Source organism: Pleurodeles waltl, chromosome 1_1, assembly GCF_031143425.1.
Source record: "Pleurodeles waltl isolate 20211129_DDA chromosome 1_1, aPleWal1.hap1.20221129, whole genome shotgun sequence".
Classification (NCBI taxonomy): Eukaryota; Metazoa; Chordata; class Amphibia; order Caudata; family Salamandridae; genus Pleurodeles; species Pleurodeles waltl.
This window is the reverse complement of record NC_090436.1, coordinates 994,810,643-994,954,821: the sequence shown is the minus strand read 5'-3', so window position 1 is coordinate 994,954,821 and position 144,179 is coordinate 994,810,643. Positions and strand designations below refer to the sequence as shown.

The 144,179-nt window shown below is 43.5% G+C and overlaps 1 protein-coding gene across 1 annotated transcript; it reads right to left on the bottom strand.

The window, feature by feature from the left end:
* Positions 1 to 74,690: 74,690 nt before the first annotated feature.
* Positions 74,691 to 131,879, bottom strand: AMBN (ameloblastin). Its single transcript, XM_069227413.1, has 11 exons — positions 131,793 to 131,879; positions 122,477 to 122,545; positions 119,009 to 119,059; positions 112,529 to 112,591; positions 108,150 to 108,248; positions 101,162 to 101,407; positions 96,070 to 96,108; positions 87,307 to 87,750; positions 87,172 to 87,216; positions 87,023 to 87,067; positions 74,691 to 75,740 (listed from the first exon to the last, which is right to left on the bottom strand). The coding sequence occupies exons 2-11, from the start codon at positions 122,528 to 122,530 to the stop codon at positions 75,135 to 75,137; spliced, it is 1,692 nt and encodes a 563-aa protein (XP_069083514.1). The 5' UTR covers positions 122,531 to 122,545; positions 131,793 to 131,879; the 3' UTR covers positions 74,691 to 75,134.
* Positions 131,880 to 144,179: the final 12,300 nt, after the last annotated feature.

The window sequence follows — 144,179 nt, the reverse complement described above, 5'->3', positions numbered from 1 at the left end:
TCCTTACAATGACTAAGCCTCAAAAGCTATTTTCACTATACCAGGGATATCTGTTCCATTGGAAAGCATTGTAATACAATATTAAACTCAATAATGTTATCTCTGTTTAGGAAACAATTATAACGTTTGGAAATGTGCAACTGTCCTCTCATTGCTGAAGAAAACTTCTGCGAACCCTTTATCACTCGCCAACTACAGACAAATCTCCAGGCGACAATTCCTGGACAAGATCTTTGAGAAAATCATCAACAGACACCTCACTGAATACCTCAACGACCACCAACTCTTCGACACACGTCAGTCTAGTTTCAAATCCAACCATAGCAAATAAACTGTCCTCATTGGCATCATGGATAACATCCACATGACTCTGGATGGAGAAGACACAGCAGCCCTCATCCTCCTGACCATCTCCGCCAGTTAGCGTGCCACCATACACCTTGGAGGCCTGGGCCCCCATCTCTGGAGGTCCTAAAGGATTCTCCCGGAGCCTGGCACTCTTCAGGGCATACATGATCCTGCTAGCCAGCATTATCTGCTCTCATAATATCAACGTCCTCTCCTACGGCGATGACACACAGCTCATGCTCTCTGTCATGGAAAATACAACCAGTATCCAGATCAAGTTCAATGCCTACATGGCTGAACTTGCCCACTGGATGAAGACCAAGGGACATATATAAGGTCCCCTAGCGCCATTCCAATGCCACATTAGTGTCATTTTTTTACACTAATTTGGCGTTAGAAAGCCAAAAACGCTGCAACATATTTACAAAGTGGCACAATGCATGCACCAGGCATAATGTATGCAAAGGGGACGTTTCCCCGTTAGGAAGGCAAAAACAATGAAGCAAGGAAATTTAGTTAGATGACCACAGTTGGTGCTTACTATTTTTTTATGCTATTTTGAGTTACAACTGTAAAAAATCATATCTCCAGTTTCTTTTATTGTTTTTGTTATTTTAGCATCATTCTGTTCATTACATTATTCTCTGTTTTAACAGATTGGAGTGGAATCTTTTTTGAGTGATATTTTTGCCCTTTTCACTGTTTTGGTACTTCTAAATCTTTTACACATTTCCTCAAGTTAAGCCGCTCTACTTTATGACATACCTAGCAGGAGTTGAGCTCAAGATGAAATTACTGCCATTTTTACTGGACCTACCAAGAATAGTGACACTGCCACTTGTGATGGACTACTATCCACCCCAACTAATAATCCACTTTCTCACATTGGTGTTCTGAAGTGGGAACCAAAATTTGTGTTTAGCAGTACCACTCAGCTATCAAGTTAGCAGTTAAAAATCCCTAAATGTAATGGATCTGGCTACCCTGACAACTCTTACAGTGGTGCAGATGAAGGACCTATGCAAAGAAAGGTTATTGAGGTTTTACCAGAATGGCAAGAAAGCGGATAATGAAAGGGTTGTCAAGGTCGAGAAAGACACCCCCAATCACAGCTACCCTCTGAGAATGAAGCAATGGATGAAGGGACAGGGGACCACTTTCTCAAAATGGATGTTCTGATTACCATCCATTGCTGGGAACAAAGCATGCTCTGCCAGCATAGGTACTTCTGAATTTGTCCTCCCCATTTGAAGCTCAGTGACAAGCAATCAGCAAGAAAACTGCAGGTCAAACTTGCAAGCCATCACAATTGAGGAGAAGAAATTGGCACTGAAAGAAAAGAGGCTGGCCTTGGAAGAATAGAAGGCAAGCTTAGGACTGCTGAGGTTCGAAGAAGATGGTGGCTGCAAAGCAAAATGTCTACAAGTGGGCTACACACCCCTAGTTTGCCTAAGGATATTATACCTAGCTTTGTGTTTTAGGTAACATTGACAAATGGTTTGCCTCCTATAAAGTGTATTGAAAATGTGCAGGATGGGTCAACAGCACTGAGGAGGCTTACTGTTGCGATTACTAGCAACATTGGAGAGGTATACACTCCTAACTATAGAAGAGGGGGTAGCTGAATCCTGCACTCTCAAGGATGCTCTTATGAAGTTTTGTCTAACACCTGAAGAGTACATGAAGAGGTTCCAGGACACATACTTTGTCTCAATACAACCACTGAAGGGCACGGTGGGAGTCACTACTTATGATGTACTATGTGATCTGATCATGATGGAGCAATCGTGAGTAATTGTCATTCAGAGTTACATCAGCATCCAGTAAAGTTCTAGTTATCTGACCCCAGGCAATTTGGCAAGGCAGCTGTTGTGTGGGTGTGTACTATGGTGTCTCAAAAGTACCAAGGGTGATTCCAAAAACTGGGGTTCAGTCCCCTTCAAGGAAAAAAGGGGGGCAACAAGGATAAGAAGAAGGACTTCTCACAAGAGCCCCCAAAACCTGCACTGGAAAAGGAGCCTTACACAGTTTCCAAACCCATGTGGGAAGGGTGCAAGGGGAAGAAACCTGTTGATCCGCCAAGACTATTTTGTTCCTGAACTGTTACAAGACAGGACATAAAAAAGGAGACTCAGTCTCTTCTAAGAGGACCCCCAGAGGTGGGCATTCCCATGGGACTGCAGTTGGATAAATTGGGGTGGAAGTTTGCCCATGGAAAATTAGGGGTCGGACTAAAGCCTCCTTAGTCTCCGTGGATGGGGTAGATGTTGAAGCCCTGGTGGCCTTACCTCCAGCATGTTGAAGTACAGGCAATGGCCAATCATCAACAGGGCCAAGATAGAGACTCTGAGGGATACAAAGGGCAGCAAGACTAGAGTCGTGGACCTGCTGTTTTCTCCAGAGAAGATTATCTCAGATGTCCTCCATGGGATAGTAAATGCTGACAATTAGGTAAATTTTCATCCCATTGCAATTGTCAACTCCAGTCAATCAATCAATCAATCAATCACTGCATTTGTAAAGCGCGATACATACCCGCGAGGGTCTCAAGGCGCTGGGGAGAGGGGGGGGGGGTTACTGGTCGAAGAGCCAGGTCTTGAGAAGTCTTCTGAAGGCCTGCAGGTCCTGGGTCTGTCGTAGGATGGTGGGGAGAGTGTTCCAGGTCTTGGCGGCGAGGTAGGCGAAGGATCTGCCGCCGGCGGTGGTTTTTCCGATGCGGGGGACTGTGGCGAGGGCGAGGTTGGCTGAGCGGAGGCTTCGGGTGGGGGTGTGGAAGCTGAATCGGTTGTTGAGGTAGGTGAGTCCGGTGTTGTGCAGTGCTTTGTGTGCGTGGATCAGGAGCTTGAAGGTGATTCTTTTGTTGATGGAGAGCCAGTGCAGGCCTCTCAGGTGGAGTGTGATGTGGCTGCGGCGGGGGACATCGAGGATGAGTTGGGCCGAGGCATTCTGGATGCATTGGAGTCGTCTCAGGAGCTTGTTTGTAGTTCCTGAGTAGAGGGTGTTCCCGTAGTCGAGTCTGTTGGTGATGAGGGCCTGGGTAACGGTTTTTCTCGTGTCGAGGGGGATCCATTTGAAGATCCTGCGGAGCATACGGAGGGTGTTGAAGCCGGACGCGGAGACGGCGTTGACTTGCCTGGTCATGGAGAGAGTGGAGTCGAGGATGACCCCCAGGTTGCGTGTGTGGTCCGTGGGTTCCGGGGCTGTTCCTAGTGACATGGGCCACCACGAGTCATCCCAGGCTGATGGGGTGGGTCCGAGAATGAGGACCTCCGTCTTATCTGAGTTCAGCTTCAGTCTGCTGTCCTTCATCCAGTCGGCTACGGCCTTCATTCCTTGGTGGAGGTTAGCTTTGGCGGTGTGGGGATCTTCGGTAAGGGATATGATCAGCTGATCGCGTTGTCGGCGTAGGAGATGATGTTGAGGTTGTGTTGTCGTGCGACGTGGGCGAGGGGGGCCATGTAGATATTGAACAGTGTCAGGCTGAGGGAGGATCCCTGTGGGATGCCGCAGATGATCTCGGTGGTTTTGGAGCTGAAGGTTGGGAGGCGGATGCTTTGGGTTCTGCCGGAGAGGAAGGATGTGGTCCAGGCCAGGGCCTTCTCTTAGATACCGGCGTCATGGAGGTGTGCAGATAGGGTGCAGTGGCAGACCGTGTCAAAGGCTGCTGATAGTTCCAGGAGGATGAGGGCGGCTGTTTCTCCTTTGTCCATCAGGGTCCGGATGTCGTCAGTGGCGGCGATGAGGGCGGTCTCGGTGGTGTGGTTACTGCGAAAACCGGATTGGGAAGGGTCCAGGATGTTGTTAACTTCGAGGTAGCGGGTCAGCTGTTTGTTGACAATCTTCTCGGTCACTTTTGCCGGGAAAGGGAGCAGGGAGATGGGCCGGAAGTTCTTGGGGTCGCCTTGGGCTTCTTCAGAAGGGTGTTGATCTCTGCGTGCTTCCAGCTTTCTGGAAGGTTGCTGTCTCGAAGGAACAGTTGATTGTTTTCCGGAGGTGGGGTGCGATGGTTGCGCTGGCTTTGTTGAAGACGTGGTGAGGGCAGGGGTCCGATGGGGATCCGGAGTGGATGGAGTTCATGGTTTTGATGGTGTCTTCGTCGCTGACGCTGGACCAGACGGTCATGCGACTGGTGCGAGTGGTAGTCGCAGGGGTGGTGGACTCGGTGGTGGGTGCGGGGGGGTCGGGTTGAAGCTGTTGTGTATGTCGGTGATCTTGCGGTGGAAGAAGGTGGCCAGGGAGTCGCACATGTCTTGAGATGGCGGGATGTCGTTGGTGTTGGAGCTGGGGTTGGAGAGTTCTTTCATGATGCTGAAGAGCTCTTTGGTGTTGTGTGCGTTGTTGTCTAGGCGGTCCTTGAAGGTGGTCTTCTTGGCGGCCCTGATGAGTTAGTGGTGTCTGTGGGTGGCGCTCTTGAGGGCTGTGTGGTTGTCTGGTGTTCTGTCATGGAGCCATTTCTTCTCCAGCTTCCGACAGGTGTGCTTGGAGATCCGGAGGTCCTCGGTGAACCAGGCGGCTTTCTTGTTGGTGTGGTTGGTTGTAGAGGTCTTGAGAGGGGCGAGGGTGTTGGCGCAGTCGTTGATCCACTGTGTGAGGTTGGTCGCGGCGGTGTCTGGGTCGGTGGGGTCGTGGGTGGTCTCAGGGCGAGGGCGGTAGTCAGTTGGTCCTCGGTGACCTTGCCCCAGCAGCGGCGTGGTAGCTGGTGGGTGCAGTGGTGTGTGGTGGGTTTTCTGAAGGTGAAGTGGATGCATCTGTGGTCGGTCCAGTGTGCTTCGGTGGTGTGGTTGAAGGAGACGTGGGGGCTTGCGGAGAAGATGGGGTTGAGCGTGTGTCCAGCGGTGTGAGTAGGTGTTGTTACGAGCTGTTTGAGTCCGAGGTTGGCGAGGTTGTCAATCAGGGCGGTGGAGTTGGCGTCGTTGTTGTTCTCGAGGTGGAAGTTCAGGTCCCCGAGGAGGATGTAGTCCGTGGAAGCGAGGGCGTGGGTGCTGATGAGGTCGGCGATGGTGTCACTGAACTATGGGTGGGGTCCGGGAGGTCTGTAGATGAGAGTTCCTCTGAGGGTGGTGTTGGGGTCGGTGTGGATCTGGAAGTGCATGTGCTTGGTGGTGGTGAGGGTGTCATCGGTGTTTGTTGAGATTTTGATGGAGTCTTTGTGGATGATGGCGATTCCTCCTCCCACTCAGTTGGTGCGGTCTCTGCGGGAGATCTTGTAGCCCTGTGGGATGGCTATGGTGATGTCCGGTGCTGAGGTGGCGTTCAGCTAGGTCTCCGTCAGGAAGGCGACGTCGGGGGCGGTGGAGTCTAGGAGGTCCCAGAGTTCGATGGCGTGCTTGTGAGCGGAGCAGGTGTTGAGGAGGATGCAGCAGAGGTGGTTGTGTTCTCTGGCTGGTGGTGTGGAGGGTTGGATGCTGGTGAATCTGCAGTTCCGGCAGGTGAAAGGCCCCTGGGTGCGTTTCGGGGTGGCCCGGAAGCAGGGGTGGTCTCATCTGGTGTTGAGTGCGTGGAGGGTGCTTGCGTCGTAGTGCAGTCTGGCGTTGCGGGGGTGCGGGTTCCAGGGGTTCTGGTGCTGGGTGCGGTCCAGACACGGACGGGCGCAGACAGGCTTGCTTTCGGCGCGCCAGCGACACGCCCGCTTCGCGGCCTCCATATGAGGGCAGAGGGAGGGAGGAGCAGCTGGGAGGTGGGAGCGGGGCGGCCAATGGGAGTGAAGGGGGTGGGGCAGCAGGGGCTCAGCGGCGAGGGAAAAACCCGGGGAAAACCCGGGGAAAAAACAGCGGGAAAAGACGGCGGGAGAGGGACAACAGAGCACAGGGGTACAGAAAGCAAAACACAGGGGCACAGAATGAAAAAACAAAGTGGCACAGAAGCCAAGCGCAGGGGTACAGAATAAAAAAGGGAGCGAGTAGTCAGGCGGCAAAAGCGGCAACGGAGATTCAACCCACAGGGGGCTGCGCGGCAGATGGGGGGAGCGACCTGCCTGGTGAGTGAGAAGTAGTTACTGGCTCTAAGAAGGTAGTTGTGAGCCCTGGCAGTCAAGTGTAGTTCCTGTTCGGAAATGATCTAGAAATCTATTTTTGGGCAGAAGTAGAAAGAAGTATGTAAGCAATTATCTAATTAGTTGAGAGGGTTGGATGCCCCATTCGAATAATAAACACAATCCTTGTCAGGGTGAACCACCAGAGTCACTAAATGTGCGTAACCCTTTGGTAGCCTGGCACGAAAGGAGTCAGGTTTAACTTAGAGACAAGTTGTAAAGTATTTATGCAGCACTCAAACAATAATAAAAAGAAAAAACAACACAAGAAAAATGTCAATAAATAAAATGACACAAAAAATGATCCAAGCCCAAATAAGTTTAGCAAGAGATATTATTTTTAAAGTTTTTGGTGAAAATATCCCCAAGAAGCAAAAAGTGCCACTTGTGGTCATGTGGTCGTACTACACTGGTGAGAAAGCCACAAGTTCAGGTTGAATGCAATTGACCCTGGATCAGATACAGGGACCAGGTTAATCCTGTTGAATAGTTACCTTCTCAAGTCCAGCGAGGAGAGTTTCATTCACTTTCGAGGGGGCCAAAAGGAGGAGGTTTTAGGCACAAGATGGTTGTTGCTGTAGCGCAAAGAGCTGGTCGTTATTGGAGCTTTGCACTGATTGATTGATGCAGACAGTTGCTGTTGTGTTGAAGCGCAGGTCATGCATTGCCTGTTGTCGTGGACAGTTGCTGCTGGTGTGAATATCAGGGCATGCTGGAGTTTGACGTTGGTGGTTGCCATGGACGGTTGATTCTCAGCATGAAGATGTCACTGTATGGTCACGAGGAGCACAAAACTTCAGGACTTTCACCTTTTCTTAAGGAGGAGTCCACACTTATACCATTCAAGGGTCCAGGACCTGGGGTCACCTTTTGAGGATCTGTACTCATTCCAATGGAGGCCAGCAGCAGGGCTCTGGCAAGACCAGCCAGGTCCAGACAGGTTTAATTGGTGCTAGTCAGCTGGGCAGTTGCAGTTTGGTGTTAGGCCTGCCAGCCCTAGGGTGTATGTCCCCCCAAACTTTACCCCTCCTATTTTTACTGATTTCGTTTTTGCTACATATAGTACCCTGCATACTTTACCACTGCTAATCACTGCTAAAATGATTGTGCTTTCTCCCTAAAAAGTGGTGGGATCGGCTTATAACCAATTGGCGCATTTAATTTACTTGCAAGTCCCTAGTAAAGTTGTACTACATAAAACCAGGGCCTGTAAATTAAATGCTCCTGGTGGGCCTGCAGCAGTTATTGTGCCACTCAGTTAAGTAGCCCTTTAAACATGGCTCAGGCCTGCCACTGCACCTGTGTGTGGGCATGTGAAACTGCCATATCCACCTGGCAAAAAACTTTACATGCCCTGTTCGTGAAAAATGTGTACATTGTTTTTTTTTCTACTGCAAGGCCTACCTCTCCCATCAGATAATATTGGAGCTACCTTAGTGCATTTAATAAGATGGAACCTCCAAATGGAAACAGGTAAACAGTTCATGTTTGGTGTCTTTGGATTTGTAATGAAAATCCTCTCTTATGACACCGTGTCACATGACACCCTGTAGTTAGTCTGGAGCTTGGGGGGGAGAGGCAGCAAATCTATGCACTTCAAAGGGAAACTTATAGAAGCTTCTTACACTTCAAAGTCTGCACTTGGTGTAAAAGGACCTCAGACACCACCTCTTCAGTATGCGTCTGGAACTGTGGAAACCCTGCCAGGAATAAGGACTGCTGTGCTGGTGAAAGAACTGCCAGTCTGCTGGTCTATTGCTTTGCTGGGCTGCTGCCTTGCTGGATCGCTGCCCTGCTGTGCTCCTACCTGAATCAGAGGGATTGTACCTATACCTGTACACAGAACTTTCAGAGTGACTCCAAGGTCTAATCTGCTCACCTCCTGAACCAGCACCTAGATCCAGCAGGAGCCAGCCGCTGATCATCAAGTGGTGCCACTCAGGTCCTGGACCTTTAGACTGGCCTCAGTGGTGCTGCATTGAAGCATTTGGACTCATTGTGACCACGAGCTGGCCAGTTGCATTAAAAACTTGACAGTGCCACTGCCCACCAACACAAAGTTCCACTAACCGACTCCTCGTGCTACAGCATCAACCGCTCACAGGGAACACTACAGTGAAGTTCCAGCCTATTGTTTTTGACAACAAAGGGATCTTTGTGCTACAGTGACAACCATCCATGACATTAAACCTCCTCTCCTCTCTGCATTGTGACCATCCACGATGCTTCCCTGCTCCTCATGACCCCTCCATGGTGAAAGGACTCTTTGCCCTGGACTGAGAAAGTAATTTTTCAGCTGGACTAATCTGGGCCCTGTGACTGACCCGACAGACAGGCCTGCAAATGTTATTCCATTTTTTTTTGTGCTTTTATGAGCTCTGTCTCCTCCCACATGCCCTCAGTGCTTGGACTTGCTCTCTGAACACGCACATCTCTTGGGAGGACTCTGCTTACCATCGGCTGCCTTACCGTTTGTAGGTCGAGCGTAGGTGTTCTATGTGTTGTATACTTTAAAGTATACATATACTGTGAGTCCAAGCCATTTAATTTGTTGGTTGCAGTGTCCCTTTGTGTGTGCTACAGAGAGAGCCCTTTGAAGTGTAACTAGAGCAAGAGACAGCTTCTCCCCTATTCTTCCTTCCAGCAGCAGGGCTGCTCCTCCCCAGCCATCCTGTAAAAAAAAAAAACACTCCCCTCACGCCAAGGTCTTTTTTGTTCCCATGTCTGAATGCAATATACAACCCCCCACAGCAGAGCCATTCACAGTCATGGAACCCAGGACACTGACAGAAAGGCACAGTTGGTTTGGGAAATAATATCTTTCTAAAAGTGACATTTTCAAAATTGTTATTGACTTTGCCATTAAAGAGGATTTTAAATAATAATTCATTTGAGTGTAAATAGCATATCTCGATCTGCTCTAAATCTGAAGTTAGCATTTATGAAATGTAATAAAGTAACCCAGTGTTAGTCTATGCGGGAAATAGGCCTTATAACAGTGAAAAATGAATTTAGGAACTTTTCACTGTCAAGACATGTGAAACTGAAACATGCATGCACTACTGTTTAAATACCATACACGCTACCGTATAAACCTTTAGGATCTACATTTAGGGTGTTTATAAGTATCAACAAAAAGGAAGGTTTTGGCCTGGCAATATCAATATTTTGCCATGTCGAACTGACAGTTTTGAATCTGCATAATAGGCTGTAGTGGCAGGCCCAAGGCATGTTTTACAGTGCTACTTTAAAGGGTGACAGAATAAGGGCTGTAGGCCCACTAGTAGCATTTAATTTATAAGCCCAAGGAACATGTGGAACCACTTACTAGGGGCTTACAAGTAAATTAAATGTGCCAATTAGATGTAAGCCAATTTTACCATGTTTTAAGGGGAGAGCCCAAGCACATTAGTCCTGGTTAGCAGGGGTAAATTGCACAGAGTCATAATGCCAACAAAAGCAAGATCAGCAAAGTAGGGAGGTGAAGGCAAACATTTTGGGGGAATACCACACCAAGAATATCAAGCTTATCAGAGAACCCATGTGGAACTTTCCTGTCTATCTCAGTGTGCTTGTGGCTACTATGGCTCAGACAGCCTGTCAGGGAAGTGATTCTGGAACAATGACTCATGTTTCCACAATAAAGAGGAAAGGTAAGAGATATGAGAATTCAGCCTGAAAACACAAAACTCTGAGTTGCATGGGACATGACGATCCACCAGGGAAGAATTCAACCAAGTGCAGATAAACTAACCAACCTTTGAAGGCCTTTTGCAGCAGGATAGCAGCATGGGGTTACCAGTGGAAACATGGCATCTACTGAGGAGAGGGTGTCTTTTACAGCATGGCTAGGGACCCAAAACCTGGAGCAACCAGGAGATTGGTGGTCTCCTAGCAGTACAGGGCATTCCTCTTAAAGGCAGCCCATGATATCCCCTTGGCTGGGCATTTGGGGCAGACCAAAACCTTGGACATGTCTGTCAACCACTCTTCCTGATCTCAGATGTCTGAGAAGGTGAATTAGTTTTGTAGTTCCTGCACCACCTGCCCAGCCATTGAAAAACATGAAGGTTACACCAACTTGTACATATCAAAATGAATAAGGCTATAAAGGTTCTCTTGCTACAAACTGTAGGTCAGGCCATGAAATATTATGTGGTGTGGGCTACACAAAGAGTCAGTGGCTGTATCAGTCTATGTTGAAATCATAGCACAGTAGTGTACTTGACATGCAAGTATGTGCCCTAAGTCCCATGGTATCACTCTGTACAACAGATACCTGAGAATATCGCCTAAGGGTTTCAGTTGAACGCTGAAGCAGTTGAAATTTTGATTGAATGTTGGGTCACAATCATGGGGCAAACCAAGAAAATTTGTACACTTTTCAGAAGAGGGAGCAAGCCAAGGAAGCTATATAATTCTCTGTAGGTGCTCTCTCAAGTTCAACCCCGAAGCAACAATGAGTTAGCCAAGATGTTTCTGACAACTTAGAAGAGGTCCTTTGGAGCTAACCCATAGGCGGTGTAGTTGGGACCTGGGAGTTTTCAGGCCCATCAGAGAGTATCCTGACCTCTGTAGAGGATCTGTTTGGTTCACTAAGAAGTGGTTATGGTAAAACAAGGATCTTTTACAGATGTCTCCGAAGAAGGTGTGTGGGATCCGCCCAAGCAAGGTAAAATTGTAATTCCCTCTGTAGTTGCTCTATGGGGTCAACCAAGAGGGATAAGGCATAAATCAATTTACGGATCTCAGTCGACGGTCTATGGTGTCCAAGAAGTGGTGTGCTTATGACCTGACAGTTGGCACTCCCATCAGTGGTTTTTCAGAAATTTCAGCAGAGGTCCTGTGGGGTCCACCCAGAGGTGGTGTGGTTATGACCTGGGAATTTTCAGGTATCTCAGTGAGTGGCTCGACACTTCTGGAATGTGTCTAGTGGTGAGGTGTACACCCAGAAATTTCACAGGCAACTTAGTAGTGGGTCTATAGGGTCAATCAAGAATAAGTGAGGGGTAAACCCAGAAACTTCTTAGGAGCCTCTGGAGAGGTCTGTTAGGTATACCCAGAAACAGTATGGGTGAAAATGCTGGATCTGCAAACTGTTTCTGGAGCTGCAAAATTGAATAAACTATGGGCTTAGTTTACGGAAGGAGTTAGGAGGGAGAGATACAATAACGTAAAGGAATTCAAGCTGCAACATTGGACATTGGTCCTTTCCAAACACTAACAGACCCAAACAGAGAAGATATGCTATAGCTCTTGACATTCTGCCATCTAACTGGGCACTCAAGCCGGACTCTCTGGCTGAAGTGGTAAAGTACTCTTTACAGTGGTGAGATGACCACAATAGTGTAATCACATGCACTTTGGATATCTATTCCCAGGCCCGTTCAAGTGTGCATCCATAAAGCGGGGAACTCTGTCTTGGTGCTGCTGTTCTACCTGTGTGTCCTCCTGACTAGCCGTTGGTATTTGTTAAAGATGATTGATTTACACAATTTGAAATTAAGGGCATCATAATGATCTCTGCAGTAAAAACCACAGAGATCCGCGCTGGCGGTCAATAGAAGACCACCAGTGCAACTACCCCCTGCCGGACGTATACTGGCCCAGCGGGGAAAAGGGCCGTAACATTGACAGCGGCTCCAAATGGACCCGCCACCAACGTTGGTGTGTGGTGGGTGCAGCTGCACCCGTCGCGCAGATCTCTGCCCGTAAACCTGCGCGATGGGGCACTGCACGGGCTCCCTGGAGCACCCCTTCCACCAACCTTTAGGGATCATTATCCGAGGGGCAGCACTGCTTGCAGCGCTGCCCTGTCGGAAAATGATTTCCTCCACCATCAGGCTGCCTGTCGCGGCAGCCTGGCGATGGAGGAGGGCCCTCACTGTCTCCATAATATGGTGGTTCAGACCGCTGTGCCGGCCAGTTGCATCAAAAACTTGACAGTGCCACTGCCCACCAAAACAAAGTTCCACCAACTGACTCTTCGTGCTACAGCATCAACCGCTCACAGGGAACACTACAGTGAAGTTCCAGCCTATATTTTATGACAACAAAGGGATTTTTGTGCTACAGTGACAACCATCCATGACATTAGGCCTCCTCTCCTCTCTGCATTGTGACCATCCACGATGCTTCCCTGCTCCTCATGACCCCTCCATGGTGAAAGGACTCTTTACCCTGGACTGAGAAAGTAACTTTTCAGCTGGACTAATCTGGTCCCTGTGACTGACCCGACAGACAGGCCTGCAAATGTTATTCCATGTTTTTCTTGTGCTTTTATGAGCTCTGTCTCCTCCCACATGCCCTCAGTGCTTGGACTTGTCTCTGAACACGCACATCTCTTGGGAAGACTCTGCTTACCATCGGCTGCCTTACCGTTTGTAGGTCGAGCGTAGGTGTTCTATGTGTTGTATACTTTAAGGTATACATATACTGTGAGTCCAAGCTATTTAATTTGTTGGTTGCAGTGTCCTTTAAAAATCCTTGCTTGGTAGTGGTCGGTTCTGCCTCTTTGTCCTGCCTTTTTCTCTTTGGGAGCAGGACCAACTACTGTATAATTATGGTATGTCCTGTTTATCTCTTCTGTGGGGGAATTTTTTTGCAGTATTTGCCTGTTCTTCTTACACTGTGGGTGGATGTACAGTCCCTTCTTCCCACCAGCTCCCTCTGCAAACATAGAACCAACAGCAGAGGGGGGCTTTTCCAGGGCCAGCTTGCCCTCGCTCTCTTTCTCTTGTTTTAGTGGCTTCTACAGGCAATGGCCCTGCCCCAGGAGTGCGTGGGAGGTAAGGATTGTGTTGCAGTTTGTTTATTTAAAATGGTTATTCTCTATTGCTGTATCTTTACAAAAACACAATTTAGTTGTGCTTTATTTTTTACAGTGTCTGGGGTCTCCACCCCTGCTTTCTATGGCTCCTCTGGTAGTTCCACTCATCCCTCTCCTCTGGCTGGGGGGCCTTCTCCTCCCCCCTGTAACTCCGGCTGATTAAATGAAACTATAGGCTTCTTTTAACCAAGGCCCTGGCTGAGGCCAGACATGCTGGCTGCTCTGGGTTGTTTTCCTCAGCTCCCTCCTCTCCCCTCCCCTCTGGTGCCTCCTATTGTGGGAGCCCTCCCCCCTCGCACCTCCACCAGGCAAGACTTGTGCTCAGCAGCAGAGTAGGGCTCTAGACAGTGCTGCCAAGCCTCCCTCCTTGTGCAATTAACGCTATGCAGCCGGGCTCTGCTCCGGACTGCTGCTTCTGCAGTGTGCCCTAGGCTGTGGAAAACAGCCTAGGGCACTTCACTCGGATTGGCAGCAAGAGAAGGACAAAAGCGCATGTCTTTTTTACTGACCCTGTGGAACTCAAAGCTACTTATAGCACAGTATGCTGTCAGGTTGAGAGAGCATAGCTTACATAACCTATATTAAAATTAAATGCTTATATCAATGTGTGATGATGCTGCATAGAAAACTATAATAATAGTGAATTGCTTAAACGTGCACCTGAATTATGACCACGAAGTGTGGCCACCAATGTATACGCAAACTAATAATGATGAATAATATGTTTATGTTATGTTTAAATAAGCTTATATTGACATTCATATTACTGCATTTGTATTGAAAGCCCTTTTAAGCCTTAAATTAGCGTGAGCTGCGGGATTTAGCTGCCCAGCTCTCATATTAAATGCAGTTCTCTGTTTTTCCAGTGTGCTGACTCGCAAAGGGCCATGACCCTGCAATGTTCTTTTTCTTCAACTTGGAAGACGAATGTAACTATATTAATTCCGTTCCCAAGCGCATATTCGGTGCCTTGGATTAAAAGTTATGAGCAAATTGAAACAAATGTAGATTAATGAAACGTACAAGGTCACTTAGACCGATGGACCATGAATCTGCTGACCCAAAACACGTGCCAAATAGTGAAGTAACACCGGATGTGCCACCTCCGAAGACGTCAATTATGAAGACCAATCAAAGAACCGTGAATGAATTTGGGGTGACAATTGGGATTACCAAATGCTAAATTTGATAGGTTAAAGATATTGGGGTATAGTAAGTGTCCAATAGAATTTTGTGGGAATGTACTACGAAAAAGGGATAAAAACCATGTCACAGAAGGGTCATTAGAATTAGGTAGGGAATGCTATTGATTTTATCCAGAAACTCTGTCACTCTGTTTGGTGACTTTGAGACTTATAAAACTATCCATAAAAAATAGACTGCCCATTTTACATTTTCCTCCTTAGGAGGGAAATGTCCCTTTGCCTTTTTAGTTAAGCCTTGACTGATGGCGTTCGACTGATGTCCTGAAGACGAAGACTGAATCTGTGTGCTGACCTAATCTTTGGAGGGTAATTATGACAATGCAATTTGTAATTTGCTTGTTTGCTTTTCCTTTCTAGGTACCAACTGCTTGCTTTTGACAGAGACCATAGCTAGATGTTTTCCAAATTGATGTTCTAAATTGTTTTGCATAAATCCCAACATGCCAATGCTAATTAGTGGTTAGGATAGGTGATCATTAAATTGACGCAAATGGACAAACGACTGACAATGCTTTGTTGAGCTGACGTGATATCAATACTATGCTATATTCTGATCTATGTTTACGTCATGTTATATTCTAATGTTTATGATTTTTGCCTTATTGAAATCTTACCAAAGTTGCCATATCGTAACTATGCTGATGTGTTTCTTGGTTTTAAGATTGACGCATTTAATCTTAGATTGTAACTAATAGGGAATAAAATTCATAAAATTCATAAAATTCTATTAACTGGTGTGGTTATTCATGGCTGAAAGGTCATGGTTACGTCGTCAATTTGATTAATGACTTTGACCAAAGTGAAATGTATTGTTGTGATAAATGTTGACGTATATTCGTTGATATATTGATCAGCTATCTCGTCCTACGGTGACTCTCAACTGGGTCAAAAGATTCATTGGCCTAAAACAAGGCCTAATGTGTAATAAATTAACATAAAAGGACTCGTTACCAAGGTTAATGCAGTTTACTTTAAAGGGAGCATTTTATAACGCTCCCAGTCATGACGATTCTGCTGCTGTTACTAATTGTTACTATATCGCTCACAATGTGGGACGTGAGGGGTGAAGTCCATCTCCAGATGGGGATCTAGCCTAGGTTTTACATTTCTCCTAGCCGGATGTGCTTTCTCAGCCCTGCTCTCCTCCCCCTCCTTGTTTCTTTACTGTCAGCTGCAGAAAACATGCATCTCTGATGCCTACGTCTCGGATAGGGCAGGAGAAATGCAATTTTGGAAGGAACGTAGACCGGGCTTGTGAGTCGCTGTCACCAGATGTTTGAAAAAAGTACACAAAATGCAATGCAATATTATGAAGGACATTAAAAAAGAAAACGTAAACCTTAATTTCTCGTCTCCTACTGAAGTATACTGTAGGTGTTGTAAAAATGATCCCCTTGTACTGCATCTATGAAACTGACTACCTGTTGAAAAACCGGGTCTCATCTGTGCGCCTTTTTTTGTAAACGCGTGATGCCCGGTGTGGTTATTGCAGCTCTGATTGTCAGCTTGTTATTTATAGTTATGTCCCATTGTATAAGCTGTTTCTAGGAGTGCAGTCTTTTAGAAAGTGAGCACATATTTATCTTGCCAGTAGTACTAAAAATAGGCAAATATGAGAGACTTATTTAAAAAGTACAGCAGTTATAAATAGTTAATTTTGCTACTGAGAAAAAGGCTAAGTATTAGTTCATCAAATAACCAGTCTTTTGTTTAGTGGTAGTGAAAGAAGCACTAAAAAAATGACGTACGGCCGCTTTTGCGACGTTTTTTAGCGCCTGCAAAAGGCAGGTGTTACGGGACCTGTGGGCTCTGAAGGAGCCCAGAGGTGCCCTCCCATGCCCCCAGGGACACCCCCTGTCACCCGTGACCACCCCAGGAGGACACCCTAGGCTGGAGGGACCCATCCCAGGGACATTTAGGTAAGTTCAGGTAAGTGTTTTTATTTTAATTTTTTTGTGGCATAGGGGGGCCTGATTTGTGCCCCCCTACATGCCACTATGCCCAATGACCATGCCCAGGGGACAGAAGTCCCCTGGGCATGGCCATTGGGCAAGGGGGCATGACTCCTGTCTTTGCTAAGACAGGAGTAATTTCTATGGGGGTTGGGAGTGAAAAAAAATGGCGCAAATCGGGTTGAGGCGAAAAAATTGCCTCAACCTGACTTGCCCCATTTCTTGACGCCCAAGCCCCATATCCCCCTACGCCGGCGATGCCTGGTGTACGTCGTTTTTTTTAACGCACACCAGACGGCGCCGGCGGCTAACGCCGGCTAACGCCATTCAATAAATACGGCGCCCGCATGGCGCTTCAGAATGGTGTTAGCCGGCGCTAATTTTTTTTACGCAAAACTGCGTTGCCGCAGTTTTGCGTCAAAAAGTATAAATATGGGCATTAATGTCTGCATGTAAATCACATACACATCTGGTCACAATATACATAACTATCTTTATTGTTCCTTTCGCCTGTTCCCTTCACTTTACATTCTTTTGTTGTGCAGCCATCTCGGTTCCATTGAGAGGAGGGTTTGAGTGCATTTCAATTATTTGTCTGCCCAAGGGAGGCTTTTACGATATTGGTCATGCATTGTGGCAAAAGCAGCCTAAGGCTAATTGTAGGATCACAGCGCTACCGTAAACTCTGTGCGCTACCTTAGATAAGTCTGAAAATGTGATGTATGTTAGACACTTTTGTGGTAGATGGTCTGTTAGTGTTACTTGGAATAACCAGTGCATCATTTCTATGTATTGAGCTTCTGTTGGCTAAAATGAGTGGATTAAAAAAAAAAAGGAAAAGGAAGAGTTGCGATGTGATGTTATTAGAGTTATACTATTAGGCGACCAGAAGTTGTAATGTTTGATAAATGTGGTAGCTCACAGTGACTATTGGTTTTATCAGACGGCTTTCTTCAACCAGCTGTGTCTCACTCTCAAAACTGGGCGATTTGTGCTTTAATTTACCCCTTCCAATTTTCAGTAGGTGATGTTTAATTCATACCGGAAGGGGCGGACGGTGCAAAATTTACACATAGAATGGAGGCCAGGAGGGAAGATTCTGCAGAATATTTTGTGGTCCTGCGGATTATTACATAGTCTTCAAGGCTATGCCAGTGTTCACTTTTTTTTCACTGTGCGTGATGTTGCCTAAAAATGGCCTCCACACTTCCAGCTTCTCAGGGATTTGTGTAAAAGCAGATACAGCTAGTGTGACTCAGATTAAATATGTATTCTTGAGACTGGGACCTAATCTTAAATGCTTGATACAGTAGTGCAGTTACAACAAGCCATGAATATATAAAAATCACTGCTGGTAAAGAAGGTCATTTCATTTATTTCGTTAGTTTCATTTGTTTTGCACGTTCTTTTATGTTTTGGCATTATTTCTGATTTCTGAAGTACATGTTATTTGCAGCAGATATTGTAACACTGTGCATGTCTTTTAATAAGCTATAATTGGTAAAATAGCAACATTCTGTCCGGTAAGTTTGTTTGCTTAATATTTAAAGTGCTATTTATTTTTAGAAGCTGCTATTAGGAGTGCAGCACTATAACACATTGCTTGTATCTTCATCTTGCCAACGCAGTGGCTATAAAAAATTAAACATATTGTCATGTTGCTGTCGGTAAAACCGATCACCTGTTGCAAAACCGGCCCCCACTCGTGCTACGTTTCCAGTTAACGTGCGATGCCCGGTGTGGCTTTGATTTTCAGCGTGTTATTTAAAACGATGTCCCACTTTATAGGTTGTTTCTACGAGTGCAGCTGTTTTAGAAGTGAGCACATATTCATCTCGCGGCTAGCAGTAAAAATATGCAAATATGAAAGACTTGATTCAAAAGTACAGCACTTACAAACTAACATTAGTTTTACATATTTACTGATGAAAGGCACTTCAGGCTGAGGTGTAGCCCTGACAGTGGTAATGAAGAGAAAAGCCGCGGCCTGGATGGTATCCTCTATTTATAAATAAATATAATGTTGAAAACTCTTTCCAATATCAATTTCACATATTTGCATTGGTCCCTTCTCAGGGTGCACAGAACATTAGTGTTTGCCCCATGGATGTGCAGAGGAAAAAACGCTACAAACTGCTAATGCTATGCCGGGGAGTGCACAGGTCATTACTAGCATTAGAAGTCCTTAGTGATTAGTTCAGTGACCAAGGCATAAGGGTAAATGCAACAACTCCCGATGTTGATATTAAAAACATAGCGCTCAGGAAAGAACTCCTTAGAGGGAGGAACTCCTTAGAACCATTACAACATAACATGGAACTGAATGCATGGATGGTCAATGCATATTAACTGAGTGGAGCCATGTATGTTGAGTCTTTTAGTTCACATGCAATGCTCACTGAAGGCTTCAGTTCCAGGGGTAACAGTGCCCTTTGATTACTCGGTCTCTGAAAGCTGTGACTCTATAATATGTCAAGTCTGTCACTTCTCGAGCTCTGTGATTCCATTTGATCACTGTGTACCACATTGCTATGAGGCTTTAAGTTAGTGTTTTTTTTGCACGTTTATTGGTTTGTGGGCATTGGAATGCTTTATATGAGCACCAGTTACATTGCACAAGTTTACATTTTTGTTTTTACAAGAGTAAGTGATTTGCCCAAAATTACCGGATGTTGAGCTAATGTCTGTAATCAAACCTGATTCTTCAGTTCCAAAATTTGCCACTTCATTCTCTAAGTTGACAAAAGTTGTAAGTCTCACTCTAACTTTTGTTTGGAATTGGCACAATGCTCTTTATTTTCTAAACTGTTCTGTGTTGCTCAGGGCAGTAAAGCTTGTCAGAACGTATGAATGACAATGTGCTATAAAACTAAATTAATTATCTTTGAACCATTTATTTGACCAATGTAAGTGGTATGCAGAGATGCATTACTTTAACAAAAGAGTTTTTTTTGTTTTTGTCCTCGTTTATAACAAAAGACAGGAGAAGCCATACTGTGTTCTGGCTCTGGTCAGGACCCAGACCCAGGAGTGGGCACCAGAGGCATGGCCTCCAACCAACATGGGTAGGAGGTACAGGGGGGGGCAGAAAGTAGTGACCGATCCACCTCCCCTCCTTCTCTGTGTTGCGCCTAAGATAATTAATCAGTGGACTCTTACCGTAGTCAAATGCAAAAAAAAAAAAAAAAATGCAAGAATTTTTTTTCTCAGATATATCTTCCCGGCCTACAAACAAGAGGAAGTAATTCTATAGAAAGTCAAAAAAAGGTTCCCACATTCTCAGGCGTTTGACCTGGCCATTACTACAGTCAAGGTCAGAAATTCTCTTCACCAACAACAGCCAATCAGTATGCGTAGGAGGGAAACTCGATATCCACTTAGTACATATTTCCCAACGTGCTATCAGTATTAAATAAAAGAAAAGATGTGCCAAGGGTTTTCCCAATTTATCATGTATGTTTCCCTCGGGATCCTCGTATAGCCTAAATACAGTCATTGGTATTCTAATTTCTACTTACCTATTTATAATGGATAAAATCATCTTACCCACTTTTTCCCAAACATTTTTGATTCCCGGACATCCTAACCAAAAATGTATATCATCTACACCTTCTAGGCCGCACTTTGGGCAGTTGCTCTTCTTTTGAAGGCCTATTTTAACGAACCGTCTGGGAGTCCAGTAAACCCTGTATAGAGTGAACAAGTGATTCCTCTTCAGGGAAGCAGGTTTCGCCACAGACCAAAGCGTCTTCATAGATGACTGCCAAAAATGAAGAAGGTCAAGTGCTGGAAAATCAGGCTTCCACCCTTGTACGGGTGATGGGAGAGAGGCATCCTCGGCCTGTATTAGTACCCAATACCACCTTGAAACTTCCTTCTTTAACCACTGAGCACCTATAATTTCACTTTCCCAGTCTGTAACAAGCCCTGCCTCGGGCTCTCCTTGTACCCAGGATTTAATTTGTATATATTTAAATCTAGATAACTTAGCATTTGTCACATCAGATAGGGACTTCCATAAGATCACAGAACTTCTGGTAGCTATTTATCCCCATCATACAATTCCTCCCTCTATCAGTGGGGTAGCTAGGGCATCTTGTAAACATATCGGTGTACTGTGGGAATCCCAAATTTGGGTCATCTCATTATAATATGGAATTCCCAACCTCGTTCTCAATGCAAACCATATCCTGCAAGCGGTATTAAGAACTTTTATCTTACTTTTTTGTAGTATCTGGGATGGCCAAATTTAGAACGAAAATGCATACCTTGCTCCCGAAATCTGCCTGTTAGTGCCCGTAACCTTGAGGGACCGTATTCTTTGGGAAATAGTGGCCTAATGGTTTTCAATTGGAATACCCAGTAATAAAGCTGAAAGTCTGGAAGTGCGATTCCTCCATCTAGCTTCTTTTTCCTCAATTTGTTCCAGGCTATTCTGGGATTTTTGTATGACCATATGAACCTGAGTACTTCCCCCTGCAATTTCCGTAACCAGTCAGCTTGAAAAAATGAGGGGAGAGTCTTAAAGATAAAAGTGAATTTTGGGAGTATCACCATTTTTATTAAATTAGTTCTACCTAAAATAGATAGTTGGAGGTGCGACCATCGACTGAGGAGCCTTTTTGTTCTCCTAAAAAGATTTAAAAAAATCACATGGGCTGTCTCTGCCAGGTTTTCGACCACTTTTACCCCAAGGTACCGAATTTCATCTTTCTGTAGCCTACTGTCTTGTGGGCCATTCCAAGTCATTACCTCAGATTTATCGGTATTATCTGAATAGCCAGAGATTTCCCCGAACCCTGCTATGATTTCAAACAGTGCCGGAGAAGAACTCTGAGGATCTTGCGTATAGACCAGGAGGTCATCTGTATATAAGGCTTCCTTCAGGACCCATCCTTGGTATTGAAAGGGTGTCATCCTCAGATCTAATCTGATTCTCCTAGCCAAAGGTTAAATATATAAATTAAAGAGAAGGGGGGAGAGGGGACATCCCTGTTGTGTTCCTCGTTTAATTTTAAGATGTGGGGATAAGGAGCCTTTAACCAGAACCCTGGCTGTGGGTGCTTTATAAATAGCTTTGATTGCCTTAACAAAATTGTCTCCTAAATTATTCTGCAAGCCAGTTCACCCTGTCAAATGCTTTTGCCGCATCAATTGTTAAAATGGTGTGAGGACTATTAGTAACAGTAGCAATATCAATTGCGGAAACTAAATCATGGACCAGATCTCCTAAGTGCCCATTTTTCATAAAGCCTTTGTGGTTGTAATGTATCAGATCACCAATCACATTTTCTAGTCTCCTAGCAAGTACTTGTGTATACATGTTATATCATTATTAAGCAATGAGATGGGCCTATACGACTCTCCTGGCATCTTTCTTTGGCTTTAATAGCAAAGTTATAATGGCTTCATTCCATGAAAGTGGAACCGAGGTAGACTCTATGAATACCGAGTTCATCAACTGAGTTAAAACTGTCATGAGCTCTTTTTTTAGAATTTTTATAATTCGTCCGGGATCCCACCTGGGCCCGGGGCCATCCTGTTTTTCAAACTAGAAATAACATTTTCTACCTCACCACATTGGAAGCGTTGTTTAAGGGTCTGATTCTTATTTGGTTCTAGCCTAGGTAGGGTATCTCCCCTCAACCAGTTCTCAATCACCCCCGTCGAAGCCACAGTGTCTTCCTTATATAATTCTGAGAAAAATTTAACAAATGCTCCTTCAATATCATGATCTTCTGAAGATACCCTACTGATATTTCTAGTATTGTCAGACCTGGTTTTCCAAGCTAGTGGCCTCCCACATCCTTCACCATACTTAAAATGCCCAAGTTTACTAGCTTCACATTTGCTTCTCACATTTGATTCCAAGAAAGTCTCAAGTGAGTTTCTAGCTTCGTGAATTCGATTCTGTAAGTCAGCCTGCATTGTTGCATCCTTAGAGGTGTCCATCAGAGCTTGAAGTTTGAGGAGGTTACCCTCCCAGGTCTCTATTATGGCTTTGGTTCTCTTAGACCTGTAAGCTGCGTAGCTAATCAAATTCCCACAAATAAAAGCCTTAAACACTTTCCAAACTATAGTTATCGATGCTAAACCCAGATTGATCTAAAAAAAGTCCCTTGAGTCTCTTCTCAGCATTTGTATAATCTTTTCCTCCCCCAGAAGTGATCTATTGAGTGTCCATCTGGAATATGCAGGTGGCCCAGTGAGACCTATGTCTAGCTGTACAGCCGAATGATCTGAAAGATGACATGGCTGGTGAGAAACTCCCGCTAGTTTGTGTCGGAGTATTGGCCGATCAGAAAAAAATCAATTCTAGAGGCATGACCATATTTTTTGTTCCAGAAGGTAAACTCCTTAGTCTGCCCCATTCTACTTCACCAGGGATCCAACAGGCCAACATTCTTTATTATGTTATAGAGACAGTTCCTCCTTTTAATTGTGCTAACAGTAGGTCTTGGGGTGGATCTATCTATAATGGGATTGAGCAAGACATTGAAATCCCCTCCAACTGTTATCTGGTTCTTAGCTGTGTCTGTTAGTTGCTCATATAGATCCATGAGTGGACCAGGGTCATCCACGTTGGGTCCATCATAAGAGACCAGAGTGTACTCAACCCCATCCAGCTTGATATTTGCCAATACCCATCTCCCCCTAGGGTCAGCGCTTACATCCGTCAAGCAACTTTGAATTCTATTTTTTCACAATAATTGCCACCCCTTTCACAATGCAAGATTGTTTAGTGCAGGCAAACTGAGAGATCCATTTTGTGTCTTAAGAATATTCATCCACTCCTTATATCTTAGATGTGTCTCCTGTAGGAGAAAAATATGGCTGTCAGATAGTCTTAAGAATTCAAGGATTCTTCTTCTCCTGCTGCTTACACTGAGACCATTTACATTCCAGGTAAGAATTTTAAGATTAGAACTAACTTTGGGCCCCATCAACCTTTTCTGATTCTGGTAGCTGTCTCCTGTTCAACCCAAAAATTATATTAAGGTGTGAGGACTCTTTTTTTAACCAAATCATCTCACTGTGTGACACCCCAAAACTACCCACCCCCAGACCTCCCCTGGGGAACCCTCCTAATAACCATAATGAATGGATCATTCTACTTAAGAACCCCACCGTGCCGAAGCCCGCTGACACCCTTTTTTTATCTGTTCAATTAGTTCCATGACTTCTTGGGGATCTCTTATATTGTACATTTTATTCCTCCACATTACCCTCAGGGTAGCCGGAAATCTCAATTGTGGGGTGGCACCTAAGGTTTTAAGCTCCTGCATATACTTCCCCAGCATCCATCATCTATCTTGCGTCACCCTAGAAATGTCGGACCTTACTGAAAAAGACCAACCATCATGCTTAATGCCCTGTACTTTGAGAGCCTCTGTAAGAATCTACTCCTTCACTCAGTTTGAGACAACGTTAACCAAGACCTTCCTAGGTTTATCCCTTTTGGGATTCCTCCTGAAAGGATCTCAATGAACTCTCTGTATTTCCAGGTCCAGGTCAGTGGGGGCAACCGTGGGAATATGTTGTTTAATTAGGGCTATAATAAAGCCTTTAATGTTATCTCCTTCTATTCCCTCCAGAATGTTAAAACATTTAAGGTTATTCAGCCTGCAATGGTTCTCCAATGACCCTTCTTTATCTCTCAGATCTTTCTCATTTTGTTTTAAGGCTTGAAGTTCTTGCCTATTAGCCTCCACCTCAGTCTGCAGCACACCAACAGTAGATTCCATAGCCCTTAATCTCTCTGACAGGTTAATTATTTTTGCATCAAGACTATCGCAGACTCCTTGAATTTTAGCCTGATTGAACTCAGATATAGCCAACCTGTCTCTCATCTCTCGCAATATGGATTGAAGTAAGAAGTTCGTGCAGGTTGTACTACTCCGTGCAACCTTCACCTCCCGTGATACTGTAAAATCTCCCCCTATCATAGTTTGCCCTGTTTCTTGAGTAACTTGACTCTGTGGTAGGTCCAGCGGGGTAGGTGTTTTCTGCTGTGATAGCGTCTGTATTTGCTGGAGGGGTAGACATGCTTTGTTGAGTGGGGGGTCAACCTGCTAATGTACCTTAAAAAAAGACCTAAGCGAGGGAGTGATTTTAATTTTCTTAGAAGTGAGTTTTGCTATATCTCCTATTTCTCTAATATTTTAGTTAGTAGGGCTTTATTATTTTGGGTAGGTGCACCCCCCTCGCAGAGTGCTGCTGATACCGGTAATAAATTGGGGGGCTTACCTTTAATGGTTCGCTGGTTCCTGGTCCCAGTATCTTCCGGTGCGTTAGATGTAACTGGCGCGGGGCCCAAATGTTCCGAACTGGGCCTAGAGGGAAGTAATTTTTGCCCCTGCTACCGTGTCCTGGCCCCAGGCCTCGATGGACGCCTGGGGGTCTTGCAAGATTGTTCCAGCAGGGCTGCCTGGTGAGAGAAAAACAATCCTGGTTGATGCTGGCAAAATCTCCGGTGAAGGAAGGCTCTAAGGGCAGCCTTCCACCAGGCTTCTGTTTCCAGCCGGGAGAATACCAGGAAGATGCCGGAGGAGAGCCTGTGCTGACTCTGCTCCAGTCACCCAGGTAGTACAGCCTGGAGGCCACCCCTCTGTTCGGGCGGATCGACCAGGCTGCCTGAAGCCAACAAGAGGAGAACGAGGAACAGAGGCGTAGCGCTGTCTCAGCGTTCTCAGTGAAATTCCCTTGCCATGGGGCACCCATCCGGCACGGGCACTCCCAAGCGCAGTGTGGATGCGCAGGAGGCTGCTGAAGGTAGGAGAGCGCAGGCTATCGGAGGATGGGGACTCATGGTCAGTGCCACTAGCTGATCGCCATGTTCCCACCTCGACAAAACATTTTTGCCCATAACTCATCCTGCGTTGGTCCTAGGACAATGGGGCCACCTCCAGCGTTCAGCATGGCGTGGTCTTTCTGGGTCCCCGCACTACGTTATTGGGGACCCCAAAATATTAACCCCTCCCACCATTCAGTGTCTTTTTAAGCTTTTGTGGCTGGAACGTTTGTATTACAGCTGAGAGTAGTTTGTGTTTTAAGTCTTGTTTGTAATTTCATTGCCACAGGCTTGCTACTCCTGAAAATGCGTAATGCACTACACCCTATAGGTGCTAAATATATGGTTATACTGCCTTACTTTCACCAGTTTTTTTCATAAGGTAATGCATTTTTAGGGGCTAACAATATGGTCTCATGACCATGTTTCTTACAAATGCTATTTTAGTTATGGTGTTTTGAGCATTACAGTCTGATGCCAAATGTTTATTTCTGATAAAGGTTTATATGATAATTGTATATGTTTTAATAATCTCTACTTATTATATTTATAGCCATGATTCAGGCAACTTAACATCCTTAGTACACTATGACTGTTTGAGCACTCTTGATATGTTTGGTGACCCTCATAGTTTATTTCTCGTCTGTGGCTGTTGTGTCTTTTTTGGGAAATTGTGTTAGCCAGCCAGCAACTCTGATGGTGGAGTGGTGAAAGTGGTATACTATTGGAATTAGCATGGCAGATTGAAATTAGGAGGCTAAATAGAAACATTTTCAGTTTTGGATGCAGATGGAGGAGGAAGGTAAATAGAAGTGCTTAGTTATATGCCAGGCCACTGGAATCATATGGCAGGAAAAGACAAAATTATGAGGCCGTGTTGACCAATTTATGTGTCAAGAAAAGTCCATTTATAAATTTACAATGCCAATAGTTCTAAGTCAAGCAAATGCGAAACCGATTGCATTGCAAATGCTTGTTCTTGTTTTAATTACTATTCTAAAGGTGCAATATCAAGAGTGGGCTATCTCAAAGTACTGCTTCATTTGTTACGCTCGGTTTTCCTGTACTTCCACCGGTGATTGTAGCCTGGACTGCTGCTTAGACTGATCAATGGCACATTGCTCCCTTGAGCCTGTCACTGAGTTTGAAAGCCAAACTGTTGGACTTTTAATTCTCAGATTGATATGGGTGGGAAAGGCACTTTCTGATACAGGAAATTATTTTGATTAAATTGGCTTTACGTTGTTTATAAAATCACTGGCATTTACATGCTCACTCCTCTGTAATTAGCATAATGGACTAGACATTTCCTGAGCCAGTTTCCTCTGACCTTGGGATCATCTCATTGTAATCAACAGAGATCAATCCCTTCTTAGGTTATTCTACTGGAAAAAAAGGACACCACCATGGATGTCATTTAGGGGTCGCCAAGACTCGCAACTGCGACCCCTGGCTTGCCACTTGCGACCTCTGGCACCACCTTTTCAGAGGTGGCAAAATCAGTGCCTGGAACACAGGGGTAGCTCGTCCTAATGCACGTCATTTGAGGTTCGACCTTTCTGTTTTTTTGTCCATTATTTTTATTACACAAATAGTGACTAATTGACTATTGACTATTTGAGTGACAATTTGAGTACAATTCGCTGGAATATTACTCTATCTGGCAGCTAAGGTAAGTAAAAATTCTTTCAAATGTATGTGGTAGGCATGTTGCGGGTGAGAGTGTGGCTATGTGAGCGAGAATGTGTGAATTTGTGTATGTGTAAGCATGTGTGTGTGAGTCACAGTAAAGAGTAAAGATCAAGTGGCATGTGTTGTCACTTCTGCTACCACTGGCATTTGGGTAAATTGGCGCCCATGGACACCACTGTGGGTTTGAAACTCCTTTACAAGCTGTGCGGAATGAAAGATAAACTGATCAGAATGGGGTGAGGGGTTAGGCAGCACAACTTTATTGAAGCAACATGGCTCCATGTGTCTTGGGATCCTATATTTCATTCACAGGCTTTTATTGTACAATCCCTTGTAATCGACACTGCAGTTGAGCTACAGCATCAACTACAAATCCCAGCATGCATAGGTGGTAAATAGAAGCCTTCACCAACTATTATCCTTGATGGTTTCTTTATTGTAGTAAACGTGTAGCACACTGCAACCCCTAAAGAGGCCTCAAAGCACTTTTTGTTTTTGGATAGCCAATTCAGAGTTTCTTAGTTTGTTGTGCTGGGATAGGAGAGTTTACGGTGTAGCGCATGAGTGGTTTGTTTTGCTCGCGTGCATGAGGCTCATAGATTTTGAACGAACAATGTCCTGAAGCTATACAATTGCACTTCATACATGAAGTTAAATGCCAAAAGCTGTTAGTGATAAGATTTCTGTTTCCCGGTACAAAACAGTTTTGTATACTGAAACCAGGAAAATTGTCATTTAGGAAAAAAGAAGATCTTTGTTACTTCTTGTCCTTTAGGTGATTTGCCAATTATCCTAATTCAGTTTTGGAGCATGTGCCAGTGCTTATAAGTCTGTACAGAGAAAGAGCTCCCGATAATACACGGCTTACAAGGTTTAAAAACATGTTTTCCATGTTCTGAAAAAAAATCAGCTACCCAAATGATGTATGTATACTGTAAGGGATTCAATATAAAACGAAGGCTCTCAAAAGTTCCCTGCACTGCGTATATTCTGTCCCTTCAGCTTACCTGCAACTTTCGTGTCTCTGGCATTTCACTTGACATAAACCTATACCTCGCTTGAACAAAATGACCACGGATGCCATCATGGACATGAATTGACTGAAATGCCAGCAATAGGGGAAGTGACATCAGATGCTCTTTGATCTCCACTCTCACTCATACACACATATTTACACATACACACACATTTACACTTACATACATACATTCCCTCTCACATAAACACACTCACCTGCGAGCACACACACAATATACATTTAAAAGTGAGAGAGCGTATTTGATATTACATATTATAGACGTGAAATGCTTATGATTAACAATGCTGCATTAAATAAAATATTCATTGAAACATATACATTAACATAAATGATTTTATGTGTGTAAACTAACGTCAACTATAAGAGATAATCGTTCAAACTGTGCACATTAAAACGTATAAAACTGCATTCATTAGAACTCGTATATCTTAAGTTAGCATGAGCCAAGCAAAGCTGTGTAGCTCTCATATTAAAAGCGTATTTTTCTGTCTCTTCAGTGTGCGGACTTGCAAACGACCATGACCCAGCTATTGTTCTTTCTGTATTTTGTTAGTAACATGAAGGAATTTTCTCATCCGCATGCTAGCATCTTTTAGTATAAAATGATGTGCTTCGAAACATTTATGGACACTTCCAAGGACAATGAGACGAGGGAAAGAGAACTTTTAACCTGAGACGTGTGCCAAGATGGTGAAGTAACCCCGGATATGCCACCTACGAAATGCCGATTATGAAGACCAATCAAAAGACAAGTTAATATCAAGAAATTACAAATGCATTACTTAATGTATAATTTGATAGGTTAACAATGGTGGGGTGTATTGACTGACCAATAGAATTTTGTTGGAACGAATCAAGAGAAAGGGATAAAAACCCATGACACAGGGAACAGATGGCACATTAGGTAGGGAATGATATTGATTGCATCCCGAAACTCTGTCACACTATTTTGTGACTTGAGACATAGACAAACCATCCTTGCCCATAGACTGCCCCTTACACTTTTCTCCTTATGAGGAGAGTGTCTTGCCTTTAACTTAGATAGACTGACGGCGATCTAACTGATGTCCTGAAGACGAAGGCTGATCCTGAATGCTGACTTAATCAGAGGAGGGTAATTATAAAATTGCTAATGAAAATTCATTTATTTGCCTTTTCTTTCTAGGTACCAACTGCTGTATGTTTTTTTATTAGAGACCTTAGTTAGATGTTTTCCAAATTGGTGTTCAAAATTGTTTTGCATGACGCCCAACATGCTAATGCTAATTAGAGGTTAGACGAGGTATTCATTCTGACTGACAAACTGACGTGACTGACGTGGTGCTATGCTGAACTAGTATCTTAGAAAGTTCGATGTGTTACAATCTGCTTATATCTATCTGATTGTCTATGCTACTGATCTTTGCATTATTGAAAGCTTATTATGGTTGTCATCTTGTGACTGTGCTTATATGCTTCCTGGCTTTGAGATTGATGCATTTGCTACTAGATTGTAATCAATAGGGAATAAAACTCATAAAACTTCATTAAGGTGTGGTTATTCGTGACTGAAAGGTCATGATTGCGCCAAAGGTTTATTAATGACTAAAGTAAGATATTTAGTGTTAAATGTTGACAATGTTATTGACATATTGATTGATATTTTGATCAGTTTTCTCGTCCTACGGTGTCTCACCACTGGGCCCAAAGATTCATTGGCCTAAAACGAGTCCTGATGTGTATGAATTAACATAGACGGACGCGCTAACAGTTCTGGTAGCAGAGTACGGTTTGGCCCTTGGGGGCCCTAGGACGGAGTTTTCATTGTTTAATTGTTTTCTTGTGATAATGCAATCTGGAAAGATGATGAGTTGCTAGATTTGCCATGGGCTCTCCCGGGATCTCGGAGCCTGCCTAAATGAGTTGGGAATGTTCTCGCCGCCATAGTATGTGTGGTTAGGGTCTCTTGCGCTTATTAAATCTTATGCACTTTGCAGGCGATTGTGAATATTTGAGTGCGATTAGGCCAAATTAAGTGTTGTTTAGAAGGAGTGGGCGTACTCCACAGCATGAGAGTAGGGAAGTCGGCGTACTTCATGTGAATCCAGCGCTTGTTGCTCCAAAATTATCCACGTGGTTGGTTGTTGTATACGGGCCTATTGAGGTCTAAGACTCCGGAGTATGATGTTAAAATGGTTCATGTTGTAATCTGTGTGGTTTAGTAGGTCAATCGGGCGTGGTTGACAAGTCAAGTTTCGAGTTATGATGCATGTGTGAAAACCTTCGATGGAGATTTGACAAGTTCTAAAGTGCACTAGAAGAAGTCATTGACAAGTCGAGAGTAGAATTTGCAGGTCGAATTCTGCTTGCGTATGAGGGAACTGAGAAGGAGAGAGTAGCGGCCGAGGCTTCAAGTGAAATCTCTGTAAAGTTCTGAAGCGAATGTGTTACCCTTCCTGTAGTAAACCGGCAGATTTGTGTTGTCATTGAAGTGCAAGCAATAATTCGCATTAGTTTGTATGAGTTATGAGGAGTTAGCAAGGTGTGGACAAGCCGCAAGACTTTGTCAGCTGCAGTGTGTGTGAGTGTGACGTCAGTGGTGCCGCGCTGGGATAGGTCAGATGTCGAGAGGGGTCGCGCACGGATTCGTTACTGTCCGTGAGAGACAATAGGTTGAGCAAAGGGTAGGTGAAGAGTGTCCTGGGAACTAAGCCGTTTTCCGAGTAAATATAAAATAAAATGAATTTTGTTAAGGCATTCAAAAGCGCTTTGAAAGGAGATGTGTATATCGTTGTAACTGATGGGGAACCTACACCACCTGAAGGTACACCAGCTTACACGGTTATGGAGGAAAAGGTTGTTGCACCGTGTTTATGGATAAAACAATGGCGCAAACTAACAGAGAAAGAAGGGTGTCTAGCGTTTCCAGAACATGGAACATTTAATCAAAAGGTGTTAGAAAATTTGAGGTGGATGTTAAGTACGCAGAAACCACCTACTCGACCGGCACAATATGAGGCTTTGGCAATTTGGGACCTGATGGCTCTTAAACATAGACAAGAAAGATTTCACAGAAGATTGACAAGGGCAGAAAAATCCTATGCAGAGGCTAGGTGGGATAATGAGAACAAAATGTGGAGACGAGGAATAGTGGATGGGTTAAAGCTGTTTCCGGCAACCCAGGGAGAGGAAACACAGGGAAAGAAAGCTTCTTGCAAAACTGACAAAGAACCAGGCAAACACAAAGAGAATAAAAGATCTTGGGAAGAAGAGGACGATTCAGATGATGAGGCATTTATGGATAGATTGTTACATGATCGTCCGCCACCATATGCGGTGAACAACAGTGCACCAAGTACTAGCTTGGATCCTGGGAACCAGACGAAAGAGAAGGGTGTTACTGATACAGTGCAGACTAGCGATACAGCTTTGATACAGAATGGTGTCAGTGTACCCACTGCACCAGACTCGCCGATACAGTTACAGCCTCCACCACAGATAAAAAGAATTTATCCCGATGTTCCAGTACTCGAGACTACTACGAACTTGGTGGTACAACCAGACCCGATATATACAAAGCCAAGGTTAAGGCAGATTGAGTCAACTCCACAGTTAGTGTCACAACCGCCACAACTGATACCTGGGTATAACCCAGTAGCGGGTCCTTTAAAAGAACCTGCACCAGGATTATTAGAGCAGACTTATGGTGTTGAAGCTCCAAGAAGCTTGGGAGCAGGCCAGACACCTGCCGCTATATCACTACCCATTACGGTTGGTCCCCCGGTGCCGTTATATGCACAGGAGAAAACAAGGACGTGTGAACAGGGAGTCAGAACTCATGAAACGATAAGAGGAGGGCCTATTATAACTCCACAAATAATGGCCCAGAGAGGACAGGTTTGTGAACAATCAAGACCCTTAATGGACCTTAGTCCAATAGGGGCACCTCTTGAGGCAATGCGACAAGCAGGATTGGGAGTCCTGACTCCCCAAACTATGAGTACAAATACCTCATACACTCCAATGATACATGCAGGGAACATTTCACTGCAGGGTTTTACAGTACAACAGTTAAATGAGTGGTTAAAGAAAACTTGCACATCACAAAAGACTACAGCGACTACAATCGAACCTGAGAAAGAAAAACACAATGAATACCTAAATATAGTACGACTAGGAGCAGAAGCTGCTGAATTGGTGGATGGAACAATGGGAGTAAATAGGTTGGAGTCTTACACTGAGGCAGAATTAAGGTACTTATGCCCTAAAATCACCAAAGAGGTAGGCAAAGTACACCAGAAATTAACAAATTTGGCAGACAAATACAATATCGACATTGGAAACACGAAACATTTGAAACGGAGTTACAGATTAGATTTTGACACAAAGGATTTTGAACACATGAGATCTGCAGGCATGAAGACACATTTGAAAGAGTTGCTGCAAAGCGCACAAATTTGGGGTGCACTAGAGAAATGGGAAGGCCGATGGGTAAAGAAGACAGATAAGGGAAAAAGAGATAGTCCAGGATCTAATGAAACAACAGTCACACCAAATTTAGAGACAGTGAAAATCCTACCTATGAGAGAAACAGCTGGTGGTGTTTTGGTGCATGTGCCTTGGTCCAGGGGAGACATTTTGTCCTTTACGAATGATTATCCTAGGTTAAGAGAAAAACCGATTGAGTGGTATCAACAGACAGATAGATTCGTGAAGCTTGCGAAATGTCTCTGGGAAGACTTAAATACCTTGTTTGAGATTAGTGTTCCGCCAGACTTGTGGCTCGAGTGTAAGAGAGTGGTAGATTGGCCGACAAAGGAACCAGCAAGGGATAAAGTGACTGGAGCACCTTCTGAAGAGGTGATGAAATATTATCATAAAGTAATTCAGTTTTTGAAACAAAAGGTGTCGCCGAAGGTGACTGATTGGCAGAAAATCGACCGGACCTCTCAAGAGGTTAAAGAGTCAATACATGCATATTATGAAAGGTTGTTAAAGGCATTCAGACATTACAGTGGTACTGAAACAATTGAGCCGAAGGACATGAATCATCTTGTGTTCAGATTCGTCGAAGGGCTGAGACCGGAGGTCAGCCAAATGATTAAAAATCATTTGATTTGTTGGCAAGCTAAACCGATTGATGAAGTATTACAGTACGCGAAATACTGTAGTGACGAAATTGAGTTAAAGCAGAAAAAGTTGAAGGAGAAGGTGATGGTGATGAAGATAAGGGCTGCACAGGCTGGATTACAGGGAAATGGTGTTCAGCAAATGATACAGCAACAACCGCATTTGAATGGTGTGTTTCAGGCACAGCCAAGAGGTAGAGGTCGAGGGTTTGTGAACCGTGGTTCGGACATGAATAATGTTGTTGTTCAAGGTGATGGTCAAGGAGTGAAAAAGATGTCACCATGCCATGCGTGCGGGGGCGTGGGACATTGGAAACGGAATTGTCCAAATATAATGCAGGATGGTACAGTTCAGCAGAGTATTAATGCCGGTACACTGCAAAATTCACGAGGTCCAAGAATGAGACACCAGAACCAAAACTCTCAAAATAATTTGGTGCAAATGTCAGGGGTGCAACCTATGCAGCAAATGCAAATGCCGCGTTTCCAAACAGTGTCAGTACAACCAATACAACAGCAGATGGTGCCTAGACAGCAAATGCAGTTACCCCTGGTTCCGATGGGACAGCAACAGGTGACGTTTCCTCAACAGGTCACAAGTCAGGTAACAAATCAAAACAACACTGTACAACAATTCCCATTACGAGGTGAAAATGAGATGAATGAGGATTAGTCAGATGATAGCTCAGACAGTGAAGAGTGCAGACTCGCCGCATCCTTAGAGGTAGACCAGAGAGGCCCATATGTGGAGGGAAAAGTAATGGGCTACAAAGTCTCATTTTTAGTCGATACAGGAGCTACACGCTCTACGGTTCGCAGTGCAGAGGTACCAAGATTACCTCTCTCAGGGCGCACCATACGAGTGGTTGGTGTGGCTAATCAGTACCTGACTAATCCAATCACTGACCCAGTGCAGGTTGAAATCGGAAATTTCCAGGGCCTGCATAGATTTGTTGTATGCGACTCAAGCCCAGTATCCTTATAAGGAAGAGACTTATTATGCAAAACCAAATGCTCGATTACCTGTTCCAATGGTGGAATAGAAGTACAGACAAACAGTGATGATGAGGGAGATGAGGGTCAACTCATAGAAGAAGGAGGAGAGATGAATGAAGATTACCCTCTAATTACCCTTTTCCCAGTGTTTACCTTGATCGATCTACCTGCTGATCTGCAAGGATCGGTAACAGAGAAGGTGTGGGATTTGACTGGAAAGGAGGTTGGATTAATAAAGGGAGTAGGTCCAGTCAAGGTGCAGATAAAGCCGAATGCAGTGTTCCCACAAGTGTCACAATATCACATGACTCAGGATGTCCTTATTGAAGTGACACAGATAACTGCAGATTTTCTCAGACAGGGAGTTTTGAAAGAGGTCCTGAGCAGTCCGTGTAACTCTCCAATTATGGGTTTGAGAAAGCCCTGTGGGAAAGTTCGAATTGTGCAGGATTTGAGAAAAATAAACGAAATTGTGGTAAAATGCTGCCCTGTGGTTCCCAACCCAGCGGTAATAATGTACCAGGTTCCTTGTGATGCTGAATGGTTTACCGTAGTAGACCTATCACAAGCGTTTTTCTCGATACCACTTCACAAAGACAGCCAGTTTTTGTTCAGTTTCAAATTCCTAGATAAGGTATACAGTTGGTGCAGAATTCCTCAGGGGTTTTCTGAGTCACCATCCATCTTCAATCAGATATTGAAGAAGGATTTGGAACCTCTTGTGCTGCCTTACAATTCGACTCTTGTGCAGTACATTGATGATTTGTTGATTGCATCCAAAACCAAAGACAGCTGCAAATATGATACCATTGCCTTATTGAATCATTTAGGGAAAAACGGACATAAGGTGTCACCTAAAAAGCTGCAGTACTGTCAAAAAGAAGTGAAGTATTTGGGGCATCTGATTGAAAAAGGGTCCCGAAGAATATCAAAAGAGAGAATAACAGTTGTTTTACAAATTAATCCCCCAACAACAAAGAGAGATGTCAGGATGTTCTTGGGAATGGTGGGCTACTGTCGCCAGTGGATACCCAACTTCTCGATCATTTCAAAACCATTAACAAAACTGACAGGAAAGGAAGTTAAGGATGAACCATACACAATCACATTAACAAAAGAAGAGCTTGAGTCATTTCTAGAGCTGAAAGAATGCATGTGCAGGGCTCCAGCATTAGGAATGCCTGATTATGAGAAACCATTTTTGTTGTTCTGTCATGAACGTGATGCTTGTTTTTTGTCTGTTTTAACACAGGTCCATGGAGATGCAAATCGCCCTGTAGCATATTTTTCAGCTACTTTGGACCCTGTTGCAGCAGCCTTACCGGGTTGTTTGCGAGCAGTCGCAGCAGTTGGTCAAAGCCTTTCACAATGTGAGGGCATAGTCATGGGATACCCTTTGACAGTATTGGTTCCACATTCTGTTGAAATTCTGCTGACACGAACTAAGACACAACACATGACAAATGCACGACTTACCAAATATGACACAATGATTCTGGGGTCACCTAATGTCACATTGAAAAGGTGCACTGTGCTGAACCCGGCAACTCTACTTCCCATTGAGAATACAGAAATAAAGGATGGGGAAGAGTTTGAGCATGATTGTCTGGAGGTGACTGAGCTCAGTACCAAACCTCGCTCAGATATAAAAGATACCCAGTTAGAGGAAAATGATTACATTATGTTCGTTGATGGGTCCTGTCTAAGAGATTCAACAGGAACCTTGAGAGCTGGTTATGCAGTATGTACCATATCTGGTATAGTCGAGGCCTCCTGGCTCGAGAAAGTGTTTTCTGCACAAGTGGCAGAATTGATAGCTCTCACAAAAGCCTGCCATGCTGCTGTAAATCTGAAATCTGAAAGTCACAATCTATACAGACAGCAGATACGGATTTGGAATTGTACATGTTTTTGGTCAACTCTGGTCACAGAGAGGGTTCATGACATCCTCTGGTTCACCAGTGAAAAATGGAGAACAAATAAGAGATTTGTCACATGCGATTCAGTTGCCTCTCGAAATTGCCGTGGTGAAGTGCAGTGCTCACACCAGATCACAAGATTTTGTGTCAATGGGGAATGGTTATGCAGACCAAGTTGCCAGATTTTGTGCATTGAACTGTATATCTTTTAAAGAGCAGTGGGAACCGTTACCACAACCTGAGAATGACACAACCTTAAGTCTAGCATTACGAGTGGTTGATACTTTAGACGAATTAAAGACATTACAAAGCCACGTTGGTAGGGAAGAAAAACGTTCCTGGCAGAAAATGCAGTGTGTACAAAGAGCAGGCGATATTTGGGTATCAGGAGAGGGAAAACTAGTTTTGCCAAACAGTCTTCTGTCACAATTTGCCCGATTGTATCATGGGCAGGCACATTTAGGAAGAGATGCCATGATCAGATCATTTAAGATTGATTGGTTCAATCCAAAATTCAGACATGCCGCAGAAATTACTTGTCACAGGTGCGTCATTTGTCAACAGATGAACGCTGGAAAAGAAACTGTGGTAACTTTGAGCCACATTGGGAGAGCTGGTGGTCCATTTAATAAGATACAAATGGATTTCATTGAAATGCCTGTTTGCGGAGGTTTGAGATACGTGTTGGTGATTGTGTGTGTTTTTAGCCATAGGATTGAGGCATATCCCACACGTAGGAATGACAGTCTTACAGTTGCAAAACTACTACTCAGAGAATTAATACCCAGGTTCGGGTTTCCGGTTTCTATAGAATCAGATAGGGGAAGACACTTCGACAATGAGGTGATTAAACTTCTGTGTGCCGCACTCAACATTGAACAAAAGCTGCATTGTAGCTATCGCCCTGAAGCCTCAGGACTAGTCGAGCAGATGAATGGTACTTTGAAATCAAGAATAGCAAAAATGTGTGCAGCAACAAACATGAAGTGGCCAGATGCATTACCTCTAGTGCTGATGTCTATGAGAAACACGCCAGATAAGAAAACGGGATTGTCCCCACATGAAATCCTCATGGGCAGAGCAATGAGGTTACCGGTGGTACCTGCAAATGCACTAGTGAATATTACAGATGATATGGTGTTGGATTACTGCAAAAGTTTGGCTGACGTGATTCGCTCTTTCTCTCACCAGGTGGAAGCTAACACGTTACCACCAATCGGCGAACCAGGACACTCTCTGCAAGCTGGAGATTGGGTGGTTGTCAAGAATCGTGTCTTGAGCCGCGTTGGAAAGGGCCATATCAAGTGATATTGACGACAACTACTGCTGTGAAGTGTGCCGGGGTTCCCAACTGGATACATGCCAGCCATACAAAAAGGGTAGCGTGTCCTGTTGAAAAGGAACTTGAAAATTCCGGTACAGCAACTTCAAGAGGAGAAGTCTCAGAATCAGAGATCAGTCAAGAAAGATCTGAGACTACAGGAGAGCCCGCTGAGAACAGCCGTGTCCCTCAAACTATCAGTGAGTTCGAGAGAGGTGACGAAGTGCCAATCTCAGTGGAGGCAGCAGGAGAACAAAGGCAAGGAGAGGTTCTCCCAGAAGCAGACGAATACAATTCAGAATCTGAATAGAGTGTCGAACAAGGAGAGAGAGACGAAGAAGTGGCAAATTTAAATCAGAACGAATCAGAATCTCCTGAACTAGTTTCAAGCCTATCAGGAGAAAACACCATATTACAAGAGGAGGGTGCTGTCCAAGGTACTGAAGGGAAACGCCGAAGTAAGACGAACAGAGGTGACCATTGGCCAGACAAATCACACTTTAGAATAAGAGAAATAGCAAACGAAACAATAATAGAGGAAAGCGATACCTCACGAGCAGACGATCTGAGTGAAGGAGAACAGCAAGGAGAACGAAAAATAAAAAGAAAAAGAATAGCAAACAGAAGATATACCGGTCCTGAATGGGCATATGCTACAACCTCTGAATGGCAACAAGAATTCTTAGCATTCTGTTTTGATCGAGAAATACCAGGCCAGTACTACGGTACCTGAAGAATATACAACAAGAAAACTGAAGATAAAAGATCGAAATTGTGAAAGCTGAAAATTAATAATCAAGAATCTTAGAGAAAAAAAAACTACCGGAAAGTGACATTAAACCTGGATTTGACTTATAGAAACCTGATTACGACAAGCTGCAAACCTGAATTGACGAAAAGGGTCCTGGAGTGAGTGAAGACGCTGTAAATTACGCAGAAAGAGTTTGCTGCCCACGGTTGATTGTGGTTCTGCTATTCTGATTCTATACAAACATGGCTTATAGTAACAAAGGAAGTTAAGTGTGTGGCTGGTTAGGACTTATGATAGGTGTTGTATGCGCAATAATGATTGTGGGAGTGATTGTGGGAATGCCATGGAGAGAGAGTGAAACTATTAATGCAACTTCAAAACCTGAGACTACTACTACAACTAATAAACTATCACCATGGGAGAAATTTGAGCAAGACACAAGACATCTGCATGAGGGAACTAATGCAAAAGGAGAGCTTTCTACTAATGTTTTCTATCGCTTACTAAATGAGTATGTGGAAACTATGAATGCGAAAGACTGTTATGTATGCACTAAAATTCCTTCATCTGTGCAGGAGGGAGTTACTTATCATAGCCTCCCTCTTACGTATGGGATCAGCTGTAGCTTGCTACTAACAAGATTTTATGATCAAGAGCATGTGCAATATTTTTATTCAAATTTAGACGTTGTGTTTTCTTTTGTGCCTGTTATTGAATTCTTAAATAAGCTAGCTAAAGAGCATGATATAAAATTAGTTAGAGGATTCTTTGAACCAACACTAACATTTGGAACTGCTTATGCACATCGCAATAACTTAACATGCTTACTGTCTCCTGTGGAGAAAAGCTTTTTAGATCATACAGATGATAGACGCAAAGCATTAAAAGAAAGATTAGAAAAAGGTTTAGAAAAACGCACTTATGCAAATGATTATGCTTATACTGAAATTAAAACACAAGGCAAGTTAGCTATAGATGCATTACACGTAGGTAGACTCTGTATATATAGACCAAAATCTGATCAAGATAATTTGTTTGTGGGAACGAGTGAATGTAGGCATGTGTTTTTGTTTCAGAGCAAATGGACCTTTATGTTAAATGGACAAGACCCAGCGATTCCTGGAATCTATTACATCTGTGGGTTAAATGCATATTACCGTCTCCCTAAGGGGTGGTATGGGACATGTTATTTGGGAATAATATTCCCAAAGATTTACCAGATTGATGACTTAAAACAACTACCTAAAACGTCTGAATTACAACATGCCAGACAAAAACGAGAATCAGTGGCGGCTGTCATAGGTGACATATTTGGAGCTATAATCCCTTCAGTAGGGGTTATCCTAAATTCTATGAAAATTCAAAAGTTGTCTACTATTGTGGATAACATGCTGACAAACTTTACAGGAGCTATACTTCTGATGGATACTGAACTTGCTGCGGAAAGAGCTATGACTCTTCAAAACCGGCTTGCTTTAGACATTCTTTTAGCAAAGAGTGGAGGTGTGTGCAAAATGCTTAATGAACGTCATTGCTGCTCATATATACCTGACAACAGTAAGAAAATTAGAAGCATGCTTACTAACCTGACTAGAGATAGTACAGATTTAAAGGATCTAAAAGAACTTGGTGTTTGGGAGAAATTTGGAAAAGGAATTGCCCGAGTGGGAAGCTGGTTTACCAACATTTGGAATGGGGTACTTGCAAAAATTATGATGGGATTATTAATTGCTCTGATTTGTTTATTGGGATTTTGGGGAATATGCAAAATTAATGATAAAGTGAAAAGAAATTTGGCTAAAAGAACCAAAAGAAACGAAGAAAGTGAAAGAGAGAAAATGTTTAATGAAATATGGGAAAGCTCACATAAAGGGCAAGATGTTGAAATGCGTATTATGCGCAAGGTGAAAAATTAAGACCAAAAGATTTGTGATGACGAGCGTCATCAGAGGAGGGACTGAGAGAGCGTATTTGATATTACATATTATAGACGTGAAATGCTTATGATTAACAATGCTGCATTAAATAAAATATTCATTGAAACATACTGTATACATTAACATAAATGATTTTATGTGTGTAAACTAACGTCAACTATAAGAGATAATCGTTCAAACTGTGCACATTAAAACGTATAAAACTGCATTCATTAGAACTCGTATATCTTAAGTTAGCATGAGCCAAGCAAAGCTGTGTAGCTCTCATATTAAAAGCGTATTTTTCTGTCTCTTCAGTGTGCGGACTTGCAAACGACCATGACCCAGCTATTGTTCTTTCTGTATTTTGTTAGTAACATGAAGGAATTTTCTCATCCGCATGCTAGCATCTTTTAGTATAAAATGATGTGCTTCGAAACATTTATGGACACTTCCAAGGACAATGAGACGAGGGAAAGAGAACTTTTAACCTGAGACGTGTGCCAAGATGGTGAAGTAACCCCGGATATGCCACCTACGAAATGCCGATTATGAAGACCAATCAAAAGACAAATGCATTACTTAATGTATAATTTGATAGGTTAACAATGGGGGGGTGTATTGACTGACCAATAGAATTTTGTTGGAACGAATCAAGAGAAAGGGATAAAAACCCATGACACAGGGAACAGATGGCACATTAGGTAGGGAATGATATTGATTGCATCCCGAAACTCTGTCACACTATTTTGTGACTTGAGACTTAGACAAACCATCCTTGCCCATAGACTGCCCCTTACACTTTTCTCCTTATGAGGAGAGTGTCTTGCCTTTAACTTAGATAGACTGACGGCGATCTAACTGATGTCCTGAAGACGAAGACTGATCCTGAATGCTGACTTAATCAGAGGAGGGTAATTATAAAATTGCTAATGAAAATTCATTTATTTGCCTTTTCTTTCTAGGTACCAACTGCTGTATGTTTTTTTATTAGAGACCTTAGTTAGATGTTTTCCAAATTGGTGTTCAAAATTGTTTTGCATGACGCCCAACATGCTAATGCTAATTAGAGGTTAGACGAGGTATTCATTCTGACTGACAAACTGACGTGACTGACGTGGTGCTATGCTGAACTAGTATCTTAGAAAGTTCGATGTGTTACAATCTGCTTATATCTATCTGATTGTCTATGCTACTGATCTTTGCATTATTGAAAGCTTATTATGGTTGTCATCTTGTGACTGTGCTTAAATGCTTCCTGGCTTTGAGATTGATGCATTTGCTACTAGATTGTAATCAATAGGGAATAAAACTCATAAAACTTCATTAAGGTGTGGTTATTCGTGACTGAAAGGTCATGATTGCGCCGAAGGTTTATTAATGACTAAAGTAAGATATTTAGGCCCGTATTTATACTCCGTTTGCGCCGAATTTGCGTCGTTTTTTTCGACGCAAATTCGACGCTAAACTAACGCCAACTAACGCCATATTTATACTATGGCGTTAGAGGCGTCTAGCGCCAAAGTTCCCGGAATGTGCGTCATTTTTTAGCGTGAACCCCTTCCTTGCGTTAATGATATGCAAGGGAGGCGTTCCCGTCTTAAAAATGACTCCCAGGCCTTTACGTGGTATTTATACTCCCGGGCAAAAGAGACGCCCGGGAGTGGGCGTGGCTAAAAACGGCGCATTTGCGCCGCTTTTTAACGCCTGGGTCAGGCATGGCGTTAAGGGACAAGTGGGCTCAAAATGAGCCCAGAGTGCCCTCCCCTGCCCCCAGGGACCCCCCCTGCCACCCTTGGCCACCCCAGGAGGACACCCAAGGACGGAGGGACCCATCCCATGGACATTAAGGTAAGTTCAGGTAAGTATTTTATTTTTTATTTTTTGTGGCATAGGGGGGCCTGATTTGTGCCCCCCTACATGCCACTATGCCCAATGACCATGCCCAGGGGACAGAAGTCCCCTGGGCATGGCCATTGGGCAAGGGGGCATGACTCCTATCTTTACAATGATAGGAGTCATGTTGATGGGGGATGTGCGTCAAAAAAAAATGGCGCAAGTCGGGTTACGACGATTTTTTCGACGTAACCTGACTTGCCCCATTTTAAGACGCCCATACGCCATTTTCCCCCTACGCCGGCGCTGTCTGGTCTACGTGGTTTTTTCCCACGCAAACCAGGCAGCGCCGGTCTGATTGCGCCGTCTAACGCCATTCCATAAATACGGCGCCCGCATGGCGCTTCAGAATGGCGTTAGACGGCGCAAAAGTTTTTGACGCTAAACTGCGTTAGCGCAGTTTAGCGTCAAAAAGTATAAATATGGGCCTTAGTGTTAAATGTTGACAATGTTATTGACATATTGATTGATATTTTGATCAGTTATCTCGTCCTACGGTGTCTCACCACTGGGCCCAAAGATTCATTGGCCTAAAAACGAGTCCTGATGTGTATGAATTAACATAGACGGACGCGCTAACAAAAGCATTTTTACTTAACTCAGCTGCCAGGGAAAGGGCATATTCTAGCTAATTTTCCTCCAATTTTTTACTCTAATATAGCCTTAAAGCCTGCGGTAGCGTGCTATACTGGCCATTAAAGGACCACTATAGCATTCAGCGAGGACCTTTAACAAGGGAGCGGGACTTTAATATAGCCTTAGAACCCACCGTAGTGGGCTCTACTGGCTATTAAAGGCCCACTCCTGCATTAAAGGCCTGAGCCGAAGGCTGGTGCTTCGCCTGAGAATAGCTTTTGATTTTGCAAAAGCTGTATACTTCCACAGAAGAAGTGCTTATCCTCCAAGCAGGTCTGATCATTTATTTATCAAGCTGAGTAATCCAGCAGCAGTATAGCTAGCTCTTTGCAGACTTTTGTGTTAAGGGATGCAGCTTGCCCTCTAGGTCACACACATGCCACTGTTATTTCTTTAAACGACAACTCCTATATTACCACGGTGATTACTCTTCTTTGGTAGCTGCCCAAATGAGAGCATAAATATAGACAGTTTCAGAATTGAACTAAATACACTTATGTGTGTATTTCAATATAGCTTCACACTTGCACACATATAACTTCCAAAAAGTTAATTTATTTATTGATTTTGAATTATGATATATAATATATATATATTATATAATAACAGTATATTTAACTTACTTTAACTGTAATATTTGTATATGTTAAGATAAATTAAATTAGCAAATTTACGAACTATACTGTCATTTTTAATTAGTCTTCCTTGAACATTAAAACCCCTTTACTACCCCATAACACTACCCATTCTGGAACCCTATAACTGCTCAATGACCCCTAATTCTAGCCTTCTCTGAACCTTGCAAACTCTTGCAACCCCATACTGCTACTCACCCCTGAACACTAAAAACCCTTGCTACCCCTTACAGTATCCTTTCACGCTACTCTCTCCCTGAAATATAAAACCCTTTACTACCCATTAACTCTTACCTTGTCACTGAACCCTACAAACTCCTTACTACCCCTTAACACTACCCCTATTTGAACCCTGAAAACCCTCATTACCCTTTTGTGCCAACCACCCCTGAACCTCCCTTACAACCCTTAATTCTACCCATCTTTGAATCCTACAGACACAGCTACTAGACCTTAATGCTAACTTTAAACTTATTACAAGCACTTGATGCCACCTTTAACTGAACCCTTCAGACCTTTTAATGCACCTTAATGAAACCAGTCCCTGAATCCTAAAAAAATTCGTCTATCCCTGAATGCTGCCATCCCTGAACCCTACAAACTTGTTATTGTCCCTTAACACCACCCTCCCTGAAGTCTAAAAACCTCAGCACCCTAAGTCCCTTATTACGCCTTAGTGTAACCCCTCCCTGCACCCCAAAAACCCCTTGGTACTTCTTAACGCTACCCATCCATGAATCATACCAATCCCTTACTATCCCTTAAAACTCAAAACGAATCCAGAGCAAACTTTCTTTTTCCAATCCAAGGTTCAAAGGTTACCTTGCTCTAACACCAAGTGATGCAGCACCACATTGTTTACTAAAGTCCATGCATTTCAAGTTAAGGAGTCTATTTTGTAATCGTTAACAAATATTTTTACAAATAGAGAAGGTATTTTCAGCAAGCCTGTTTATCGTTTATCCTCTCCGGGATTTCTTTACACTTGATTTTCTATTTATTTAATATATCTCAAGCTTGCCAACGGACATGGTGGTGTTGTATGTCAAACGCACTCTTCAGACAGTAAGCCAGGGAGATACATGGAGCACATGTAGGGGTGCCCAAACTTTATTTAATTTGCTTTCATAACATTTTGACACGTGGAAAATTATGCATAATTACGCAAACTCCAAAGCTGTCATTTTGTGCTATATTTAAGCACGATATACGTCCTTCCATCAACCTTTGGTGCAATGATGAATTTAAACAAAAGCAAAGCAAATAACAGCAGTTCGCCTGCTGTTGTACCTGTGTGTTCGTGGGGTGAGTTCTACCAATGATAAGACCCAGCAGTAATGAAGAAGAGACTTTGAAACAGGTCCCTCTCTGGCCCTTTATTTATGTGCTTATCTTTACAGTCAAGAACACTGATCATTTTTTTACAACTCATCGTATAATCCATGCCAGCTACACAGTCCCTATTTATTTTTCCTGCAATTCTGAAACAAGTTACATAATCACAATTTGGGCTTTGTGCATCACAAATAGCATTTGCCCAGTAGCAAACGGATGATTCTGTAAATCGGCCCGTTACCGACTGGAAACATGCTTTGTGCATGTGGTCCATAATGCATACTTTGAACTGAGTAGCCTCCTGGTGTCTTGGTGAGCTCAGGATGTGAATGGATGTTTATAACAGGGTACGTTTGAAAGCTCTGGAGCTGAGGCTGAATCAGTGTACGTTTCTCACAGTGCCTGTCACTGGGCCATAAAGGTGAGCAGACTACAGGCTCATGCAGTCATTATATGCCTCTATGCAAGGCACACAGAGTAACACAGAGTCAATGTTACATATGTAAAAATTTCACTTGTAGTTATTTGGGAAAGGGTGTGAAAGAGGTACAACGCTGTTGGAATATTGGCAGTACCAACAGAAAAACACATGCAATGCTGACAGTTGAGCGAGTGAGCTCTGTGTGTGGAGGGGATGATGATGTGGAGTAGATGAAAGAAAGGGGCGGATTTATCAACACTTTGCTCCAGTTCAAAATCACAAAAAGTGATGCAAAGTGTTAACAAAGTATTTACGTTCAAGCCCAAAACATTTTTTTGTGGTGCAAAGCAGCCATAAATGTAACAATAATTTTGCACTACTTTATGTTACATTACCTCAAGGGGGCATCCCATGGGTGGTACATTGATGGTCCCAAGCTACCACTCATGGTTCCTGATGTAAAGCCCTATCCATTAACAATGGTAGACTGGACTTTGTGCTAAAAAACCTGAAGCATATGCTGAGAATTATGAATGCTTTGATTTCTCCTAACTTTTCACCAGTTTTTAATATGAGCCAGTGCTTGCCTGTGGGGGTCATCAGCACTCAATTCTGGGGACCGGCACATTTTTTCTGCATTAGATATTTTCTGAGAGCAATGGAGGAATAAATACACAAAACAGAAAGATGGAGGAAGGGAAAGACAGAAAAAACTTCACAAAGGGACTAAGCAGGAGCCTGCAGAAGTGAGATAAAGAGGCACAAAATGTCTGGTAGTCGATTAAAGAGGAATGAGGTGAATTTAATACTATGCAGCCTCTGTATTCAGTGCACAGACATTTAATAGCATTGTTGGTGGCTTTTGAGCAGAGCTTTTGGCACTGCCACTCATTCTGCTACAAATTAAACACTACTTTTCACACATTACAAGTATCCCACATTTTCTGATAATAGTCCATTCCTAGTTGACAAAATAGTTGCAAATGATCCAAGTTGACTGATGGAGATCTTTTCATTTGTAGGATATGTTAGGTGGATTCATTGTTCTCCATTGATCGTTGTAAGTACTGTACACAAATTCGTTTTCTATGATCAATGTGGTTGGGTATTGCTTTCTGCAATGTTTTATTGTGGTGTTTGATTGAATATTGCTGTAAGAGATTGTGTATAATATATGGACATTTGTAGTTATATTCATAATAAAGAAGAAAGCTTTTTCTATAAAAATGTTTGTGGTATGTCTTATTATTAATCTTCTTTTTGTTTCATTCAATATTAGTTTGATTGTTATACCAACTGAATTTTGAGCGCACATTTGTGACTTTTTTTCAGGAGCCTATAACTGAATTTATACCCAGTCTCATGAGGGAACATTGGGTAGTCCTAGCATGTTTGGCATTGTGGAGCAAGCATACAATGTGGGAAAAGTTTTAAAGTGTGACGAACTATACTGTTTGCCCTGGAAGGTACTTTTCCAGTCCAAACCTATGCCAGGCATCAAGCACATGCTTTTGCACTACAGTGCAAAGGTGTGTGCTGGTGCTAGGCAGCATTAAAGAGCCCTAGCTCTGGAGAAGAGAGCAGAAGTGCCATATCATGGTAGATATGGCACTGCCCTGCTCGCTCCTCCTACCACAACGCTACATAGCAACTTTGGTTGTTGCACTGTATTGCACTACTAGTAAATGAGGTTTTCCCTAAAGTGTGTGCAGCAGGAGAATGAAAAGATGGTGCTGAACAAAAAAAAGATGATTTGAGAGATATGCAGATCGAGGAGTTCAGAAGGATGCGGGGGAGTGCTTAGTGTCTAACAGAATGAAAGACTGCAGATGACAGTGGAGAACACGTGATTAAGATACTCTGATGACCACTACCCGTTCCACAGTTCCTAGTAATGTTTATTTCAAGTCACATATTTTCAGAAGTGAAACATTTTAAATTCTACATTTTTGCAATTAAAATCATTGTGGCTACTCATTTACCTAACACTGCTAACAATATTTGGCAAAGCAAATAGGTCAGCTTTGTTTTAGGCTTAGGCCCATTGTTGTGTCATATGCATGGGTACAATAACAGAAGTCCCTAGCCTCCCACCAGCCCATAAAGATCCCAGCATAACTAGGTGCAAACTAACTTCCCATTGTTGTACCAACCTGCTTCTTGGCCACTTGGCCATTACTTAAGATAACTTTTTGAATCAATAGACTCTTTAGAATGAACTGATGATTCTCATTGATTTGCTTTGTTGAACAAATTACTTGATTAATTTAATATGTGTATCTAGAGTATTATGATTATATGTGGTATGATTAATTGGTTGTTAGGCCTGTTTGATTGGGATTTTGATTCATAATTATTTATTATTTATTTTAAAGCTTTTTTTCACTGGAGACAAAAAGTTAGTTTTATGAATATTTATTTGAGAACTATTAATATGTAACAAAAATTGTGGAAAAAATGTAATTTAAAATGTATACATATATTTTTCACACTTTATTGCTGAAAATTAAGTTATTCAAATTTAGTGTCAGAAACAACAAATTTGACAAGATATGGCTCATACTTTTGTGATTAGGTATTGTATTGAATCAATGAACTTGTTTCTGAAAGAAAAATAGAAAGTGTTTCTTCTATGTTTGTTATTTTTGAGTGTATTTTTTATGTGAAAGTTGAGCACAATTTTCAAATGAGTCCATGATGAAGACCACTGGTGGGTTGAAACACATAGCTGAATAAATATTTGTAAAACGCTAATGACATGTTGTGTGCGGTTTCTTCCTTTTGGACTATAATGCTGAAGTAATCTGCTGGGAATTTTATATATATATATATATATATATATATATATATATGTGTATATATATATATATATATATATATATATATATATATATTCACTTAAAAAAACAAAGGTTACAGGGATGTTATAGTTAAGCACACATTTTAAACGTACCAAATCATAGAAATTAATCAGTTATAGTTAAGAGTTATCTAAAGTAACTATAACTCGTGCCCTAAGGTAACTATACCTCGCGCCCCCACCATGCACAGTTTTTTCGTCAAAAAGTTTACTACAAATATTACATTTATACTATCAAGCATAATATCAAGGATGTCATGAGTGCTGTAATTTGTGGGGTAATTAGCAGTGCATGGCGAGGGCACAAGTTATAGTTACCTTAGGGCACGAGTTATAAATGCTTGAGATAACTATAACTATAACTAGTGAATTTGTATGGTTTGGTATGTTTAAAATGTGATCCTAACTATAATGTCCCTGTAACCTTTGTTTTTTTAAGTGAATTTATATGTTTTTTATTGCTATTTCCTACCTATAATGTCCCTGTAACCTTTGGTTATTTCAGTGAATTTCTATGTGTTTTTGAACATATATCCATTTTAATAACTATACACATATCCAAACACCGCCGCACACAGTGCACGGCGGCAGTTGGCCACAGGGCCCCCTATAGGCACCCAACGTTGCGCTGTGCATGTCCTTCACCCGTGCGCAAGAGGTTGCTCGCAAGACCTGGCCTGCATCCAGACCCTACAGCCAACCACCCCATAACCACTCAAACCCACGCTGTGCACAGCCCTTTGGCCATGTGCAGTGGGAGTTGGCTGCAGCTTCTTTGGGTGTGAGAATAGCTGTGAGAGGGGTTTCTTGGGGTGAGAATGGCTATCAGATTGTCTGTATGGATATAAGAGTGAAAACACCAGCGTTTTAGTGGGTGGGTCAGTGTGTGGGTGGGTCTGTGAGTGAGTGCATGATGGTGTCAGTGGGTCTTTGAGTAGGTGAATGAGCGTCTGAGTGGGTGTGTGAGTGGGAGAAATTGATTCAAAGAGAGAAAGAAATAGAGAAACAAATTGAGAGAAAGAGATAGAGTTTTTTTAGGCTTTAATATCTCAAATTCTTAGAATGAGATATTTGTGTTAAATTTAAAATAAAAAAAGTATTTATTATTTTACAAAAAAAACTATAATATATATAAATGTTTTAAAAAAGGAAATGAGTCTAGCTGGACTCTAACCCCCAAAGTTCAGTGTGAAGATCTGCGATCTTCACATTGGGCTATTGGTTATTTTTATTAATTTTTTTGCCCTTTCTGGGCTTTCTGGGACTGCGAGGGAGCCCTCAAGGGCTCCCCGCATCCCCTATTTATTTATAACATTAAAAAATGGTTTTAGACCTTTCAAAACTACTGGACGGAAATACACCTCACATCCAGGTCAGAGATGTGAGTTCCACTACACAGTCCTACTCTCAGTGTCTCCCAGGCCTTCTCTCTAACATCTGAGGTACAAGCCATCCCTGGTGAGGAGCAGGTAGTCCCTAGGCATGAATCTCCTCCTCACAACCTCTCACTTGCCAACCCCTCTCGTTGGTGGACCTGCCGGTCATATCTGAGGTCTGAGACCATCCTATGTGGAGAGAGTTGGCAGATATTCATAGTGGAGAGTGGGAGTAGGATTTCTTCCAACAGCAGTCAGCTGTGAGGCAGGGCATTTGTGACAAAGGGGCTACACCGTCTAGCATGTCTGCCTCACTACAGGACATGCACCATCTCCCACAGTTGGTGCACAGAATGACCCAGGTGTTGGAGAGGATGAATACATCTTGGAAAGACATGGGGAAAAGACTGAATTACATCATTGCCTATGCTGAGAGGTATCCAGTTCATTCCCCCTCCCCTCAGTGTCCACATTGTCCACAGCCTCCACCCGGACTATGACTGAAGTTGTGTCCATCTGGGTGGGTGCACCCCCCCTGCCTGAAAATATTCCATGTGCCTCCTCCTCCTCTTCCTCTTATGTGGAAGACAGAGGGTGTGCCCGCTGATGTCCCAAGAATGCCCTTTGGGTCCACTGAAATAGATGTGAAAACAATATGTAGCTGGTGTATAAATCAGGGCACAGCACATAAGTACAAGAAGCATGTGCTGACTTTGTTCTCCTTTGATCTCACTAACCAATATAGGTGACTTGGATTTCTAATATATGTGTACCATCACTGTAATGTCATGACATTACTCACACATTGACATCTGACACAATTGTGGGGCATATACACTCCTGTAGTGACAAAGCCTCACCTCCAGCATCATTGCAATACTGAGGCCCAATTCACAAAGGTTTACAAAGAGGTTTGTTGTGAACTTAGATCAAGTGTCTGGGTTTACCTTTGTAAATTAGGCCCAGTGTCCCCTTTCCTTGCTATCTAGGCATCTTCTGCAGTCAGTCTACTGGAACACAGTATGGATGGTTCTGTCCACACCTAGACATGTATCTATGATCATCCTGTAATGTGCAGATTGGATAGTCTGACACTGACTATTGAATGTCAACTGATGTGTGGCATGGTCTGGTTCCACAGAAATGTTTGAATGGGTGTACATAGACAAACGTGGCCTTGGTAATGACCTTTGCTAAGCTGTGGCTCCATAAATTGGTGGATCCCTGACAACATCAGCCAATCTACATGGCTGGTGCCACATTTGGCATGCCAATACTGCCTATTGGTGCTCTACACCAGTTGGCATGTGCATAGTTGGTATAGCTAGCTAGACGTTATATGTCACATACATGCCACTGTTGTGGACACATGTGCATTTGGTTTCCCTTGTTGGCACCACTTTGTGAGAGTCAAGTATCCTAAAATCAGCCTTTACTCCAAGATACAGGAAATTATACTTTACATTGACCAAAAACACACAAAAAGCATGCATGATGCAGCATCTGACACCCAAAAACATCCCTTTGCCGTTGCACCCAGCAGTGATAAGGCCCTTGGATCACCAATCATGGTGTTGGCATTGCATTTCTTCTGCCAAATGCACAAGTGAAGCCCATTTCCCCAGTAGTGTTCTGGACCCTACAGGTCCAAGGATGCACCCTGGTTTGTGCATCAAGGGAGCTCCAAGGAGACATTGGCCTTATGACTAATGCAGCAAGTGCTCAGATTGTGTACACGGTGACATGAGACACATAATGGTACCATGCAGACACCACTCACATCATACTGGCAAACACATGATGTAGCTCAGGCACTTACTAGCTCTCTGCTACTCCAACTCCTCCAGCTGGGCATGGAAGGTCGGCCAGTCTGTCCTCCGGACCCTCCTGTACACCGGCATAAGACGGAGCCAGTGCACATGGGGCTGGGAGGACTTGCCCAATAGTTCCTGGGCCCTCAATCGGGCCCAGGGTTTCAGGTCCTCCCAGCAATTGCAGCATGTCCTGGCCCGCTGGTGGTACACGCCCACTACACTATAGCACTGCGTAATTTTGGACCAGAGACGGGTGTGAGCTGCATTACTCAGCTGGTCCTTGGAGCCCCCATAAATCTAAAAGTAATTGTCCAGCACCCCCCAAGCTAAAATGTCTAATTTCCATTCACACAGCACAGTTTGTTCCTTTGCATTATGGCACTTGTGGTCAACATATGGCACTTACATCAGAGTAGATTGTAGTGTATCACCAAAGTAGGTGCAGGTAGTGGTGTTCATCCCTGGACACATAGGGCCAGATTCACACAGGGTCAGAGGGCTGGAGCAGGCCTGGAAACCCTTAGCTGGACAACCACGTATAACAGACCAACAGGCACACAGAGACAGGTAACGCAAGTGTGTGGATCATGCAGGAGTGCTGCTTTGTTCCTTGGAACACATTAAGCGGCACCAGTTCAGACCCAGCACACACTGACAAAACCAGGCCCCACCCCTACAGGCCACCTGGGAAATATCTAAGCCACCTGAGAAATGCTTAATTCCCCATCTGGCCAGCTTGGTCCTGCAAACAGCCTACGCACTAGTGGCAGAGGCCCCTCATTCATTGCACTTGGGGCAACAGGTCCACAATGAGACTTTCTAGTGCGGGGGCCCATTGTGACTCCTGCTCGTATATATGGTCTGGAATTTCGTAGAACAACAGCAGTGAACAGCGCTCCAAAACCCCTTCAAAATCTAGAGGGTCTGACATCTATTTAATGGTAATTCAGAGTCAGCCCCACCTCCAAGCAGGACTGTCTGCCATCCTGCTGTACTGCTGAACCCACCTCATAAAACATGGCTGAATGACCTGTGGATTGGGCACCCACAGAGTCAGTGATACTGATATGGTCATACTCACTAAGGGGGTGATTGATAGGTAGTCCCAGCATTATGTGGGCCCAGAGGAACAGATGCATGCTGCTGTCCACATTGGTAACTGGGGCCTCATTACACATGAGACACACTTTCTCTGTTTTGCACCACAACAGAGCTTTTAAAAGAGTGGGAAAGTGTGCCCCAATAGACTGAATTCAGAGCCCTCAGGGCAAACACATACATGTGCTGCCCAAGGGTTGCACAGTAAAGTAGAAAAGGGACCTGTATTTAAACAGCCGCTCCATGTAGCACAGTGCAGACGTCAACCCGCAAGCACATTTGGGGGGTTAGGAATGCTCTTGCAGGCAAGTGCAGTGAGTGACTGCACCCACCTGCAAAGGTATGTCAGTGGGGTCCATAGGACCACCTGTACACCCCACAGCAGGCTGCCATCAGGGTATGCACTGACAGTGCCCCACCTTCTAAGTGGCAGACTGTAAGTGCACCTCCTGACAACTTCTTTGCTTCTGCACCCACATCTATTCTGTGGGTGGCTGCAGTGGCAAAAGGATTCCATTATTGGCATGGGGCTATACCCCATGCTTATGAGTGGACACCTGCTGGTGCAAGTGCAGGCACTATGGGGCATCTTTACGAGAAAGTGGCACATCGTAGATGATGCGACACTTTTCTTGCAACTCACTAGCGGCACCTAACAACACCATGGTTGTGCCGTATTTACAATACGATGCACCATTGCGGTCATTAGCACAATAGCGTCAACATTTTGACGCTAGTGCAGCAAAGTAGTAGGCATAATGTGGAGCAAGGGTTTACAAAGTGGCAAGCATTCTTTGTAAATATGCTGCATTGGAAATGCCTATCTAATGCCACATTAGCGCCAAAAAAATGACGCTAATGTCGCGGAAGGAGGCACAAGGGGCTTGTATATATGCCCATATAGGTACACCAGGAATATCTGTATTGCAGGAAGAGCAGCACGAGTGTCTGCTGCCCTATCTGTACTACAGAAATGTCTTGGGGGTGCACAGAGCGGGTGTACAATCACAGTGCATACTTGGGGCTCTTTTTAGACTAGGGCCAATGGAGTCAATTCACTTTGTGCTGCAGGTTATTGTGTCTTTTTACCTATGATAGGCCTAGATGTACCTTTGAAGCAGGGAGTGTGTGTTAGGATAACATCACCTGCCCAGATAGTGGCAACCACTTCATGTCATATGTCTCGCATGGTACCTGTAGCGCTGACAAGAGACAGTGACATGTCATCATAGGGGTACATAAGACTTGCATGTGTGATGCACTCTCACTTTCACACAATACTAAGGGCCAGATGTAGCAACATTTAGAATTGCGACCCGCAAAATGCGAGTCAGAGCGACTCGCAATTTGCGAGTCACAATCCTGAATGTTGGATGGTGTCTCTGACGTGCAAACTGCTTGCTACATCTGGCCCTAAATGGCTAAACACAATGACCAGTAGGTGTTAGTCTGATTCATGAGAAAGACCATTTGTGATCATGGAGCCCTTTAGAATTTCTTACGTCCATTCTTGATTTGCTAATCCAGGCCAGATGTATTCTGGGTATTGTAGTCTCTGTAATTCAAAAGTGAAACAGGAACAAAAGTACCAGTCTCCACTATGATTGACCACATGCCTGGAGTGCCACATCCCATGTGCAGCTGCCAAACATGGTGTGAGAATATAGTATCCATGTCTCTACACTGGTCAACTTCTTCCATGGTGTACAAATGTCAGACATATGGCCACGCAGCCACATGATTTGCCACACACACACAAACATACAAGGGTCCTAGGTCTCAAAGCCCTCTGCCCTAATGGCAGAGACCACAGAGGTGTGGGTGAGTCACTGCACTTGGGGCAGGATCAGTACACTGTGCACACTCATAGCAGCAATTTCCCCTTGTGTAGAATGACACACCCTCTAATGTGGCACCTTCACCCTGAGGGGAGAGGCCCGTTGTGAAGCAGACCCCTCTTGTGATATTATCCAGGGAGGTCTGATACATGCAACCATTTGCTCCGCAGAGTCAATTAAGCTCTAAGAGACATTGTCCATGCTAATCCCTGACATTTGTATATGACATATTGCAAAGCAAATCTTTTGACTCTTGTCAACGGCTGTTGTTCACAGACATCATGTATGGCTTACCAAGTAGTCTCAGGATGGAATATATGGACAAAGTGTCAAAAGTCCATCTATCATCATTGACAACAGACTGCAAACCACATGAAGGCCATGACACAACATGTTGCTCCATTGAAGAATGTGTCAACGAGTTGGCCAAGCACCTGCATACACTGCCCTCTGTTTGGTACTAAGGCCCAGTATCCAGATTTGGACTTAGATGAGGGTCCAGAGGTATGTGTAAGCCATGATTTAATGCTATGTTGTGCAAAACACAACAGGCTTCTAGAATCTTGCACACAACGTGAGGTGAGTACAGCAGCAACCTCCTCATATGGTTGAGACATCTGAATCTTGACATCATGAGACCAAAAGTGCGCTCAATCATGCCTTGTGTATGTCTGTGTGCCCTATTGTATCTCTGCTGAGGTATAGCGGTTGCACATCTGTATGATGTGAGGAAATGAGGGGAGAGTGCATATGCAGCATCACCTGAGGAGAGAAATGGAGTGATATTTGTAAATGCCCCTCTTGCATCAGTACAGTGCATGATGTATGAAATGGTGCATACTGTGTCTGTTGGGGACATGTATGCCACATGAGGATTAGTGTTAGCCAATGGTTGTGCTTCTCAGGAAACAATATTAGTTGTCATGCTTATGTGGTGCTTGGTTGTTACCCAGTAGCCACATGTTGCCAAATTCTCCTGCTGCCATCCGCCAGGCAAGAGGTGATCTGCGGAATACATAGCCATCATGGGTACTGCCTGGGATCACTGCATGCACATCAATGAAGCTAACACTGGCATCACATACACCCTACACATTGATGGAGTACTAGTGGTGTCTGTGGCAGAAGATGTATGCATTGAAGCGAGGTGGCTCAAGTGCCACATGAATGCAATCAATTGCACCCAGCACACGTGGGGAGAGGGACATGAGGTAGAAACTCCTAACTACCCTTTGCCTTGTGACCAGTGTATGGAGCATTCGTATGTGGAGATATGCTCTCCAATTGATGCAGCTCAGTACCAGATGCAGGCATCAGGACTGGGTTGACTGGGAGATGCCCACAAGGTCGCCTGACACCCTCTGGAATGACCCTGTAGCTAAAAAATGGAGAGCTGCTAGGATCTTGACATTGGCTGGGATGGCGTGGGAGTGGCAGGTCACAGAGTCAAGGTCCTGTTCCCACTCACTGATCATCTCCAAGATTATATTGGGGGAAATCAATATCTGGCAATGACATCTTGGCTGGACATACCAAAGAGGTTGATCCTTTCTCTGAAGAGCCTCTTTAATCCATCCTCTGCCTTTTCTTCTCAAGTCCTGCTGTCGAATGGCAAGGGCCAACAAATACATTTAGTGACATGTTGAAAGGTCTGAAAAGCTTTGTTTGGTTCAGCTCCGTTTTTGTGTGTGCAGCAAGGCTGGTAATTGCTACTGTCCTAAGGAGTTTCAGCTGGAGCTGGGTAGGAGGGTGGCAGGCATTGACACACTTGCACTATTATGAAGGGTTACCTTCGCTGCCCGAGGGAGGATGCTCTGCCCTGAATGTGGATGATTTGCCCCACATGCCGATGATCCACCCCAAGAGTGGATGATCCACCCAAGTGCAGATGATCTGTCCCGAGTGCGGACGTAAAGATACTACCCTTAATGTCTAAGTTTACCTTTGTGAATTGGGTTCCTTAGTTCCTACATTAAAGATTCAAGACATTCTTAAAGATATTGGCTAACACTAGCTGGAATGAAAAGTTTTTGCTAGTGATGATTGATGTTGAGCCCTTATACACCTCAATAGTGCATGACGTTGTTCTCATGGCATGTGAATATTTTCTGAAACAACGGAACACAGGAGAGCTTTAACACACTAAAATGCTTCTATCTATGACAGAACTTTGTCTAAGGAATAACAGTTTTTTTAAATCATGAAATTCCCCATCAATCACGTGGCACAGCCATGGACATTTCTTTATCCCCCAACTATGTGAACCTGACTATGGGATAGTGGGAAAAAGAAGTGACATCGAGTCAAGAAAATGAAATCTATACGGAAAAAGTAATCCTTTGGGCGCAGTATATAGATGATCTATTCATAATCTAGCATGGCACATCTGAGGATTTCATGAAGTATTTTTTAATTTTTAATTCTAACAATTTGGGGCTCAAATTCACGTGAGTCACAAAGAGTATGTTGCATGCCAAGAGTTTCCATCCTATACCATTACTGAATAGCATACCATATGGCAAGATGATATGCATTCGCAGAAATTGTTCAAATGATGATGATGCACAGTTGAAGTATCAAGAAACCATGCAAAGGTTCAAAGCAAAAGGGTATAAACAAAGTGTCTTGAATAACAGGATGGAAAAGATAAAGTTCAAGAGTCAGAACAGCACCTTGATCACAGGAGTTGAAAGAAAAAAATAAGTGGATGAAGGGTGATCTCTAAGGCTAAGCACTACTTACAGGAAGGAGGATTCTACAGAAACTTTGGGATTTAATAGCAAAGGATCCTGAAATTGGCACAAAAGCTGGAAATAAACCACAATTGAATTTTCGTAAAGCATTATCACTTAAAGACATACTGGTTAGAATTCACTTTTCCCTGACAACTGATGGTAACTGGTTTACCCAAATACAATGTGGTTTCATTAAATGTGGAAGTTGTAAATTGTGCAGCATTGGTCAGGCATTTACTGAAAGAACGGTGAGTTTCTCGGCCAGCTTCTGTTGCAAGGTGGGACGTGACATCTTACCACAGAGATGGCAGCCGCCACTGCCGTCTAATGACAGGTCGAGGACGATCCGGAACTCCGCGCACCCGGCCCGCGCTGCCCTCAGCCTCGGGCTTCTGCTGGCTTTAAAGCTCAGACAGCGAGGGAATCTAGAGCTGCCCCAAAGGCAGTAACTGCAGCTGCAACCCACAGTCCTAGAGCATACCCCAGGAGGCCTGGGCCGCCCGCTCCCTCTCTCGCTGTCTCCCCTCTTCCATCCCTCCTGCGGTGGGTCTCTTCCCTTGGACGGCTTCCTGCTGCCTCCCTTCCACAGCTGCGCTCCCAATCCCAGTGTACTCCTATCCCAGGCAGATGCTGGAGAGTATCGAGCATCACCACAGAAAGAGGACTGGCCGGCAACTACTGTCTCAGGGTAAGGAGAGACTTCTCTTTCAGGCAATGAGACCACTGGTCGGTGGTGGGAAATGAGGCCATTTTATATGAGACTGTATATGAGACTGCTTCCTAAATGAGTGGAGTGATGTCTGCCCCAGAGCACAAGAAGAGTGGTGTCTGAGGCTGTCTCTTCATCAGCCAAAGCAGGGATCTCCCTACTCAGCATCCGAGACACTCTGGAGACTCCTAATGCCGGAAATTCCAAAAGACTTAGGGGGAAAAAAGGCAATTCTTTCAACACACTGGTATCAGTGGAGAGGATGTTTATAGTCTTCAGCAGAGGACCTCTAGGCACATGGTGGATTGCACTTTCGAGAAAAACATTGTAAGCAACAGCTTGGGGCAAGGGCTCAAGCAACGGACCAGTTAGAGACGTCTAGGGTGCAGCGCTCTAGAAAAGACTGCTCCTTGGGTATGAACCATTGCACCACAGACATCTTTTAGTGACTGACACCTGTAGAACCCCCAAGGAGAGAGGCCCTGGAGGTAGAGAGAGCAGTAGAGAGTGGAGCAACTGGAGAGTCCGGCGTTGCCTGGGCCTGCCTCCTTGGCTTCTGGCCACAGACTCCAGGCCCTTATTACTGCTGTGCGAGTATACATCATAGGACGGCGATTAAGAAGAGCAGAATAAGTGATTGTGCCACCAAATTGTGTCACCTCAGTTAACCTACTCCTCCCTGACCTGGGACAGAGGCAACAGAGCCCCCTTGATTGTTCACCATAGAAATTGTTCGTGAACTGTGGAATTTCACCTAGCGTAAAATATGGGCAAGCGTAAAACTGGAAGCCAGAAGCCAGCCCCCAAATCAACTTGCTCTACCATTGACTTCTTAGTAAGGGTTGTGGAGGTTATCACCAAAGAAATAGACCTGTTACGGTTAATGGTCTCTCTTTGCGGCAAGGACAGATTGAACCCCCTGAGACCTTGAAGAATAAAGACATGCACTGGCTGGCCCTAAAGAACCTATTCTTACTCGGCTGTGCTCACCAAATCCTTTTAACTATGAGAGTGGGATGGGTTGGCCCATCAGTGAAAAACTTCAGGGGTGACTGTGTAATTATTGACTTTCGGAACCCTAGAATTGTGAGGAAAATTTTATCTAGGGCAGCTACGTCCACCACATAGTACTTCCCCATTATTGTTCCCTTTGGGTTTCTTCTATTGACACCTGCAACCAGTGCATCACCTGGTTCATTCTCACATCGAGCCACTTAACAATCTACCTGTGTCTTCAAGTAATAGATATCAGGTTCTGGGCTCACTATCAGATAACGATTGACAAATACATAGTGGGCAGGTAGATAAAAGGGGGGCTCACTATGGCGGGGTCTATTAGGAGTATAATGTCTAGCAGTCTAGCTAGTACAACATGTAATAATAGCCTTGAAGGGGAAACACTGGGGGGGGGATTTACATACCACTAGTCCGCCTGAGGTGGCACCTGGGTGCAGTGAGTGTAGTAAGAGCAATGATGAGTGCTATAAATTTGCCACTTGGAACGAGGAAGGTCTACGCAACAAGATAGAGGCAGAGGAGTGGTGTAATATTGTTAATGACCTTGATATCTTCTGTATCCAAGAGATGTGGCGTGTTGCCCCTACTCACCTAGAAGGATTTACCTCATCCCTCTTGTGCACCACCGCTTCCCAATCATGGAGGGCCAAGGGTGGGGTCCAGGTACTTATCTCTAATAAACTCCCTGTAGTAGTAAAAAAAAGCTCTTGGGAGACCCCTAATTGTCAATTGGTGTGGGTAACTTCTAGGAGCATGGTAGATGTAGTGCTAATCAGCTTTTAAAATAATGTCTTTGATTTCACTCATTGCATAGTAGCCCACACTCTGTATCATGGTTTGCATACATTTTTATGCCATATTCATTCAACTTTTATTATACTATGGGCCAGAGACTTTAACATTCAACCCTGTTTTTTGCCAGCATCCCAGGTATGTGGGCTCAATAGTCAGGAGGGGGTAGGCTATGACCATTTTTGCCATAATGACTATGGAGAGGATCTAAATTAAATTCTATCCAAATATGATCAGATGTTACTAAGATGCAAATATGGAGATAATGGGGAAGCGATTCCATCTTTTAGAGGTAACAGCGCCCCATCTGTTTTTGATCACATCTTAGGGCCAGATGTAGGTAGCTAAAAATTTGCGAGTCGGAAATTGCGAGTCGTTGCGACTCGCAATTTGCCGACTCGCAAAATGGGATCCAACAAGAAAAAGCGACTTCATTTTGCGACTCGCAAATGAAGTCGCACCGCAGATTGCGAGTCCGCTGTTTGCGAGGTCGCTTTTTGCGACCTCGCTAAAAACGAACACGCAAATTGCGAGTGGGTGTCGCAAATTGCGACTGTGCCGCAAATTGCATGCAGGTGCAGCAGAACAGTCTGGAAAACACTTCCTGGCTCTTGCTGATGACATCACAGGCAGGAAGTTTACAAATACACCTGGGAGGAGGGAGGACCACACCCATTTCCAACTGCTGAGCAACCACCAGGACGAACAGCAGCAAGAATGGAGGACTCTGGCAGGAAGAAGAAACTTAAGTTTTCAGAGAAGGAACTGGAGGTGCTGACAGATGAATGCTGTCAGCACCATGACCAGAAATTTGGAAGGGCTGCCGTGAGTGTGCCAGAGACTGACAAAAGGAGGATTTGGACTTACATCCAGGAGAAGGTAAACGCAATAGGGGTGAGCCACAGGAGCATTGAAGAGCTCAAAAAGAGATGGTACGACCTGCGCTCCAGGACCAAGGAGAGGGTGGCAGAGCGCCTCCGGGAGATGAGGGGCACAAGAGGAGGCCCATCCACCGTCCCACCACCCACACCCATGGAGGAATGTGTGGAACAGACCCTGGAGCCAGAGGCAGTGGCTGGAATTGGAGAGCTGGACACGTCAGTGCCAGGAACATCAACAAGTGAGTACCATGAAACATGCATGTACACCCATATCTGCCATACCCCCACCCACCCAGTACACAGCAGCATGCACAACCAAGTTAGCTCCATTCCAGACTAGCAACCACTAGAATGGTGCATTATGGGCAATGTAGTCCAGTAGTCAGCTGATAGGCAACAGTTTATTAGGAAGCATACAACAGATGTTAGATACTGACAGTGTGTTCCCTATGTCCCACAGGTCTCCCACAAGACATCCCCACCAGCCAGTCTGTCCAGGGTGCAGAGGGCAGCCAACAGTCAGCACAGGACTCAGGAGCAGCCACCACAGGGCCCAGCACCACCCAACCACAGTCCCCTCCAGCTGCACCATTGGACATTGGGGAGACTGACCCAGCACCCGGTCCCAGCCACAGTGCCATCCAACAGGACCCTGATGCTCCACCGCGTCGCAGACGACGTGTCCATGTCCCTGCAGTGTCCCAGCGAGATGTAGGGGATTCTCTTCCATGTCCGCCGCCAAGGCAGCTCTCATCAGAGGTCAGCGCCTGCGAACAAGGCAGATGAGAGTCATATCAGGGGCCATGAGGCGTATGGAGCGGAATTTCACCACAGGGGTGGCACAGGTGCACACAGACTTCTAAAGCCTGAACAGTCATGTCGGTGACCACCAACTCATACACCGTTTGGACTGCATGGCTGCCTCAATCGTCCGCCTGGCTGTCACGCCGGACAGTCAGTTTTGCAAGTAGACTTGGGCTACTTTGCAGGGGATGTGGCTCGTGGACTGGGACGGATAAGCCACGCTGTGGACATGATGGAGGCAAGACAGGTGGCTAGGGGCACGGCAGACACACCTCAAGATAGTGAGGAGGGCTCCACCGTCAGTAGTGCATCTGCCACGGACACAAGGGTATTGAGGAGTGGCAGTGCACGTCAGGGATCTGCTGACACTCCAGGCGCTAGCCATGCTGGGTGTCCCAGGCGTAGGAGTTGAGCTATGCACTTGCGGACAATTGAGGCACATGAGGTGAATGTGTCCTCATTGCAGGTGGACATTTACAGCCCCTGACCAACAGTTCAGTTCTTTAGTAATTAGGTTCACTTAATAAAAGTTCTTGTTTGTTCCACTTCACACCTGGGCTGTGTGTGACATTCGTGTGTGTGGTGACAGGCAGCACATACCTTCCAAAGTATTGGTTTGCAATGTGGTACCGTCTCTGTCTGCCTTGATTTGCAATGCTTCTATCCCCATGATGGCGATGTGGTAGCTCTTGCTCGTCATCCTCCGAATCTGTGTCTTCTGGGGTGAGATGTAGCCCACGTCTGGTGGCAATGTTGTGCAGTATAGCGCATGCGCCAACTATCTTGAATGCTGTTATTGGGGCATACTGGAGCGCACCTCCACTTCCGTGGAGGCATCGAAATCTTGCCTTCAACAGTCCAAAGGTCCTCTCTATAACATTTTGGGTCCTCCTATGTGCTCTGTTGTATCGCCTCTCAGTCTCATTGCTGGGTGTTAAGTACGGGGTATGGTTGTAGCGCATATGTACTGTCACCTGTGTGGCAAAAATTGACAATGTTAGCAGGGCATGGATGGTTTCCACATTGAGCTGTGTGTATGTCTTCAGGGTGTATTCAGCAATACCTAGGAGATATCCGTCTACAAACTCCCCACGTTCTAGGCATTGGTGTATCCCACTGTGCTTGAAAATGTAAGAGTCATGTGTACTCCCTGGAAATTTGGCTACCATGTCAGTGATAACATAATGGCCATCACATTCCACCTGGATGTTCAGTGAGTGGGTACACTTACGGTTGCGGAACAGATATTCCAGATTTGCAGGAGGGCATATTTGTATATGTGTCCCGTCTACACACCCTATTACATGAGGGAAGTTGGCAATCCTGTAGAATTCCAACTTGGTGCTGTTGATTTCTGCCTCATTCCTGGGTAGGTATATGTATCTGGACATGTGTGTGAGTATGGCATCTAAGAAACATCTGAAAAACCGTGAGAGTGCACTTTGGGATACCCCACCTGCCACATCAATGACCCCCTGATAGCTACCCGAGGCCAGGAGATGCAGTGAGCATAGCACTTGCACATGTGTGGGCATGGGGCTGCCGCGCACAGTCTGGCGTTGAAGCTGCGGATTGAGTAGATCTATTAATTCTAATATTGCTGCACTGCTGAGTCTGTATTTATCATAAATCTCCTCCTCAGTTTGTTGGAAAAGTGTCTGCTTGGTTCTTTATATCCTCTCCTGTCTCTGGCTCCTCCTCCTCCTATGCTGTGTGGCGTGGACTCTCCTCCTCCTTGCTATCACATATATCTCCGCCATGAGTAACTCAGATGCCTTCTGGGTCTCCTTCTATACTTTGGTTCTGGTTACCACCTGCTCTGAGTTAGTGGTAAATTGGGTGTGCAAAATGGGCTTTTTGCGACTAGTCGCAATTTGCGAGTGGCTTTTTCATATGGTTTGCGACTCGCAAATTGCGACTTCCTATATGTGGGTCGCACTATGGGGTCGCAAATTTTGCGAGTCGGTAATGGCTCGCGTCGCTATTTGCGATTCGGAAATGGGGTTTTTGCATCCCATTTCCGATTTTGCAGGGTCGCAAATAGCGATTCGGGCCATTTGCGACTCGCAAACTTTTGCTACATCTGGCCCTTAGTGTTTTCGACTGCTAATAATGTATGTGACACCCCCAATATTGTCCAATCCTCTCTGAGCGACCATGATCCGTTTATCCTCCTGACCCACTTTGTGGCCCTAAGTGTGAGTCTTATACTATTATGAATCAGGTTGATGCATATAGGACTAATGGGGTGAGATTAAAATGGAGAGATATTGACCCAGATGGCTTACTACAGAACATTGTAGAGGGGTGTCTGCACGAGTTTAACTATTGTTTGCAAGATGAAGTTGACCCTTTAAGGTTGCTTTGTTGGTTCAATCATGTTACTTCCTACTTCAACGTGCTTTTGACACGCCAACCAACCTGAGAGAAAAAGAGGATGGTTTGACCCCGCATGTACAAAAGCCAAGGGGGAACTGAAGTCAGCTCTCCACGTTAACCCTAGAGACCCTGTGGCAATCAGGACATTACATGGTGAATATAAGGAAGCCCTAGAGCAAAGAAAAAAGCTGCTGAGAGAAGAGGAATGTTCAAAATTCGTCAATAATAAACTATTCTGGAAAGTAGTAAATGAACCCTTTTTGTTTAACGAGGTCTCTCCTGAAATAGGCTCTAGCGTTCCCTGCTCAGCCTTGGTGGTCCACTTCTCTGAGGATTTTAAACAAAAGAGAGGGGTGGCACACATAGCTGGACAGAAGGAGCCATGGTGTAGGAATCCCACTCATCTAAATATCACCATTTAGGAGCTTCTCCTGGCCATTTCAGCTAGTGCTGGGGGCAGGGCTTCCGGTTCTGATGGGGTTCCGGTGGATGCCTTTAAATCTAATATTAACCTCTGGGGCCCAATCGTCACTAGGGTGTTTAATGTGGTAGCAAATGGTGACATCTTGTTATCCTGGGCTTCTTCCATCATTGTACCCATATACAAAAAAGGAGATAAATCAGACCCTAAATACTACCGGCCAATATCACTGCTGGATTAATCTATGAAAGGCTTAAGTAGGTTCTTATTGGCAAGACTTGACGAGTGAGTATTGGACAATAACATCCTTTCTCCTGTTCAATTTGGTTTTAGAAAAGGATTGGGAACCATTGAGCAATGTGTAAATTTAGATCTGCTGATAGGGAAGTATACAAGGGCAAAACCAGGGGCTTTATACCTCTGTTTTGTGGATCTCAGTAGAACCTTTGATTTAGCAGAGCATGCCCTCTTGTGGCCTACACTACTTGAACTGGGTGCCCTGAGGGAAATCATTGACTTTATGGCCTGTCTATATACAAACTTAACATGTAAAGTCCGCTTTGGTCTAAAGGGAGAATGCACTCCCCCCCCCCCCTTTTAAGGTCAGGAGAGGTATCAGCCAAGGCTGTGTCCTTGCCCAGTTACTATTTTCTTTATTTATTAATGGGGGTGGATAATTTCCTGCAGACCATTCAGGCGGATTCACCTTGTGTGGTAGGGCGTCCTACGCCTGTGCTATTATATGCAGACGATGCTGTCTTGATCTCTAGGACTCCACTGGGAGTCCAGAAACTAATGAATGGTTTTGAGGAATTTATGACAGTAAACGGTATGATGATTAATAAATCTAAAACTTTCACTATGATCTGTGGACAAAAGGCCCAGAAACGTAGAATTCTTTCATCCAGAACACGCTAATTACCACAGTTAATTCCTTTAGCTATTGGGATGTCCTAATTTCAAGCAAGGGGTTTGGGAACAGCATATTTACATGGGTAGAAATAAAATGTATAGGAACTCACATGGCATCTTCAGATTTGCTAGTAAACTGGGAAGCTGTGCTATAACAGCTATGGTGGATATCTATAGGGCCAGAGTTTTATCTATGGCGGCTTATGGGGCAGGGGTTTGGGAATATACTAAGAGCACTCCCCTGCAAACAGAGGAACATTGTTTCCTAAAGCAGTTGCCATGCTAACCAACCTCAGCATCTAATAGGATTTGTTGCTGATGAGCCCCTTGCTTTTGTGGTACAGCATTTGTTCCAAAGATGAAACTGGTTTTACTAAGCAATTTATCTCAGATTGCTTAAAATTGGACACTATCTTATGTATCCCTTGGCTTGCTTACATTGATTCCTCTCTTAAATCTATGTTTTACATAACTATAAAAATGGACCCAGAACGAGTCTCAACACTTTCAAAGAAATTGGTCAAGGATACCTTCCTGCAATATAGGTCGGGCAGTGTCAGGAATCCCCTAGGTGCCTCCTGCATTATCTGTCAGCATCCCCAGGCATTAAGATTAAATCATATCTCTGTTCTTGGTTAAACATTCATGTTTCTAAGTACACATAATGTGTTGTGTTACACAATTGGTTTTTATCAATGCTTGTTTTACCAATGCTTGTTTGCTAATGTGAGCAGGTGTAGACATGTGCTTCTAATTGGGTGTGGTGTAGACATGTGCTTCAAATTGGGTGTACTCATCCACATGTGGAAACTCAACTGCTTTCCTGATTGGCTATAAATAGCAGAGTGAAGCATGCCTTCCTGCTTGGCTTTGTTTTGCTTCCTGATCTCAGTATCTGATTTGGCAGTTGTTAGAAATGGGGTTTTTGGTTGGCAGACAGGTTACCCTCTGTCCAAGCAAGAACCCTCACTCTAGTCAGGGTAAGTCACACACAATCCAAAATTAGCCTGTGCTCACCCTCTGGTAGCTTGGCACGAGCAGTCAGGCTTAACTTAGAAGGCAATGTGTAAAGCATTTGTGCAATAAATCATTCAATACCATAATATAGCACCACAAAAATACACCACACAGTGTTTAGAAAAATATATAATATTTATCTGGGTAATTGCAGGTCAAAACGATTAAAGATGCAATATGAATTTGTAAAGATATCACTGAAAAGTGATGTAAAGGGGCATATTTATACTCCGTTTGTGCCGGATTTGCGTCGTTTTTTTTGACGCAATTCCGACGCAAAACTAACTCCATATTTATACTTTGGCGTTAGATGCGTCTAGCGCCAAAGTCCATGGAGTTTGCGTCATTTTTTAGCGTGGACACCTACTTTCCGTTAATGAGATGCAAGTTAGGCGTTCACGTCTAAAAAATTGACTCCGAGGCATGTGCGTCGTATTTATACTCCCGGGCAAAATTCACGCCCGGGAGTGGGCGGGTCCAAAAAAATGACGTACGGCCACTTTTGCGCCGTTTTTTAGCGCCTGCAAAAGGCAGGCATTAAGGGACCTGTGGGCTCTGAAGGAGCCCAGAGGTGCCCTCCCATGCCCCCAGGGACACCCCCTGTCACCCTTTCCCACCCCAGGAGGACACCCAAGGCTGGAGGGACCCATCCCAGGGACATTAAGGTAAGTTCAGGTAAGTGTTTTTTTTTTTTTTTTTTTTTGGCATAGGGGGGCCTGATTTGTGCCCCCCTACATGCCACTATGCCCAATGACCATGCCCAGGGGACATAAGTCCCCTGGGCATGGCCATTGGGCAAGGGGGCATGACTCCTGTCTTTGCTAAGACAGGAGTCATTTCTATGGGGGTTGGGAGTCGAAATAAATGGCGCAAATCGGGTTGAGGCGAAAAATTTGCCTCAACCTGACTTGCCCCATTTTTTTATGCCCAAGCCCCATATCCCCCTACGCCGGCGCTGCCTGGTGTATGTCGTTTTTTTCCATGCACACCAGGCAGGGCCGGCGGCTAACGCCGGCTAACGTCATTGATTAAATATGGCGCCCGCATGGCGCTTCAGAATGGCGTTAGCTGGCGCTAATTTTTTTGACGCAGAACTGCGTTAGCGCAGTTTTGCGTCAAAAAGTATAAATATGGCCCAAAGTGTCTTAAGTCTTTAAAAAGCAAACAAAGTCTCTTTCAAGCACAAAGTACCTGGTTTCAGGTGGAAAATCTCTGCAAAGGGCCGCAGAAGAAGAGATACGTGGAAAAATGGTGTGTGCGTCGATTTCTCCCCAGCACACACAGACTTGCGTCGTTATTTTTCACGCAGGGAAGTCGTGCGTTGTTTTCCGGCGCACGGACAGTCTCTTTCTGTGGATCACGGAGACTACCAGATGTCCTGGGTCTGTGCATGGATTCTCCTGCTTGTTTTCCGGCTGCGCGTCATTCCGCGGGGCTGTGCGTCGAAATTTCGCTCTCACGGCAGGCGTCGCTTCGATTTCTACTTGGAAGTCGGGCGGCGTTGTCCTTGCGAGGCCGTGCGTCAAAGTTTCGGTCGTCCCGAAGGCGTTGCATCGATCAGCGTCGGTGTGCGGCGTTTTTCTCGCCGCGGAACAAGCTGTGCGTCGAAAATTTCGGCGCACGAAGCGTCCAAGTGGAAAAGAGAAGTCTTTTTGGTCCTGAGACTTCAGGGAGCAGGAGGCAAGCTCTAACCAAGCCCTTGGAGAGCACTTTTACAGCCAGACAAGAGTTCAGCAAGGCAGCAGGCCAACAGCAAGGCAGCAGTCCTTTGTAGAAAAGCAGACAGGTGAGTCCTTTGAGCAGCCAGGCAGTTCCTCTTGGCAGGATGTAGTTTCTGGTTCATGTTTCTTCTCCAGCAAGTGTCTGATGAGGTAGGGCAGAGTCCCTCTTTTATACTAAGTTGTGCCTTTGAAGTGGGGGTGACTTCAAAGAGTGTCTAAGAAATGCACCAAGCCACCAAGCCCCCTTTCAGTTCAATCCTGTCTGCCAGAGTCCCAGTAGGGGGTGTGGCAGTCCTTTGTGTGAGGGCAGGCCCTCCACCCTCCCAGCCCAGGAAGACCCATTCAAAATGCAGATGTATGCAAGTGAGGCTGAGTACCCTGTGTTTGGGGTGTGTCTGAGTGAATGCACAAGGAGCTGTCAACTAAACCTAGCCAGACGTGGATTGAAGGGCACAACAAGATTTTAGTGAAAAGAAATGCTCACTTTCTAAAAGTGGCATTTCTAGAATAGTAATATTAAATCCGACTTCACCAGTTAGCAGGATTTTATATTACAATTCTGGCCATACTAAATATGACCTTCCTGCTCCTTTCAGATCAGCAGCTGCCACTTCAACACTGTATGAGGGCAGCCCCAATGTTAGCCTATGAAGGGAGCAGGCCTCACAGTAGTGTAAAAACGAATTTAGGAGTTTTACACTACCAGGACATATAACTACACAGGTACATGTCCTGCCTTTTACCCACACAGCACCCTGCTCTAGGGGTTACCTAGGGCACACATTAGGGATGACTTATATGTAGAAAAAGGGGAGTTCTAGGCTTGGCAAGTACTTTTAAATGCCAAGTCGAAGTGGCAGTGAAACTGCACACACACGAGGTCTGAAATACACCAGCTGTTCTAGGAAAGCGCAGCACTCAAAGAACAAACTCCCTGGAGAATACTAGTCACTTAGATGCAGTCTTTTCCGGAGTGCTGGAGGAATGCCTGGTGTCAGCTGGTACACGAACAAAGAAAATAATTGCCTCAAAAGTCCTGAATAAGAGGATGACAGGAGGGGCTGGACTGCTGTTGGACCTGGCATTTTGACTGGGTCATCCCCAAACTTTTTGCCTCCTTCCTCCTATTTTGTCTGACCTGTGGTTGTTGGCTTTTGACCTCTGGGCACCTTACCACTGCTAACCAGTGCTAAAGTGCATATGCTCTCTGTGTAAATTGTACTATTGATTGGTTTATCCATGATTGGCTATTTAATTTACATATAAGTCCCTAGTAGGCTTATCTTGAAGAGACAAATGCATTTCTGAACATTCTACATTATTATTGTAGTTACATGCCTAAATGTGCTTCAGGAAATCTGCTTCAGCTCAAGTACTACAAAAAGTGACAGTGCAATTTTAAAAGAGCATTTATGTGACTTTTCTTTTTCTCTAATATCATAACTCTTTGATTTAAATTGTGTTATTCATGCCTGTGTTTCAGGTTTAAGGAACTTGCTTTTGAAGGGGTTTTCACACACACAGTGAAACCAAACCAAACTGTGCCACCTTAACTGTTTACACCCAGAGTGGACATTTGTATTTATTGGATTGTTTTTGTTCCTTTTAGTTTAACCCTATGCATGCAGGAAAGTTATACGTGATATAATTAATGCCCTTGTTTGTCTTTCTTGTGCATGATACGTGCAACCCCAGTTCTAATTGTAGTGTGAAACAGTGAATCTCTGTGAAGCCAGCCCTAGTGTCCCAGTACTTATTGTTATAGTACTCAGTTTGGGTTTTTGGTAATGCAGTGTTAGTAATTGTGCCAACAGTTATTATTATCCAAGAAAAGTGCTGGAGCATCCCAGTGTTCTTCTACCACTCCTGTGCCCATATCAGAAAGAGAGATTCAGTTTCAAGGAAGTTGAGTGCACTAACTCTAGTATCACTCTGTCAACAATGACCTGCCCCCCCCCGAAGATACAGAGTGACTGGCTGGACCGGCAAGATGTGGCAGTGTTTTGTCTCCTTCTCTTCCACTCCCCCTTTCCTTTTGGGACACCTGTCAGGGTTTCTGTGTCCACCAGGAAGTGCCGAGAGGTGTTCCAGGAGGTCGGGGCATACCATTGCCCATGCAGACATCCTGCTTTTCAGGTGAGTGGCCCATCTCGACAGACAGCAGGACAGCCATCGAAATGATGAAATCTACAGCTGGTGTTTATATGTCCTTTTCTCTTGAGGAAAGTAGTAAAGGATATTTATCCAGCGATACTGACATACAGCATTGTTTCGTTCTGATGAGATTCAGATGGGAATGGTGCATCACTTAGTAGCGTTCCCTAAAATAAGGACTTGTCCAAATGAAATGGTCCATTGCCCTTGTGATGTGGTTAGCAAACCTTGCACTTTATGCTATTTTGTAAATTTTATGCACATCTCAGGAGTTTTTATCTTAAACCATTTTTTATTGCCCAGAATATAAGAACTCATCTGGCCGCATTGGAATTTTTATTAGACTTATATAGCCCCCACTTGTGTTGCAAGGTGACTCTATATATTTTAAATGCCATTCATGTACGGAAAAGTCTCTTTTTTAGATTCCGTACAGTCTGGATTTGAGTAGCTGAATGTGCTGTGTTTTGTTCTAATTGTTTTAATTATTTATGAAAGCTTATATTTTGATTGGGATTGAGCACATTGTTTTATTTATGTACTTTTATGGCTATTTTGTATTTAGGGAATAAAGTTTATAAATCCAAACCAAAAAGAACAATGTATCAATCTCTAGCAGACACAGAAATATCTGTGACACTAAATTCACAGTGTATATAATTGAGTGCTCATGTGACATGAAATATATTGTGAGTACAATTCATATGCTCAAGAAGAGAAGTTTAGAACACATCCGAGCAGTGAAACATAAAGATCAAAAGTATGCAGTGGCCAAACATCTATGTTCACTTGAGAATTTCACTTGGAAATCTTTACTTTGCCATGGGATTGATCATGTTCCATTATATGAGAGAGGAGGTGACAGAAATGGCTACGTCAACTTGAATCAAGATACATTATTTAAATAAGAACTAAGATTCCTTTTGGTTTGAACATTGACAAATAACTTTACATACATTTATGATTTTAACCTTTGCATTGATCATTTACTATCTGTATTTTTTTTTTTAGAAACTAGCTCACTGTAATAGGTATTCATGAGAGTCTACTAATAGTAAGAAATCTTGGGATCAACAAAGTCAGAAATGTTCGCACTTGAATTTTTGCAAATGCCTATTTTTGTAAGAGAATTTCTGTTCATTTGAAAACTGGGAATCATGTTTATTAAACAAGGTGGAAACAATTTCCCCATCAAATAATAACGTTATTGTAGTGATTAACAGTTGACGTTTTATTCCTGAGGACATTGTTTGATGTTTAAAGTGTTACTACCGCAGTAACTAAACAATCATAAGAGTAGTACATGGTCACTTAAAAATTGAGGTATTATGTTTGTCACACAAGGCGGAATTAATTTTCCTGGAAACAATAATGTAATTGGGGTGAATTGTAGAAGAAAAATCCAAATTTGTGACAGTATTAATTGTTGGTGATGCGGGTACTATACCAGCACTAAGTTCATTGGTCTATGCAGGCACGAGTCAAAATCTTATTTTAATTTTAATCCCAAGTAATCAAAGTGCCATGAAATAATGAATATCCAACAGTAATGAATATCCAACATCTTGAATAGCGAGAACGTTTTTTTTTAAATTATGCCATTTTAAGCTATAATTGATAGCACTACAGGGCCCATAATACCTCATAATGGGAAATTTTTAGTTTTAGTATAAAAGGCAAATACGTTGGTAATGAGTCACCTACTGTGAACAAGACCTCAAGGGTCAAAACGCATCAGTGCAGTTGCATGTTTTGGATGACATAAAGGATTAATATACAGGAATTCACAGAGTGCAGGACTTTCTGTTTTTGTTACAAATTCGATTGAGGAGAGTGGTCTGCCTCCTGGTTCTTGCACCAGCTGTGAGCACACTATTTCCAACTGCATTGTTGGGAAAAAAACAATGGATAGATAGATGAGTTCTCACTCATATTTACATTTGCATTTTGAAATGTTGCATTCATTGAAAGCACATTGCATATGTAATCCAGAATAAATATTTTCATGTTTTGCACTTATTCGGACATGATGCTTGTACCCATAATGATGTATTAAAAGTGCATACTGACGATGATTTCTAAAGTTGGCATAACTAGGCTCTTCATTTTAACATGAGCTTTATTTATCTGTGCTCTGCATGTTTTTTTACAGGTGCACCTTCATGATTTCGAAGTTACAGAGAGGAGTATTGTGTATTAAAGATAGAGAGGCTTAAGAAAGAGAAATATTGGCACAGACTGGACAATTTAATGATCAAAAGGAGCCTCCTATTCATTGCATATCTAGAGCAAAGACATTCGGGGTAACCTGGTCATTAGAGCTCCGTGGGATTGCAAATTTGTACACTGTTGCAAGTGTGCTTCATAGAAAGAGAAATAATTGGGCTTCTGGTGATGTGTTTAGAGATATGGATGCTCCTGGAAATTTTCACTTTAAGCTAGTGTTCATGTTGGTAGAGTTATGGCAGATTTCTTTAGACTTGGAGACATATAGACCTCTTTGCATCCCTTTGCTATTACAGTGCATAGCTTTGTTGTTGCTTTATTCCTGGAGACTTCTACTGGAATCTTTATGATGCTGACACCTACCTTGATTCATTCCTGAACCCCGAGAGAACTTTAGCCAAATTGTCCCATTTCAGTTAGAACTAATTAGATGGCTTTAACTCACTTTATATGGAGAAGAATAAATTGAAATTCTTTGGGAGAAAATCAACTCTTTTTATTAAATATCTGTATTGCTGTGACTGTAAATTCTGTATGCCTTATACTACTGAGATTGAACGGCGTATGTACTGGAGAGATTACAACTTTGTTATAAATCTACTAAACTTCAATACTCATTTCTCGTCCTTCTTGTGTGACCAAATTGCCTTCATACGTTTAAAGTTGTGAATTTATTGCTAACTTCTTTGCCTCCCAGTACACTCAAAGATCTGTTACATGGAAACCACTGTCTGCTTCCATACATGCTCTCCCACTGTTCTCCTCATGCTGGTGCCACAGCAGGCAAAGGCTCCACTGACTTGGACTTTAATGTTGATTAGAAGCTGAGATCCATGCTGGTGACTCTCAGCCTGGCAGGTCTGGTCCCACATAGAAAGAGCCTGGACAGAGTCTGGACCAATGAAGCACTGATTGATGATGAATCAATGATGCTATGATGCATTGATAAATGTGTCATTGATTGCCAGGGAGTAGCCTGGAACTATGTCCGGTCAGTGCAGACTAAGGCAGAATGTTTCAATTTTCTGACGGCCTGGGCTCCCAGGAATTGATGCTGCCGCCCAGCTGTGGTTACATATATGCTTTACAATGCGATCAAGTACAAGGGCACTAGGTTACTGCGCTTCCATTTCTGGTGCTTTGTGGCAGTTTCAAGATCTTACAGTTTCTTGTTGCTCAGATGGGTGTAATTTCCAATATTTATATGCTTCCCTGGACCTCTTCACTTTAAGTGTCACACATTTAGTTGTTGAATGTCACTCAGAAATACACTGCAACTATGAAAATGTCACACATAAGCAATTTGAAGTCTTGGCAGCTGTGTTGGTCTCAACTCTTTTACATTGTCAGCTACTTAAAGCACTGAGCAGGTCTAATATTCTTATTGTGTAAATCCTTGTTAGAGAAAATAAAGTTTAAAATAATTTTCTGAGAATTATATAAGCAGGTTTATTTCTTAGCTCATTTGAGAGAGCATTCCAGTTTCTTAGGCCTGTCACTGAAAATATGCACTCTCTTTTCCATTGTAGGTAGTTCATTCGGATCATTAGAAGTGTGAGGTTAGCTGATCTGAGAGCTTGGGCAGTACAGATTTGTTCTGCTTTCTTTAGAAGATAATTCAGCCGTTAAGGAACTCAGAGGTCGCCAGAGGAACAAACTTTGGAGGCAAAGGCTGTGCCCAGCCTCAACCGCTCCCACCTGCACCCCAGGAGGAGCTAAAGAAGGTTCTGCCCAGCCAGGCTACATCTTGTGCTGCCCTTCCACACCCTCCTGCCTGCCCATCTGCTCCCACCGAGCTACCTGCTGTGCGCTGCTGCTGACATGTAGGCAGGTCTGTCTCTGAAATCGGAGATAGCTATTGGAAAGGAAATTCTGTGTCTGTATCATTGTTCCCAATTCCGTGGCGAAATCATGATAATGGCTGGATTTTGCAGAGGAGGTTCCAGCTGGAATCATTAATTCCGACTTGAGCATCTCCCCGTCCTAAATCCACCGTACTGGTAATGAGGTTGTTTGTTGTGTGTTTTTTCAATGTAGGGGTCAGTTGGAGCTGCCTAAGGCTAAAACCATATATACAATTCATTGCTTTTATTTGTTGTAGTCCTGTACATCATTTTAAAAGGATATGCTGACAGTAATTTCCCGTTCCTCTGTTTTAAATTTTGTGCGGGAGCAGATTTTCAAATGAAAAATATTGTGCCTAATTAAGGTTGGCTTGAGTTAGACTGACAAGGCCGCATTAGACTGCAGCATTTAAAAGAGTGCTGGTTTATTTGCATGCACGAGCCCTGCAGATTCACGTTTTCAGTCTGTTTGAGAAACATTTAAATTCAGCTGCACATATTGGTGTCTTTCTTCCTGCTTCCAAATGTAACATTCCGATAGCTACCCTGCTCAAGGAAGAGAACTTTGCAACATGCAAGGTTTTGCCGCTGTTATTAAACGTGCAGAAGCAGCCTAGTGTGTGAAGTTTCACTTATGTGTCTACTGTGTGCAACTAAAAGGTGTAAATGTACTGTCCGATAGAAATCACACGGATGTAGGTTTTAATAAATTAGTCGTTCAATTGGTTATAATGAAACTAACATTTCGGTACTGCCGATTTATGTAATGTTATGCTATAAAGGTTGTATGCATTCTTTGTCTACAACATTATAAAAGACATGCAATATAGGGGAAAGCCAAAAAGGGATTTGTATGAATTTTACTTTTAGCTTCGGAGCAGTGAGTGTTGGAGCTTATCTGCATTGGGCTCTTGTTTTAAGCTTTGAGTGAGACTGACCTTATCTCATTCTGCTTGCCACTTAGATAGACCTAGCTTATGATTTCATTGTGCTAAATTCCTTGAATGATTAAACAACATTTTGCTTTCTGCAATGATTATTATATTTGAATAAATTAACAGAACCTATATTAGTGGCTCAAGTATTTGCCTTAGTATTATTAGCTACATTTTTGACATAAGGATTCTCCTTTTCCTGTAACTTGACCACCATAAAATAAATTGTGCGAGGACATCAGCATGCATATCGGCCCAATTTTTGCCTTTCTCCAGTCCTCAAATTTTTCACCCACTTTTGAGCATACAGTAATTCTAAAAAAACAATTATTACAATTAAAGTCTGTACAAGTTTTTATTTGTTATTTTACGCAAATCTGGTCTACAATAGGTACACCATTGAATGTAAGCCATGGCTTAAGGCCTAGCAGTATTGCACTTTTAAAATACTGGACAAGGGTTAACACTTTTAGCATGCTTGTGACATGCACGCATCATTAATTAATTAATGCTACTTGAAATGTGCTTATAGCAACTAATAAAATACAATATACACATTTTAAACATAAATCTTCACAATGAATCACTAACCATCTACTATGCAAAACAATACATGACAGCAAAACTGAGAGCTTGAGGCAGGTATTGTATGGAGACATTGCATGTGCCATTGGCATTGTTGTTTATCGTTAGAAGCGTTAATGGGCCGCATGAATGTTAATGCATGTATTGAGCCTGTAAAGCAAGTGCAAGTGACTGTCCTAAACGCCACAAATTCTCTCATGGTTCCTGAAAATGCCATTTGTTTTCTGACTGTTGGCCTATGTCTTCTCCTGCAGTAGTGCTATCTGTCGTAGTTGTAGTGACTGCAATAGTTGGGACTGCAATAGTTGGTGTCATTTCCTTCTGAACCCCAATAGGAGTTTTATCATCAACCCCCACTGGAACATTGTTGTTAGATATTGCCTGTGTCACTGTTGAAGCCTGAGTTGAAGGAACGCCTAGGGCCGTCTTACTTTGCCCCGCTGGATCTGGTCCTAGATTCTGAAAGTTATTGTTGGGGTTTGGGAGTATACTGCCCTGGCCTGTTGGGTTTCTTTCTGGTATTAGGGCAGTGTTTCCAGGAAGTGAGAACCCAACAACAGGGGTGCCACCTCCATCAACAGGTGAGTTAGATGCAACAACAGGGGTGTTTCCATTCTGCACCACTACCACGCTGCCCTGTCCTCCTGGGGTGCCTCTTGCAGGAGGTCTGTCATCTTCTGCAGTAATGTCTCCTTGGAAGGCAGAGTTTTGCGTCATCCCTCCTCCACTGTGACCAGCACCGATGCTCACATAACCTGGATATAAAGCACCAAAGGCATGTGCACCACCACCTGGGCTTCCCTGCAACCCACAGAGCACAAAGTGATTATAAGACATGTAAACAATAAGATAAAAGTTTACAGTAATACATCTCTAATGACTAAAAAAAACAAGACAATCATACTCTTATTAATCATGCGTTATGAAGAGAAGTTAGAGCAGTTAAGCACAATAAAATTGCATATCATACCCAAACAAATACTTTAACAACCTCACAGTTAAAACAGGAAATAAAAATAAATAGACTTACTGCTTACTAGCCGAACCAAAAGCTAAAAAAAGCACAACTCATCCTTATGCCCCAGAGCACTTCTGTATTGCAGATAATAAGAGTACCCACTTCTCATCCGAGCAATGCAACAGGAGCATTCCCTCGCTCATATGGTTTTTAGCCCATTTTCAATGAGGGGACACATTGCAACTGTATCATCTTAGTGATGCGAACACACAGGCAAAAGCCTTACAGGAGACAAATTTTCATGCGCTACCTAGGAAGTGGCTCACACTTGGTGTACCCTGAGTTAAACCTTTGGCAGGAGGCATGGATGATTTCAGAGACAGGTTTCCAAAATGCAACTCGCTTTACCCTGTAGGGTAAATTAGGAATTAAAATTCCCTGTACGCATTGATGAGCCAGGTTGTCAGATTCTACCAGGCGAACAGAGGTCTGGTGATGGATTATTTCTGATGAGAAATTGTGGTCTTTGCATTTCTACAGTTGACTGGGTACTTCTTGCTCCTCAGGAGTAAAAAGTCTCAGTACTTGTATAGGAGAAGCTCAGTGAATTTTCTCCCCCTAGTGAAGACTTTGATGGCCCTGTAACTTAAAAAGAGGCAAGCTCATGGAATGGAGACAGGCTGTAAGGCATCGAGCAGTAAGTGTAGAGAAATGCCTACTTTCTAAAAGTGGCATTTCTAAAATGGTAATGTTAAATCCAACTTCACCAGTAAGCAGGATTTCTAACTATACCAAAGATGACAATGCAACTCCTTTCAAATCGGAAATTGTCACTTAAAAGTATAAAAGGGAATTTCCACTGCTGGACTGTGAGAGGAGCAGGCTTCACAATAGTGAAAAACGACTTTGGGTGTTTTTCACTACCTGGACATGCATTATTAATAGGTACAAGTCTTGCCTTTTACTTTCTTAGCACCCAACCTTGTAGGTTACCTACGGTCTACCTAAGGGGTGACTTACATGTAATAAAAGGGGGATTCAAGGCTTGGCAAGTAGTTTTAAATGCCAAGTTGAAGTGGCAGTGAAACTACACACACAGGCCTTGCAATGGTAGGCCTGAGACATGATTAAGGGGCTACTTGTGTGGGTGGCACAATCAGTGCTGCAGGCCCACTAGTAGCATTTAATTTACAGGCCCTGGGCACATGTAGTGCATTTTACTAGGGGCTTACAAGTAAATAAAATATGCCAATTGGGTATGAGACAATGTAACCATTTTAGGGCAGAGAGCACAAACATTTTAGCATTGGTCAGCAGTGGTAAAGTGTGCAGAGTCCTAAAACCAGCGTAAACGAGTTCAGAAAATGGAGGGAGGCAGGCAAAAGGTTGGGGGAAGACCACCCTAAGGCTGTCAGGTCTAACAGTTTGGCTTCTGATAAACTGAGAATGCTATTGACTCTTATTCACCAACTGCAGCTTTAAAAATATAGACTGAAGCTGGGCTGTTCTTTTACTTGTAGTTGCTAGTTTCCAGAATCTCCCAGCTCAAGTCTTTAAGAGCCCCAGTAACACCCAGTGCCCCAGCATGTCCCTGCCCATCCAGTGTTTCAAGTGCCATTTGAGCCAATGGTGTTTTGACAAAGTAAAACAACTTTCTCATCAGCACTCAGCTGATCCACACAGGCACACCGTTCTTGGCAGACATCTTTGAGTGATTTCAGTGGTTTCTCAATACTTTATTAGTTTCCAATTCCAAGGTGATGCATTGCTTCTAAGTACATTAGCCTTATTTGAACAGTAAAGCAATATCAGGAATTGGTAAACCATTCAAAGTCCCCCCCCCCATTCACTTATATACACACTAGCGGCCATATTTGAATGTTTTTCACATACTATAAATGCTTTCCAATTCCAAGATAGACATAGAAGCACTAGTTAGCCACCTTGAAATGCAAATACAAGAGTTGGCAGTCAGCGCTTTCATAACTTTATAGCTTGGGCATGAATTGGCATATTAAAGGCCAGACTTATTGGCTTTCCCAATGTTTGTTTTTGTTTTTGTTTTGACGCTATGTCGGAATTATGAAGTGTCATATTACACAAATATGCATCCTCGTGCAGAAAACCAGGAGTTTCCTCTTGCTTGAAATGTCCTTGCAGGTTTTGTATTTACCTCTGGGGATCTCATCCAACCACCTTCTTTCCCTATTTGACCCAGCAAAGCATTGTTGCTTTTGAGGGACCCGGTCAATTCATACTCCATCCTAGGAACCCATCACCACTGTGTTCTGCTGAAAGCACTTTGCCTTCCCCCACAAGTGATCTCCGAGGGCTTGGACTGAGCTTGCCTCTTGTTAAGAAGTCTCAGGGCCATCAAGGACTTCAGAAGGGGGAGAAAATCCACTGTGCCGGAAAACGGATGAAACGCCGACAAAAATCGATGCATCACCTGCAGAATCGACACATTGCTCGTTTTGCTGCTGAAATACTGCCACAGCACCTCCCGAATGGATGCAGCACCTGATTTTATAATCGCCGCGCATTCTGGATTTTCCACTCATCGTCCTGTGGAATCAAAATATCCCTGCATCGCTGTAAGGAGCCAAGGCTGCACACCCGGAAATTGATGCATCCCCTTGCTTGCAAGGAAAGAATCAACGCATCTCCTCCGCTGCTCTGGAAAAATCAACGCATCGCTTTACTTTCCGACACGGTCCCTCCCCTGCGACCCTCTGCGTCATTATTTTTGATGCATCTCAGCTACTTTGTGTTAAAAAGATACACCTATTGATTCCTATGGATTAAGACCTAAACTTCTAAAAAGGGATATGTTGACTTTTGCTTATTCGATTCTTGGCATTATGGGCTTACTTTAGTCAGATAAATATTGTCTATTTTTCTAAACCGGTGTGGAGTACTTTTTGTGGTGTTCGCACTGTGTTACTGAATGAGTTATTGCACAAATACTTTACACCTTGCCTTCTAGGTTAAGCCTGTCTGCTCTGTGCCAAGCTACTGGAAGAGTGAGTACAGGATAATTCTGGTTGTGTTGTGACTCACCCTGACTAGGATTGTGGTCCCTACTTGGGTAAGGTGCATAGCTCTGCCAACTAGAGACCAAGGGTCAGATGTACAAAGCCTGTTTGCATTTCCTAACAGTATGAATTGGTTTTTCGGACCGTTAAGAAATACAAACTGGGCTTTTCTAATGTACAAAGCCCTTTAAGGAATCGCAGAGTTTGAGAATTATGATGTCTACCCTGTAAAAATCGCTTCCTTATAAAAATCGCAATTTGCGAATCCCAGAATAAGAAATGCAAATAGGTATTTCCTATTTGCATTTCCTATTCTGAAGTACCATGCATTTCTGAAATGTGATTTGGGTATTTTGAGATGCAGTTACCAGCGATTTGAAGTCGGTGGTAACCAGGTGCAATTTATAAAAGGCACCCCAAGGTGCTATTTTTAATTGCAATTGAGCACACACATGCCCCTTAGGCATATGTGTGCTCTACAGGTGCACCAAGGGAAGCCTTTTTCCCATTGCTATCCCCGGTTTTGCATTTCCTAGACAGCGTTTTCTTAATATGAAATTGCTATTTAGGAAATGCAAAACTGGCCCATTGACTCAAATGCAATAGGAATCGCTATTAGGAAATTGGTATCTTTGTACATGGCATTTTCGCTATTCCTATTTTGTAGAAATCGCTATTAGGAAATCGGTATCTTTGTACATAGCATTTTGCATTTCTTAAATAGCGATTTCTATGAAGTCATTTTTTAAGACCTGCAAAATTGCATTTTCGTACATCTGGCCCCCAATTTCTAACACAAAGGAAAATGTATCTGTCTAAATCAACATTATTTACGGCCAGTGCTGAAAATATATGCATGAGACAGTGAAGAAAAGATTTATTAGGTACAATGGGAAATAAACGGGGTCGAGAAAGACCCTGGTTGGCATCCTAAAGCAGGAACAAACATGTCAACTTGCCCACGGACACACAGAATTTGCTCTCCAATTATAATACCCTCATCAGACTCTAATTGTTCAAACCGTCACAGGTGCGTGAGTTGAAAAGGTCTGGGACATAACCTGTGTGTTTGGCTGGACAGGAAAAGGTGGGAGCCTGCCATCCCACATTTCACCAGTTTAGCTGGAGCCAGATTGATCCAATTTTGCTCTGGATCTATGCTGCCAGAGACACAGCATGTAAAAAGAGGTGAATGTGGGCATTAGTCTTGTTTGATGCCTGTGGATGGTGTAGCTATTTGTGGCTTGCGAGGGTTAATGGAAGGAATACAGAAATACATTCTAAGAATCTCTTGTGTAACACCGGCATTGAGAGGGAGATTGCTGGTACCACCGAAAGATAAAAAGAGGAAAGTAGGGTTGCTTAAATCCGTCATCCAACCAGTCATATATGGTTACAATGGAAGCTGCAAAATAGGTGATGAAATTCAGTGCCACGTGCAGGTGTAACCCAGAAAGCAACAATGCCATCCTTGTTACACAGGGGTCATGCCTGACTACACCAGTGCGCTGCGATAATGGGATAGTAAGAGCCTGTAACGTAGACAGACCATTTTTATTTGAAAAGATGCTGGTGGCATTCATCCATAACCGTTTTTGCCCAATGGTACTGACCACGTACTAAAACATTTTAGAACACGACGATACCACATTTCAGCCCTGCGCTTTGCGGCAGGCATACACATCATCCTCATTTTGGGTTTTGAAGGTCGCAGGGGCGGCTCCCCCGCAATGGAAGGTCGAGAGGTGGGCAGGAAGCTTTGGCGAATATGCTCCGCACGCAGCTCAAGAGCAGTTAAGCCAATAAAATCGCATATCCTACCCAAACAAATACTTAAACTACCTCACAGTTAAAACAGGAATTAAAAATAAATAGATTTAGGCAGCTGGAGGCACATCCAGAAAATAACTGTGAGGGTTCATAAAGCGTTTGTGTTCCTAGAGGTGAAAATAAATCGCTAACAAGTTTCTTAAATGCAACACTAGGCTAGGATGAGCACAAGCTGACACTAGGGAAACAAAAGAAGGATAAGTGTGTCACAGGGAGTGTTCTGTATATTCATTTACAGTCTAGAACAATCCAAAAAATAATATCTGTCTGATGCTCACAGAAGAGGGAGTGCTTATAATTTGAAGTCAGGCAGAGGTTTACAGGAAATTCTGGGCAACTTGAAAACATCGAGGAAAAGCTAAGGTATTTTTTGTGGAAAACAAACTTTAATACACCTGTGTTGAAATCAGCTTAGGAAAGGTCGCTAGGCGTTGAATGATTTATTAATTGACTGAAACCATTTCCAAAGCTGCAAACACTACTTCAGCAAGAATTGTCCTGTGCTTTTGAGGGGTAACAACCAGGGCATATAGTTAGTAAACAAGCATTGGCAAAGGCAATAGGTGTCCCCTATACAAGAGCTATTGGCTTTGGCAATGTGTTTTGCCATGTTGTACACCAGTGTGGCTCTTGTTCAGCATGGCTAAAAGTTAGTGGAGTGTCAGAGTGCAGTGAGGGAGCAGAGTGTCATTGAGCTGGGACTAGAGTGTGGTGGATTAGATTGGACTGAAGTGGGGTTGATTGGAGTGGGGTAAATTGGATAGGAGTGGGGTGGGGTGGGTTGTATTTTATTGGAGTGGGGTGGGTTGGACTGGAGTAGGGTTGGTTGGATTGGAGTATGGTGGGATGATTGGAGTGGGGGTGTTGGATTGGAGTTGGATGAGTTGGATTAGAGTGGGGTGGGGTGAATTTGACTGGAGTGAATTGGGGTGGGGTAGATTGGATTTCTGTGGGATGGACTGGATTGGAGGGGGTGGATTGTGGTGGATTGGAGTGGGGTGAATTGGGATGGAGTGGGTTGGATTGGGGTGAGGTGAGGGGGATTGATAAGTGGACTTAACGTGCACCAGTGTTATTTACAAATATATATATCAAACTGTGGTTGTTAAAGCAATTATGATTCCATGTGTGACACCCATTTCTTGAGCGCCGCAAATCCTCAACTAAGAAAAGGTGTTTTAGTGTGATAGATGACAGCAAGGTAAAGACCATGAAATCAGTCTGACTTTGCCAAGAGGTGTGATTTGTCTGTTCCGTCTTCAGAGAAACTCCAGATGTGCACTTTGGGTTTAATCACTGAATCCTTCCCAGTGGTTTTCCCTATGGTTTAAAAATACACTGGTTTATTGAGATATGGAAGTTAGATAGCATATTCACAAAATACTGCATGGTGGTACATGTAATGCCTTTGAATTAGGTAGTAGGATACTGATGTGTAGGCAGTGCTTAATTTGTGCTTGTTGTTTCCGGTGCTGAACACCAGCACTTATTTTGGAGGGCCGGGGCTTATTCTTCTGCCTCAACCATTTACTGCGAGTAAAAGACAAGAGTGAGCTGAAGGGGCAGGGGGTGGCTGTAAATGGATTAAGGAGGCCTGAGATGGCTTCAGGATTACGCTGCCTCAGTATTCTGTGCTTGCACTTTTAACTGCAGTTTAAGAGGAGGGCTTTGGGCACCAGCACCCTTTTCTTTACAAATTAAGCACTGTGTGTAGGGTCTACTACTTTAACAAACTGTTTGATCCTAGGCAGCTGATACTGTTCCTATGTCTCTGTCTCTTATTCTGACAATCTGAAACAGGCTCAGATACTGGCTTAGTGCAAAATATAAACAGTAAGCACATACCTTAAAAATCAGTCCCCAGAATGGTTTTCATTCACACTTTCAGGGCGGTTTACACGCAGATGACTGCATTTGCATCTCAATAACTGAATATGCTCATGAAGCTGCTTTGTGCAGAACCCCTCTGTGCTGCAGGCCTCTATTTTAACCATAATAGGTACCTCTTTTTAGTTTCTTAGGGCTTTAAGAGTGACAGTTGCTTGTCCTTTTGGGTAGTTAAAGAGATGGGAACCAAAAGTCAGGACAACCGGTGACCTGTAGTGCCTGTGTGAGGGTAGTGGGACACAAACCACAACTGCAGGACAAACCTGCAAAATGCAAGACAGTTGGCCACTGTAATTGCCGCAGTTATGCTGAACAGATAACGCACTGATTTCCGAGGTTCCGATTTCCGCAATAAAATTAAACAAGACTAGACGCAGCATTGGTGCTCCAGTCACTATGGGAGTTTTTTTTATGACAGTAAGCAGAAGAAGGCAATGTAGGGAATAAAGTAGCACAATGGATTGATTTCTCTATAGAAAGCATACACGCAATAAAGAATTTAATGTGAGGGGTATAATCACTGTCCTTTTCAGATGTAAAATAGTCCCTGATGCATCGCAATTGAAATACTTCCTGGCATGTATAAGGGTCCATTAATAGGTCCATTATTAGGCCAACAGCCTGTTGTGAAAATGTAATTCTCTTATGTTGTTGTACGTCCACGTTCAGACTCTATTTTATATCCCCTTTTAATGGTGAATTTTTACATATTTTACACTAATACAATAATTTTTGGTAGAAATTGTCTACCTGTAGTCTGTACATTTAGGCCCATATTTATACTTTTTTACGCAAATCAGCGCTTGGGCAGATTTGCGTCAAAAAGATTACTGCCGGCTAAGGCCATTCCAACGCGCCAGCCGGGCGCCTTATTTATGTAATGACATTAGCCGGCGCTGCGGCCTGGTTTGCGTCAAAATAAATTATTCAAACTGGGCAGCGGAGGTGTAGGGAAGAATGACTTCTGTCCCCTGGGCATGGCCATTGGGCACAGTGGCATGTAAGGGGGCCCAAGTTAGGCCCCCCTATGCCACTTAAAAAAAATACAAAAAAATACTTACCTGCACTTACCATAGATGGGTCCCCCCATCCATGGGTGTCCTCCAGGGGTGGGCTAGGGTGGCAGGGGGTGTCCCTGGGTGCAGGGAAGGGCACCTGTGGATTGCTTCCATGGTCTTCTACCATGGAAAAGAGCCCACAGGTCCCTTAATGCCTGCCTTGACCTAGGCGTTAATTTTTGACGCACAACAGGATTTACGTCATTTTCCAGCTCCGCCTCCCAGCCGTGCAACATTTTTGCCCGGTTGGATAAATATGGCGCACGGGTGTTTAAGTCATTTTTTGGACGGGAACGCCTACCTTGCATGTCATTAACGCAAGGCGGGTTCACACATCCAGAAAATGACGCACACTGAGAAATTTTGACATTCACGGGGTCGGGCATCAAAGTATAAATATGGTCTTAGTGTTGCGCTGAATTTGCGTAAAAAGAAAATGATGCAAATCCGGCGCAAGCAGAGTATAAATATGTCCCTTAGTTCCAGGGTCATAGAATCAGAACCTGGTGCCTTTGTTTTATTTTCTGTGCTCATCAGGAGACAGCTCGTTTATGATAGACAAATCCAAAAGCTGTTCTGCACCTCGGTCACAGTGTGATAAGTAGAGTGTTTATTATATAAACATCATTCATGCTAGGCTCAGGGAGAGGAGCACTTCATGCTGGGATTATCATGGGACCGCTGTGAACTGAGTCTGAGATGCAACCCTGTGGACTCTGACCTCTATCCTGTGATGTAAGATACCCTGCACACTTAGACCGACTTCCTGACACCTGAGACCAAGTTATGGGGGTTAGACTATCCCAATTGATATGGCAGAGGGTACTCCCACTGTGCTCTCTTTAGTATATGTGCTAGAGACAGACAGGAGAACAGTAACATTAGTAACAATTAACATGGTTGAATTGTTTGTATTTTTCACCATTTACATAATGCTCATTACAGTAATGTGTCTAACCTGTCTAATAATCACAACTTACTTATTAGAAGATTAGGACCTCTTCAATGAATAGTTTGAAAATACATTTTCGTATCTTTTCCTATTGATGCCATGGGCATGCAAAAGTCACAATGGAAAGGGTTAGATCTATTTCCAAAAATTCATAGGGAATCAGAGTGATTATGTTTGAGGTTACCAAAACAAACCAACATTTACTGATGATGTATGTAGACTAAGGGCCTGATTTAGATATTGCTGGAGGGGTTACCCCTTCACAATGGTAACGAATATCCTGTCCGCTGAAACCTAATTCCCTCTATTTCCTATGGCCCCAGGTCTCTATTTGTGAAGTTCTTGTGATATAATACACATTCCTACTAAACTCATAGAAACCGTATAATAATGGGTGGAGCCAAAGCCCATTGTATGTATATTTTAAAGAATTGGTAACACTGGGCCTGTTCTATAAAGTTTTTTAACCATCACATAACCTCAAATTCTGTAAATATGAAGGTTAGTGCCTGCTGAAACACTTTTTGTATTGTACTAATTCCAATTAAAAATTCAGGGAGTGTTTCCTGAATCATTAAATGGGGTAATTAAATGTTACAAAATTTTATTTGGAAGGGGTATGTTGAGGGTGGACTTGATTTCAGCCTCAAAAAACTTGGAAGCGGAAAGGGCTTTTGAGGAGACCCCTTTCCTTTGAGATTATTGACAAAAATCTTTTGAGGAGCAGACTATGATTCATGGGACCACTGTCTCTTTATAAAAAAAATTGTTTGTTTAACTTTTCATTCTTTCAAATACATTCCATTTTACTTTTTGGAAAATGTGATGCATTGGAAAAAATAGATCGCTTTATTTAAAGGCAATCACAGACATTATGGTCTGCTGATCCCAGCAGGCCACCATGCCTATAGCTTTAGAAAATCAAAGTGGGTCTTAATTTATGACCTCCCTCACGCATATTACTGAGGTGTGTCGAATTGCAACCCACTATGCTCCGGAATTTTGTGAACAAACCTATTAGTACATAGATCAACTCAAACAATGTCTTTCCATTCTCAAAAGGCCAGTGCACAATTTGCTACCAGTTTTTATAAATAGAATTTTCGTACACCAATCCCCATATATCTTGTAGACAGCTATGCTGTCAAGCCAGATGTAACCAGGCCATCAGTATCTGCATGTACTTAACACTTTTCTAACTAAACTGTAAGCTTGTGAGACTAAGGGGCCGATTACGAGTCTGGCAGTCATAAGACCGCTAGACTCACGGTGGCAGTCAGACCACCATGGTTTTGGTGGTCCGACAGCCACATTATGAGGTTGGTAGACAGACCAGCCAACCTACTGCCGTCCCCATCAGGATCCAAGATACCGATGGGCTGACGGTGGTCCTGGTGGCAATCAGGCAGGGCAGTGCTGAAGTCAGCAACATCCTGCTGATCACAATATTGTTCTCCACCAGCTTTTTCATGGCGGTTTCACCATCATGAAAAGGCTGGTGAATAACAAGTGCCAGGGGCCAAAGGGGGACCCCCTACACTGTCCATGACTATGGCATGGGCAGTGTAGGGGTCCCCCTGCTCAGCACCCTTGAAATGCGCACTGTCTGCTGTGCAGACAGTGTGCATTTCAAGGGTGCTGGTGCAACCTGTGTGTGGCAGCATTGCCGTCGGCTCAATTATGAGCCTGTAACAATGCTCCGCACCTTTCCCACTGGGCTGACCATCGGCGGTAACCTTGGTTTCCACCGGTCAGCCCAGTGGGAAAGTTGCAATCGGGCCAGTGAGGAGACCACCAGCACCGTGGCAGTATCTTCATCAGGAGTTTGGCAGATGGATGTTTCCGTCTGTCAAACCTCTAATGACCCCTTATCACAAACCCCACACTAACCCCTGGCTTGACATTGGTTATTGATCTCAAGTAAGGTCCACCGTCTTATTTTTGTACTATTTAAATCTTGTCATTTTTTTGACAAGAAGCAACATTTTAGTGTTGATGCTATGCATATGTCGTCTTATTTCATAAACAGTCAGGGTACAGCTGTATAGTTTGGATTGGGATACGTAGCTTCTTGCTTACCGGCTGTCATTGTAATGTTGAAACCACAAACAAACACACATAGTGAAAAACAAGTTATCGAAGCTCATCTTCAAGTTAGATGTCCAGAAGCATAAAAGAGTACACAACTTCATCCCATCTAACTCAGACCAAGTAATCAATGCTGAGAAGTTGCTGCATGCATTTTAGGGTTAATTTCTGAAACAATGGGTTGCTAGTTTGTGATATGTGCAAAATGTATATCTTTGACATATTTCTATGCAGCTAACGTTAACCGGTTGTGGGACTGAAGCTCAGTTGCCTACCTGCATTTCTTCAGAGCTTACAATGCCAAGCTTTGTAGGTGATCCCTGTGAGAAAACAAGCAACATTATTGTTAATCACAAACCTCCATCACACAATAGCATTGTTTTCCTTGTAGAAAACTTTCATAGGCATTACATGTCAGACTTACTGCAGGGTCTGTTGCATATTGCATGTAATAGAGTCCAGGGTATGGCTGCAATCAAAAGAAGAATGAAACACATAAATGTGCATTGAAGACTAAAAGTAGGGAGAAACATCAAAAAGACTGTTAAAATAAACTTACATGGTGCATCGGCCCCTGATGCAGTTGCGGATAGATTGGTTGCATTGGGCCTTGGTGATGGTTATGATGGGCAGGTTGCACTGGCCCTTGGTGAAAATGAGGATGGACAGGTTGCACTGGTCCATGGTGAAGGTGAGGATGCACAGGTTGTATTGGTCCTTGATGAAGTTGTGGGTAAAAAGGAAGCATCGGTCCTGGATGAAGCTGTGGATGAACAGGCTGCATAGGTACTTGGTTAAGCTGTGGAAGCAAGGGCTGCACTGATCCTTGCTCAAGCTGCGGGAGAACTGGTTGCATCGATCCTTGGTGATGGTGGGGTTGGATGGTCTCAGTTGGTCCTTGGTGAAGCTGAGGTTGCACTGCTTGCACTGGTCCTTGCTCAAGTGGTGGTTGGACGGGTTGCATTGATCCATACTGAAGCCATTTTTGTATTAGAGGGAAGAGCTTTAAAATGAAAGATTTGCTTAAATGATTATTTTATTTTTGTGAAGATTTCATCAATGGGCTTTACAGGTTATCAAAGATAGGCACCCACATACACAATGCCAAAAAAACTAGCACCTTTCCTGTCTCATAAAGTCATCCTATGCCCTCCCTAATATCTTATTACTCTCCATCCCTTTCCATAAACCGCTTCACTACCCACAGTCTCCTCGTTACACTGCTGCCTTGTCCTTTATCCACTTCACTTAACCTTACGTCCTTCCAAATCTATTCTAAAATGGCAGGCATCTTATTAATGGTTCAAGATCACCCAGACTTATGACCAATTACTGAAACTATGTTTGCAACCTACAACAGGAGAACAATTTCTGGCTCATGTCTGAATGTACTACGAGTGCCCAAAGCTATTGCGAGTGCATTATTTTTATGCTGATAGAACGAATGAGTTGCAGGTAACATGGGAATTGCATAAAATTCAATTTTTATAATATTGTTAGCGGGAAACATCCTTTATGCTGACTTTTTTATAACGAAGTCCTGGTTAACGAAAGCGGAACAACGCTTTCTTTAACCACAACTTCGTTATTTTGTGCCTTAACCACGCATGTCCTGAACAACGAACATGCATGGTTAAGGTACAAACAAGGGAATTGGCTGAGGAGGACGACGCAGATGACGAGGTTTTGGGGAGGGGGTGGGGGGTCGGGGTTTTAGGTTTTGGGGTGGGGTTGGGGGGGTGGGGCGTTTTTGGTTTTGGGGAGGGGTGGGTGGTCGGGGTTTTAGGTTTTGGGGTGGGGTTGGGGGGGTGGGGCGTTTTTGGTTTTGGGGAGGGGTTGGGGGTTCGGGGATTTTAGGTTTTGGGGTGGGGTTGGGGGGGTGGGGCGTTTTTGGTTTTGGGGAGGGGGTGGGGGGTCGGGGGTTTTAGGTTTTGGGGTGGGGTTGGGGGGGTGGGGTGGGGTGAGGCATGCAGGATCAATGGGTGCCTGTTACTAATGACTTTACCAGAAATGCCTTTACAACGAAATATCGTTGTTAAGGCATTCGTGGTAAAGGCATTAGTAGTAACAACGAGGTCGGTGTTCTGACCTCGTTGTTTAGGCACCCGTTGTTTTGTCAGTCGGCATTCCGTCATACAACCATTGTTAGCACATGTTTACCAGTTCCTAAGCAATATTCTGTTTTGTACGTTATGTATTAAAAGGCCCATAGTAAATGATAATGACCGAGAATACTTTCATCTTTACACTCATACTTGAAGCAGCCAAGGCGTGGTTGAGCATGTTTAAAGATAACTCATTTTCAATTTGCATTCTGCAGTATACTTTATGCCTTCCTTTACCAAAGCTGTTTCTCAATCAAAATGATTCACTTTGTAATGTTGCCACTGTGATTTTGTGGTTTTCTATCATATTGAATGCTAATGTTCACAAATGATGGATCTTTGAATGCATATATTTTCATCTAAATACTTCCTTGCTACATGGCCACACTTGAGTTTGTCCAATTTGGACAGACCCTGTCTCCTTTTAGGTGAGACCTTTCCCTCACACATTTTCCTGCATACTCTTTTGTAGTGTATGATAAGGAAACTAACTAAATTAACACTGATGTGTTATTGTGCTGAACTCCGATTTAATATTTTGTGTAGCTATTCAAACCAATGCTAGAGGTTCCTCGGAGAACCTCTGCTGTGTTCCGCCATCTCTAACTTGTTCCCACACTTTCGATACTGCAAGAGTCTTTCACCTACTGTTGGAGTCATGTCCCAACTCAGCAAGCACATGCCTGGTTACATTCCTTCACCATGATCAACCACTCCAAATCTATCAAAGAATGCCCTTAAGAACTATAAACGTAGATGACTGAAAGGCTTTACTGAAATTCTAATACAAGTGTTTGGCAGAGGATGCCAGAAATCTGACCTCATTTTCACTTCCAATAACATCACTTGCTGCTCTGAGGTTTTCTTTAACTGGTTAGTGCAGATAAGACATGCCACTGTCTCCCTCACCACTACTTTATATTTTTTCCCCGTTCCATCTTCTGCTTTCTCTCCAGAGTTACTTCCAACACCAGATAATGTACATCATCATCTCTCTTTCTCCTTCAGATAATTCACAGTCCCAGGAGATCACATGATTCCTGAGGCTGAGATGTATGCCTGTAGCCTTACATGTAAGCTATTTTATTGTTGGTAGTCGAAACCTCTAATCCCCAGTGAGTATCTCTTGCTAGTCTGAAAAGATCTTCCTCCCTCTGTATGATAGCCTCAAACTGTCATAGATCCACAGTTCACATTATTTTATTACTATCCAAACTAGGCCACTTAACTCTAAGGGTGATGCATCCCAAACCCAGTATCTTCAAATCCACAGTACTAGCTCTTCCTGCCCCCTTCCCTGAATACTAGATCACATAGCTGGATTGCAAGGATGAAATTGTAGGCAGTTATTTAAAGAGATTCCTTGGAATGCAAAGAACAATTGTCAAATGTCCAATGTCTGTTAGCTGAAGTAAAAACCAAGCCCAACTTCATGAATCAATCACCAGGGATCTATACTTGTGGAGTTCATGGCAGAAAAAGTTAGTTCTTCCTTCAAATACATTTTTCTAGGGGATTGAGGTAACTCAAATTACACAATGGTATCATATCTGTTTTTTTTTTTTTTTGCTGAACAACATGTGTGTCAACTTTGCTCAGCATTCACTCACCCAACCTTCTAAGATCACACACTAAGATACACTAAAGACCGAATCCTTAACACAAATCAGTTGGTCAGATCACTTTGGTATTTCTTTGACTCGTGTTTTTCCAGAATCTCAAAGATGGGACACCAAGAAAATCCAAGGTATGAACCAGAAACTATAAAGACATCAACGTGTTACCCTTAACAACAAGTATATAAACATGTAATAGACACCAAAGTGAAGCCTGAGAATAACTAGCTCACAAAATATCAAATAAATGTGAGGATTGGCATTGCCAAAGAACAGGGCGAATAAAAATACATAGATTGAAAAAATAGGAAGAGGGCCAAAACCCCTCTTTAAGGAACCATGAAACTCCATGGAAAAAATACATAAAACACAAAAACATATGTTCATGTCCAAAGCCATATTCCTCAGAACTGTGCTATGAAGGAAGATATGACTTGCTTACTTCAGACCACTACAGGTTGCTATGTTAAAAGGGATTGCTTGGCAAACATTTGAGAAATAATGTGCAAACCAATGTCCCCTATGCAAGGCAGTATTCTGGTAGATACTGGCAAGACAAATCAGTGATAATCACCCCATATTTAATGAGCAGGGGTGACCAATATTGTGACTTGATGGCCCCTTAGTGTATGGGTCGCCTAGTTAGAGGCTTCCCTGGAAACATCAAACAACTCTTCATCAGTATAAACCTGGTGCTTTCCCTAAGTCTAAAGAGATCTGGGAGAGTGCAGATTTAGTGGGGAGGAGCACTGCTGATTTACTGCTGCATTCCATCTTTGCCAAATTCTAAATAAGGCTCAGTTATATTAGCTAAGTACATTAAAGTCACATGTTTCCCGTAAATATCTGCCCGGCAATATTTTTTTGAGCAAATCATCCTTTTACTTTATAACTGACTCCAACATTTTTGGGACAGTTCCACTTGACTTTAAAAAAGTCGATGTAATCCTTGCTAAAAAAAAGCCACAGGCAGATCCCCTGATGCTACAAACCTTTTGACCAACATCTTCCTCTCCTGTGAATCTAAATTTCTAGAACAAGCAGCTAAAAAACTCAAATCACTTATAGAGTCCCAAGATGTACTTCATGATTAACAAGCAGACTTTCAGTCCTCTCATTGCAGTAACGCAGTTATTACTTTTCATGATTGCTGATGGTGGCAACCTGACCCTATTGGATATATCAGCTTGCTTTTAATCCCATTAACCATAAAATCCATCCTGATAGACTCTGGAGATGCACTTTTAGAGGTTCAGCTTTGACATCAGTGGTAAACCAAGGATGCCATGGACCCTACAGCAGACTGGGAAAACGGGTGCCTTGTCTGCTACTTGCTGTGCAAACTACAGCAATAATCAGGTTTTTAGTGGACTCTTCGGGCCTCTGGGTTCCAATGTCACTGAACCTGTGCACCATTGATAGCTACAACCCTTTTTGGGAAGGTGCACCTTGTTCCTCTCTACCTTGAAGCAGTTAAACTACAGAGTCCTCCAAGGTGTCACTTTATTACCTCTATAATTAACCTGTAGCTTCCTTTACTGATGAAGCTGCTAAACTCCTGTAACCTCATATATTACAATTATGTTGCTGATTCAAAATTAATCTTCATGTTCCTGCCTACACTGAGAGAGGCAAATACAATCTCTGGAAACATCCTACTTAGTTTTGAGCAGTGGATATGCTCTAACAATCTAAATTAAAGCTCTTTGCCAGAAAAGAGAAATCATGCTTATAGGAGCACCACATACCGCTTGCCAAAGCAAGATATGACCACTTGACTGAGGTTCCTGCCTGAGACTGTCTGTTAATGTCAAAACTTTGGCATCTGGGTGAAGTGTGATTTAACCATAGAAATTCAAATGAACAAGTGGTCAGAACAGGTTTTTTCATCATTGCCTTTTAAAGAAAATTTTTTGCTATCTGATTTTTTCCAAAAAGATACAAATCCCAATAGCTGTAGATCTATCGGGAATTGACTTCACAGATAGTGCATAATACAACTCTCTGCATGCAGGCAAGTTTAGGCTACAACAGCTTTACTTTGAGTAACAGTAGTAAACATATGCAGTTTAAATATTAATACATGATTTATCAAACATGCTGTTGCTTCTTTAAAAATTTCCAAGGGATTTGCCAAAGAAAACTCTAAGGTCAACAGTCGAAATTATGTTATCTGTCCATTGATACAGAAAGAACAATTTGGGGGGACTACGCCTCCTCACTAAACACTGCAGAAGTTTGAAATTCTCATCCAAACTTCTCACAAAGACAAAGGGTGCATATTGTACAACTCAGATATGCCTTAAAAATATAACTCTTCTGTTAAATATGTTCCTTGCCCTTACTCTATTAGGTAACTTTTAAGCTGTTCACCCTGCTTCTGCAATGTATGTATGAGCTACATTATGTAAGGTAACATAACATAACATAACATAACATAGGAGTCTCTGACACGGTCATTCATTCCTCTCTGCTAAACATCTCGGATAAACGCATCAGATAAATGGCAGAGTTTTGAAATGGTTCTTTTCTAGTCTGGATAATCACATTAAACAAATACACATATCAAACTCTTTCTCCAGCACCCTGCACCCTCCTAAAATTGGCTCCTCAAGGCTCCATCCTATTAGTGACAGTATTTAATTTCTACATGCAACTCAAGTTCTCTACAGCAAATCAAACGTCTCTCATCATGTATACATTGTCACAGCTTTTTATGAATACAGCCAGTCACAATGTGGTGGAATCATTTCCCAGGCACTTACAGACCTTCAGTCATGAATGTCACACCAGCAACTCACACGGAACCCACTCAAAATGGAGTTTCAACCGATCTCCCTGTCACGCCTGCCCCAACTTTATTCCCTTCCAGTGGAATCCACGCTTGGTTCAGTTCATCAGCTTGATTGCAAGCCGTCCATTGTTAAATACTATGATCCTTCTGTGTCATCCAGGACACAAATCTAAATCTACATGTGCATAGAAACGACTGGGCTAGATGAGGACTACAGCACATACCTTATTACAACAGATGACTTTAAATCAGTGGTTCAATCTCTAGCCCTATCAAGACTTGAAAATGGAAATACCTTATTCTTTGGCATCCCCAAAATTCACCTGCCCCCTCTAAAGGCAGCACTTCATGCTGCTCCCATGCTAGCTTCAGGATCAAAAGATCAGAACACGCAGCTCTGGTCACTCTTCAGTGTTTTCCCATAAAAACCAGCACTTTATTCAAGCTGGCCGGTACATTTAATAAAATATTTCACTTGGCGGCTACATGCTACCTATTGCAAAAGCTGGCTATCTTCGGACTCTCACTCTCACGGGACTGCTGATAATCTTTGAATTTGTTCAGATAATCAATACCGTTAGGACAATTCTTTTCAAGAAATGAACCCAAAGTATGAAATTCCACTCCTCCATCTGGACGAATACGTCGTTTTACATGGTCAAAAGAAACTAACTGAAAGGCCTACGTTTTCAGGGTCATTTTCACCCTTATTTAGATGCCATGTCAATGGCTTTTGACACCCTTTGCGGAAACAGTACATATTTCTGAATCTGCAAATATTTAGAGAGTTTATGCCTGCCCCGTTACTACGTTTTCACGTTTTTGTCTCTTTAAGTAAATAGTTACAGAACATTATTCGCATGTCTGTGTGAGCCACATTATTATTCATCGGAGTCAAATTTTATTGTGATGCTGCAAGCTTATATTTGTATATATAATTTGTTAAAGTTCCATGTACCTGTCTGAAGTTCTCTGCTGCTGGATGCGCTCTCTGCTATGCAAAATCCCAAAATATATAATAAATAAATAGTGGGATTTGCTCAGGTAATCAGAAAACTTTGACTATGACTGCTAGTAATTGTTGTTTGCCTGCATTCTAAGTACTCCTCAGTTGAGTGAAAGTGTGTCACTAGAAGATGAATAACTGTTAATTGCTCTGGCCTCTTATTGTGTGCCCTGTCTTTTGCTTGGCCACATAATTGCAAGACTGAGGGGGTCATTCCGACCCTGGCGGGCGGCGGGTGCCGCCCGCCAGGCGGAAACCGCCCAAACACCGCACTGCGGTCAAATGACCGCGGCGGTGATTCTAACTTTCCCGCTGGGCCGGCGGGCGATCTCAAGAAGATCGCCCGCCGGCCCAGTGGGAAAGCCCCTGCAAAGAGGAAGCCGGCTCCGAATGGAGCCGGCGTATTTGCAGGGGTGCGACGGGTGCAGTTGCACACGTCGCGATTTTCAGTGTCTGCAAAGCAGACACTGAAAATCATTATGGGGCCCTGTTAGGGGGCCCCTGCACTGCCCATGCCAGTGGCATGGGCAGTGCAGGGGCCCCCAGGGGCCCCACGACACCCGTTCCCGCCAGCCTCTTCCTGGCGGTGTAAACCGCCAGGAACAGGCTGGCAGGAAGGGGGTCGGAATCCCCATGGCAGCGCTGCAAGCAGCGCCGCCATGGAGGATTCCCTGGGCCAGGGGTAAACCGGCGGGAAACCGCCGGTTGCCCTTTTCTGACCGCGGCTTTACCGCCGCGGTCAGAATTGCCCATAAAGCACCGCCAGCCTGTTGGCGGTGCTTCTGCGGCCCTCTGCCCTGGCGGTTTCAAACCGCCAGGGTCAGAATGAGGGCCTGAATCCTTTAACACCTTCAGCCAGTGCAAACACATTTAAATTCAACTCAGATAGGTTGTCATGTGAAGTGTTGGCATAAGAGGAAATTTACAACGAGTTGCATAGAAGAATCAAAAATAATCTCTTGTATTAGGAGAGCAGAGGAAGAAATGCCCCTTACAAATGAGCGGAAGCAATGAAGTAAGTAATGAAGACATCAGAAAAAAGAGTAAGATTTAAGCATTTGCTTGCCTGAAAGTTTTGAGGAAGTCCGGCTTCCTAGATGTTGTAGAGCTACTAACAACAATATGAAATGGATCTAGAAAAGAACATGAAAATCCAGGAAGAACGGAGAGCATTGCCGTTTCGAGGGCTTGGATTGTGGAAGCAAGAAGGTATCCGTATACATAGCAGTGCCATGATTGGAAATAGGGTTTTAAATGTTTAGGGATAAAGAAAATAATAAGGTGAAATATTGGGAAATGCCAGCTTTGAAATAAAAGGACATACCAAAGGAAAAGAGACCTAATAGTGGCATATGAGACACTAAAGAAACTATTACAGGCGGTATAAAGCAGTGCCCAGGGAGGGACACTTATGGTAGGACACGATGGTGCATAGATCGAAGTGAAAAACGTCATTAAAGTTCCTTTTTTTAACATCTGTACCAGTGTACCATTGCAGTTTGACTCTACGTCTGGTGTGAGGCATTCAGTTAAAGATTCCCATTTTGAACATGGTAGCAATGTATGTATGCATGCCACTCCATGTGGCTGTCTGGCTCCCTTTGTTTTAAGTTTGGCTTCTTTGTATATTTTAAAATCAGCAAATGGTCTTTCTCCATCTACTTATGTTTGCATATCACTGCCTGCATGGGGTTGTACTCACTATGCAAATGTCAAAAACAAAACATAAGTAATTGACAAATAAGTATACTTCTTGATTAGCAAATTTACAGTGAGCTATGTATGAGGAGGATCTACTTACTGATTGTCCGTTCTGATCAGTGTAATCCCACATTGGAAGCTGTAATAATTACAATATGATTATTTTAATGATGGCCTGGCCCTGGGAGAATAAAAGCAAAATTAGTGAAACATTTAAGCAGGCAACCCTAGAGCAGCACAAACATTTTACGAATAGTTTCCAAAGCTGTAGTTATGTGAGATGAATATGAGATTCTACAATGGACGTAAAAGCTATTGAGAGGATGGCCTTGCTTCAGCGCCACACTACTACTTATTCGCCTACAAAAAACCATAACATTGATTAAGCAGCAGAGAGCATTGTATATGTATCTATTTTCAATGCCAACAAAAGTATTTTGACTGTGCTCATTAGCCAATTTGGCACTTTTGCAGGCACAAAGGGAATAGTTGTCACAAAATGGTATGTAGCTAATGTCCTCCATCTCAAAATATGGCAAGATGCTGGGAGGAAAGTCAATGAAGAGGATGTCAAAGCTAGCTAAGAGTTGAAATATTTTCCAAAGAATAGCACTTTCAAGTTAACCTGATTAATATAGAAGCCAAAAAGAGAAATGTAATAAAAGTAACATATATTTTCTTTGAAAGTAAACAAATATTTAACATGCTGATTTGGCATTCCATACGTATACTCTATTATTAATGGCAATCATCTATTATTTCATAAATATAAAAACATGCATCTAATGAGATAAGACATTTGCATATTGGAAAAACTCTACGTGCCTATCCATCCACTTATCAATGGTTTATTGTATCAGATATCACCATGCATTTTATCAAATGGCATGCAGCCAGAGTTTTTTTCCATGAATCTTAGGCATAGCTATGTCACAATAAATGTGTATATGCAGATTTAGAAAAGGGCTGGATTATACATGATACAGGCTATAGTTTTGGCATAAACATTAGCTGGGAGAACCTTCATCTGGACAAGACACACGTTAAAGTCTTCAGCTGAGTTAGGATAAGACAAGACCAGAAGAGTTTTTGATAGGCAGAGGCAGGTATATACAACATAAACCCCTGACTTCCATAAGTCACACATTTGCTTCTTTGTTTTTTGCATACGCAACATCAATTCACATAAAGCTTTTTATTTCCTCAGTTCTGAACAACTAACTCAGCAGGTCGCTCATGTTGTTCATAGTGTCAATGACAGTGACACCGTAAATGTTTATCATAATTCCTGTCTACCTTGCTAATTTCCCAATTCCTTAATCTATTACTTTGAACAGTCTAACATCACTCAGTCTGGGAACTAATACAAAGCTGACCTCCCACAGCCTTGTAGAGGGTTGGATGAAATGTGTACATTTTTTGTTAGCAGGAAAATAACACTTAATGGTGACAGGAATTTACCACAGACAATCTCAGTTCATGTCATGAAAAGAATTACCTTCAAAAGCATGTATGGATTCTGTTGTTAGTGATTATGATGAATAAATTTGATCAAAAAATGATTAAATTTAAAAGGTTTGTTGTTGTTTATTAGTGCAACTGTCAAATGAAAGATTACAACAAACTGAGAGTTTAATCAAATTGAAAAATGTTAAAATTGCGAGCAAAAAGGGAAACAACTTGTAATCATCAAAGTTAATCAATGGGGTATTATTGGCAGACTGTAGCGTGCCTTGAGATGTCTGTTCTCCCTTTGCAGATTTAGCCATGTGGGAAACTCAGGACAGCGTCAAAACACTGTTAGACTTGGAACTCCAGGAGTCAGCATGGATGGTTCTGTGCCAGGTGCACAAATGTTTCTTCCTAATGGGCATTACAACATACCACAGTAACTATGCTTTGGTTGGAGATTACACTCTCCAGAATCCTTACCAGGGCTGTCTTGTCAGCACACTAATGTACCATGCCCTGCCAGACACTGGGTGCTTATTATTCAGGAGAAATCCGGTATGGTTGTTTGGTTTCCTGTTTGTTTTAAACCATAACCAGTGAGTAGGACAGACAGAGAAAGCAGACAACTGCACCTCGGTGGTTGGAGCACCTGTGGTACAGTTTTTTTCCAGTTACAAACGCTTGAGCTCTAGCGCTGGCTGGGTTTGCCAAATAAAAAAGTTACATAATAACTATGCAGCCTGTAATATATTTCTTATATATGGTTCTAGCTTGCCATCGAGAAGAATCCATAACTAAAGACTTCAAGTGTATGTGTGAAACTATTAAACAAACGTTTCATGTGCTATTGTTCGTGAATCTCTGAAAATAACAGATTAAGACACCAGTGTATGCCTCTGCCAAGTGGACAACACAGTGCAAGAAAGAGAAGTTGAAAACGTTCTGAATTAAAAGTAAAAAACTTTGGTGCCACAGCACAGAGTGGTTGATTTAAAGCATACAGAGAAAAAAAATAATTGTGAGCACTTTGTCAGTAACTCTAGAGTTGTAACTCAAATAACCGAGACTGCTGAAAGCTAGGAACATTGTTGCTTTGTGTACTAATTATTACAGAGCTCATCTTGTTTGAGTTACGGTTGGGTGTGACCCATACAATGTCAATTTCATTCAATGATGATCAAGATTTTTTATATATAATTGTATTAACACAATGTGATTAACATATAATGAAATCAAGATATTCTGTTGTGAAAATTCGTTTATGCTAACATTAGTCAATTTGGGCCTTCTCTGCCATAACCCTATTAGCATGTAATTATTTTCTTGTTTCTGTTCTACTCTGCACACAAATGATTCATGCACAAGCAATTTTGTAAACTCATCTCTGAGAAGTAATGTCACTTTCCCAGGTATAAACTGATTTGATAGGACTCTGTAGCACACTGCTCTTTTGAGTGTATTTGTTCCCTAGATCTCACATGTTGGGACCATGTATGATTCTCATGATAATATGTCTTTGTTATTAAGAAATAATATTTGTACTAACTATTTAGTTGCCTGAATAGCACCAGGTATGGGAACTACTTTATAGGAATCATTGGAATAGTGCTGAATAATCTGATTTCAGGAATTGTATTGTTGTTCCTATAACCCATAGCCAGGTAAGAAATGATGTTAGGACTCTGTAGCACTCTGTCTTATTTTTATTGCAAAAACCTAGGCCCGTATTTATACTTTTTTTTAGCACCGCATTTGCGCCGCTTTTTGACGCAAAACGGCGCAAACCTACAAAATACAATGGTATTTTGCAAGTTTGCGCCGTTTTTGCGTCAAAAAACGACGCAAATACGGCGCTAAAAAAGTATAAATACGGGCCCTAATGTGCTTTACGGTTTGCTTTAAAATGTTAGTCTACCAGGTCCAGTTGAAGAGCAATAAAATCTTTGGGGGATTAACACCACTCCCAGTCCATCGGAAGTGCTTTAAAAACGACATATCAGAAAAAAGTGGCATAATTTGCATTTCTTTCAAAGTGCCCTAAAGTCACAGGATTACTATAGAACCTTGATCTATCCTGGGGGTTGAGTGAATACCCAAGGTAATGTTAGTTTATCCCTAATATTTTGCAAAATGGATGATGTGATATAAATTAGTATAATTACTCTACCTTCTGTACTTTCCTATCTAATTACTCTGCCGGTGCCCGTTTCCAAACTATTTCCCAATATTTGGTTATCCTGAACCTATGAATTGTATTGTATTGTAATTGTATTTATATAACGATTACTACACCTGGCAAGACGTTGAATCGCTTTACGCTGGGGAATATGCTCCTGCAGAACCCAAGATTAGTGGTTGATCTAGGGGTCATTTTTGGTGGTAATTTATTATTGTTTACATTTTTTAAATAATGCAACATTCACCCAAAGGCATTGGAGCAATTTACTTGAGCACCAAGTTATGCCACATAGGTTTTATAAGCACAAAGAGATGAAGTGATTTGACCAGAATCTCTGAATTTTGAGCTGATGTTGGGTGATTATGTGCAAAGAGCTTTGGAACTGCCTGAAGGTGAATCTTTCTGAACATCACACAACATTTGAGGAATTATAAGGATCTAACGTTTGCTTATAAATCACATCTATCCTAGTGCAAAAGTACAATTTGTGAATACTGAAAAGTTGTAAACTTACTTAAAGTGTCAACGTATTTAAAAGTGCAGTTTATGAGCCTGGCCCTGTGTGCTTACTCCTGGACACAAGCCTATCTCGAGGGGTCCACTAAGCTTGTATGTTCTGTATATTAGTGCAGCTCTACTGCTTTTAAATTTTGGTGGTGTAAATGGAAAGAAAAGTTGGAGCACATTATTTTGTTCACCTAAAACCATGAAAATATCAAACGGCACTGAGTTGTGATTCACAAGATGAACAAAGCAGTCCATAAAAGTGGAAGTAACCCATGAAGCAGAACTTTATGGAAAATGGTCAAGTTGCAAGCGCACTGCTAGAACCAGTAATACCGCAGCATCTTGTGCTAATTTTAATGCCTCCAAATGAGGCAAGGCATGCAAACGAACTGAAGAACCAGCCGATTGCACGCAGAAGAAAGCACTGCTTATAAACACCATGACAAAGGCAAAATACAAGGCAATTGAAAGATAAGTTCAATAAACATAAAAAGGAACAGGTACTTCGGTAACTACAAGGAAAGAAGCAGAAAGAGACTGCATTTGAAAGACTATACCAAAGCTACAATGTGGTCAAACCTACCCCTAACTCCTGAGGGAGGCAGTTACAAAGAACTTAAGAATAACCAGGGCTAATAAAGGAATGAAATGATCAAAGCTGTTGATAACCAAAGCATACAACATGAATTGAACAATAGGGTCAGCAATGACATGAGTTGCACACAGCCCATTTCTTTATGAAGTCCATGCACGCTGGCACTGCTGTTTTGAACCCTGTGATTCAGTCACACAGCTGTGAGACAGGGTTGCCCGGTCCAAAGCAGGTAAAGGAAGAAAATATATTTAGGAAAAGAATATATCATCAACAAAACATGTAATTAATGGTAAGGTTAACACTTTGTTAGGCAATTTAAAAATGTGGTCACCTTAGTGAAAACGTTTTAATTCTATTTTAGAGCTTTGAAAAGATGTTATGTATGTTGTAATACTGAATTGCAATTTTAAACCTTTCTAGACACACATTCACTGCTACAATTTGAAGGTGACTATTTACCTGCTGGGGTTGCCCTTCTGGTGGTGCCACTTGTTGTTGTACAAGTGTCTGCTCTCCTTGCTGCAGTGCTGGCAGATACTCCTGGATCGAATGTTGCTGCCCTGGCTGGACGGGTTCCTGGCGGACAGGTATTAAAAACGGGGGCTGCTGCGGGAGACTTGGTGCTTGAAGTCCTGGTTGTGGGGGCTGGATTGGGATTTGTTGCGCTGGCAGCGGTGGAGGATGAACTGGTAGAGCATATTCATACTGCACAAGAGAAGGAAACAACCAGAAAAAGAGTGGTTAAGATACCAATATAGCAACAAAAATGAACATTGTTAGAAATGGGGTCTTTGGTTGACAGTCAGTTTACCCCTGTCCAAGCCAGGACCCTCACTCTAGTCAGGGTAAACGAGAATCACCCTCAGTTAACCCCCACTCACCCCCATGGTAGCTTGGCACTAGCAGCAAGCTGAACCTCAGAGTGCTAGGTGTAAAGTATTTGTACCAACACACACAGTAACATAATGAAAACACTACAAAATGGCACAACACAGGTTTAGAAAAATAGAAAATATTTATCTAAACAAAAGAAGACCAAAACGACAAAAATGCACAATACACAAGTCAAGTTATCAATGAAAAACAAAAAAGAGTCTTCATGTAATTTAAAACACACACTAACGCTGTTAGCGTGAAAATGCACGTTGGGTGCATAAAAAATAACCCCACACAGGTGAGTGTGCGTCAAAAAGGGCTTGGGATGCATTGATTTCACTCACGAGCGAGACCTTGCATCGTTTCTCCTTTAGTCGGGTCGGCGTGCGTTGTTTCTTCTCTCCGCAGGATAGCGATGTGTCGATCCGGTCAGCACTCTCGGGTCCGGGCAGGCCTTGTGTCGTTTTTACACACCCAGCGGTGTTTGCGTCGGAAATCCAGCCGCACGATGATCCAAAAACCATGCAGCGTGGGTTGCGATCTCACCAACCTCCGTCAGCGATGCTGTGCATCATTTCTCCAGTGCCGGGCGTTGATCTTCCTGTTGTGTTGAAGGTGAGCGTCGATTTTCAGCTGCAAAGCCAGCGGCGGGTCGATTTTTCAGCCGCAAATCGGAGTCATGTTGATCTTTTCCCTGCACGGTGGTGAGTCGCTTCTCAGGGTCCCAGAAACTGGATGGGCACCACTTGGCAGAGTAGGAGTCTCTCCAGAGACCCCAGGTGCTGGCAGAGAGAAGTCTTTGCTGTTCCTGAGACTTCAAACAACAGGAGGCAAGCTCTAAATCAAGCCCTTGGAGAGTTCTTCACAAGAAGGAAGGCACCATAAAGTCCAGTCTTTGTCCTCTAGCACAGGCAGAGGCAGCAACTGCAGGATAACTCCACAAAGTACAGTCATTGGCAGGGCAGCTCTTCTTCCTCAGCTCTTCAGCTCTTCTCCAGGCAGAGATTCCTCTTGGTTTCCAAAAGTGTTCTAAAGTCTGTGGTTTTGGGTGCCCTTCTTATACCCATTTTGCCCTTTGAAGTAGGCCTATTTCAAAACAAAGTCTCTCTTGTTTGTGAAATCCTGCCTTTCCCAGGCCAGGCCCCAGACGCTCACTGGGGGTTGGAGACTGAATTGTGTGAGGGCAGGCACAACCCTTTCAGGTGTGAGTGACCACTCCTTCCCTCCCTCCTAGCAGAGATGGCTCATCAGGAAATGCAGACTACACGCCAGCTCCCTTTGTGTCACTGTCTAGTGAGAGGTGCAACCAGCCCAACTGTCAAAATGACCCAGACAGGGAATCCACAAACAGGCAGAGTCACAGAAATGGTTTAAGCAAGAAAATGCTCACTTTCTAAAAGTTGCATTTTCAAACACACAATCTTAAAATAAACTTTACTAAAAGATGTATTTTTAAATTGTGAGCTCAGAGACCCCAAACTCCACACGTCTATCCGCTCCCAAAGGGAATCTACACTTTAATCAGATTTAAAGGTAGCCCCCATGTTAACCTATGAGAGAGACAGGCCTTGCAACAATGAAAAACGAATTTAGCAATATTTCACTGTCAGACATATAAAACACATTACTATAAGTCCTACCTAAACCATATACTGCACCCTACCCTTGGGGCTACCAACAAAGCACAGGCAGGGGCAGCACTTCTACTCAGCTATTCAGCTCTTTTCCTCTGCACAGGTTACTCTTGAATCCAGGAGTGATCTGAAATCTGGGGTTTTGGGTCCACTACTTATACCCCTTTCTGCCTTTGGAGCAGGCAAATTCATAGGAAAGGCTCTGTTGTTCACAAGATCCTGCCTTGTCCAGGCCGGGCCCCAGACGCACACCAGGGGGTTGGACACTGCAGTGTGTGAGGTCCGGCGCAGCCCATTCAGGTCTAAGTTACCACTCCTCCCTCCACTCTAGCCCAGATGGCTTATCAGGATATGCAGGCTACAACCCAGCTCCCTTTGTGTCACTGTCTAGAGGATATACACAAATATCCCAACTGTCAGTCTGACCCAGACAGAGAATCCACAAACAGGCAGAGTCAGAGAATGGTAAAAGCAAGAAAATGCCCACTTTCTAAAAGTGGCATTTTCAAACTAACAATCTAAAAATAAACACCTTCACTAAAAGATGTATTTTTTAAATTGAGAGTTCAGAGACCCCAAACTCCTGATTGCTATCTGCTCTCAAGAAGGGAAACCACACTTTAAGGATATTTAAAGGCAGTTCCCATCTTAACATTTGAGAGAGAAAGGGCTTGCACCAGCGAAAACCGAATTTAGCAGTATTTCACTGTTAGGACATGTAAAACACATTAGTACATGTTCCACCTTTAACATAAACTGCACCCTGCCGATGGGGCTACCTAGGGTCTACCTTAGGGGTGCCTTACATGTATGAAAAGGGAAGGTTTGGGCCTGGTAAGTGGGTGCACTTGCCCAGTCGAATTGGCATTTTAAAAACTGCACACACAGACACTGCAGTGGCAGGACTGAGCCATGTTTACAGGGCTACTCATGTGGGTTGCACAATCAGTGCTGCAGGCCCACTGGTAGCATTTGAGTTACAGGCCTTAAGCACCTCTAGTGCACTTTACTAGGGACTTACTAGTAAATCAAATATGCCAATTATGGAAAAGCCAATTACACATACAATTTCACATAGGGAACACTTGCACTTTAGCACTGTATAGCAGTGGTAAAGTGCCCAGTGTAACAAAAACAGCAAAAAGAGAGTCCAGCACACAGCAACAATCTGAAGATCAGAAGCAAAAAGTTAGGGGAGACCACGCCAAGGATGCCAGGTCTAACACTGGCACGTATTCTTTTAAATGCATAGGTATAAAAGGTGTGTATACATTGTACCCTTCTAAAAGGCTCCTAAAGGCCTAGGGATAGATTTATGTTAATATTTGCTACATAATAATCAAACAGAGGCACTTCAGGTCAACAGTAGCAGACTCTATTGTAGAATAGGGAAGTCCTCTGAGCTCTGCACAGTTTGTATGAGGCCTGAGAGACTTAGGGCCTCATTATGAGACTGCTGCACTCTCAGTCTGACCGCCAGATTATAACCCCACAGTTGGACTGCCAGGGTACCGCCATTACTGCCGGGAACAAGATTCCCAATGGGCTGACGGCGGTTGGACTTGTGGTCATCTACAGCGACAGACTCGGTGCCACCATGCTGATCACAACTCCTGTTTCCACCAGCCTTTCCATAGCGGGGACCCTGCCATGGAAAAGCTGGCAGAAACACAGTGCTGGGGACTATGAAGGGTGTGGGGGATGGACTGTACTGCCTATCCCGTTCTGTGATTCGACACATTCAAAACATTTCTGTATGTTCCTCATATGTCTGAGGATATTCAAGCTGTCTTCAGTCATCATTCACCAGCTGCATTGACTACCAGCCAGGAAAAGAATTACTAACAAATCTCTTTGCATCATGCATGCAATCCTTTACTTTACACATGCCTCCATCATAGCAAAGTAGATGGTCTCGTTTTAATTCACACTAAAACTTGCACTCTGGCACATATCTTGTATTTACAGTTCCCAAGGACAAGCGGACTAAAATTAAGTCCATGGCGCCAAACTGTGAACTGTGAACTTCTCTAAAACTGACTGCAAAAGCAACTTGTTTCTAGGAATAAGGAAGGAAATGTGATTATTTGGCAAGTATGGTTTTAATTCAGAATTGTGTGCCAGCTACTCCTGTTGTCACTTCATTGGAGCACCAAGAGAGCACTGGGGTGAATAGATGCATTCAATAAAAGGACGTCTAGATATATTGCTGTAATATAGCCACTCTCCAGAGAGTACTGACAGTAGGTGAAGTGGAAAAACCCTTTTTTTATTAAGAAAAAAAACAATTGACTGCCTGGGGAGGGGTTCTCAACAAAGAAAGAAGACGCTCATTTATATTGTCAATAAACAAAAGGGTACCGAAGGCAGCCAATTAAAGGAATAAATGGAATCCTGTAGATTAGATTAAAATGTATATTCTGTATCCGATAGATTAGGATAAAATGTATATATATGCTCCCCTATTTGCATAAAGAAGAATAGAATCTGCCATGAGTCTGAAAACTGTTTTGTACAAAACCAATATGTGGGACAAAGAAAATTGCCATTGAGAAAAAAGATGTGTCATGTGCCATGATTAATGTCCATTAAAGACCTTTAAAAATACAGAGAAGAGCACGATTAAGAGGTAAGAAGGTGAGACTGAAGTTGATATCTAGGCCAATGTCAGGGTATGGCAGATATGTTGATAAAAGTAATAGCAATATTATCAAGAACAGGGAGTTATTATGTGGTATTTTTACAGGAGACCCTTCTGAAGGAGAAGCCAACTTTCAGTAACTGAACACCATTATTTGGTCAAAATTCCTAGCACTGAAGATTGAATTCATTTTTATTCCACTTTGATGGAGGGCCGTTTGAAGTTAGGAGAAATTATTTTGCAATACAGAAAACATTTTAGGATCTTATTTATATATGCATGCCACAGATTTCCAGAAATTAGAAAGGCAACCAACATCATCACAAATTTTTTCCAAAATAGAAATTTGTGATGGCACTCCATTTATCAAGCAAAAATCACGGACTTCACAGTGGTCATGGTTCTTGGTTGCCGCTGCAGACTCAGTACGCTGCCAGGTGGATCAGGGAGGTGCTGTTGTTCTGGTAATGCTTGATCTTTTTGCGACATTTGAAACAATATTCCCATTCTGCCTGGTGCAAAGATTGCATTAAGCAGGAATGAGCGATACAGCTCTAGACTTCTTAGAGTACTTTCTGACTAAGAGGACTCAAATAGTCAGCTGTGGCAAGTTCAGGGCAAAACCATTCCAGATTCCCTGCAGGGTCCCACCTGGTCCTCCCTCAGCCCGACCCTTTTTAACATATATGTTGCCCCCTAGCTAGACAGATGAGGCCTTTTGTCCTTCAGGTGTTGTCCTATGCTGACGACACGCAAATCATAATTTCCTTAACTGATGATTTGCCCAGGATAGCTGAAAAGTTTGAACTCTGTATGGTCAGTGACAGGACCTAGATGAAGAAGAAGGATCTGAAATTAAACGACAATAAGACAGAGATCTTGGGCTTTGGAGCACAGCAATCGATATGGACGGAAATTTGGGGCCTGAGATGTGTGGCCCATTAACTTCTCCAGTGACCTTGGCTAAAACCTAGGTGTCATTTTTGACAACTCCCTTACCTTTGACACTCAGGTCAATAGAATTGTGAGCTCCTGCTTATATATAATCAAAATCCTTAAAACGTTTTCCCACTTATTCCGGAGGAGCTTAGAGCAGCAGTGGTTATTGCTCCAATAACATTGTGCCTTGATTACTGCAACGCCTTATATTTAAACACTGATATTTAAACATCAATGTGTGTTCGCTCAGCAGACTGCAGGTCATTTAGAATAGGGCCGATCGTCCGGTTCTGAATGATCCTAAACACCTTTCAGTGAGGGAGTTTATGTACTACCTTCAGTGGGTACCTGTTAGAAAGCGTGTGACATTGAAGGTTCTCTGCACTGTATGTCTGGCCCTCCACCAGCAAGGGAATGTGCCTCTGAGAACAGCTTTTCACTGGTACACCCCAAAAAGACATCTTAAATCGTCTTCCCTCAGGAAGGTGACTATTCCAAGATTTCGGAAAGCCAGATGGGACGGCAGCTTCTCTTCTGTAGTTGCTTCCAAATTGTGGAACGCTCTGCCCACTCATATTGTGAGTTTGGATTATTTTGCAGCCTTTCGGAAACAATTGAAAACGTGGCTCTTTTCTCTTCTGTAATGACAGTTCTTTTGAATTTAGCAGGTGCCCCTTTCTTTTGTGTTTTAGGGCCTTGACACTTTGGCATAAAGCGCTTAATACGTTTCCTTGCATTCCATTTCATTCCTTCCATTCTTGTCCATTTTCTAAGTTTGAAAATAAGACACAAATCCAGTAGGGAAGTTCCGTTTATTTTTATTGTAGTGCCTTCATAAATATTTTTGATGATACCTATATCATTGCTGCAAGAATTTGCCCGTGCAATACAAAAGAATGTCCACTTTAGTTCTGCCCTGTTTAAACCTGTGGTGATCCCTTCATTGAAGGAGGAGCACATTCTATCCAGTACTTGGAAGTAGGATAAGGTTTTCGCCCCACCTAAAAAGACCTTTTTGCAGTCCTTAATTTGTGCATGTTGTTGCAGGTGCTATACACCAGCAATTATCTCTGGGACCAGAATTTTTAAATGTAACCTCAAGATGTAATCCAGATCAACAAGAGGTGATGGGGGGTGTAAGAATGAGATATGAGATGAAATTAAAACCAGGATGCCTTGTTGTTCAGCAACCCCATCATTTGGTAGCACGGTGCCAGACTTCTAAAAAACTTTTGGGCGTACGTATTTATTTTTCTTACTATTAGCACTGCCCTCTTGTACATAACAATATCAAGGAGTATCTCTCTTTTAACGACATCAGTTGTATCTTCAGCAGTTTTGAAGAAGCTCTACTAACCTGTTGTGTTTCATGCTCACGTGGTCTTAGTGGCATCCAAGGATAAGCAGCAGGAGGTCCATGCATCCACCATGAGGGAAATCGGTCACCAAATCCATACTTTTGTTAAAAGTAAAAAAGCAACACAGAGTTAGAAACAGAGAATAGGAACACGATTAACCACTGAAGGTGCAACAATTTGGCACATACTCTTTGTTAGTAGTGTATAACTTTGACAAAGCTGTTACAATCCAACTTTATGCAGAATGAAAAAATAGCCAGAGACACATTGCAGAAAAATGCGTTTTACAGGAGACTTTTCCTGCAAAACCTGCCTTTAATAGCAGTCTGTCCCTAGAAAAAAACAGTAAAAAAAAAAAAACCTTTACAAAAACGTCTTTCTGTGCAGTTTTGACTTTTGGCAATATTGAATTACGAAGGACTATAAAATTCAGGAAGTTGTAAAGTTTGTCAAATTCACGAACCTTGGAAAGTAAAATTTAAAATGTGCACATACTAAGTTGTAAGATGTTACCCCACACTCAAATCTTTAAATGTGGTGCCAGCGTTTATCAGCTTGTTAACTGACTGATGATAATTAACAATGAAGCAAAGCGAGTTATTTTGCTTCTATGAATGTTATTTTTCATGGAACTTTACATGCTTGTTTCATGTCTACTAAGAATCTTAAAATGTTTTTAAAAAAATCTAACTTTTGATCATTACAATAGTTCATACTTATGGCTAGACAATACATTTGCACGTGGGAAAAATTGGCACACATACTTGAGAAACTCTACTGCAATGAACTGTTGGGAGCTGGCAATGTGTGCGAAGGGGAGGGAAGCTGAGCTAGACGCAGACTCCCTGCTCCTCATTGTCAGAGCCAGGAAGTGCTCATTGGGAGCCTGCGCGCAGACCAGAGTGACTATGCCTGGCTCCTTAACCTGCCCCCCCCTTAGTTGGGAGAGCAGGACTGTGGCCAGGTGATGGGTACGTTGCTGGAGGAATGAGCTTGCTTCTGTTTTGAAGTCTCAGGGACAGCAAGGACTTCACCTACTACCTTTTAGCTCATTTTCCGACTTCAGCAATGCCAGGCACGAATTCAGCGACGCCAGCACCAACGCGCAGCCTCCACCCGCTCCATAGACATTGCTGCATGTAATGACCGTGGCCTGCAATGCAAGTCCTACGTTGCTGCAACACCACTGACGTCACGCAGTTGTGACTCTGCGAAGTCGACACATCGCCTCTTCACTGACTGGATCCATTGACTCTGCCGGGTCCCAAGGAACTGACGCCTCGCCACTGACGCTGCACCAGCTCCCCCTGCAACCGGATGAGACCGAAGCCTCTCCTCCCTTCCCTCGTAGTGCAGAAGGTCTTTAAGACCCACCCTCTCAGTGAAGAAGGGTTGTGTCACCCATTGCCTCTGACCTGGGCGCTTCAGATGTAAGCCCTGAAGCGACCATGGCGAGTGCCAATCAGTGACACTTCATCACAGAGTGGGGTGGGGTCAGCAGTCTCACTGACCCCATCCCACTCAGTGACGAGGCTGGGACTGCTACCTTCCCTCATTGGCGGACCAAAGTTCAGCCAATGATGGAAGGCAGCAGTCCCAACCCTCCTGTGACCTCCTAGGCTGAAGGTATGTGTGTGTGTGTGTGATCTTTTAAAATGAATGTTTGGTGCGTGCGTGCATGTTTGAATGTTATGAGTGTTGTTAATGGATGTGCGTGAGTGCGTGCGTGCATGTGTGTGAGAAAGAAAGAGTGTGTGTGTGCTTCCCGCCTTCCCTCCTAAAGCGGCCGGCCGGCCACCACTGCCAAACTTAACCAGGATAGTGTGATGGTTTAGCTTGTTTTTTGCGATAAAGTAACCACACACCCTACAGATCTATTTGGTCTGTTCATAACAAGGACACCTTCAAACTGACTCCTTACATATCCCCTCAGTATTTCTAGAGATGTTCACTACTCAAGCAATTATATATATATATATATATATATATAGATATAGATATATATATATATATCTGTATGTGTATATATATATATATATATATATATATACACATTCATTCAATGATGGTGCAAGGGAAGAACTAGGCATGACATCACTCCCCCTCCTTAAGCACTAACCAAGACACTGAACACACCACATGAGGGACACAGGATACTCTAGGGACCTTCATAGAGGGAACAGAAGCATACAACATCCATCAGATCATTCAAGCTGCATCTACATTGCATCTACATTGTTGGCATCAGACCAACTGTCAGGGTTCCTAGTAATTTCAGACATGGTGCCATCACCCTATGTATTCTCACAATGTACCTAGCAATCTTTCATTGAAATCACACTCTGCCCTCAATGGCTCTCATTGCATTCCCAAAAATTTCAATAACTTCATAAAGTCCAATGCTCCTCTTCATGTTTCATTCTCAACAAGTAACCAAAATCTGCATAAATATTTTACATTGCCTAACAGTGATAATGCTACAGTCATGTTTTTTCATTCAGGGTCTCTGGTCTCTATTCCATTTTAGCATCCTCCACTGAGAAAACCCATGCCTATCCTACCACATTTGTGAGTTGTGATTTCAGTTGTTGCATTGCTCTTGTGTATAGTCCAATTTTCTCAACACTTTCGCCTGCAGTGATATTGATTAAGAGAGAGGGATATCCTTTTTTACTAAACACATCCTAGATGGATCTGGACATAGATCTTGTGGATACACCACTTGTAAAACACTACTCTGTCAGTTATAAAACTGATCACACTAAATCACAATACTTTGACTCTATAACACTGATGGATCTTAACGCATGTAAGCTCACTCAGTTTGGGGGTAGGTTGGAGGGCTTCACCGCAAGCCATAGTCATACTGCACCCACTTAATATGACAATTGATCAGGCTCATCCATCAACAGTGCTATCTCGTTCTGGGCACCAGCAGGCACCAACCTATAGGTCTGTGCACTAGTTGCGCAAGCTCTCTCATCTTATGTCTATATCCAATGATCTAAAATGTCACCACTGAAACTGTTCTTCCCTGGTTAAACTGTCAGAACAATTTCCTTGAGTTTCTTAATGTCTCCTCTCGATCCATCTTTCCTTTCATTTTAACTACCTGGCAACAATACCCTAAAGAAACTTCCTCCAACTCTTCCTCCAGTTTCTTCACATTGTTAGGTTACAAATAGGGTAGCCTCATTACACAATCTGCTATCATTTTTAGGTAGCAGGATATATTCAAACTCAATAAATGTACTTGCAAAATTACCAACCATCTGGAAACGTAAAGATAACCTGAGTCCAGAATGTATTGACGGAACTGCCCATAGACGTTCGTGATGCCCCACAAAAATGATAAAAACTTCCTCACTACATCTAGTGTGCTTTAACATTTTTTCGAATTATTCAATATCTCAATTCTGCCTCTTTCTGAAACTTTGATGCAAAACCTATAATCACTTTCTTCCATTCATACATTGCACGAGCACCAGTCCTATTCATTGGCCTTCATAATCACAATAGACCTAGCTGCCTCACAAATCAGAGTCATCACAAGTGCTCCTGCTACGATTGCCTTAATGTTATCAAACCGGTGCCACACATAGTCTGTCAGCTCTTGCCAGTCCGGTGGTTAAGCACTGTTACGCAGAATGTGCAAAATATGCCTCAGCCTCCCATCATTCTCTTCTGTTGTCTGCCTATGAATCAGAATGTCATCCTGAAAAGGTAAGACGGCTTCTATTTCTTGAAATAGTAACCCCATTCTCAATGCCATTCTGACATCTATGGATCACACAAGTATGGTGGTCACCATGAATCACTGATTTGCAGTAAACACACATTTCCACTAATGTTACAGCTCTGACACCAGCCCTCAGTCTCATAATGAAAAGTATGCCCCCTGCAGAATTTGATGAGGAGCCCTTGAGTCTCCCATATCCCACATATATTTTTTGCTCTTGAGCTCATTGAGGCCCCTCCCCTGAAGGACTGAGGGCCCCCTGAAGTGCTCAGTCCACACCCCCACTCTGCCGGCTCTACAGGGGCCTGTGTTGCGCCACTGCAGCCCCTCCTATGCCTCAACTGACTATGATTGTGATACGAGTTTTAATACTGAAGGTGCCACCGTTTCCAGCAAAGACATATGCCTTAGGCCCACCCACAAGGATGGAGCAAGATACGGCAGACTTGGATCTAACAGAACGTCCAAGCTGTGTGCAGTGGTCGTACATAATGTACAAAATGAGTACAGTAGAACAAAGATGGATGTTTCATCATGCTACTAACCAGTTTATTTTATACTCCGGAGCATCACGTAAGATCAGTGCAAATGGCATTTTGTACACAAAGGCATGCAGACCTGTTAATGAGAAATGGTTACCTGTGGCCTCATGCTCATTCCATTTATGTTTACTCCATTTGGACTCCCGTATGGTCTCATTCTCTAAAAACAAAGTACAGATCAGTCTTACTTAGCGGGGAAGTCATTTGCAATTATTATTAGACAACCATAAATCAGCAGTCATCATGTTTTAACCTCCCCTGACACACGACTTGTGAACCAGCTACAATGATTATAATTATCTCTTCGAGACTGAGGCTTCTCTCGGTCCTTTGGAGGGGCGTAGCTGTCAGTTGTGCTGCACAAGTGGTGGGGTAGTGACCCAGGGACGTGAGGTGCTTCTCTCACCCAAGTTACAGAAAGGGAGAGCAGGAAGGCCCATTTTCCTTTTCCTGCATTAGGGCCCATGCTACCTACCGTTGCCACACCGCTGTTCCTCAAATTCTCACTCGCCTGTCTACAGGCAGGTTGCTGTGAGATTGTTTCTGCCTATGGATACCATTACACATGTCTAGATCTGGAGAAGACTGATGCTTTTGCTGTTGGAGGCCAATAGGCGCTGCCACTGGAATTATGCGACATGGAAAGAATCAAATTATGTGGCAGGGTAGGTTGAATTATGCAACATGAAAAGGAAAATTATACTGCTTAATACGGCATATTTTATAATAGCATTACTTGATTATTTTGACATTTTCATACATCTTAACACTGTCTCAGCTAAGGTTTCACATCTTTAATAGTGTTTAACACCCAAATAAAGCAATACGCAACAGAAAGACGACCAGTTAACATTTGCTAAGAGCCATCCACTGTATGGGAGCATGCTTCAATACTTTTTTTACTAACTTTTGATCAGTTTATACTAAAAACACTTTTTTGTTTAAATCTGCACATTATGCAGCAACAGATGACGGATTAATTGGATAATGCAGAAAATCTAAGTTTATGTTGAAATCTCATCATTCTAGTGGACCCGACAGAACGGCAATGGCAGTAAGCAGATGACAAATGGCCCCAGGAGATATTGTAGAGTAATTGCTGAGCCAATGGACACCATATCTGGCAATTGTTAAATCTGCTGACCTGCTGTGGCATATTACCTGCACACATAGTGTGTAAAGGGCCAGACTTATCAAAATGCAATGCAATGTTGCAATACAACTTGCTGCACCACGTGACAGAGAGAGAGGAATGCCCCACACCTACTAAGGTATGATGCATTTCTGCTTTCTTCCTGCACTGATGCACAGTGTGTTGCCTAGCACTATATTGCAAGGGACACCTTCCTTCACAAAAACAATCCTTAAATACATTTTCTTTTTCAATGTGTGTTGCAGAAAGCACACATAGAAAACTAAATACGGAGGAGAAATTAAGGTATTTCTTCTCGTTATGCCTTTGTAGGAAAGGCGTACCATCTTGATGTAATCCCAGGTTTAATGTTTAAGAAAAGTTGGCTGCACACAGTGCAGCGCCACTTTTCTTGCGCTCTTTAGAGCCCCACTACCGCCACCATGTTTGCGGCGAATGTAAAATACGGCACACCATGGTGCAGGGTAGGGGGCAATAGTGTCATTTTTTGGACGCTATTGATGTACTCTGATGGCGTAGGGCCAACATTTTGGAGCTATTCCTGCAGAGTACATAGGGGCCCATTGTAAGCAACAGAAGCCCCCTTTTAACACCTGCTCTGAGCAGCCAGTAAAAGTGCTGAAAAAACATAAAGCAAGAAAATCTGTTAGATTTCCTTGTGCCATTTTTTCAGGCCCCCTAATGGGAGAATGACCCCTTTGCATACGTTATACCTGGTGCAGGCATAATGTAGCGTAAAGAGTTACAAAGTAGGGCAAATGTAAATATTACATGATGTTTTGGGCCTTCTAACGCGACATTAGTGTAAAAAAAATGATGCTAATGTGGAATTAGAATGGTGCCAGAGGCTCTCAAATATGCCCCGAAGTACATGTGGGATTGTGTCAAAATCCATGGGTGGATGCTCCATCCATGGAACGCCTTCTCAACATGGAGTGACGCAAGACAGCGATTTGCGCTGAGTTGTGGTACTCTGGATTCACTAAACCATGCAGAGCCACATAAAGGGGCTTTGCGTGGCTTAGTAAATCCCAATTAAGGGCTTGTGTTCCCTGGCGCCACCTCACGTGACAAAAAGGCAACGCAAACTCTTAGTAAATCTTCCCCACAGTGTTACTATCTAGAGTTTAGTAATTTAATGCACCAAATAGCTAGAGTGAATGCAATAAAGCCATTTGATTTTCATTCTGATTAATATCCCTCAAAACAGCTTTCATTGCCTTCCTAGACTTGATACCTCCCACTCACCAGTAAATGCAGCAGTTTAGTGCTTGATTTGTATTTAAAAACGTGCTGGTGCCCAAAGTCCTCCTCTTAAACACGCGGCTGCTGCAATTAAATGTGTGAACATGGAATACTGAGGCAGCGTAATCCTGAAGCCATCTCGGGCCTCTTCAATCCATTTACATTCATTCCATGCCTCTTCAGCTCACTCTGCCCTCTTCCATTGTGACGCTTTTTTCGTTTTTCTCTTCCTCTGTCTTTCCCATGTGTGCCTTTTACTCACAGTAAATGCTTGAGGCAGAAAAATAAGTGTTGCCCCTCAAAAATAAGTGCTGATGCTCCGCACCAGAAACAACAAGCACAAATTAAGCACTGCAGCAGTTGCTTACCAGAAGAGGGTACATAAGCGTGGCGCTCCTCTCTTGCATGGTACGCGTTTGCTTGCATTGTTGTACTCTGATGAAGGGTCAAATGCCACATCTTTTAGCTGTACAATTTCTTCAGAAACAACTACGATTGTGATGTGTGTGAACTGGTTGTATTTTTATAAATGCGCAGAGTGATGTGTTTCCCCTTTTTTAATTCTATATTCACAATTTTTGGAACTTTTTTCAGGACACTAAATCCACATTGTTACCTCATGCACCCATAGCACTTCCTGACAACAGCCTGCATTTTCATAATAATCAGACATCAAAGCAGGAGTGGCTACTCCGTTATGGCAGAGGAACGTTGCCCCACTAATTAAAATGCCCCTAGATGAAAAATAAAATGGTAATAAACTTTATTACCATTTTAATTTTTTAATTTTCACTAAAATGGCAAACCTGCGTCCTGAGCAGAGTGTCAGTTCAGAGCGGGCTACTTCTGAGTGGCAGCAGCAGAGAGGACTGGTGGGCCCAGACATGGGTCTCTTACTCGCTGTGCCACTGGATTCAAGCTAGACTGGCTGGTAAGGGGTGATACCTTGATGCTGGTCGCAGGATGCTTGTTTCCAGTCCAGCGAGGACTTGGATTGGCAGTTCAGGATGGACTGTTCCCATGGGGAGCAGGGTCAAGACTGCTTTGCAAATGGCTAGGTCCAAAGTGGGGTGGCATGGTGAGCATAAGAATGATGGATTCAACCCAGATCTGTGAATGGAGGTGATTGTTTGAAAAGTTTCACCACTCCATCCATCATCATTTTGTGTTGTGATTACCTTACTTAACAATAGCTATCGGAATGTTGCTGAACACGCAGACGTCACCCTTAGTAGGCTTGAGGAGGTGCTATATTTTGATTGTGGCCTTGTGTTTCAGAGAAACAATGGGACACTACAAAACTTTGTCACACATGAAAGTCAAAAACAGGACGAGCAGGAATAAGAAGGACTTGTGCACTCCTCTGAGTGTGAAATCGCCATATCAGAGAAAGGAAGAGCCAAGGCAAGAGGAACCATAGACTGCCTGTGTGATTCAAGAGGTTATGCTATTTCATGATGATCTGAAAATGAGGAGGAAGACATCTTGCACATTGACCACAAACGATCCTTTTGACCTTCATGTTATAGTCTTCAAGAACTAAGTGAATGTGTGGGGGCCACAGTCACCACCTAATGCCTAGGCAGAAAGGTGAAATAAGAAGATTTCATGAGGTACTCCATTACTGCCTTGGTTCACCTGGAACTGGAGTTGGAGATACCGAACAACATATCTACAGCCTCTTGGCAGATGGTCCTGGGTACTCCTCAGCTGACAGATGGGGGAAGACATGAATGAGTTGATTCAGCCACTTCTATAAATAGAGGTGACGGGTCCTAATGCTGCCATGCTGATTTTCAACTAGTGGAGTTGGTCATCGTGCACCCTTTATCCCCCTACACTCCTTATTTCCTTTCTTTTCTATCTCCATTTTCGACTGACTTTGAGTGTGTTTAATGTGATGGAAGGCTAGTTAAAATTTTTGAATTTGGGAATTTGAAGACTGCTCATAGCCCGTGTTCCTTGAATTACGGATACCTATGGGATGTTACTTCATTGCATTTTATACACAATAAATAACATTTAAACCTAAAATACAACTCATTTTAATGATTTTACAGTCACCGATTAGTCTTCTTAGGAAATACAATTATTGTTTTGTTTAATAAGAGAATATTTACACTCAGTTATGTTGAGATTCCCTACTATGCAGTGGAGGGGAATGATTAGAGTCTAACGTTCTTAATTTCTAGCATGTGTGTACAATTTGGTTGAAACTTACAATAAAGACGATTGGTTTAAAGTTGTACATCTTTTTAAAGAAATTGTCACAGAAACTTACATTAGGTAGGGTGCTTTAGGACGAAAATATTGATGTGCCTACTAGGTATTTCGAATTAGACCCTCAGCTGTTTTAAGCATCCTTGATTTCCTCAATCACTCTAAACCTCGCTTTCGATGATCTGAACCGCTTAAAGTTATGCCATAAAGTAAGACAATAGCAACATATCAAACTACTGCCAAATTAATTCATCTATACTATACTTGGTTCCCTTTTTCCACTCCCCCAACACCATGCATATGTTGACTTGTAAACCTGTTCTCCAGGGTAATTGTTCCGGGACATTCTTGGTCCTGTATGTACTCATACTTAAATCCTAACATCCTGTACAGACTCTAAAACTTGTCTCCAAACGACTGTGAAATCTGCATTGTGATCTGTCACGCTGTGGAAGACTGACTGTGGGGGTCGTTACAAAGTCTTCAGATGCACTAGCCGGATCCCATGTGCAAGACCTTGCCTTTGATTTCTCTTCTTAGGCCACGTTTCTTGACTATCACAAAGACATTGCAAGCAAGATACATGCAAGCTTTGACAGTCCTTTGATATATTAAAAGGCATATGTCAGTCCTGTAGCATTAATAAGATCTTTTCCACCAGTGCCCATTATTTGTCTACGATATTTCACACGAGTGGTAGGGATATATTCAACTTTTGCATAACTTAGAGGTTTTCCATTTAATATCCCTTGAGAGGATCATTGTTAAATCATCTGCATAACAAACTGTGTTAAGGTGTGCCACCTCTCGTTTTCGCACCTATATTTCAGAAATTCAACCCTTGGAGGAGTCCAGTGGCCAGTTTGTTGTGGCATGGATGCCAGATATAGTCTGGTGGCATGCTTCAGACAAACCTGTAGTTTGGATTACATTTTAGGTCATAATCAGGGCCCCTAGCATTATGAGACTTCACAACTGTGGTGTTTTTATGGCATAGTTATTGATTAGAAGGACTTTTATGGTGTTCAACAATCTACTCCATAGTTTGCAGATTCGAAAAAAAAATGTTCGAAGCTCAAACGGATCATAGGTTACTTATAAAATCTGCCACACATGGTGCCCCACTGTGACAGGCTCTTTACAAACTTCATCTGGAGACTTTTCACTTTCTGTTGCCACTTACTGTGTTCTGGTGTTAAACTGATGAGGTGAACCTTTTTCCAACAAAGTAGTAATGTGTGAAATTGTCAAAATAGCAATGAGTTGTGTTATGCTACATAATAGGCACTAGAGCATTGTATACTGTGATCTGCAGAGCAATCATAAACAAATCAATCAAATTAAACATGTGACCTTAGAAGTAACTAACATTAGAGTATATATATCCTAGACATCAGCCTTTGAAGAATCAATTTCTAGATGTAACCCCAATTAAAGCCAGGTTTCTGCTTTCTATGATTTAGCACCATTAAGTATCTTGGTTTTCTGTCAGGTTTGCTCATTGCGACATATTGCCTAATCCTAAATTGTTTACTGTAAAAACGAAAAGTGGACGATTCTGTTTATTTTCGTATTAAGTGGAAGATGCAGTAGTGAAGCGCACATTAAAGCTTCACTTTTACCCAGTGACAATATGTTTATGCCCTCGGAATTCCAAGATTTTGGGTTTTGCCAAGAGAACACATTTGCTTAAAGTAACCAAATCTCCCTCCACAAAATCTGGATGGGGGTTGGAGGGTGGGAGCATGCCGAAATTGTCACAGAAACATACACTTCTGCATGTTATTCCTAACCTAGTAACTTCAGTTAGTTACATGCCCCTAAACTCTTCAGGTCCCCCGCTGATTGTAACTGTGGAGCTGGGAAATAACAAGAATTTTCAGAGGCAATCATGATCAAGTGCTTAGAGATGGATAATGTCTCACCATCCTATTAGATCAGTAAATGAGCGACACATACCTCATAGCTCATGCTGGCCATTCCCGGCATCCCACCTTGTTGAGGGTAAATCTGAAAAAGAAAATCAATTAATTATACTTGCCCACAATTTTGCCAACGAAGAAGAAGCAACTATTTACTTTAACCCACTACTAAATGCGCCAGGTAAAGCTCTAGCTTTGAAATTGTCCAGCTATTTTTGTACTCTTTAAAAAGTTAATGTTAATCTCCGAGAGACAGTTACACACCAGATTATTCAATATTAAAAAACACATACGGGCAAAACATGTGTTCATAAGGATGTCGTGATAATTCAATTAAAGTATTTTTGTAGTTGGAAAATATTACAATCCTTTTTGTGTAGGACGTTAATGGACACAGAATATTGTGTCTGCTTAGTCGTATATTGACTTTGACAGATTTGGCCTCTTTTCAATTACCATGGTAATCCCAATTCTAGTTGAAATTGTGCCCAATTACGGACAATGTGTCAAAAATTAGGAGGTGAAGTAAGCGCCCTGAATGTCTTTTTACATCAGTGACTCAAGCAAAATCTAGGAAAATGTATTTCAGTGTTCCCGGAACTGTCGGCATAATTTTAAACATTAAGGCCACAATTATGTTAAAGTGGAGGGGGCTCGTCTCCGTTATTTACAAAACTGCAATGCGTGACAGGGTGGACATTGCTGCAAACAGTAGAGGGGGATGGGAACCATATCTGGCACACCGCTGACTGATGACCAATGGAGCTTGCAGCAAACGGACTACATCCCAAGCAATAACAAAGGCTTTTCCCAGATACTTTGGAGTGATGTGCCAATTATGGTACAGAGTAAACTGACAGCCAGCCTGGTCCCGTACTGTCATATGGACTTTCTTGAAGGAGGGTGTCCACCTCTTTGAAACTATTGTAGGGGCACCTATATTATGGAATTCAATGGTAGTATGTTTGACGGATGAGATTCCAAAGGCAATCAGTTATTTTGTATGTAGCCTGAGCACTTACAATATCTAGGCAGACTCACAAAGTACTGATGGAAGTGGGTTGTGCAACTGGATAAAGGCTAGCTGCTTGCCCTAACCAAATATTATGAATTTAAAGAAAGTTACTTGTTGAATGCAAACCCTGTTTCTTGACTGATCCACATATATGTGCCATTCATCTCTCACCTTTTAGTAAAGACACCTCAATACATTCAATTGTGGGGCTATCTGAAGTTTTCCTAGATTGTATTAACCAGTTAAATGCTCCCAGTTGAAGGTGGTGAGGTAGTGCAGCATAAAGAAGGATAGGTTGTATTGTTGGAATTGGTTAAAAAGTCAAAATGGGTATAATTTTGGACCTGTTCAGAACGTTCAGTACTGTTTCTGAATACAATTTAAAAAACATAATGGTCTTCATTAAACGTTCTGGGGTAAATTCAGATGCCCTGTGTGGTTTGCACAGGGATCAGTTTTACGAGGTGTGTGATAATGATCAGACCCTCACAGTTTTTCCTGGTGGATTCATACAGGTGAACCTTCTGAAATATGTGGAGGAAAAGCCCAGAAAAAGCCAAAACATGCAGAAATTGGTGTCCTAAGTTCCAATTGCACATTCTATGTGTCATTCCCAATTTGAAAACTCAGGATAAAAGGGATCTGCCACACCAGTTAAACATTATGCCCAGGTTTAATTATATTTACACAGTGTCGTAAATATGTCAACTAATTCTGCACATCCTGTAATGTGGTCTAATGAGTGGAAATTGCTGCACATGGTGTTTTTATTTTATTTCTGAATGCTGGACACCATATTTAATCTTCTAAAGTGTTATATGCTAACTTTGTGAAAAAAGGTCCCTCTCGTAGTGAAGATGACCCTCACTGTTTGACAGAGGAGGGGAGCTGCTTTTCCATCAAAGGGTCTCAATGCCTCCGCTTTTCTTGTACTATAATTCCTATTATCTTTGTTAAGAAAGAGCTAGAAAAGCCATGCCAGGATAATGAATTGTCCCCCAAGGCACTCTATCAGTGGCATGCACACTTTGATACTTTATGATTTGCAGATTAATTCCATTGGAAAGTTACCCTGGACACCATCTTCCATTAGCTATTGAATGCTTCACTGGTCTTTAAAAATAATGTACATTGTCATAGTAAACGACAACTTGTATGGAAAACACTGACAAGGGCAGAATAAGGAATATAATTTAAACACAAATTAGTTGATGAGATAATTATGGCCATGATTAAGCACATAACCACACAAATAAACTCTGTTTATTTGGATTGGCCATGTCTCAGTTTGGTATCATATGGTAACTCGGCATAACACCAATAAGCCCAATATTAGATATACTGTAATGTAGCACCAGCCGTCGTCAATGTTTGTATTTATATAGAGCAACCCTACCTGAAAGGCAGAGGAAGCGCTGTGCAACATCAAAGGCAAAGACACAAGCACATGCAATTGAAGGAGAAGCGGGTTGTAGACGCAAAAGCAGGTTGTTAGTGCATCAAGATGTAGCATTCTTTAACGAGTTGAGTCTTCAGCTATTTCTTAAATTGGAGCAGGGGGTAGGACAGTCCTGAAAGTTTATGCGATGATTTTCCAAATCTTAAGTGCAAAGATGGATAAGGCAAGGTCTTTTGTAATTTTGTACACTTCCTCATCTCCAGTCTGATGGTGATCTGGCTGCAGGTGTGCAGAGAGGCACCAGAGATGGTGAGTCTATCAGCCAGATAGGTTGGGGTGCGAGTGGCAATGGCTTTGTGGATGATACATCTTGTTGTGAACATAGTGTGGGCCAGTAAGGGAGCCAGGTGAGCTTCATGAAGATGAAGGTGAAGTGCCATATTTAATCAGACTTTTGGTGAGATGTGATGCAGTGCGTATGATGTCCTAAAAGAAGGCCAGTGATGGATGTGGGAGGGTGGGGAGGAATGCATTGCTCCCATCCAGATGTGAGAGTATGATGTATTGAATGTCAGTACTAAAGTCACTTTCTGTGAGAAGCAGATAGTTTTGTAGATTCCTTTAAACCTGTTATGCTGTTCGGGCAAAACTGAGGACAAAAGCATTACAGAATGGCAGTGTGGGTTGAAAGTCGCAAAGTTGCTTTTCTGCATGCTCACAAATCTCAGGTTGTACAAACCCTGCATCCTTGCCATGCTCGTATTCCACACAGTTTTTTAGGGCAGTTAATAAATGTGTCTCATGTCTCACCTAGCCTGCTGTGATTCCAAGAACAAATGCAAAATAGATTTTAAGGGCATAACTCTTGAAGAATTTTGTGTTCTTGATCAACCTTCTCCAACATGAGATGAAGGCTGTGGACTAATGGTTCACTGAACCAGGGCTGGTGCGAGGATTGCTCCATTCAAGACAAAGTGACAATTTGCTGATGTAATATGTTAGCTTTGCATACATATGTATATTTGTATTATTATTTATCTCAAATTACACTATTAAGTAATTTTGTAGGTCTCAGAGGATTCAATACTTACTGGTAAAGCAAAGCTTGTGCCAATGAGGCACCAAACCATAGTCCAGAGTCCCATCTTGCATAGATGTATCTGTAACACAAGCAACCAGAGTATTAGAGAGCAGTTAACCATTTAGAATGCTGAAAAGATGTCATATAATGCAAACGTCATTTTACCAATAACACGGACGTATCTCTGCAGATGAAAACAAAAAACTATGCCTTATCCAGGATTCCCTCGATTTCTGAACGTTCTTAAAAATTATTAATCTTTCTAAATAATATACATCTTGTGGAAATAATTAATTATGTGATTTAACTGTAGCTCTCTGTATTTCTTTTTCCTTCCTTTCATTCCCTTTCTGCTCTCTTCTGTTCCTATCACCTCTCCTTTTAGAGCACCTCATACCATGGTACCTATTTTCGTAGTAAGCGCATTTCAGAAATAAAGTGTGCCTGTGTCTTTAAGCTAAAGAAAGACATGGGGCCAGATTTAATGGAAAATGATGGTGCACAGCGCTGTGCCAAATTTGGCAGCGTTGTGCACCATCATTTTCAAAACGCAGGGATGCGCCGTATTTACTAGAATATGGTGCACTCTTGTGTTTCTCCCTTCGCTGGCCCTAAATTTACTGCTGTGTGCCAATGCAGCCACTCTTGCAACGTAGAGCAAGGATGTCTGCATTGAGGGGGAAATTGATTTTGTGCAGGAAGGAACACCTTCCTGCACAAAAGCAATCTCAAATGGTAATTTGTTCTTCCTATGTGTGCTGCAATATCCCTACTAGGGTAAAGCCCCAGAGGATGTCCAGTTCATTTTCCAAAATGTGTTGGTAATGGAAGCAGAAGAGGGTGGGCACCTGACCTCATATGATTGGAATAAGTCTCTTCTGGTCCTCTTGCTACAGTGAGGCACAGAGCAGACAAAAACACTATGGCGGTCATTCTGACCGCGGCGGGTGGCGGTCGCCGCCCGCCATGCGGTTACCGCCGAATGACCGCCCGCGGTCAAAAGACCGCGGCGGCCATTCCAACTTTCCCGCTGGGCCGGCGGGCAACCGCCAAAAGGCCGCCCGCCGGCCCAGCTGGAAAGCCCCTGCAACGAGGAAGCCGGCTCCGAATGGAGCCGGCGGAGTTGCAGGGGTGCGACGGGTGCAGTGGCACCCGTCGCGATTTTCACTGTCTGCTAAGCAGACAGTGAAAATCTGTATGGGGCCCTGTGAGGGGGCCCTACACTGCCCTTGCCAGTGGCATGGGCAGTGCAGGGGCCCCCAGGGGCCCCACGACACCCGTTCCCGCCATCTTGGTTCTGGCGGTGACAGCCGCCAGAAACAGGCTGGCGGGAAGGGGGTCAGAATCCCCGTGGCGGTGCTGCAAGCAGCTCCGCCATGGAGGATTCCCTGGGCCAGGGGAAAACCGGCGGGAAACCGCTGGTTCCCCTTTTCTGACCGCGGCTTTACCGCTGTGTATCAGAATAGCCCAGGAAGCACTGCCAGCCTGTTGGCGGTGCTTCCGCTGCCCTCCGCCCTGGCGATCATGGACCGCCAGGGTTGGAATGACCCCCTATGTCCTATTTTTATGTTTTTAACGTAACCAAAAGAAAGATTGACACTACAACGTAAATGAACAAACAAACCACTCGAGAAACAAAGAAAAACACATTTTAACACTTGCTGAAATTTTGCTCTTTTGCCTTAGCACCTATACAAAAGCAGAAAAGTTAGCTCTTTAAATACAGCAAAAAGAAGCAAAAAAAAAAACGAAATGAGTGAATCAAAAAATGAAAAAAAATATTAATAATGAAAACTGTTATACACTAGTGCTGCTAAATGGGAACTTTTTAATAGGATATTTAAGTTTTACATTGAAGTTTAACTAGTCACCGCCCGCCATGTGCATAGTTCACAAATGGAGTGAGTGTTTGTCACAAGTGGACCTTGGAACTAACCATTGGGGTTTAATTAGAAGCTTCCATTGATTATTGAACTGATTGTGCAATGGCTGGATAGTTCTGTATTTTGCATGAAAGAATGGCTGCTGCTGAGCAGCATTTATATTTGTAAGTGGAAAACGTTTAGGAAATTGGGTTACTGGTAATTCTTGTCATGGTGAGACACGAGCAAATGCCAAAGTAACGTGCTTAACCTTCTGGTAGCTTGGCACAAATGCAGTCAAGAGGCAATGTGTAAAGTTTTTATGCAGCGCTTCAAGCAGTAACCAAATTTAAAAAAATGAGTAAAATTTAATTATTTATTTGAGACCAAAATGGCAAATATCCAACCAGTATAAGTGGAGATATGCAGTTTAAAAGATTTATGTGAAAACAATGCTTGAAAGCACAAAGCGCCAACTGCGGTTATATGGTCAGGCTGGACTGGGACAAAGTCACCAGTTCAGACTGACCGTGATGGAGCATGGGCTGGTAACAGGGACCAAGTTAGGCCTGCTGAACCAAGTATCTTATGTGCTTGGTGCGCCGTCTGTGCGGCTTTGCTTTATGAGGCTTTGCGTTGTCTGGTGTTGGTTCAGATAAGGCTGTGCAGCAAGGCCTTGCAGTGCTTTGCGTGGCTCTGCATCGGTTTAGGTGAGCTGTGTGGTGAAGCTTAGTGAAGCTTTGTGTCACTTTGTGTCAGTTCCAATGAAGCTGGCAGCTGTGCAGGGTTTTTCTTCCCTCTCGATCAACTCTGATGAGGCTGGCAACGGTGGGGCGACGCTTTGTACTCTTCATGCTGCCTCTCGCTGGTTCCAATTGGACCACAGTTGAGCTGGCAGAGCGCCTGTATCCCCATTTCCAAGAGTTCAGGACTGGGGAGTCACCACTTGGTGGTTAGGACTCAGAGGAGGCAGAATCCTCGTCCAGGGTTCAGGAGAGTTGCAGTCTGCTCTGTCCCTGAGGCTCTGATCAGAAGGCCAGCCAGGCAGCCCTTGGAGTCAATCTGGTGGTCCTGGGTTCTAGTTGCAGGTCCAGTCCTTCTCACTCAGGCAGCAGAGCAGCAGAGCAGCAGAGCAGAAGAGTAGCAGAACAGGAGAGTAGCAGTCTTTCTTGCAGTAGAACAGCACAGCAGTCCTTCTTCTGAGTCTTCCACAGGTCCAGATTTGTGCTGAAGGGTTGGATCAGAGGCTCCAATATTTATACCTGGTGCCCACTCTGTGGTGGGAGAAGCACTTGGAGTCCTCCCTCTAATGAGCTGCCTGGAATTTCCTGCATTACAGCCCTGGCCCTAGCTTGTCTGGGGACAAAAAAGACTAAGGTGAAACCCTTTGGGAGTGTGCTGTGGCAGAGTCTTAGTGATGTGCAAAGTGCAGCTCTGCCCCACTATCAAGTCAGAGATGGCCTATCCTGCCAACCCCTATTCACCCTTAGTCTCACTGTCTGGGAGCAATACACAAAGACCAACTGCCAGCTACAATTAGTCAGGTGACCCCAGATGCAGACTGCAGGCACCACATGGTTAGGACAAGAAAATGCCAACTTTTTAAAAGTGTCATTTTCAGAATTGTGACTTAAAATCCGACTTTACCATAAAAGATGGGTTTAAATTGCAATTCTTTAGACACCAAACTTGGCATTTCCACTTGCTCCCAATTGAAAGTTATCATGGATGAAATATAATAAGGTAACCCAATGTTATCTTATGGAAGGGGTAGGCCTTGCAGTAGTGAAATACGAATTTAAGAGTTTACACTGCCAGAACATGTAAAAGTTCAAAGTACATGTCCAACGTTTTACATACACTGCACCCTTCCCTCTGGCTGTTTGGAGCTTTCCTTAGTGGTGACATATGTATTTTTAAAGGAAGGTTTAGGCCTGGTAAAAGGTTTATTTGCCAGGTCGAAATGAGAGTACAAAATGCACACACAGGCTTCAGTGGCATGCCTAGGGTATGTTTAAAGGCTACTTAAGTGGGTGACGCAATGAGCACTGAGGGCCCATGAATAGCATTTAATTTACAAGCCCTGGGTACATGTAGTACCACTTTGCAAAGGAGTTACAAGTAAATTAAATGTGCCAATTGGGTGGAAACCAATGTTACCATGCTTTAGGAAGAGAGCACATGCTCTTTTGCACTTATTAGCAGTGGTAAAATGCACAGAGTCCTAAGGCCAGCAAAATCACTACAAGTATGTCAGGTCCAATAACGTATTTTTATTTCAAGGCATTGCTACTATAGCAAAATAACAATGGTGCCAATGTCACAGGAGACTTCATCTACTTCCTGTCAGAGTACCTTGCAAGATGGGCCAGTGGCTTGTCAATTATAGGTTTATGTGATCCAAGGTTTGCCAAGCATTGAAGTGCTTGCAGAGTGAATCTTGCTTAACCATTCAGCAATGTGGGGCTGACTCACTGGATGGTGGCAGCAGATGCTAGTGGAATTCCTGTTAAATTCACTCAGTAAGGCACAGGTCAACTCCCTAATTTTCCAATTATATTTTGCATAAGCATATGTGTATGTTAGAAATGTGAGCTGGGGAACCCTTTATTTTGTGAGTGATGCCCTAAATGTGGTAGGATAGTCTATAATGTTTGAGGAGGTCAGCGATGGCAGTATGGCGTTTCCTGCTTGTTACCCTATGCAGCTTCATCACATTCTCCTCTCCTTCTGGATTTGTTTCCAAAGTCAAGTGTCTTGTCTGGCTTGTAGTAGGCTTTTAACACACAAAGGACAATAAATCAACGTGGAGACCCCAAGAATGATCCCACCGTCTAGAGACACAGCATTTTAGTATAGAAAAACTGCCCTCACCCACTAATAGTGCATGCTTCATCATAGGGCTATGCTGACACATTCCCATCGTAAGGAAGGGAGCAAGAGGCAGGGGGGGACAAAAAACATAAAACAACAGACGGGGAGCAATCATACAGAACACCTCACTCAGTAATTAAAACTATCTCAAGTGAAACCATAATTAATCTTTATTTCTGGGGTTTACTGGATAGGATTAAAAAAGATTAGAGAGATGGTGGTGATATGGGGATGTAATCACCCCTTCACCCCAAATATCTGTACAAGTGTCAACATGTTTTGGCCATTTCCATTGCCCGTATGGGTCGATCGGCCTTCATCAGGACCACCGATCCTCTTAACATTCAATACCCTACCTATTGTACACCCAATTTATGATCAACAGATGCGTTTTGGTTCAACTGTCCGCTTATAGTACACACGCACAGGATTACCTACAAGGGAATACAAAGACAAACACTTAAAATGTGAATAAAGACTACTTAATCCAAATATTACTCTTGTTCCCTCGTATTTTTGTGTTAATACCCATGTGCCCTTCGCCCCATAATAGTGCCATACACTCCATGCACAGATTCCTCCCAAATTGGGAATTTATTACAAGATCAATGCAAAAACATCCTTCTAAAGCACTCATCACCCCACTTTGTGACCCAGGCACCAGGTTCCTTGATATACATGAACAATTTCACTTACTGAGTTATCATTGTCAGCCTCCAAGACTGGAGTACGGTGGGAGCACCCCCCTGTAGTCACACAGATGTGTGCCAGATTGCCTTGGCACCCCTGTATTCCTGGAGGAGTCACTGTGGACCCCAATATCAGGCCAGCATGACCGGACTTGTGGATACTGCTATAGTGTAGACACTGCTGTGACCAAGGTGGGACCAGTCCACATTCTGTGGAATGCACCAAGGGAAGCCCAAGGAGCAACAGGAACCCAGTCGAAGCAAGGAGACCAACCCCCCTCTCTGCTGAGCGAAAAGTGACTTACTGCGTGATTGCTGAGGCGGGAGAAACTCTGAATGTTTGAATCTGCAGGTAGCATGGATTGAAGGATAGAGCTGGCATCTGTCAGGTGCTACACCATGTGATCACACGCAGCTCGACTTTGCCAATCCAGAAAAGAACCACGTTGCACCACTGAAGGATAGTGCCCCTCTGGATGTAATTTCCCCATCTCTAGAGATTAACTGGCTTCCATAAAAAATAGACACTTTGAACTTCGCCTTGGAGCCAAGAACTCCGGAAAGAGACAACAAACACTAAGAAACACATGCATTAGTTAAATAAGAGAAAGTGATCTGTGTGCTTGGTTAGGTCCTAGGTTCAATTTATATAGCTGAAACCTTGATTTCTCACTTGGCACAGAAAGTTGTAGAACATTATTTACTGTGAGAACCACAATTAATTTTATTGCCATTTAGCTTCGTGAAATTCCTAATGTTATTGCACATTTGCTTATTATATTAAATATAAATAAATATTATATAATACATATATAATATATTAAAAGTGTTACTCCTTTTCATAAAAGAATAAACTACTTGGTCAATCAGTTTTTTGTAAAGGATACTTATGCTTCCTGAACTAGGCATTCTGCTCCCTTAGCAACCGCTAAGAGTAAGCCTTGACAGTTCGACACCATCTCTGACTGAAAGTCAAAACCTAAAGGAGTCTCTTGGTATTTCACTAGACTCGGGGTAGGACCTGGTTCCTGAATTTCTAGGTAGAACAGAAAAACGTGTTACTAAGATCACCTAAGTGCCTGTGAGATGTGCAGTTCCTGTGAAACTGGCCTGATACTTGGAACAATTCAGGATCAAGTCATTTCTGCATATATGCAGTGTGCTGCTTGGTTCAATGAAATGCAAACTGCAGTGTATGTGTTGGTATGTCTACAGTGTCGCACAGACTAAGCACTGAATTGCATGCACATCGACTGAATTGTACATATCAATATTGTGCGTATCAATATTGAATATGAGATCTATGAACCGCAATAAAAGTAAATTTTTTGTTGAAACAAATATACAGTTTGAGAAGGTAAAAACCCCACAACAAAAAGCATACGATGATGTACTTAGAAAAGCCCCCGCTCGACTTCAGTGTGATCAGGAATTCACATTCCCAGGAACTATTTCTGACCCCCCTCTAAAGCTTCTGCGGGTCAAGAAGAGCCTGCAAACTACACTCCTTGGGCTAGCATTGGAACACAGACGTAGCAGTGGGACCAGCAAACCCACCTAGCACCTTAAGGAAGCTGTTTCAGCCTCACCTGCATCCTTGTATGCACTCTGGTTGGTTCCCACTTCTGGTCCTTCCAATGATTATACAAACGCGTCCAAATGAGACCTAAAAACCTCACTGAACTGAGCAAGGTCTACAAGGGATGACAATCCTGGCAGGTCTGCTACCCAAGGTCTTCAAGAGATAGCATTCCTGGCGGGCATGTTACGCATGATCTCCGAGAGATAGCATTCCCGACAGGCATGCTACACATGGTCTCCAAGAGATAGTATTTGCGGGGGCATGCTGCGCAAGATCTCTAAGAGATAGCATTCCCAGCGGGCATGCTTCACAAGGCCTCCAGGAGATAGCATTCCTGGTGCACGTGATACTCAAGGTCTCCAAGAGATAGGATTCCCAGCAGGCATGGTACCTAAGGTATGCAAGAAAGCATGGCCGATGGGCATGCTTCTACTGCTTGGGAAAGTGGCTCAGATGCTGGTGTTATGCCAAATACTTAAATAAACACATTGATATTGGACTTTAGCATTTCTTAAAAGACAGATTGAAGGTCAGGAAGTTTTAAACACAAGAGTGGTTTCAGCCTTTTGCTCTGGCATACGTCCACTGTAGCATCTACTCATCATCTGAGCAATCCCTGGGGACATGGACAAGTAATGCTTGGCGGCTTGCACTAAAGAATTGGCAACGGAGAATTTTGCCTTCTAGACACTGGAGCAAAATGTAATTTTCTGTAAACAAAATTCTCTCGCCATGGACAGGGTTTTTTATTTTAGGAGCTGTACAAAAAGATGTTCATACATTCATTGCTTAAAAAGAGGTGCTTTCTTGTTAAGCTGTTTCAAAAGTGAAATCATCAAATAAACTAAACCAGTAATGTTTACAAAAAACACACTTGAGCCTGGTTGCTATCTTTTACCCTTGAAATAATTTGGAAACGGGGGAGAAAGCTACAAACCTAACATATCTCTTGATCAAACACTCCATCTATTTTCGAGTTCTACATTTTAATGCGAACTTTTGTAAAATAGTTGGATAAGGCTTCTACCTTTGCATTCGTGATAAATATACTATTTTGAGCCACACGTTCTAATAGTTTCAAAGAGAGATGCTTTTCAAACCTGTTGGGGAACAATACCGTTTCCTTTTCGGCAATTGGCCATATACTGTCAAACGTCTTTGGCAAAAGTCATATGTAAATCCCAGGCCCCAATACTTGCTTAAAAACAGAGACCCAGATTTAAGAGGGCCTAGCTCTTACTTGCGCCACATTAGCATCATTTTTTTTAAGCTAATGTGGCCCAAAAAGGACTATGGACAGATTTAAGAATCTGCGCCCCCTTAGCACCCCCCAACCGCCACCATGTGTGCGCTGTATTTAAAATGCGGTGCACCATGGCGCAGGGTAGGGGGCAATAGCGACAACAGTTTTGACACTATTGATGTACTCTTCAGGGTTAGCGCCAAAATGTTGGCCCTAACCCCTGAACAGTATACAGGGGCCCACTGTAACCAATGGTGTGCCCCCTTTTAATGCCTGCTCTGAGCAGGAGTTAAAAATGCCAGAAAAAAAATTACGTTAATGTGGCACAAGGAGGCGCTAGGCCATCTTAAATCTGGTGCATGCATTGCCCCACTTTGTAATCCCTTGCACCACACTATGCCTGCGCCAGGCATAATGCATGCAAGGGGGGGTTCCCCCGTTAGGAGGGCTGAAAAAATGGCGCAAAGAAATCTTTGCACCACTTGTTTGGCGTTGTTAACGCCTGCTCAGAGCAGGGGCGTTTAAAAGGGGGCAACCACTGATTACAATAGGCACCTATGTACTCTTCAGTGTTAGTTGCAAAATGTTGGAGCTAACCCTGAACAATAGATCAATAGTGTAAAAAAATCTGACGCTATTGCCCCTACCTTGCGCCATGGTGCGCTGTCTTTTAAATACGACACACACATGGTGGCGGGTGGTTACTAAGGGGCGCAAAGAAAGCCCCAATACTTTTTCCAAAAATACTGAACTGTAGAAAATAGACTATTTTAACAATGCAACCTGCTTATGTCGTACCTGTCAATAACACGTGTTCTCTCTTTTCTCAGCACTCCCTTGTACTCACCATTCATCAGCATCCGCTGGTGAAACACAAAAACAGGGGGTCCCTCTGCAGAATGGGATCAGGGCCCTCGAGTTCATATATCTTACAGATTTCCATTGATTTTGGGCTGAATGGGGCACTCCTTGAAAACTTGGTGGCCCCTCTGCACTGTAGGGGCTGCACGGGCCTGCATTATGTCTCTGCCTCTCTATAGAAAAGAAACACATACACTAGAAACCAGTGAAATTACCTTGCAAGCCCACTCTTCTTCTAAGGGTCCGATGGCGCACTTCAGAAGACTCCCAGCATAGTGAGGTTGGGTTGTTCAGTCTGTTAACTTTTCTTCCCCTTGTAGGTTTTAAACCCTTTCGGATTTGCTGATCCGCCAATTGTCATTAAGAAGGAACATGTCTGTGCAACATAATTAGTTCCGAGGTTTCCTTTACGGCACAGAAACTTGCACATACAGCCTCATTATTTGTAATTGCACACTCTAACCTGTGATTAGAGGATACATTTTCTACCAACTAAAGAAATGTGCACTCTGACACAATCGCCCCAGACAGCTACGTCACAGGCTCGTAACTGACCAAGTCTTCAGTTCCACAGAGCAGTGCTCATCCCATGGTGCGTACTTTTGGGGACGCAAGGCATTTGTACAGGACGGCATAATAGAGACCCAGATTATGAACGACCTCCTTCGTCCCTAGTGTGTCATCCTGGGCACATTCCTCACCGCCATGTGTGCTGCCTTCACCTATGACTAGAAGCTACAGCAAGACTCAGAAGGACTCGACCACTGTGGGCGAAGAGTGCACGAGTAGAATCCTCTAAAGGGTTGTGTGAAAGACCGCTGTGGGACACGGCGTAATTTGAAAAAATATATACCCAAATAAATAAGTAAATAAATAAATGGATAGGCTTACAGTTTTTCTAGGAGCCCGGCACCGCCTTGCCAGATGCCAGTGCTACTAGATAGGGACAGAAGATGGCAAATACCAGAGCTGCCCGGTTTAGAAGACAGCTCAAGTCTCTGGTCCACCACCATACACTTCCTGTCTCTTTAATTCACTTTGCAGGTTATTTTTAATTGCTGCTGTCTCTCTTAGTCACTGTTTACTGTCTGTCCATTCCTCTTTGAATGACCCTTTTCTGCCTTTTTCTCTCTTGCTGTGGGCCAAAGTCATAGAATGAAAACTAAACTTTGGCCCCCAAAAATGGGTGCTAGTGCCCACAACCCTAAAACCATTGGTACTAATTGAGCACTATATGCCAGAGGTACAGACTTTAGGAATACCGATTTCCTAAGTGTGATTATCTCCAAATTGCAATTGGTATTCCTAATATGTGAATTTTTTTCCCAAATAGCAATTCCTAGTAGGTCGCGAATCAACCTATCTCATGAATATTAATGAGTCACAATATGTGACCCGTTAGGTATGGCATCCATCAGCGAGATAGTGACCTGCTGAGGTCAGCAGACCACCACATCTGTGATTGCTCTTTAATACAGCAATCATTTTTTTTTTGTACATGCAGCCTGCTTTCCTTAAAGGAAGACTGCATGCATTTAAAAAAAAAAATTAAAACTTTGGGGGAAAGCCAGCATTCGTGGCTGGGTGGACGTGATCCTGCAGGGGCTTGGCTACATTTTCGATATAAATGAAGTCAGCATGCACCCCAGTTCCGAGATCAAACCATTACCAACCTGCTTCATGACCAGTGTGGGGCTTGGGACACCAGGAGGGGTGCCGGACCCGCCCAGTACTAACCTGTTGAGTGGCAATACCAGCTATCTGGCGGTGTGGGTGGGCAGCATTGCCAGGATTGGCAATCAACGCCGGGCCCCGGCACACTCGGCGCATGTAGGCACTGCTGACCCTCGACTTTCTGAAAGACAGAAGGAACCAACAGTAAACAGCCAATTGCAAGCGGCCACCTGCTTGCCGGACAACCACATGGTGACCTTGCCATGTGGCACCCGGGAGGCAGAGCGGATCGGACCATGCATGGCTGAGACATAACATAGAGGCACATCTCGCAGGGGTGCAGAGATCAACCCGAGCACCAGATAACAGATCTCATCAGCAGCAGATCTCCCCTCAGCGATGGACCAGTTCACCTCCTCAGTTCTAGAGCTTTCCGTCACTCCAATACACATCTGTAAGGAAATGCCTCCTTGGCATGGTTACCCCCTGACTTTTTGCCTTTGCTGATGCTATGTTTTGAATTGAAAGTGTGCTGAGGCCTGCTAACCAGGCCCCAGCACCAGTGTTCTTTCCCTAACCTGTACTTTTGTATCCACAATTGGCACACCCTGGCATTCAGATAAGTCCCTTGTAAATGGTACCCCTGGTACCAAGGGCCCTGATGCCAAGGAAGGTCTCTAAGGGCTGCAGCATATCTTATGCCACCCTGGAGACCCCTCACTCAGCACAGACACCCTGCTTGTCAGCTTGTGTGTGCTGGTGAGAACAAAACGAGTAAGTCGACATGGCACTCCCCTCAGGGTGCCATGCCAGCCTCTCACTGCCTATGCAGGTATAGATAAGTCACCCCTCTAGCAGGCCTTACAGCCCTAAGGCAGGGTGCACTATACCATAGGTGAGGGCACCAGTGCATGAGCACTGTGCCCCTACAGTGTCTAAGCAATACCTTAGACATTGTAAGTGCAGGGTAGCCATAAGAGTATATGGTCTGGGAGTCTGTTTTACACGAACTCCACAGCACCATAATGGCTACACTGAAAACTGGGAAGTTTGGTATCAAACTTCTCAGCACAATAAATGCACACTGATACCAGTGTACATTTTATTGTAAAATACACCCCAGAGGGCACCTTAGAGGTGCCCCCTGAAACCTTAACCAACTATCTGTGTAGGCTGACTGGCTCCAGCAGCCTGCCACACTAGAGACATGTTGCTGGCCCCATGGGGAGAGTGCCTTTGTCACTCTGAGGCCAGTAACAAAGCCTGCACTGGGTGGAGATGCTAACACCTCCCCCAGGCAGGAGCTGTCACACCTGGCGGTGAGCCTCAAAGGCTCACCCCTTTGTGCCAGCACCCCAGGACACTCCAGCTAGTGGAGTTGCCCGCCCCCTCCGGCCCCGGCCCCCACTTTTGGCGGCAAGGCCGGAGAAAATAATGAGAAAAACAAGGAGGAGTCACTGGCCAGTCAGGACAGCCCCTAAGGTGTCCTGAGCTGAAGTGACTCCAACTTTTAGAAATCCTCCATCTTGCAGATGGAGGATTCCCCCAATAGGATTAGGGATGTGACCCCCTCCCCTTGGGAGGAGGCACAAAGAGGGTGTACTCACCCTCAGGGCTAGTAGCCATTGGCTACTAACCCCCCAGACCTAAACAAGCCCTTAAATTTAGTATTTAAGGGCTCCCCTGAACCTAAGAATTTAGATTCCTGCAACTTACCGAAGAAGACTGCTGAGCTGAAAACCCCTGCAGAAGAAGAAAGAAGACACCAACTGCTTTGGCCCCAGTCCTACCGGCCTGTCTCCTGCCTTCTAAAGAACCCTGCTCCAGCGACGCTTTCTCCAGGACCAGCGACCTCTGAATCCTCAGAGGTCTCCCCTGCTTCCAAGAGACCAAGAAACTCCCGAGGACAGCGGCACTGCTCCAAAAGAACTGCGACTTTGTTTCAAGGAGCAGATTTAAAGACCCCTGCAACTCCCCGCAAGAAGCGTGAGACTTGCAACACTGCACCCGGCGACCCCGACTCGACTGGTGGAGAACCAACACCTCAGGGAGGACCCTCCGGCGACTCCGAGTCTGTGAGTAACCAAAGTTGTCCCCCCTGAGCCCCCACAGCGACGCCTGCAGAGGGAATCCCGAGGCTCCCCCTGACGGCGACTGCCTGAACTCCATTTCCCGACGGCTGGAAAAGACCCTGCACCCGCAGCCCCCAGCACCTAAAGGAATGGAACTCCTGTGCAGGAGTGACCCCCAGGAAGCCCTCTCCCTTGCCCAGGTGGTGGCTACCCCGAGGAGCACCCCCCCCCTTGCCTGCCTGCAACGCTGAAGAGATCCCTTGATCTCTCATTGATTTCCATTGAAAACCCGACGCTTGTTTCTACACTGCACCCGGCCGCCCCAGTGCCGCTGAGGGTGTACTTTTTGTGTGGACTTGTGTCCCCCCGGTGCCCTACAAAACCCCCCTGGTCTGCCCTCCGAAGACGCGGGTACTTACCTGCTGGCAGACCGGAACCGGGGCACCCCCTTCTCTCCATTGAAGCCTATGCGTTTTGGGCACCTCTTTGACCCCTGCACTTGACCGGCCCTGAGCTGCTGGTGTGGTAACTTTGGGGTTGCTCTGAACCCCCAACGGTGGGCTACCTTGGACCCAAACCTGAGACTTGTAAGTGATTTACTTACCTGACAAAACTAACAATACTTTACCTCCCCCAGGAACTGTGAAAATTGCACTGTGTCCACTTTTAAAACAGCTTATTGTGTTTTATGTAAAAAGTATACATGCTAATGTAATGATTCAAAGTTCCTAAAGTACTTCCCTGCAATACCTTTCAAATGAGATATTACATGTAGAATTTGAACCTGTGGTTCTTAAAATAAACTAAGAAAAGATATTTTTCTATAACAAAACCTATTGGCCTGGATTTGTCTCTGAATGTGTGTTCCTCATTTATTGCCTGTGTGTATGTACAACAAATGCTTAACACTACTCCTTTGATAAGCCTACTGCTCGACCACACTACCACAAAATAGAGCATTAGTATTATCTCTTTTTGCCACTATCTTACCTCTAAGGGGAACCCTTGGACTCTGTGCATACTATTCCTTACTTTGAAATAGTGCATACAGAGCCAACTTCCTACAACATCCATCATGGACAGGCAGGGGGCAGACATCTCCGACTGGTAAGGTCCATCTCCAGAGGCACAGCACCCTAGAACCCAAAAAAAGGCAATGGGGACCGTCATATACTATTAAAGTCAACCTTGTGGGATTCCAGGAGGCATACCTCAGTGACTGATATACATAAACCCCAGTACCAAGCACTATTGAAATAAGGCATTGTCAGAGAGGGCCCTGTGATGATGCAGTGGGATGGGATTGCTCATCTGTGCTACTCTTCTGGTGCATAAATTGGCCAAAGGGGGATCTGCAATTATGTGCCTGTCCACTGAAGCTCCGTTGGATAACACACATTGGCACCCCTATCCTTGAGCCTCTTCTCCTAGCACCCAGTTACAGTCTACATTTCCCCACGTCCATCCAATATTTGAGAAGACATGATGGCTCTAACCAATGAGGACCTTCTTTCCTCACTTCCTCACAGGACTTCTAAAAAGACCTGCAAGAAGAGCTAAAAGTAAACCTAGCCACATCCCTGGTAGCTCTCCAGTCCAATCGAAACTCCAGGCTATCTACACTGCAGCAAGATGCGGACTCTGTGGTTGCTTGCAACCTTGATCTGGAAACTAAATTCCAAAATTTGGAGCAACAAGTTGACCAGCTGGATGACTCCTCAGAACAAGTCAGAAACCATACAATACCCTCCTGAAATGCGAACATCTGGAAAATCGCTTGTGGCGAGATAACATTCAACTGCAGAACCTGGAGGAAGGGGTTGGGGCCTGGACTTAGAAGTATTTAATGTTGGTTTGTTCTCCAAGGTCCTGGTGGATGATCAGGCCAAGGTTAAAGTAGATCAGCCCCATTGAGTTTGCCTGTTGACGCCTGGTGAGGGAAAAGAACCCAGTGATGTCCTGGTGAAATTGCACTCCTTTAAGTTGAAGGAAGAGATCCTACAAGCATCGAGGAAGGTGTAGTTGGTCTCATTTGAAGGCGCTATATTTATTGTGTTCAGGACATTGCCCCTGCCACATTAGCTCCACAGCTACAATTTTGGCCAGTTACTAATAAACTGCCCAGTGAACGCATCTAGTACAGGTGGACTTATCTCTTTGGCCTTTCCTTTGAATATCAAAACAAGATGCACCACTTTACAGACTTGGACGATGCAGCAACGCTGTTAGGGTTGTTAGTTCCGGATCACCGTGATACTGAGAGAAATTTAGAGATTCCTTCCACAGGTTCTGCAACAGGCATGGGGAGAGGCCAATGGCTCTCACATCACTGAACAAAACAACAAGGAAAATGTGGGACCTGAAACTGAATTGAGTGGCTGCGATTCCACACCAACACTGTGCTCCAGGAGAACTATGGTCTAACTATATGTTTTCAATTTGAGATGTCTATCCTCTATACGTATAGCAAGCCCACAATTGAGATACTTTAATCCTTGGTCATACAGACTCCGAACAATTTCACTGGAGGACAGTTAACTAGTCATTAAGAGGGTAGAGGGTCCTAGATACGGTCATGCTGCCCCTTTATTGCTAGTTTGCCTTGAACTTGAGATACAGAACCTAGAATGCTTTAGAGGTTCATGACCTGCATGCTCAAATTTAGGCGATTTACACCTATAGTACAATATTGTTGGGGAACTATGTTCCCAAATGTTACTGTGTTGTTGCTTTTGTTTGCAGAACATTGGAAGGGCAATTATGATTAAGGCTTCCAGTTTTCCATTTTTACTGATTTTTACAAATAAATGTAGACAGAAATCAATCTATTTCCTTTCTATATTTATTTTTAAAATAGAAAAAACACAGAAAATTGTGCTTATTATGAGTGACACCCATTTGTGGCCTTCATGAATTCCAGACCAACTGCTAAGCAGACAAACACCATGGGGATTTAAAAACAGGATGAGATTCCCCTACATACAGGCCTCGGTTAACATACATTTGTAAATAATGCTAATATTTACTTGTAAGTGTAGTGCTTTGTTATATTTGGCTTCTTTGTTAAAACATGTCAGGCGTAAAAGCATGAACGCATGTTTAGCAGTTAAATAAATCTGGAAATATACAATTTCATGACTCATGTATTCTCAAGACATAAAATAAATATGGATAAATACCAATAAACTTGGAGCCCTAAATATGATGCACCGAATGTGTGAGGTGGGAGGGGAGACTAGCGGGAAGACTTCCAAATCTTAATTGTTCCAAGAAAGAGCAGGGAGGTGACTAACATCATGTTAGACTGGGGGCTTTTGAGACAGACTCTTCATGGTGCCATCATGGTATTTAATACATTGACATGGAATGTTAAAGGTCTAAACTCGCCAGCCAAATGTCATAAACTTTGGAAATACATTCTAGAGGGTTGGTATGATATAGTGGCATTACAGGAGATGCATCTGAAATGCAGTACTGACTATAGACACCACCATAAAGCTTATCCTCCAATCTATCGATCATCCACCCTGACCAGATGCAATGGAATAATCCTTTTCCACTCCTCTGTAAAGTTATAACCAATGGGCTGCAATTGTGAAGGGAAAATAATGATGGTAAAGGGGAATATAGTGGGTCGGATGTGTACCATAGCATGGGTTTATGCCCTAATTCTGCTTAGGTCTCATTTGTTCAGTCAATTCTCATTCTTTTGGGAGACTTTTCAGAGGGAGAGATCATCCTTAAGAGTTATTTTAATCTTACTTGGGACCCAAAGTAAGATGGCACCCACCCACACCAATCCTTTACTCTGAGTTTACCTGAAGCACTAAACCAAGAGATTCTATCTGTGGGCCTGACGGATGCTTGGAGAACTGTCCACACCACTACTCAGAACTATGGGGGTCATTCTGACCCTGGCGGTCACCGACCGCCAGGGCCAACGACCGCGGAAGCACCGCCAACAGGCTGGCGGTGCTTCCTGGGCCATTCTGACCACGGCGGTAAAGCCGGGGTCAGAAAAGAGGAACCGGCGGTTTCCCGCCGGTTTTCCCCTGGCCCAGGGAATCCTCCATGGCGGCGCTGCTTGCAGCGCCGCCATGGGGATTCCGACCCCCTTCCCGCCATCCCGTTCCTGGCGGTTGTTACCGCCAGGAACAGGATGGCGGGAACAGGATGGCGGGAACGGGTGTTGTGGGGCCCCTGGGGGCCACAGGCATGGGCAGTGCAGGGGCCCCCTAACAGGGCCCCATAATGATTTTCAGTGTCTGCTTTGCAGACACTGAAAATCGCAACGGGTGCCACTGCACCCGTCGCACCCCAGCAACTCCGCCGGCTCCATTCGTTGCTGGGTCTTTCCCGCTGGGCCGGTGGGCGGCCTTTTGGCGGTCGCCCGCCAGCCCAGCGGGAAAGTCAGAATGACCGCCGCGGTCATTTGACCGCTGTGCGGTCTTTTGGCGGTCTCCACCCGGCGGGCGTGCCCGTCGCCTGCCGGGGTAGGAATGACCCCCTATATATTATTTTCACACTCACATCGCACATACTGCTGACTTGACTATATATTCATAAGTCAATCACTGGAACACTCCATTATGGTGACTACAATGAACCCTATCAAACTCTCGGACCACGCCCCTGTAGAGCTCACACTAGACTGGATTGCCCCATTGCTTAAGGTTCATAATGGTTTTTCCCCTGGGTCCCTCACCAGAGATCGTCTCTTCAGGGATGAGATCTGCAAGACTATTGGAGAATTTTCCCAGATGAATAACCCCCAGGAATCTAATCTATTCAACACATGGGATGCCTTTAAGGCAGCTATTAGGGCGGAAATTAATCTCTCTCTTATCTACCTAAACTTAAAATAAAACCAAGGAAAGGCTAGCATTTGAAGCGGAACTCCAAGTGACAGATCAGGCCCACAAAAATGCTCAACATTAGTACTACAGAGGAAAGTCATCGGTCTTAGCTGGAAACCTAACATGATCTACACTGACAGAGCAGAGTTTACTCTGCTACACCTTATGAGAGTGACATACGAGTAAGAGAATAAGGTAGGCTCCCATTTATCACCTCAACTCAGAGTCAAACATGAGCGGGAATACATCAGTCACATTAATCGCGAGATTGGAGGGGTGGCCACGTTGGAAGAAGATAAACAGTGGGATTTCAGGGACTTTTACAAACTCCTATATACATCTGAACAATCAGAGGAAACTTCACAACTAGACTACCTGGCAGGGGTTGATTGCCACAGGTGACTGCCAATCAAAATGAGGTTTTGGGTAGCCCGATTAGAGATGAGAAAGTCCTAGCTACCTTTAAAATCCACAAATCACCGAGGACTGGTGGGTTTATGACCTAATTTTATAAGAAATTTAGCTTCAGATTGGTATCTCAGCTGACAGCCCTGTTCAATTACATGGCTATGTCCTGAATGCTCACCCATTCAATGAGAGAGGCGTTAATTACGGTCCTCACAAAACCTGGGAAAGACTCTCACTCCAGCGCTTCTTATAGACGAATAGCATTACTAAACCTCAATGTCAGACTTCATGCTGAGATACTAGCCATAAGACTGGAAGACATCATACCAAATCTGATCCATCTGGATCAGTCCGGCTTCATCAAAGGGCAACAAACACATGATAACCCATGGAGGATGATCTACCTGGTTGAAAAGCTACTAAAAATGCATTCCGGAGGTCTTACTGGCATTAGATGCTGAAAAAGCTTTCGACCAGTGGACTGGTCCTTCTTCTTCCATACTCTCCGCAACTTTGGTTCATAGCTTCATAGTTATGATCCAAACCAACTATGCAAACCTGCACTCACGAGTCCTGGTGAATGAGGTGGGTTCCAATCCCTTTAGGTTAGAACGTGGCACATGGCACTTCTATTTGCCCTTAGAATAGAACCTCTTGCAGGCAAAAGTGAGAGCCACAAGATTGATTCAAGGCCACACATGAGGATGAGTAGAACACAAGATTTTGCTGCTCGAAGATGATGTCTTGCTCTCCCTCACTGCCTGTTAGACTTGGCATCCTTGGCGTGGTCTCCACTAACTTTTTGCCTTTGTTTCCCAGGTTGTTGATGTGTGCTGGAGTCTGTTTTTGGTGTTTTTGTTACTCTAGGCACTTTACCACTGCTATCCAGTGCTAAAGTGCAAGTCCTCCTGTATAAAATGTGTATGTAATTGGATTTCCATGAATGGCATATTTGATTTACTGGTAAGTCCCTAGTACAGTGCACTAGAGGTGACCAGGGCCTATAAATCAAATTCTTCTAGTGAGCCTGCAGCACTGATTGTGCCACCCACATTAGTAGCCCTGTAACCACAGCTCAGACCTGACACTGCAGTGTCTGTGTCTGCATATTTTAACTGCCAATTCGACTTGGCAGGTGTACCCACTTGTCAGGCCTAAACCTTCCCTTTTCTTACATGTAAGACACCCCTAAGGTAGGCCTTAGGTAGCCCCATGGGCAGGGTGCCGTCTATGTTTAAGGTAGCACATATACTAATGTGTTTTAGATGTCCTAACAGTGAAATACAGCCAAATTCGGTTTTCACTGTTGCAAGGCCTATCCTTCTCATAGGTTACCATGGGGGCTGCCTTTAAATATGATTAAAGCTTTGCTTCCCTTTTGTAGCAGATAGACATGTGGAGTTTGGGGCCTCTGAACTCAGAATTAAAAAATACATCTTTTAGTAAAGTTGGTTTTAAGATTGTGTGTTGGAAAATGACACTTATAGAAAGTGGGCATTTTCTTGCTTAAACCATTCTGTGACTATGCCTGTTTGTGGATTCCCTGTCTGGGTCAGTTTGACAGTTGGGATGTTTGAACCTCTCTCTAGACAGTGACAAAAAAGGGAGCTGGGGTGTGGCCTGCATATCCTGATGAGCCATCTGTGCTAGGAGGGTGGGGAGTAGTGGTCACTTACACCTGAAAGGGCTGTGCCTGCCCTCACACAATGCAGTCTCCAACCCCATGGTGTGTGTCTGGGGCCTGGTCTGGGCAAGGCAGGATTTCACAAACAAGAGAGACTTTCCTTTGAAGTAAGGCTACTTCAAAGGCCAAAATGGGTATAAGAAGAGCACCCAAAACCACAGGCTTTAGATCACTTCTGGACATCAAGGGAACCTCTGCTTGGAGAAGAGCTGAAGAGCTGAGGAGAAGTGCTGCCCTGCCCTGCCTGTGACTGTGCTTTGTGGAGCTATCCTGCAGTTGCTGCTTCTGCCTGGTGAAAGGGGTCAAAGACTGGCCGTTGTTGTGCATTCCTGCTTGTGAAGAAATCTCCAAGGGCTTGTCCTGAGCTTGCCTCCTGTTGTTGAAGTTTCAGGGCCATCAGAACTTCCCCTGCCAGCATCTGAACTCTCTGCTGAGACTCCTGCCCTGCCAAGTGGTGCCCTATCAAGTTCCTGGGGCCTTGACAGATGAAGCTGGCAGACTAAGATTGAAAATCCACACAGAGACCGCCATATGGGAAAATTTCCAATGCAACCCACGAGATGCGGCTGAACAAATGATGCAACGCCGGCTTCGTGGCTGAAATCGATGCTCTGCCTGCAGCACAGCTGGAAGATTGACGCACGAGGCTGGAGAAACGACGCACAACACCACTAACGAAGGCTGGTAACATCGCAATCCACACCGCGTGGTTTTGCTGATACCGTGCAGTAGGATTTTCAAAGCAAACCTTGCTGGGCGTGGTAAAATGACGAAATACCTGCCTGGACTAGAGTGGTTGCCTGGATCGATGCATCGCTCTCCTGCGGAGAGGTACAACGACGCACTCCGACCCGACCGGAAGAGGAGAAATAACGCAGGGTCTCACTTGTGGGTACGAAATCGACGCATCGTTAGCCCTTTCCCACACACACTCACCTGTGCATGTTATTTTGATGCTACTCAGATACTTTTCAAGGCTAACAGTGTTTTTACTTTTTACAAAAGGATTTAAGACTCTTTTGCTTTTAAAATTAATAACTTGACTTGTGTATGTTGAATTTTTGTTGTTTTGGTCTTGTTTTGTTTAGATACATATTTCCTATTTTTCTAAACCTGTGTTGTGTCATTTTGTAGTGTTTTGGCTGAGTTACTGTGTGTGTTGATACAAATACTTTACACCAAGACTCTGAAGTTAAGCCTGCCTGCTTATACCAAGCTACCAAGGGGGTGAGGGGGGGTTAACTGAGGGTGATTCTCCTTTACCCTGACTAGAGTGAGGGTCCTTGCTTGTACAGGGGGTAACCTGACTGCCAACGAAAGACCCCATTTCTAACATTGCCCCTCAGACATCCCTAGTGGCTTTACAACAGGAACTGACACTCTATGAAAAAGTGGCATGCTACTGTGTCACTCTACACAAGTCTTCTCTTTTAAACCTGACCCTGTCCCCTCCCTAGATGGTAGCACTAGTGAGCTCCCTCCTCTTCCACTTGGCTAAAAAAAAACTTCACCCACCTGGGGATTTGCATCACTCCCTGAGTGTCCGATCTCTACCAGGTAGACTACCCTCAACTCCTCCAACAACTTAAAGATTACTTTTAGAGGTGGGCACCCGTATCCTTGTTTTGTATGGTCCACATTCATGCAGTGAAAAGGACTGTCTTCTGAAGCTTTTTTACCTCTTCAAGGGACTTCCTATTGACCTAGACCATGAATATTTCGGACAATAAATGGCGGAAACTCTGGTGGGACATTCCCAGATTTAATCACTCTATGGGAATGAGAAAGTCTCAATATAAAATAAGTTTTGACTGGTATCTTTATCCCACCAAACATTTTAAAAAATCTATCCAACTGCATCCGTCCTTTGTTGGAGAGAGTGTGGATTTCTTGGAGACTTCTGACACA

Coding starts and splice junctions, on each gene's coding strand:
- AMBN (XM_069227413.1), bottom strand. CDS start 122,530: ATGGGACTCTGGACTATGGTTTGGTGCCTCATTGGCACAAGCTTTGCT. Junction 87,217..87,306: donor ATCAGGGGCCGATGCACCAT/GTAAGTTTATTT, acceptor TTTTGATTGCAG/CCATACCCTGGACTCTATTA. Junction 75,741..87,022: donor TAAGCTCTGAAGAAATGCAG/GTAGGCAACTGA, acceptor TGTGGGTTGCAG/GGAAGCCCAGGTGGTGGTGC.